The 140,557-nt window shown below is 41.9% G+C and overlaps 4 protein-coding genes across 4 annotated transcripts in view; 2 read left to right on the top strand and 2 right to left on the bottom strand.

The window, feature by feature from the left end:
• Positions 1-7,295, top strand: part of DOCK5 (dedicator of cytokinesis 5) — a 224,910-nt gene extending 217,615 nt beyond the window's left edge. The window contains exons 49-52 of the mRNA XM_043561393.1: positions 504-672; positions 1,354-1,492; positions 2,467-2,570; positions 3,148-7,295. Of these exons, the coding sequence (XP_043417328.1) occupies positions 504-672; positions 1,354-1,492; positions 2,467-2,570; positions 3,148-3,252 (517 nt within the window). The 3' untranslated portion in view covers positions 3,253-7,295. The remainder of the gene's footprint in view (positions 1-503; positions 673-1,353; positions 1,493-2,466; positions 2,571-3,147) is intronic.
• A 3,917-nt stretch (positions 7,296-11,212) lies between these two features.
• On the bottom strand, positions 11,213-15,357 carry GNRH1 (gonadotropin releasing hormone 1). Its single transcript, XM_043561392.1, has 3 exons — positions 15,049-15,357; positions 13,025-13,120; positions 11,213-11,313 (listed from the first exon to the last, which is right to left on the bottom strand). Exons 1-3 carry the CDS (start codon positions 15,187-15,189, stop codon positions 11,272-11,274), a joined length of 279 nt encoding a protein of 92 aa, XP_043417327.1. The 5' UTR covers positions 15,190-15,357; the 3' UTR covers positions 11,213-11,271.
• A 4,777-nt stretch (positions 15,358-20,134) lies between these two features.
• KCTD9 (potassium channel tetramerization domain containing 9) lies at positions 20,135-57,690 on the bottom strand. Its single transcript, XM_043561391.1, has 12 exons — positions 57,418-57,690; positions 44,957-45,078; positions 42,113-42,156; positions 38,537-38,633; positions 37,830-37,888; positions 37,495-37,623; positions 33,345-33,412; positions 33,162-33,257; positions 32,093-32,242; positions 24,836-24,941; positions 23,989-24,122; positions 20,135-22,006 (listed from the first exon to the last, which is right to left on the bottom strand). Exons 1-12 carry the CDS (start codon positions 57,463-57,465, stop codon positions 21,890-21,892), a joined length of 1,170 nt encoding a protein of 389 aa, XP_043417326.1. The 5' UTR covers positions 57,466-57,690; the 3' UTR covers positions 20,135-21,889.
• A 471-nt stretch (positions 57,691-58,161) lies between these two features.
• On the top strand, positions 58,162-106,878 carry CDCA2 (cell division cycle associated 2). Its single transcript, XM_043561386.1, is given in 16 exon segments — positions 58,162-58,330; positions 59,094-59,157; positions 59,250-59,423; positions 60,575-60,726; positions 73,569-73,719; positions 74,953-75,152; positions 76,682-76,702; positions 76,704-76,767; positions 84,482-84,690; positions 86,948-87,032; positions 87,461-87,705; positions 91,935-92,013; positions 93,322-93,410; positions 94,320-94,457; positions 103,698-103,869; positions 105,545-106,878. Coding segments are annotated over 15 exon segments (3,042 nt in total). The 5' UTR covers positions 58,162-58,330; the 3' UTR covers positions 106,744-106,878.
• Positions 106,879-140,557: the final 33,679 nt, after the last annotated feature.

The following is a 140,557-nucleotide window of genomic DNA, read 5'->3' as shown; positions in this document are numbered from 1 at the left end:
ACATATATACTAGGCACTTATTCTAAGCATTTTGTAGTAGCCTCGTGAGGTAGGTAGGTACTGTTAATGTCCCCGTTTAACAGATGAGGAAACTGAGGCATGGAAAGATTATCTGCCCAAGATCACTGGAGAAGCAAGTGTAGGTAGGATTTCAGCACAACTGGCTGTCCCTGGGGCGTGTGCTATTATCCACTGCAGAAGGCTGCTTAGTCATCTTTTACTGCATGAATTCTGTCTTTGCTTGTAAATGTAATAAGACTTTCTCTTCCTGGGATAAGATGAATATTCAGAGATGTTTTCCTCCTGTACTGTGACGGTTTCATTTCTGTACACGTATACCTTGAGATGTTTAACTGGCAATTCGAAATGCACATTTAGAGCCCGAGAAGGAAGTCACAGGTCAAGGTCAGATTGAGGAGGCCTAACCCCTGGTCTTTATGGAGCACATTTTGACTGTCAGGTGGTCAGTGTTTTGTGGTTTTGCCCCTGTGCTCGGCCGATAGGTCAATCCTGGAGCCACTCTTGGAGCGCAGAGCTTCGTCAGGTGCCAGAGTTGAAGATCTCCCCCTCAAAGAGGACACGGAGAACCGGATCAGCAAGTTCAAGAGAAAAGACTGGAGCCTGAGCAAGTCCCAGGTCATTGCAGAGAAAGCATCAGAACCTGATCTGATGGTAAAAAACAAATGAATGAACGAACAAAAACGGGGGGGGGGGGGGCACGCAAACAAGCAGCAGAGGTTTGCTAGTGCTTTCCCCTGTAGCCGGGCACATCGCCGTTCATGTCACAGCTGGGAGTCACCAGGGGGGAGCCCGGCCGTGCCTCCTCAGGACCCAGCAGCCTGTGGCAACGTCAGATCTTAGACTGGGTGAGGAAAAGCACATATGGAGAATCTGAGCGTCTAAATCAGTGGTGCAAGACCTTGTACCCACAATGTAAACATGTGGGTTGATGCTTGGAGTTGTGGTTCTCACCACCATGTTCCATGAGTTGGTCCAAACACAGTCCTTTCTCTTCTCTTAACTTTAAAAAAAAAAAAGGTGCTTTTTCTTCATGAGCCACATCAAGGAAGGCAAGACCAGCCTTCCCTGAGAATCAAGATGGCTCATTTCCAACCTAAATAACATAATCCAACTGTGGTCACAATCAGGCTCGTGGCTGGCCAGAAAATAAAGCATGATTCAGTGATTCCCTGTGCTTGTCTTTGCCACAGTCACCACATGGCAGGGCGGTAAGCTCAAGAATGGCTCCTGGAATTGTTCCCTCTGACAGGCAAAATTTTTCAGAGCGTTGATGAGCTCAGCCTTTTTCACCATGAGAATGCTTTGCTGTGTCCCCTCCCCCACCCCGACTAGAGCCCAGCCAGAAAAGCACAAAGGCCAAAGAGTCTCCAGTTGTCGGACAATCGGCTGACGCCATTTCATGGTTCTTCGCCTCCTCAGTCAACACCCTTGAGCCCGCCTCCACTCACTCCTAAAGCTACCAGGACCCTAAGTAAGTTTTATATAGAGATAGATAGAGAGATGTAGCCGTATCCTTTATATCTGTTTTAGTAGGAAATAGAGTATGTTTATGGATCTGGGCAATTTTTAGCCAGAACAGCCACTGTTCTGTATATGAGATTATTATAAAGTTGATTCATTCCGTGGTGGGTGCTATAGGACAATCGAGAGTTTGAGAAGGAGTGTTTGGGTTGTTGGGACTCGTTAACCTTCTCTGTATAGTGACCCAGAGGGTCTCACTACTCCTTTTCCGATTGTGAAGGTATAAATGAGATAGAGTCAGATGGGGACCAGACAGGAAGCAAGTAACTTACACTGTTGGGTCGATATCCCTGTACTTTGTATAGGAAAGGATCCCCAAAAAGGACAAGAAATAGACCTGTTTTATATACCATTTACAGTCAGGCCTGGGGAATCAGCAGTAACACAGTGCCTGAGAAGAATGACAAGGTATCCTTGGTAAAAAGAATGGAGGAGTAAATCATTGTGCCACATGGGACATAATAGTCAATCAAGAGTTAGAGATAATTAGGTTAAGGTTTCCTGGAGGAAATGGATATTGCACCGTTCAAATGATAAAACTAAGACAGTTCAGTTCAATTTAACCAATACTTATCGACCACTTACTTTGTGACATTTTTTCCTAAGCCCTTGGGAAATAGCAGAGAATAGAGTAACACCATAAGTTCTAGAAAATGTCTTTATCTCCAGCGTAATAGTAAAAACCCTGAACAAAAAATGGGATTTTTACTTCAGAACTTCGTGTGAAGCCTTCTGGTGAGTAAACGGCACTACATTCGTCATGTATGGGGCAAGAGATCTTTTCCATTCTGGCCACAGAAACCATAGCCTATGATCTTAGCAATTCGATTGACTAGGTTGAGGTTTTAAAATGGCAAGCAGAGGTTCTATAAGATGCCTTGATGAATTCTTCTCTCTGCCTTCATCGACTTGTATCATTTCTAGGCTCGCCATCTTTGCAGACAGATGGGCTGATGACTACTGGTGTCCCGCCTCCCCCTCCCCCCAAAAGCAAGCCCTATGAGAGCGGCCAGAGGAACTCCACAGAGGTAGGGAACACCGGCCGGCCCTGGGGTCAGAGAACACCACTCGTGGGAATGCAGGGTCGCTTTTCCAAGCTTTTTACTGGGCAGGTTTCCCAGAGATGTGTCACTCTCATCAACTCTTGATTCATTCCTGAAACCATAAAAACAGGGGAGTTTGCAGTGGGAAGTAATGAAATCCAAGTAGACTTTTTCATCAGACTGAAGGTAGAGGTTTTCTCTGTACGTCACTGTGGGCACAGGCGAGCGACCTAAGACGTGAGTTCTGGCTCACATTTGAAGAGTGTACTCCTTCTGAGTGAACGGAATGACCTCTGATGAGTTTCCTTTGTTCATTCAACAAATATTTATTGAGCACCTACCGTAGATGTGCCAAGAGCCCTAGTGTTGGGGACATAACATTTTGGTGAATATCTGATAACTCAGGACAAGGGAGGATAAATCAGTCTTCTTTCCCTTCTTGCCTGTGTAGACAAACTCGGATCCGTTAGAAGCTAAAGCACAATGTCAGAAATGTGGCGGAGAAGGCAGGTTAGGAAAAAAGGGAAGACTCATTTGGTTCTTGTTGTGTCTGTTCCCTCAGATTGCTCCCCCACTGCCCATCAGAAGAGAAGCCAAAGTCCCACCCCCACCACCTCCAAAAACTCGGAAATCTGGCTTGCTTTCTTCTGAGCCTGGATCCCAATAAGGATCTTGTCCCCTCTCTGTCTCTGGAACTCCTGAACACCTTGAACACCTGATGCCTGAGAGGTGAAACTGTCCTCACTCCCTGGGGCCCCTTGCTGACCACCTTTCCTGATCCGGGGTCAGGTTCACCAGCTCCGAACTGGTTGGTCTTCGAAAGGCTTCTCTTTGATAGAAGCCTAAGGCCACACCGCCTCTCCTCCATTCCACGTGGAATTCTAAAACTGGCCGTGTCCTGTGTGTCTCTCAAAAGAGAGATCTCCCTCACCACTATTAAACTCAGCCTCCAATGCAGAGCCACTGAGGCCTACAGAAGCCTGGATAAGTTCTTCTGTGGTGATGGCGGAGCACCCCAGGAACCTACTCTTTGGAAGGATTTCTTGCGTCGCTTCTGAAAAACTATGCTTGAGACTTCGTTTTCTCACGTGGGCCCATCGTGTCCCGAGTGACATTGGAAGAGACCCACCTCAAGTACTTCAGTAGCCGAAATAATCCTATCTTTCTGATGTCTGCTGTGTCTCCTTTGAGGAAAAGAATGTCTTTGTAATGAAGATTGGCTACCTTCAAGTGTGGATAGTTACCATTGTTGAAAAAACATGGACTCCACTGTGAGGTCTGAGCTCCTGCACCACCAACCCCCCGTCCCCGCCACGTGTGGCACGGGAAAGCTGCCCCCACCCCCTCCCAGGAGCGCCTCATGCTCCCGACTAACGGCCCTCAGCACAAGGCAGTAACTCCTTCCCGCTACAGACTCACTTGAAGCTCTTTCTTTTGCACAGTTTCTTGTCCTGTTATCTCCTTTGAGCTCAAATCACGGGACAGAAGGGCCTTAGAAGCCCCGGGTTCAACAGCTTCCCTTCCAGATCCCATTTGGATGGCTCAGCAGCCCCTCTCTGCAACCTGATTTTACCCTGGAGAATACAGTGCAATATCTCCCTTTGATTATTTATTCCTCGTGATTGTGGAATTAATTCGATTACATGTCTATGGTACTAATGTCAGTGCTCCTTTCCGAAGAAGAAAATGGGGTGATTTCGATGGTCAAACATTCCATACACACACATCAACAACCACACAAGGCTAAAGGCGTTTTGAGCTAGAAGGGCCTTCCAGGTCATACAGACAACCCCCTCGTGTTGTCGAAAAGGAAATTGAGGCTCAACACAGAAAGTCTGACTACACATGCTCACTAATACCCCAGCTTGCTCATTGAGGCTCTCTCCCCAGATAGCGCCTGGATCGAGAAGACGGCCCTGCCGAACTCCATGATGATAGCTATCCCTAGTTGGAACAACAGTGGAAATGTCCCAGATGTTTCTATCCTACTTGGGTGTTGATGACAAAATGGAAAACTTGTGGTGGATCCCCGAGGTCAGCCTATAGGGAAACTCACCAGACCCCTCCCACAACCAGGCCCCCTCCCCTTCCCCGCCGCGGTAGAGAGAGGAGAGAGAGAGATTTCACCTCCGGGATTTGCTTGCCTGCCCCTTTGTGGGCCTGTTTCCACGCCACCCCTCTGAGGAGAGACATACTAATTCTTCACAGAGTCAGGAACGTATAAACCTTCTGCGACGTGGCCAGCGTCACTCAGGCAGTTAGTATAAGTGCGCATTTAAAAGAGGTGAGGAAAAGGTCGTGCTTCCCCCCTACTCAGGAGAGCCTATACGGGGGTCAAATAGAACCTGGGCTTTGAAAGGAAACCATCTCATTTCAGGCCATCCCAACTATGTCGTCCATTAACTTGGAGACTCCCTCAGAGTGAAATCCTCTGAGCCTTCATTTCTTTTATCTGTCGAAACAGGGATAACACCACACAGGCGAGGTTCCCGTGAGGTCGACCCTGTGACGCAGTAGGTGCGACATGGCCCTTTCTTGTCTCTCCTGGCCCCGAGTAAGATCTGGAATTCGCCACCAGCGAACAGCACGTATATTTTTTTCCCCCAACGTAATTGGGAACGTGAGTGCCAATTAGCTGTGCGCATACGGCCCCTTTTGCAAAGATGGCATCTTTTGGAGTAATTATTTATGACTCAAGAAGAAGCGGTAATAAGAACCGGGAAGGATATTAGTGGAAGGAACGCAGGAGAACAAAGAGAAGGAATGGAAAGGTTATAGTGGGCTTCTGTGGAGCCCAGAGCAGCTTCTGAGACGTTGCCTCGCAGACTGGCTAGCGGGGACCTGTAGGCCTCACACACCATATTTTTCAAGCTGCCTTTAAAAGAGAAAGATGTAAACTGGGTCACAAAAACATACCAAGCCTCAAGCAGGTCCCTTCAGAGTAGCGCAAGCGAGTTCTGCGGTGTGGTTTTTGATTGAGAGGCTGGGGAAATCCGACACACCCAGTGCCCTTTTTCAATACAGTCTGTCTTTCCATATGATTCCCCTTCCACATTAATGGAAACGCTGGGTCTCTGCTGCCTGAATAGAAAGGACTCTAGGTAATGAAGTGAATCACAGATTACAGGGAACATTGGAAGTTGTATCTCCTTTGGGAAACCATTGGGTCAGAAAAAGTCACGTCGGACAAAAGATCATAAATAATACCTGTCCTACAAAAGAAATGCCGTACGATTACCTTACATACAGGAGAGATGAGGGCCTGGGAATAAAAGGGGGAAGAGCTGGCCTTTATTTTCCTTGATAAGAACCCTGCAGTATTGAACGACATTGGAAGTAGCCCCCCTCCCCCCCAACCGTCACAACCTTTGTGGATATTAGTTTATGGGGGTTTTTTCAATCCCTTCTTTTCTCTCGGTTCCGGTGACTTGTCTTCCTTTGAGTTTGTTTTTCTCTTTCAAGAATTGAAAACTATTATTCAACATTTATTAATCTTTCACTGAATGCCCGACGCCATACGAAACCCTCGGGCAGTGGCAATTCGCTGTGTTCAATGGGGACAGCCTGGTATACAGACTGTGTCGTACCGTGGCGTTGGCAAGACGGTGGGATTAGAGGAAAGCGAAACCTTAAATAAGGCTGCTGGGTCACGGGCCCCTCCCTCCTCCGCCTTCACACCTGGATTCCAGAATTGGTGTCATTTTTTCCCATCAGGGAGACCCATGAAAAATGCCACCACCCCGCACATCCCTGAGACAAGTGAGATAAAGCAGGATCCGAGGTAGCAGTCTACCTTTGTTAACGTTTTCCAAGCTTCGGGAACCTTCCCCTTCCCCCGGCGCCCAGATTATGGGGTGATGTCTTCCTTTAAAATTGAGACATGACTTAACGTACGTATGGTCACCTACCCAGACCTCAGGGGTACAGATGGACGAAACTTCACATAGGTGTGTACCGTGTCACCACCTCCCAGATCCAGACCCAGACCACATCCAGCACCCCAGAATGTCCCCTCGTGTCCGTGCTGTCCTGCAAAAGGCATCTGGAAGGCCTTTGACATTTGTCCCTTCCTTCCTCTCGCTTCTCGGATATAATGAAAAAAGCAGGGAAACTGCCCCCCCCCCCCCATCGACACAAAACAGGACAGAAAAGACCATGTATCTTTTGACAAGTCAATTTGTAGTCAGTTCCTGGGCCCCAATTTCTTCATGTAAAACAAAGATACTTGAGGCTGCATGATTTCTAGAATCCTTTCGGCTCTAGCTTTCTTTGATTCTAAGTGAACGAGAAAGAGAACCTAAAGGAAACGACATTTCTGTACAACAGCTTTTAGGTCCGTGCACCATTGACCAAGTGGGATTTTAAAATTGGTTGGAAAAGGTAAGTTCCTCTTGGGGTGGGTTGAGAGTGGAACCACCAGTTTTAATCTACAAAAGGAAAAAGATAGTTTTCCTTTTAAGTTGATGATTTCAGGCTGATTCTTACAGTCCAGCCAAAGCCGGTCTCCCACACATGCTGCCTAAACTCCTCTATTAGTCCAGTTTTGTGAGTTGTTCATGCAAACTTTGTCAAAGGCTCTGTTGCCAGGATTTTATAAACTAGTTGGTTTTCAAACATGGCCCGTTAGGGAGATGTGCATTGAAGTAGCAAAATTTTGTTCAGATTTGCTGTTATTTATTTTTTAAATTAAAAACGGAAATGTATTTTGAAGTTTATTGTGTTTAGTTTGTTATTGCCTTTATGTTAAAGAAACAAAATCATTCCTGGGCTTTTCTTTATTGACACCTCCTTCGCGCTTCGCGACACATCACACCCAGTCCCTCCGGGCGCCTTTCCTTACGAGTCCTGTTTAGACTCCTGTTTAGACTCGTGCTGTGGGGTCATGGAGTCGTCTTTGCCTGGAAGCAAGAAAAACTGCGGACCATTTGGTTCTCCCCCCTCCATCCATCCCTTTGCCATTGGAGCTGATGGCTTCTGACAACAATTCGTTTATAAGATGGGTTCTGTTTCTTCATTCATTGGCTTGCAGAGTTGAAGGGAAGTAAAAGGAGTAGCTAATATCTTACTTGGGAAGGATAGGACCCAGTTCTGAAACTGGACTGAACGTTAGTATCACCTAAGAAGAGGCTGTACCGCAGAGCAATTAAATCAATTTCCAAGAGAGGGGAGTATGACCCAGGCGCCATATTCCTTTAAAATCTCCCCCTGCTGGGGCGCCTGGGGAGCTCGGTAGGTTAAGCCTCAGACTCCTGATTTCAGCTCAGGTCATGATCTCCTGGTTTGTGAGTTCGAGGCCCTCACTGGGCTCTGTGCTGAGGGCACAGCACCTGCTTGGGATTCTCTGTCTCCCTCTTTCCTCCTCCCCTGCTTGTGCTCTGTCTCCCTCTCAAAATAACTAAACTTTAAAAAATAAATCAATAAAATCTCCCCCATGTTATTCCAGCATTAGGTCAAGGCTGAACACCACTAACGTAGAGAAAACAACAACTTGAAAAAAAATCGGTGTCCAAAATGGATGTTCATTGCTTCGACTCCCTGCTGGTGGTGGGTCACGTTGGAGAGAGGGGGGCAACCACACTTCAGTTAGAATAGCCACCCTGTTTTAAGTCCTGGGCTTATGCCTAAGATTTTTTTTTTTCTTTTAAGAAAATGTCTCAGTACTTTTAACCATTTGCCATCTAGTGCGTTTTAGAGCAATAATGTTCTACTGTGTACGTAAGCAGCCATGGCATGTTCAATATGCAAATGGTTTGGGCCCCCCAAGACTGAATCACTAAGCCTGGGAAATCTTTTTGGGTGTAGGGTCTCCAGAGAGAAATATTACTTTAAGGGCACCTGGGTGGCTCCGTCAGACGTCTGACTCTTCGTTCCAGCACAGGTCGTGATCGCGTGGTTTGTGGGATCGAGCCCCTGCATCGGCGGACTCTGTGCTGACAGCAGGGAGAATGTTTGGGATTCTCTCTCTCTCACTCTCTCTCTCTCTCTGCCCCTCCCTGCTCCCAGGCTTGCTCTCTCTCTCTCTCAAAACAAACAAAAAAGTCTTTAGAGCATTGTCCACTGTCAAAATTTATAGGGGTGCCTGGGCGGCTCAGTGGTTGAGCATCCAACTTGAGCTCATGGAGGCCACTGCGGTTTGTGAGTTCAAGCCCCAGGTCGGGCTTTGTGCTGACAGCTCAGAGCCTGGAGCCTGCTTTGAATTCTGTGTCTCCCTTTCTCTCTGGCCCTCCCCTGCTCACACTCTGTCTCTCTCTCTCGAAGATAAACACTTTTAAAAAATTATAAATGCTCTTGTCTCATGCCGTGATTGCTGGCTTTTTCCCAGTTATTGTCGGAAGACTAAACCCTTGGCGAAAGTGGCTAATCTTCAAGCCGCTCCTTTTGGTAAACACTTAAAGCCCTATCTATTTGAGAACTTCTCTCGTCAAAGAGAGCGTTTGGTATGGTTCCCCACTCTTCATTTGGGAAGGCTTCTTTTGGAAGCAGCATTGATGAGGTCGTGGGTTGTTCAGATCCAGGAAGATGTTTAAAATGTTCATAAAGAGGTCATCTTTGCTCTCCTCGTCCCTAGGCATTGGGCCATTTGAGAACCAAATACCCAACATGTTCAGGGGAGTCACAAGCCACCGAGCTCATGAGCATCTCTGTAACCCATTCAGGGAAGCCCACAGCTGCCCGCCAAGAAATTGCCCAAAGACAAGCCTTGGCAAAGAAAAGCCGAGACGCCAAACAGGATGTGAAAACGAAGGGGCAGGGCGCCTGGGTGGCACAGTCGGTGAAGTGTGTGGCTCTTAATTTCGCCTCGGGTCGTGATTTCCAGGCTCCTAGCTGACAGGGCGGAGCCTGCTTAAGATTCTCTTTCTCCTTCCGGCGGCCCCTCCTCCTCCCCCAAAGTGACCGCTTGCCCTGTTTTGTTTTGTTTTTTTTTTTTCCAGCGTGTTAACTAAAGATTGCAAATGGTACTGCTTTTATTAACAAAAATAATGATTTTACTGTTAACAAAAATAATGTAACAAAAATAGCGATGAAAAAAAAATGACTGTGTGCCAGTCACTGAGTGATTGGCCGACGGAAGCTTCTCATCCTGCGTTGTATGTATCGGTGAGTCAAATGATGCAGTTTTGACTTTTGTGCCGTAAAGTAGGCTGTGGACCCACATCTCTGCCTAATTTTATTAAAGTGGGAGGAAGGAGGTTCTCTGATCCAGATTTAGAGATTCCTCACATGGAGATATTTGGGCAATCTGGCATTGGGCAGATCTGTATCAAAAAGGGAGGGTTTTGGGGGCCCCTGGGTGGCTCAGTCGGTGGAGCCTCTGACTTCGGCTCAGGTCGTGATCTCGCAGTGAGTTCGAGCCCCATGTCAGGCTCTGTGCTGACAGCTCAGAGCCTGGAGCGTGCTCCAGATTCTGTGTCTCCCTCTCTCTCTGCCTCTCCCCTGCTCGTGCTCTCTCTGTCTCTAAAGTAAATAAACATTAAAAAAAAATTTTTTTTTTTTTTAAAGAAGGGAGGGTTTTCTCCCCCATGGACTGTTTCTGACTCCAGTTCAAATTCCTTAACACGGTCCCTTTTTTGAGGTGGGGGGGTGGGCAGGGAGAGGAGGGGAAAGGCACCTTGATTGAAAGAAGGAAAGGACCTTGATCGTGGCCATGTGAATGTGGGCACAGTTGCTGCTGTGCCACCAGGCGGTTTATCGGAAATTTAAGGTTTTCAAATGGTCTCATAATCACTTGGAAGTTACGAGGATAATTGAGAACTGGTATCAGTGTCTGGGGCTCCTGGAAAACTGGTCCCCAGTAAACTAAGTAGATACATGAGCCCCAGGATCCTGTTTCAGCTCCGATTAACAAAATAACCAATTAACAAAAGAGGGGCTAGCTCTCAAGTCCAATACCATCAGCTGCTCATCGTGGTGCAATAAGGGAGCCCTGCCCGTGCAACCCCGACAGAACTGAGTGAATCCCTTAAACCCTGGTTTCCTCCCTTTCGAGGGAAGATGCTATACTCCGTAGCATTTCTCACGAGCGATCCCCAAAAGATAATGACAGGTGAACACGATTATTTTTAGGCCTGGGTCCCAAGCCTGGGCCTGCACCACTCGCTGTGGTGAACACATGGAGGCCACGTGCAGCCAGAAGGAGCCCGGGACTGGGAGCCCAGCAGGGCCTCCTTTCTCTCTAAGCCTCTCTCCAGTTCCGCTTGACTTTCAAAGGGATTGGAGACAGCCGGGGAAGGGAGCTGCTTTCCACGTGGGAGGAAGCCTTGGTTGGGGCCTCACTTCCACAGAGTATGGTCAACAATAAAGCTACAATACCAGAGAAGATTGTTGCTGAGTCGGATGTGGGGGCCCGGACCCGTAGGTGACTGCTCTTGGGGCAGGGTGGTGGCGGAGGAGAGCCATGGGCTTTCTTTAGTCAACAATAATGTCCACTTGGTGTTACCTCGTGTCTCCTCTGCCCCAGACTCAAGAGTTCTCCCCTTTATGGGCCTACAGGGTCCCTCCCCCACCAGAGTTCCGCACTAGACGTAACATTTATGCCACTTTATTCATAACACAGCACTTCCTGGTGAAATATGCAAATTTAGCATAAGCGTATCTGAAATTCACACAATTGATAGACGTTAAAACGGGTCACAAATTGCAATGTCAGAATTATACTTGTGTTGACAATCCTTTTGACTCAGTGGGTTTAAATCTTCTTCTGCCCAGTTTCCTCTTCAGTCAGACTTTCCTGAAAAATATGTGAGCAACCAATATACCGAGGTTGATTTTACTAGCTGAATTCCATTATGCTTTTGACATTTTAATTTCTAAAATACCGATATACAAAGAAGAGACCCGTTTGTGTATTTAAAAAAAATTTTTTTTAATGTTTGTTTATTTTTCAGAGAGAGAGAGAGAGACAGAGACAGAGTGTGAGCCAAGGAGGGTCAGAGAGAGAGGGAGACACACAGAATCCGAAGCAAGCTCCAGGCTCTGGGCTGTCAGCACGGAGCCCGACGGGGGGCTTGAACCCACAAACTGGGAGATCATGACCTGAGCCAAAGTTGGACGCTTAACTGACTGAGCCACCCTGGCGCCCCGAGACCCATTTATTTTTGTGCACTAGCAAGTGCTAGAGAGATAACAGATCATGTGTTTTTAAGTTTTTTAATAAACCCAAAATCTACATTAATAGTTGAAGGATAGGATGTGCAAGAGATAAAAGAAAGATCTGATCTCCGTTTGTTATTAACCTAGCTTTTGTCTCAATTCCTTCTAACGTCGTGCTTGGGAAATATCACTGCTTACTATTTTGTGTGGTAGGTCGGAGTAGAAAGGAAAAGCAAATAAAGATGTCTGTCTGCATTTTTTTTCTTTGACCTGTGGGTGTGGAAGTTGAGGTCAATGGAGAAAAAGAAAACTATAGCTTATCTTCATATATGATTTATTCAGGCTTTCCCTGCTCCTGGGCATAACTGGTAACTACTTGGAATGCCCCTAAGTGCTGCAGATACGCGGACTATGGAGCTCAGAGATCACCAACAGTGAGTTCAAGGTTCAATTTCTATATTCAGTTCTCTGTATACTTGTGTTTGGTTATGAAAAACCTGCATTAAGTTAGTAGATTCCCATTTTTGGTGGGAATGTAGAGGTTGTTATAATCCAGTCAGAAAACTAGAAATCAAGGGTGCCGGGGTGATTCAGTCAGTTGAGCGTTTGACTCTTGATTTCGGCTCGGGTCATGATTCCAGGGTCTGGGATCGAGCCCTGAGTCAGGCTGTGTGCTCACTGTGGAGCCTGCTTAAGATTTTCACTCTCTTTCTCCCTCTGCCCCCTCCTGGACTCATGCTTGCTCTCGCTCGCTCGCTCTCGAAACTAAAACACACACACACACACACACACACACACACACAAATACACACACACACAAAACCAATTGGAAATCAAATATGTGGTTCTGAATTATAAATTTACTAGTTTGGAATTTTTTTTAATCCAAAGGGAAAAAAATTAACTAGAGCACCATTTTTGATTTCCTCATTTTTCCAGAGCAAAACTATGTCATACCAAGGACATTGGTGAAGAATTAAGGAATCTGGTGGAGAGGTGTGGATTGGCCTAGATTAGAATAGTCTGGGGAAGGGGGGCTGATGAATAGTACTTGAAGAACCGACATATAACAGTGGGAAGAAATTTGTCAGTCATCCCAAAGGCCAGAACCAAGATGAGATCAAGGTTACAGAGAGATTTCAGTGTAAGGGGGAAAAAAAGGTTCTAGCCGTTGGTACTGAAAGATGGCGTCACAAAATGGTGAGACCCTACCCCGGGAGGAATTCACGCAGTCAGGAAGGTAGGCCCTATGGAGGCTGAGAGCTGGTTGTCCTGTGTGGACAGCCTGAGAGGCGGTACCAAGGAGTCGTTCACCTCTAAGGCCCCATGTCATCACCACTGTAACTCACCAGAACTCCTCGCAGGTCCTTGAGGGGAGAACGGGGCTGGTGGATGGTGCATTCGAAGCGCGGACGTTCTGCGGGTTGATCAACCTCTTTGGCTATCTGAGGAAAAAGGAGATTCTTGCTGATGGAGATAAAGAAGTGGAATGGTGTTTCCCACTTCTGCCAAAGATTGTGCGTGGAAAGTGAGGCCAAGGGGATTATCTAAGAAGATAGATCCTCCATCAGGCATTTGAATGGATGGGGTGGGGGGGGGGTGGTTCTGGAGGTAATGGCGGTAATGAGGAGAGAATATTTTCTCCTGAGAGATGATGAGAATGAAGTACTTCGAACCTCCTGAGGGGATGGTATACAAAAAGTCTAGGAGCTTCAAGATGTGAATAGGGTGATTTTTAGTTTCTAGTTTTAACTAAATATGTCACAGTTAAATAAGATTTACTTCACTTATAGTCTGTGGAGAGGAGACTTCAGATTGCACTGGCCTAAGTGTCCCAGCCCCGAATTGCTCATCCCTTAGGCCTGTTTCCCATTAATTTAAGAAACAATTTCTGGGGCACCTGCGTGGTTTAACTGGCACTGGTTAGGCATCTTGCTCTTGATTTCAGCTCAGGTCATGAATTTGAGGCTTCTGAGTCTGAGCCCCACCTTGGGCTCCATGCTGACAGTGCAGAGCCTGCTTGGGATTCTCTCTCTCTCTCTCTCTCTCTCTCTCTCTCTCTCTCTCTGTGCCCTTCCCCCATTCTCTCTTTCTCTCCCCACCCCCCTCAAAATAAATACATAAACCTAAAAGACAAAAATAGAGGGGCACCTGGGTGGCTCAGTTGGTTAAGCGTCCGACTTTGGCTCAGGTCCTGATCTCACGGCCTGTGATTTTGAGCCCCCATCAGGCTCTGTGCTGACCGCTCGGAGCCTAGAGCCCGCTTCGGATTCTGTGTCTCCCTCTCTCTCTGCCCCTCCCCCACTCGTGCTCTGTCTATCTCAAAAATAAATACAACATTAAGAAAATAAATAAATAAAATGTCTGTGTCTTCTACACATTAAAAAAAGAAATAAAAATAAAAGAAATAATAGCGACTTTCTTTTATTAGCCCACTTTCATTTTGGGGCTTAGTCAACTAACATCTAAGGCCTCTCTCATGTGACCATGACCCCAGGAAGTTTCATTTCATAGATAAAAAACCAAGTGCCCTATGTTAGTGCTGGTACTAATACTGACATCTAATTTACATGAAATCAAATCCAGCATATTCTCCAGTATATATTTTGTGTCCCCGAGCTTGCTAACCGCTCCCCTCTATCCAGCAGCCTCCAAGTTCTTTGCTTAAGTGCCCATTTCAGTAAAAAGAAATGATAGGGCGCGCACGCTTGGTGAGGATACTGATTTGCACGTTACAAAGATGTACCACTGGGGCGCCTGGGTGGCTCAGTTGCTTTAGCGTCCGACTTCGGCTCAGGTCATGATTTCACGGTTCGAGGGTTCGAGCCCCCGCGTCGGGCTCTGTGCTGACAACTCAGAGCCTGGAACCTGCTTCGGATTCTGTGTCTCCCTCTCTCTCTCTGACCCTCCCCCTGTTCATGCTCTGTCTCTCTCTGTCTCAAAAATAAATAAACATTAAAAAAAATTTTTTTTAAACGTACCACTGACCTCGTATCATAGATACTTTTAAAAGATGACATTTTGTTTTATTTATTTTTTTTAAAGATGACATTTTAAAAAAAGCAGAGGTTCTAAGATTTTCTTTCCAAATCCCAAGGAATCCTTGCTCTAGAGACCTTGGACCCGTCGCGTTGTTTTGAATTCCTTTGGCCATTCTGGACGCTCTGAACGCGGCACGCTCCTTCACAGGTGTTGCCGTGTTCTCTTGGAGTTGTTTCTCCTCTCTGTTTCCTTGGTCCCTGTCTGAACTGCGAGCGGGAATGGGCCTGGCGGTTTGCAGTGCCTCATCTCCCCGGGGACGCCTAGGGCAGGTGCAGCCCAGGCTAGCCCTGTGGGGGCACACGTCTCAGTTTTGAAGATGAAAGCGACTTACCTCTTGGAAAGCATCAATCAGATTCTCAGTACTTCTCTTCCCCCCAGGGCGCAGGCCGTAGGACCAGTGTTGGCTGGAGCAGCCAACCACGCATAAGGTCAGCAGAAGAAATCCGGCGACAAGTTTTGGAATCGCCTCCATCCTGAGGAACACGACGCAACAGTCAGAGGAGCCCCAGACTGGGTTGAGCAAGAAGTAAAGACCTCTTTGGTGAGCAGTCTGATGTTTGTATGCTAACCCCGCGGAAGATAGAAATAGCTGTCGTTTTCACCCAAGGACACTGACAAACACACCCGCACCCCCCCCCCCCCCACCACCCCTTGCTTGCCTTCAGGATTTCCTAGCCACCTGCGATAAAGGCAGGACTTTGAACTTACATGCTCCGCACTTTTCAGTACAAAGCTAGTCTCTTTTTCTTTTTAGTATTTATTTGGTTATCCAAACCCCCTGATTCCTTCCCTTATCAAGTTCACCTTTTTGCTTTAAGATTCCCTGCCCCCGCTCAACTGATTAGTTTCCAGCTAACTGTATCAGTTCCTGAGGTAAAGAGAACTGGGCCATCTGCTTGGAAAGGTAGCTTCTGCTAGGAATCTCTGGCTAATATAAAGTTGTATGACATTCAGTGGTTACGCTGTGGCACTAATTACATTTTGCTGAGTATCCTCCACACTCAAGTGTGGGCTGGACCATCTGTGAGCGCGGGAGAGAGCTCAACACCTTTCAAAGCACCGAGTCCCAGACCAGATGCCTCCGTGGCCGAGGCGGGCTCGAATTAGCTAATGACATGACGAATTCTCACAAAGCCTTCACGTTAATGTTCATCTGATGGGAAAAAGGCTAAAGACGAAATCGAATACGGGTCCATGAGTTGTTATTCATTCCCCAAAGGCTGCATCGCTGTGGCCAGGGATGACAAGGACCATGAAGGTCAAGTCTTCTTTGGATGCTATGCACCTGGACTTTGCCCGTTGGGTACAAAATGCCCTATAGAGAGACAAAAGTGTGCAGTCTAAAACACATGCTAGAAATACAAAGCGTCTTACCTGTTTGAGGACCAAGAGCCAAAAGAATCCCAAGCTTCTCTTCGAGTTAGTGGAGTTCTGTGATTTTTCATTGTCTTGGCTTCCTTTTTATATGCAACTTTTCCAGGACTGAAATCTTTCCTGCTGGCAAATTATACCGCACATGGACTATGGGTTTGTTTTTTTTTGATAGTGATTTTTGTTTTAATCCTCACAGAAGGCCCTTTAATAGTGTATGTAATTGGAACACCCACTGGTGTGTCTGTTAAATTTACTTAAATCTTGGCCATTAAAACCTCAGCCAGGACTTTTGTACTGAGGCCACAATTCACAGATTAAAATCAAGCTAGGTTGGATTCTCTTGAGGAAACAGACCTATCCAGAGTTCCAGGAAAACAGCTGCTGTACCTTAAGTGATGTTAAAGGCTCACATAAAAGCTTTCACAAAGGAAGCCATGTAATCATTTTAGAAAGGAGTTTAGTCAGGATGCCCGGGAGCTGGTCTCCGCTCTTTGGTTCTTCATTTGTAAGAAGAGCTGATTTGTAAATAATAAGAAGGGATTATTGGCACCCTACCTATACCCATATACGATCCTGAAGTAGATAATGGGGGTTTGAAAATTTCCCAGTCTCCTACCCACCAGGTTCCTTCCTTGACTTATCTTGAAAGCCTGCTGATAGCATCAGAAAGTTGAGAAACACTGTCGTTAGAATATACTAAGCCTAAAACCACCTAGAACCTACTTGGGTCCACAGTGTGACTCATTTTAGTAGATACTGAGTTAAAATAGGCAAGTCACTGTGCTAAAGGCAGTGGGAACACAAAGGTGAGAAACATACGTAAGCATACATGCGTAAACATACATGCGTAAGACCAGCCTCCCCTATGACAACAGTCCCAGCAGGTGGTTATCATTATCCAAACTTTACAGATAGGTGTTCCAAGCCAGGGCGGGAGGGGACCCTGGGGATGTTTTATTTACACAGTATAAGCATTTACAAAAGCAAAGAGAGAACCATTACTCTTTATTACTTTTATTTGAATACATGATTGTCTTCCCCTAATTTACCCCTTGGGTTGTAACTCATAATGGTCAAGGATCCCATCTCCTCTAAACTTCTGTTAAATCCCTAGCATTAGTCAGCCTTTGATAAATTTGAATGAATGACTAAAAAGTAAGGGCCTTTATTTTTATTTTATTTATTTATTTATTTTATTTATTTATTTATTTATTAAAGTAAGGGCCTTAAACAAGATTGGGCTTAACGCTTCCTCTTTTTCTGCATCAAAGATACGTTTTATCTGACATAGAATTAAACCTTCATATAAAATTGTGTGTAAGACCTATTACATTAGCTAAACAGTAAAATGGCTAAGAATAACTAGATATTTGTTCATTTTAGAGCCGGGATTGGCCGTTTTCTCCTCTGGTAGGATGCTAAACCAATCAGTCATCGCCCAAGGGTAAATTAGGGGAAGACAATCATGTATTCATGATACTCTTCCAGAAGAATCACATTTGCAAGGATGTCAGTATAAAGAGCAGTGCCGTCCTGCCCAGAGAAACTCTTTACCCAGCCATTTCTGTGGAGGTTGTCAGAGTCTCATGATAGGCTGGAGAAGGAGATAAGCTTTTTTTTTTTTTTTTTAAATTTTTTGTTCAACGTGTATTTATTTTTGGGACAGAGAGAGACAGAGCATGAACGGGGGAGGGGCAGAGAGAGAGGGAGACACAGAATCGGAAACAGGCTCCAGGCTCTGAGCCATCAGCCCAGAGCCCGACGTGGGGCTCGAACCCACGGACTGTGGGATTGAGACCTGGCTGAAGCCGGACGCTCAACCGACTGCGCCACCCAGGCGCCCCGAGATAAGCTTTTAAGTACAATTGCAAACAGTGAAAAATCTCAAAAAGAAAAATAATGTGATTTAACTTATTTTCATTATTTCATTAGACACTGAATAATTTAAGTGCCATTCTGACATGAGAGAGTAATCTCATCTCACTAAAATACAAAGGTAATGAGAGGCTCTCTTTTTCAACAAGAGCTCATTATGTTTGAACGGCACTTAAATTGCCCAGTTGACAGTTTGCTAAAAGAAGTGTGCTTCTCACGGTGTTGCGCCAGCAGATGTGGTCTTGGGACAGGACCAAGGAAACGGGAGTGAAGACTCCTGACCTTTAGGGTCACGTTAATCACTTAGCTTTGGTTAAGCATCAGTGGCTTTCTTGTACGTTATTTCTATCAGTCGGTATTTTTGGAAACAGGTTTTGAAATTTTTAGATGAACACAGTGGCATGGTCTATGAACTTACTCAATATGCGCGATGCCAAATCTGCATCTCCTTAGATCACATAGATCTGAAGCGCAAAGGCCAAATTTATTTTCTGCAGTACCAAGGAAGAGATTGAATATGCAGTTAATGGAATTTTGATGTTTAGGGACACATTTTGAATCTTTTCTCTTTTTATTTTTGAAGGAGAAAGAGACAGAGTGTGTGGGGCAGGGGCGGGGGGGTGGGGAGGCAGAGAGAGAGGGAGACACAGAATCTGAAGCAGGCTCCAGGCTCTGAGCTGTCAGCACAGAGCCCGACGTGGGGCTTGAACTCACAAACCGCGAGATCATGACCTGAGCTAGTCAGAGGCTTAACCGACTGAGCCACCCAGGCAGGCGCCCCTTGAATCTTTTCGTAGTTCCAAGGATAGATCCATTTATCATGAAGCTTAATTTAGTAAACTGGGTTTAAGTATTGGATTTCATAGTTGTCAGAAATTTTTTCTCAATTTAGAAACTTCTAGATCTTAAAGGATATGGCTTTAGGAGTGCCTGGGTAGCTCAGTCCGTTGAGTGTCCGACTTCAGCTCAGGTCATGATCTCGTGGTCCGTGAGTTCGAGTCCTGCGTCGGGCTCTGTGCTGACAGCTCAGAGCCTGGAGCCTGTTTGAAATTGTGTCTCCCTCTCTCTCTGACCCTCCCTGTTCATGCTCTGTCTCAAAAATAAACGTTAAAAAGAAAAAAAAAAAAAAGGATATGGCTTTAGAGGGAAAATGGTTTCATTTTCAACCTTAAAAGAAACGCCTAAAAATTATTAAAATGCCACAGTAATGACTTAGCAATCTTGATGAGTGACAGACGCAAGCCTCTTTTTGCCCTAATGTAAAATCTCAGCAGGAAGGGTCCGTGGTGAACTCCTGCTGACATATTTAAAGGTTGTGAAAGGCTTTCAGAGAATTAATCCTTGCATAAGGTGCTTTATGCAGAAAATAACCGCTTTTCTTTGTAGAGGTGGACCTTTTTAATTTTAAAGATAATACCTCCTTGGAAATTTAATAAAATTCTAGGCCTTTTCATTAAACATGATTTGAAGTTGACATGGGGGTAGATTTATAGTATAAACCACCCGTTCGTAAAATGAGCAACTGGAGAAAATATTCCATGCCTTGATTTATGATAGTAAATCACTGTCATAAGAAAGTGAATTTACACTATTTCCTACTAAAATTTCTTTGAAACCGTAGTTGAATTAGATATGACAGCATAATAAATACATATGGCTCTAAATAATTACAGGAGTACTGAATTTTATCAGTATGCAAAATCTGATTTCGATTTTCTAGCCCCCCACCCCCAATTGTATTTTCACCTGTGTACAGACAAGTTCCATCACTAGGTTTAATAGAAGTTGTACTCTTTTGGAAACTCCTGCCTCAAAATTCTCTCTCCTACGAGTCAGGTGAGAATGTATTGGGGACAATGTACTCAACCAACCTAATAAATCTAACTTGTAATGTTCATCAGCTAAAGAGATGAACCATTGGAAGTCTTGTAATTGAACCTGTGTTGTTAGCATGGCAGATTTTAAAAAGAGGGTCATAAAAAAAACCATGCTTAAAGGGGTAAATTTGCATGAATGGCCCTTTCAGACTAATCCATTGTAAGCCTTGTGTTGGATTTCCTTCTCCACCCAGACCCTCGGGGCTGGTCATCAACTTAATGCCGAAGAAAGGTAAGTGAAGTATGAAGTATGGTCAAGAGTCGATTTTCAAAAGTACGACTAGAAACTCCTTTTCAACATTTCACATCGTTTATTAATGCAGTATACATTAGATCCAAAATCTGCAGTTTCTAAGCATACCATGTTTAGACCTTTCAGATTCTTCTGCATTTTTAGGTTTATGTCTACAGAGGTACCCTTAAGTGGATGAACAAACACATTCTATAATTATTGAAAATATAGTACAGAGTGAAATGATTTAAATATAATTTAGGCACATATTGATTATGAAAATAGATATCTCTCAATACAATACTTCTCTGTCTTGGTAAAAATAATAAAGCAAAGAAAATAATTCATTTCTGAAATTGCTTTCCCTCACCTGTAAAGGTGCGAGCTCTCACTACGCATATGCACCCTTTACCGTTAAGGAAAGCTTTGCATATGTATACATAGAAGAGTAAGCTACGTAAATATTGAACACGCGTCATTCTCCCAAAGGAGACAAAGTCGTTTTTACTGATTCATTGCTTCAAACTGATGAGTCTGTAGAATTCAGAACCTATTTGGACACAGCTTATATCCCTGCTCTTGGGGTAGACATAAGGACAACGGGTTATTGGTAAGGAAGTACAGGTCCTGTCTCTGCTATTGCAGAGAGGACTCAAGAAAAGCAGGCTAGAATTTGAACTAAATCAGAAAGAACCACAGGTGCTGACTGATTGGTATTACATCTCGGACCAGTCCAACGCCTTTAGTTTTGTTGAAGTTTTTTTGGTGGCTATCATCAAATTGCCAATTTAAAATCGCTTCCCTTCCCCTTGTAGGGTTTTAACGGCATTATGTTGATTTCCAAGAGATGACAGTGGACTGGGATTTAATGCCTATTTCTAAGCTGGCCCTGTTGAAACTATTTGGCATTTGAATTAAATTACTATTGACAATGCACCTTGGTTTTTTGGTTCTGACATATACTTCCTATCCTTCTTTTGACTGTACAGGAGAAAACAAGGCTAGTAGTGTAAATTGATAAAATCGCCTGGTTTGGCGTTGAGTGGAACTTGCTTAGAATGAAATTCTAAGGATGCTCATTTAAAAGTTGTAGCGACAGGTAAATTCTTTGTCCATCTGGAGAGTTCCACCTTAACTTGAGCTGACATTGAGGTCTTTTCGTTCACTCAGTCTCAATCAGTAAGAACCGAGGATTTAATTTAGCTACTGTTTTGTTCTAAAAAATAAACGTTAACAAGAACCTGAAAAGAGAGCCTTGGGGAATCTGATCTCACCATATTCATATGGCATGACAGGTATGTAGAGTAGGGGAGGCATCACTAAAGCTATTAATAAACCTGAACCTTTTCGAAATTTTCGTAAAGTTTAACAATTTAAATATCCATACTGTATCTAGAGATTCAATAAATATAATTGCATATGTTGTGCTTTTCATAAATTAAAATCCTCGAATACATTTCAAACCAAGATGGTATTTCCACATCATGCCTATTTAAAAGCAAATATAATAGATCCTATTTCTGGTCATAAAACCAGCCAAATCCCCCTAACTCCGCTCAAAAGGCAGCAAGCTACTCTAGCTTCTCTACATCTATTAAATGAGTGCTTCTCTGTTAAAATCAGAATGTGGAAAAAAGTCACTTTTTTCCTTTATGCACCGTTGAGAACAAGCATAATCCTCTAAATGGGTTTTTGTTTGTTTTTTATTCCCTTACAGTGTTACTTCTTCTAGACAACTGAATGGGTGGAGAAAAAAAAAAAGTGAGAAGGACAACATTTTTCATCTTGGGCATCTTCCTCCGGCCCTGAAATTCTCATCTGACACTCTGTGACATATGTAGTGGGGTCAGCATCTCTTCAAATATAGCTCCCTTCACGTTGGAACCTCTCAGGTTGGCTTCTTGAAGATCGCACCCAGACAGGTCGCAATTCTGCAAGACAAAAACAATATTCATGAAACTAAGATTCCTGGGGCACGTGAGGAAAATGTTCCAACGTCATGAAACCCTGTTATTTCTGGAAGACTGCCGTGTTAGAAAAAAGTCAAATTTTCTTCTATATCTGGAGTTGTTTTCTCTAGGTGAGTGGTCAGGCTGACAGTCACAAATACTGACAAACAGAGGTTAAAGAGGGAGTGTGTCTCTTCTGTTCCCATATTTTAGAATCGGTCATTTAAAACCCAGAATGGACTCCAACGTAATAAATATTATCTATGCAAATTTACCACAATCCGAGGACAACAAAAGGCAGGGCAGGTAAGCACTATTTAAAAAAAACCCAAAAACCTGAGGGGCACCTGGGTGGCTCAGTCAGTTAAGCCTCCGACTTCAGCTTGGGTCATGATCTCACGGTTCGTGGGTTTGAACCCCGTGTTGGGCTCCGTGCTGACAGCTCAGTGCCTGGAACCTGCTTCAGATTCTGTGTCTCTCGCTCTCTCTGCCCCTCCCCTGCTCCTGCTCTCTCAAAAATAAATAGATGTTTAAAAAATTTAAAAAGAAAACAACTGAGAGAAAGAGATCTTACTTACTAATTACATTATAATAGATTTTTCCATTCCCCAACTCGAACATTTTTATAGCAGGGAACTGTTTTTTTTTTTTAAACCCCAAATTATGTGCACAATTCAATGAGTTTTAACAAATGTATATATAACAGTGTAACTACCACCACAATTGGAAGCTGCTTTGAAATTTCTCTTGAGATCACAGAGTGGCAGATGAGACAGATCGTGGGTAAGTCCTTGGGGATGGTGGGTGACTGCACATAACCTTTTAGGACAGAATGTCACCAGCTGCCCTTCAAACAGTCAACCTGACTAGTCTGCATTCATTTGCCATCAGGAAGACTTCTGGTGTTTACCTACACGGTAACTAAAACCAAGGGGAAAAAAAAATCATTTTTGGTGACAGTACCAAAGAATAAAAAATTAAGGAACTGTGCTTATAATAGGCTTCTATTTTTGGCCTTGGGCAGGTTCTTTTTGCCTTTAAGTTTAATGGGGCCTGCCACTCTACCGCTAAGATCTGTCAAGAGAACAAAGCAGAAACATTAAAAGGGAAAAATCAATGACAAGCCAAATTTTGACCCACTCTTCTCTCCAATCCGATCTATGCCAGGTTTTCCCGGATAAGGCTGTGCTGTTCAATATGATGGCAACAGCCACATGTGGCTACTTATATTTAGATGAATTAAAATTAAGTAAAATTTAAAAATCCGTTTCTCAGTTACACTGGCCATCTTTCAAGTGCTCAACAGCCATAGCGCCTGGTGGCTACTGTCCCGAACAGATTTAGAACACGTCCAGCGTTGCAAAAAGTGCTAATGGGGACAGCACCAAGAGACCTATCAACAGCCTTTGAGCCTGCCAGCTACATTTGCGAATCAAGACAACATATATAATTCTGATGAAAAAGACGTGCAAAGTTAAAAGCTCAAATCGTGATTCAAAAAGAACACGATTCCAATTTAGAATAGGCTCTCTCTTAACCTGATTTCAAACCTGGATATCTTTTACATTTCTCAAACAGTTAAAAAGATAATCTGGCCCCATTTAATTCTGTCTGGACTTAAAACTGAAGAAAAACACAATAAATTCGATTAGTAAAGCAGTCATCAAACTCATCTACTTGAAGGAGACCCAAGGAACAGAGGACAAATGAAATCGGCTTCGACCGACTGTCAGGTGAATCTTTCAATCTGAAACTGGGACCCATGGCCCGTGTGACTGAATCCTGCTCTGGGAGGCACGTCTGCTGAAACAAGCAATCGACAGGAGAACACCGCTCCGGCTGTGCGGGCGTGCTCCCTGGCAGTTTTTACCAGCCAATGACTTTGTTGGTGATCTCGATACATTTTGCAGGACAGGCTCAGTAACTGTAGATTACCAAATGCTCTTCAAACATTGGTGACTCACCTCTAAATCCGTTCCTGCCAGAGTTGCGCCTCGGAGGTTACAGTTCTTCAACTTCGCATTTTTTAAGGTAGCAACTCTCAGGTTAATTCCTGTCATTTGACTTCCTTCCATATCCACACCTTTCAGATTAGCACCTACAGTGAATATATTTTGATAGCAGTTGGAACTTCAAAATATTTATAGTCCTCTCCCTTCAAAAAACCGCAGGTTTAGTTTACTTAATGGAGGTGAATGACAGGCTCTTTAACTTTTGGAAAGGACTCTGTGAACCATAAATCTCAGTCTCTCAACCAACTTACACATATAAAGCGTTCATTGTTAACAATCTGTTTGCTTGTTCTATGAATTAAGAATGTTTTAGTCTATATTTTTGAGAGAAGAATTCAATTCGGTCTTAAGATAATTAGCACTTTTATAATATGCTTCCGTAAGTTTATGATAAGGAAGATAAGTCCCCTGTACTCTAAACATACAAATAAATGAAGTGACCAGTTCACTGACACAACAGAGCAATAAGATATTCATAAATAAAACATTAATCTAAAAATGACAGAAACTGCCTAGCTTTGTGCAAACTGAAATTCATTTTAGTCACTGTGAGCGTTTACTGTTTAATTTCAAAGTTCAAGATGTTGACATTTAATTCTCCAACTGAAGCCTTATTCAATGGTAGAGGCTGGATTTCCCCTAACTTCTTGCCTAGCACATGACTGAGACCAAATACGATGGCAGAAGAAATCTACCCCCCAGTAGTGGTCATGATTTTTCCGTAACAATTATTTTGTTGGGCTTTTTACTTTGTGATATGTTCTCACCTTAGAAAATGTAATTATAGATAGAATCTCACCTTCTAAATTGGCTTTAAGACCAGAAGGATCTTCAAAATTACACAGTTTCAGGGATGCCCCTTCTGCATTAGAACAGAGCATCTTGACTCCCTGGAGATTTGCACACTGGCAAGAAAAAGAGAAAAGTCCATGTTTTAACATTCAGAATTTTGTTTGGAAAAGAAAAAAATGGGCTCAAACAATAAAAGAAAAAAATAGAGAAGGGGAGGAAGCTCAATTCCATACACTCACAATCAATTATTTTCTGTTTATAATGAAGACTTTTCTAACTGGAATCAACCAAGAGCTGAGAACCACTTTGAAGAAACAGTTCTTTTGAAAGAACCATTTTCAAAGAACAACAACCTAATTAACAACAGCATGTCCATTTTACACAGATAATAGTTTAGATAAAAAAAAAAAAAAATGGGGGGTTGGAGCACCTGGGTGGCTCAGCTGGTTGAGTGACTGACTTCGGCTCAGCTCATGATCTCCTGGTCTGGCCCATGGGTTTGAAGCCCACCGTTGGGCTCTGTATTGACAGCTCAGAGCCTGGAGATGGCTTCACATTCTGTCTCCCTCTCTCTCTGTCCCTCCCCCGTTTACGCTCTGTCTCTCTCTTTCAAAAATAAATAAACATAAAAAAAAAAATTTAAAAAGTCGGGGGGTTAGAACTGTAACATCCCTATTTCTATGTTTATAAACAGTCCTGGGTAGGACACTATGAGAGCTAAGATGTATGGGTAAGGAACACATAATCTTATCAGGAGTAGGGATTTCTCTTCTTTCTTACTGCAGGAATCAATAAAATTCTTGATGTTCAATCATGCTATTACTACCTTCATTTCATAGGTCAGAATACTAAGGCCAGCAGTTAAAGGTATCATCTAGCTACAAAACCCTACAAATTGTTTGTCAGATCTTCATGTACCAATCACTGCTACACAACATTGTCAACCTTGAATGCCCAAATTATAGCACAAAATACAAAGAGTAAAAAACTAGAAAATATATGTTAGAATTTTAAATTATGTTAATTTACCTCTGAGGATTCAGTGCCATCAGATCTGAACTCCAACAACTAGCAGATAAGGCAGGAAGCCATAAAGTTGACATTAACATTAGGACTTCCCACACTGTGACCATCAAAGTAGATGATGAATGTAAAAGTGTCTTAAAAGTTGTAGGGCACTATATAAATGATAATTGTAGTTGTCATTATAACTACAACAGTGAAGAATCTAAAAATCCTAAGGCTGATCACGTTACCTTATTGCCACACCTAATAGGAAAAATCCTGTTTTATGAGTGCAATTCCATTCACCATACTGTCAATTCTGCTGAAAGGGAGATAAGCTGCAGATCATTTCAGATCACAGAAAGCTGACAAATGCACACACATTCCCACGTCTGCCTCTACAGAGGTAGTACAGGTGCTATGGCACACAGGCAATACAGCAGCTCAGCCTGAGAGGTAAGAAAATGAGGATGCAGAAGGACCAAAATAACTAAAAGATGACGGTGTTTTAAATACACAGAAACATTAATAAGACAGGAAGCTGATCATATAAAAATAAATGTCTCTGGTTCTCCGTGCCGTGCACCCAGGTAAAACAGACTGTAGCTATTATCTAAGTTCCTAAGGCGACAACCCAGGGAAAGCACCCTGCAAGTAGGTAGGTGTGACTGTAGCCCCGGCAAACAGCCTGCGGGCAGGTGGCTTGGCTGACCCAACTACAAGCCCAAGGTGGCCCCAGACCGGCCCTTGACAGCACAGGGACCAAACCCTGCCCACAACAGGCAAATGGGGCCACTGCAGCTGACTGAAAGCTAAAGCAGCTCAGCCTTGATAGAAGGGCCCACGCAACACACACGGGCGACACCTATGCCTGAACTGCCTGGTTCTGGGGAAAGCAAGGGACATGGAACTACAGGGCACTACAGGACCTCTTCTTCATAAGGCCATTACTTTTAAGAGCAGGAGACATAGCTGACTTTCCTAATACGCAGAAACAGACACAGAGAGTTACACAAAATGAGGAAACAGGAATATATCCCAAATGAAAGAGGAGGACAAAATCAAAGCAAAAGAACTAAATGAAATGGCGATAAGCTATATGCCTGATAGATAATTCAAAGTAATGGTCATAAAGATACTTACTGGATTTGAGAAGGGTGGAGGATCTCAGTGAGACCCTTAACAGATGGGAAATATAAAAAAGAACCAATCAGAACCAAAGAGATGAAGAACTTAAGTGAAATTAAAACTACACTAGAGGGAATAGATAGTAGACTAGAGGAAGCAGAAGAACGGATCAGTGAGCTGGAGGACAGAATAATGGAAAGCACCCAAGATGAACAGCAAAAAGAAAAAACTCAGTGACATCAAGTGTAGTAACATATGCATTATAGGGATCTCAGAAACAGAAGAGAAAGAAAAGGGGCAGAAATAATAGCTGAAAACTTACCGAATCTGGGGAAGGAAACAAATCCAGATCCAGGAGGAAAAGAGACCTCAATGGAATCAACTTAAGGAGGTCCACACCAAGAGACGTAATAATTAAAATGGCAAAAAGCAGTGATAAAGAGAGAAATTAAAAGCAGCAAGAGAAAAGAAAACAGTTACATACAAGGGAAAGCCCATACGGCAATATGCTGATTTTTCAGCAGAAACTGCAGGAATGAAGAGAGTGTAGGACATGAAAGGAAAAAACCTGAGATCAATTATACTCTACCCAGCAAGGCTACCATTCATAATAGAAAGAGAGGTAAAGCATTTCCCAAAACAAAAGATGAAGCAATTCATCGCCACTAAACCAGTCTTACAAGAAATGTTAAAGGCGATTTTTTGAGTGGAAAGAAAAGGACATAATCAGGAGTAAGAAAATTAGGAATGGAGAACATTTCACAGGTAAATGGAAATATAAGTAAATGAGTCACTTATAAAATCAGGAGGGAGGTTACAGCACGAAAACAATAAAGTCAATTATACCTATAAAAATAAGTCAAGGGATTCACAAAATAAAAGGATGTAAAGGATGACACTATATACATAAAATGTATTGGGAGGGGAGTAAAAATTTAGTCCACCTACAATGGGTTTAACCTTAAGCAACTAAGGGGCACCTGGGTGCCTCAGTCGGTTGAGCATCCGACCTCAGCTCATGTCATGACCTCGCATTCGTGGGTTGGAGCCCGTGTTGGGCTCTGTGCTGACAGCTCAGAACCTGGAGCCTGTTTTATATCTGTCTCCCTCTCTCTCTGCTCCTCCTCTGCTCATGTTCTCAAAAAATAAAAAAATAAAAACTTAAGTAACCATCAACTTTATACAGATACAGAGATGTTATATATGAACCTAACGGTAACCACAAATCAAAAGCCCATAATAGATATGCAAAAAACAAAGAGAAAGGAATCCAAGCAAAATCACTAAAGGAAGCCATCAAACCACAAGGAAAGATAGGAAGAGAAGAAAGTAACCAAGAACTACCCAAATAACTGTAAAACCAGTTAACAAAACGGCAAGAAGTACATCCGTATCAATAATGACTTTGAATGTAAATGTACTAAATGCTCCCATCAAAATATATTGACTGAATGATAAAAAAGCAAGAACCACCTATATGCCGCCTACAAGAGACTCATTTCAGACCTAATGACACACATAGATTAAAAGTCCTAAGGTAATTATAAGTACGGCTCTGTCCTCAAACCTGACCCTTATGGAATCTCACAAAAAAAACAAATGTATAAGAAATTCAGTGAAGTTTTCCATCTTCAACCACAGAAAGCATGTCATTCACCCTCCAACTCATCAAATGGTACAATCAGGTCACCAACAGTCACCAACATGGAGGGTTCAGAACTCAGCTGCTTAGTAAACCAGCTGTTCAGAGTTTTGCTACCTTAACTGTATCAAGGGGCATAGGGCTTTGATGAAAGCAGTTATTACCATGATTTCTAATGTATGACAATGGTATTAAGATTATATTTTTTAAATGGTCTTTAAGGGATAAACAAAATATTTACAGGTGAAATAGTGAGTTACTTCAACATAATCTATAAAGAGGTATAGACAAGATTGTTTATATGTCGATGATACCTTCTGAAGTTACATCTGAGTTAATAGATTTGTAACAAGGAGGATTCATTATAGTATTCTATTTTTGTATATGCTTGACATTTTGCACATGAAAAAGTCATTAAAAAAAGAAATAAGGAAAAGAAAACGCATGTTGTGTAGAGTCTGTCTACCTCCAACTGTGCTAACACATTAGTCTCTTCGGGCCCAGGCAAGTCTCTAGGTTTCAGTTTCTCAGTCCAACAACAGGGTCATATGTGATGACCATCAAGGTCCCCGTCAGCTCTCACCATTCTAAGTCTTGAATACGCAACAGATATGTAATAGCTGAGTTATTACATCAGCTTCTATGCAGCATGCTGAAGTCACTGATGGCAAAAAGAGTGTGCAGAAGAAACATTCTTAAAGCAGGCTGACAGAATAATGTGGCACAGACATGTTCTGCTCAACAGAGACAGCAGCTGAGATCACCTTGGTTGACAGCAGAATCACATGGTTCCCATGGAAAGGTCTCACAGCCCGTGAAGGATAAATGGGGTGAGAAATTAAGAAAGAGTAGTGGAGGGGTACCTGGGTGGCTCAGTCAGTTAAGCGTCCGACTTTGGCTCAGGTCATGATCTCGCGGTTTGTGGGTTCAAGCCCTGCATTGGGCGCTGTGCTGACAGTTCGGAGCCTGTAATCTGCTTTGGATTCTGTGTCTCCCGCTTTCTCTGCCCCTCCCCCGTTCACACTCTGTCTCTCTCGCTGTCTCAAAAATAAACAAACATTTTTAAAAAATAGTGGAGGGGCACCTGGGTGGCCCAGTCGGCTGAGCGTCCGACTTCGGGTCAGGTCATGATCTCACGGTTCGTGAGTTCGAGCCCCACGTTGGTCTCTGTGCTGACAGCTCAGAGCCTGGAGCCTGCTTCAGATTCTGTGTCCCCCTCTCTCTCCGCCCCACCCCTGCTTGTGCTCTGTCTCTTTCAAAAATGAATAAATGTTAAAAAAAAAAAAAAAACTTAAAAAAAGAAAGTGGAGCCATTAGGTGTATCAGCAGACTGCTTAGCACACATCATGTTCTGTAGATATGATGGCTATTCATTAGCATTCATCTTCAAATGCCAAGGACAATTAGCAATTAGTTTTGACTTCACAGCCTATATACCCTGGGCAATGAATGACTCTTCAACATGAGCCACTTCTAACGTTAGTAATTTATAATTCTATAGCACTTCAGTTTATCAACTGTATAGGATGGATAGAACAAGTATTTACAGTTAAGAAAATTATGGTGCAGGTTCAGAGTTAGCATTACTATAATTAAACAGAACTCAAAACCAGCTCTACTGAACGACCCAGACTGTCTTTTTATTTTTGTTTGTTTGTTTTATCCTTAACAAAAGCCAGACAAGTGATCTCTCATCATTTCCCTATTTAAAGACTAGGTCCTTCAGAGCGCCTGGGTGACTCAGTCAGTTAAGCTTTCTACTCTTGATTTCGGCTCAGGTCGTGATTTGACAATCATGAGATCAAGCCCCGTGTCTGCTGGGCATGGAGCCTGCTTAAGATTCTCTCTCTGCCTCTCCCCCGTGCGTGCATACACATGCTCTCTCTCTCTCTCTCTCAAAATAAGCAACCATTAAAAAATAATAATAAGGACTAGGTCCTTCAAACTTTTTTCTTTGTGCTGTCACTCTTTCACTCATTTTGCTAGCAATGTGGTCCTTCCTCATAAGATGGAACAAGTAGAGTGAAAATAATGGAAATGTATATTGACAGATGTTGTTATAGATCTGCTATTACAAACTTCATGGAAAAATAGGTTGCAAGGAAGGAATACAACTAAAATTATGAAATTCAATAACCATCTATTCAATGACTACTTAAAGCAATGTACCATATTAGGTGTTGTTAATTCAAAAGACATATAGACATGGGCCTTGGTATTAAGGAACCTGAAGTTGTTAGAAGCGAGTACATTTCGCTGCTGGTTCTGCATGTATCCTCTAACCCCAAATTAACATAGGTAATTTTTAGAGAAACACATGCATATGCATATGTACAGACACACATACACACATGCATATACATATGTACAGACACACATACACCTATACACATACATACACATTTGACCCTTGAACAACATGGGTTTGAACTGCATGGGTCCACTTATATGTGGATACTTTATTTTTATGTTTTTAAAGTTTATTTATTTATTGAGAGAAAGCATGTGCATGTGTGCGGGTGAGTAGGGGAGGGGCAGAGAGAGAGAGAGAGAGAGAGAGAGAGAGAGAGAGAATCCCAAGCAGTTCCGTGCTCTCAGCACAGAGCCTGATGCAGCATTTGATCTCACCAACTGTGAGCTCATGACCCGAGCAGAAATAGAGTCAGATGCTTAACTCACTGAGCCATACAGGCGCCCCATATGTAGATTTTTAAAAATCAATACAGTGCAGGACTGTAAATGTATCTTCTCTTCCTGATGATGTTCTTACCCATTTTCTTTTCTCTTACTTTATTGTAAGAATACAGTATATAATACATATAACATACAAAATATGTGCTAATCAACTGTTTATGTTATCAGTAAGGCTTCTGGTCAACAGCAGTTAGTAGTGACATTTTGGGGGAGTAAAATTATATGCGGATTTTCAACTGCACAGAGCAGTGCCCCTAAATCCCGTGGTGCAAAGGTCAAGTGTATATACATACATATATGTAAACACACACACACACACACACACACACACACACACCACACGTATGTAGATAAAGAGAGGAGAGCCACGGAGATGCTAACTTACACAGACTGGCACCCCTCATGTTTATTTCAAAATATCTCTGCCAAATACCTCTGGAGCAATTTTTTTCCCCATTCCAGAAATGCAGTTGAATAGAAGATTTCAAAAGTCCTTTTCAGCTTTGCCCTACTAATCCCACTGAAAATAGAAGTCCTGATAAAGTATACTATATTGAGGAGATCAAGATCTAATTTCCAGATTTAATTTCTTATTAGTTGCTAACTCTTTCAGATCCTCACTTATTGAAGGATATCAAAGTTGCAAAACCGACACATTTCACTTTCAGGGTCTTGGGTTTTATCATCCGTTTTCAAGCAAAATCTCTAGTAAGAGAGAGAGATCATTTCTGCTCTTTAAGACTGTTCAACAGACTAAACATTTAATTTTCTCTTGTAACTAAAGAGGATTCTTACGTCAAGCACTGATCCGGAGAGATCAGCTCGTTCAAGATTTGCACAGCAGAGATTAGCATGTGCAAGATTGCAGCGGCTTAAATTGGCCATTTTGAAGTTAATGTATCGAAGGTCCAAACGGGAAAGATCAGCACCACTGAAGTTTAAACCCTAAAATTAAAAAACACAAATTGTCACAAAATTTAAACCATCTGCTATATCACATTTAATTACTATAGCTAACCATCAAGTTTTTTAGACGCAATTGGCAGTTCAGTCATTTGGAGTTTACAAGAATACATGATCAGATGGAACTTAGATATAACATGAGTGTCCTTAATGGGTTCTTGGTAAAAGAGACTCTAAATGTAATATTAGAATGCAGCCTGGGTATACCTCATTTATGTGCAGAAATTTCTAAGGAGTGATTTGTTGGCCATGTACATGTTGTAGGTATTATTTATATAGGTCTTGTAAGTATTCAATAATTCAAGGTAGTTTAATTTTTTTTTTTAGTATTTATTTTTGAGAGAGACAGAGCGTGAGCGGGGGAGGGACAGAGAGAGAGAGAGAGAGGGAGACATAGAATCCGAAGCAGAGTCCAGACTCCGAGCTGTCAGCACAGATCCCAACGCGGGACTTGAACTCATGATCTGCACAATCATGACCTGAGCCGAAGCTGGACACTTAACTGCCTGAGCTACCCAGGCAACCCCAAGGTAGTAGTATTCTTAAAATGTAAGTATTGTGGTTTTTAAAACCTTTAGTGCTATAATACATAAGTATCTGCCACTGCCTGGCCATACATAACAACTGTACAAAAAATTGACTCTGTATTTTAATAGCTGCAATTTCTATGCCCTACTCAAAAACTGCTACGTGAGACATATTAGATAATAAAAAATGCTATTACACCTCTTTTTTTGCTAACCATTTTGGGATTAAATCAATGTTATAACCCATAATTAACTTCTATCTTGCATGAAATAGGAACACAAGGCAAAAAAAAAAAAAAATCCTAGAAGAATGTAAAACTTTACTTACAGCTTTGCTGACACCAATAACTCATGTAAAAGTCTGCTTTAATTACCTGGCAACGCAATTCTGACTTGGTTGGAGTGGCTAGAAGAAATCGAACAAATTCCTTTCTTGATATTGGCGAATGATCCTCTGGTGGTTGAGAATTCTTGAAAAAGATATTAAGAAATCAGTGGAGCATTTTGGGAGACAGCTACAATAAATGTAATACTGGCTAATGTAAAAAGAGCTTTACCTTTATTGCCACTTCCAGGTGTTCAATCAATGAGTCAATACCAAAAAATCTGGCTTCTTCCAACACACCTATCACAATAAAATCGATTTGACTTTTAATAGAAAACTATTCATTTTAATATTTATGGAATTTTTTGTTCAATCCTCACAATACAAGTGAAATTCAACAAGTAGGTTATCAATCAGAAAAGTAACTAATGTTTAGAACATGCATAAAGAGGGGCGCCTGGGTGGCTCAGTCGGTTGAGCGTCCGACTTCGGCTCAGGTCATGACCTCACGGTCCGTGAGTTCGAGCCCCGCGTCAGGCTCTGTGCTGACAGCTCAGAGCCTGGAGCCTGTTTCCGATTCTGTGTCTCCCTCTCTCTCTGCCCCTCCCCTGTTCATGCTGTGTCTCTCTCTGTCTCAAAAATAAATAACCGTTAAAAAAAAAAATTTTTTTTAATTTAAAAAAAAACATGCATAAAGAATATTTTAAAAATATTTGTGAAACAAAGTTTTTCTAAATAGTTTACATTCAGCCAAAGAAAAACATAGCAAACTAATGAATTAGAATGAAAGCCTTTCAGATTTCAACATTTTCTGAAAATCACTTAAAAAAATTTTTTTTAAGTGTTTGTATTTATTTTTGAGAGGGAGAACGAGTGGGAGAGGGGCAGAGAGAGAGAGAGGGAAACACAGAATCTGAAGCAGGCTCCAGGCTCTGAGCTGTCAGCACGGAGCCCGATACAGGGCTCAAACTCATGAGCCGTGAGATCATGACCTGAGCCGAAGATGGACGCTCAACCGACTGAGCCATTCAGAAACCACTTATAGAAGAGACTCAATTTTTAAAAAAAGATTTTTTTTTTTAATGTTTTATTTGTTTTTCAGAGACAGAGAGAGACAGCATGAGCGGGGGAGGGGCAGAGAGAGAGGGAGACAGAATCCGAAGCAGGCTCCAGGGTCTGAGCTGTCAGCACAGAGTCCGACGCGGGGCTCGAACCCACGAGGGCCGTGAGATCATGACCTGAGCTGAAGTCGGACGCTCAATCGACTGAGCCACCCAGGAGCCCCTTAAAAAAAGATTTCTAAATGACAGAAGAGATTGTATCATTCACTTTCCTTAACTTGGTTAAAAAAAAATCTGCACATTCTCTAGGTGACTTATTATGTAATCTGTATGTTCTTACATCTGTTAAACATCTCCATCAGAGTATTTGGGAATAAATTTGGAATCCATTTTCCTTCAAATGACCTCAGTCATTCGGTTAGCTGAGTCTACTTGTTAAAAAAATTACTAAGGACTCAGAAATTACAAAGAAAATAAGAGACATAATCTCTCCCTTGAAATAGTCGCAAGCTAATCAGGCTAACTGTATGTAGATATGGAAAACCACAGCAGTTATCTGGGAAGATTACGATCTCCTCAGGAAAGGCCCAATTCCACCTCTGATATTCCAGTCACAAAACAAAGGTCATCTGACGAACAGCACACTACTCAGGCTGTGGCTCTGGCACAACACTTTCTGGTCCACCCCAGAGGGGTTTCCTCTCTGGATCCCTCACGAAGGGGCAGCCACATATCCTAACTGTCCCTGGTAGAAACCCACCACAGAAAGGGTTCTCGTGGGCCTCGCTCTCGGTGTGCCAAGATCTTCTGAGTCAATCAGAAACCTACCCCTCCCACTTCCGCCAAGGGATGCGGTAAAGATTTTTTTCTACTTCTAGGTTCAGAAGCAAACCTTAAAAACTTCCGGAAAAGCCTTATAAATGCAAGAGGCATCTATGGGGGACAGTTGAGAAAAGGAAGGAATATTTAGCACATTTTCTATCAGCACCAGGAAGAATCAGATTTGAATCCCAGCTCTGCCACTTACTACCTTTTTGGTCTTAGAGAAGCTACTTACCCTTTCTCTTAAAGTTCCCATTCACATTTGTGAAATGGGGGTATTATTACTTTACTCACAAAACTGACCAGATGTATTAAAAGAGATAGGCATATGGGGCGCCTGGGTGGCGCAGTCGGTTAAGCGTCCGACTTCAGCCGGGTCACGATCTCGCGGTCTGTGAGTTCGAGCCCCGCGTCAGGCTCTGGGCTGATGGCTCAGAGCCTGGAGCCTGTTTCCGATTCTGTGTCTCCCTCTCTCTCTGCCCCTCCCCCGTTCATGCTCTGTCTCTCTCTGTCCCAAAAATAAATAAACGTTGAAAAAAAAAATTAAAAAAAAAAAAAGAGATAGGCATATATGTTATCTGGTATAATGCCTGGCGCCTTGTAGGTTCTCGATAAATGATAGCCATGATCATTATTACATTGTATGTTTTCTGACATTTAAGACCATTCTCCTTTTAACGTATCAAATGGGAGTTCAGAAAATTTATGTCAACTTCAGGGAAATAAATATTGAAATGCCAGAAAAGTTCTCAAGTTAGAGAATACCTGAAGTGAGATTTAGCAATGAGGTAGGGAACGATGATTTAAATCAGAAAAAGAAGATTTTGAAGACAAATGCAAACAGAAAAGGAAGACACGATTCACTGGAAAAACTGAAGGTCATTAAAGGCAGAAAACAAAAGAAATAATGAAAGTAAGCAAAAAATATATTCACTGATGAAAGCACAAATTAGGAAGAGCAAGACAAGGTCATTTAAGTCAACAGAGGGGAGAGAAATAAGTCAGTGTCAATGATTATAAAGCATATAACTACTTGGGGGCAACTTGTAGCTGAGTTTGGATGGATTTTATACTAATCAGAAGTAATGTTCTATAAAATGAATCCAGTATAGACCTCTGCTTGCTGAACAACTGCATAAATAAGAGCCTTTTCAGCAAGACACTTGAAAAAGGAGCCAAGCATAGTTTGTCAATAGCCTGTATTGCTGAAGTCTGAGATAGCATGGATGTATATTTCTGACGTTATTTCCTAGGCAGGGAGGATATGAAATGCTGTCAGTGATAGCATAGAGAAAAATTAAACTGGGAAGCATCAAAGAGCCCATAGGATATCCTCAGTGAGATTTAAATGTCCCCAGGAGAAAAAAGTGGCCACTAGAGCGTAAGCAGCAGAGTGATCTAGCTGCTGAAAAGCGAAGGATTGTATGAGAGGGTACTATTGCTTATTGTTCTAATGATAATTTCTGCAGAATGACTAAGGTAAAAAAATAGGTTATACATGGTTTTAAGCAACGGTTGGTAGAAGGTGAAAAATAAATAAAAAAGCAACAAGAATTTGTTATGAATAGGTATGGAGCCAGATGAAGGGTCACATAAGGTCACTTTTTGCAATGGGTAAGCCTTAAAGGCAGTATAAAATTTAATACAGCAACAGTAAAAGTTATTGTTATCTATTGTTCTACAGAGATTGTAAGCTAGCTCCTCCCTGGGGTGCCAGCAGCCCAGGCGGATTCTGATGGTAGTATTTTCAAGATCAGATTTCACACAAACTTTTGGATTTCCAGCTTTTCTTTAAAAATCAAGGCGCTGACACCCTAGGTCCACACACCCGCATGGCAACAATCTGTAGAAGCTGAGAGAGAATGCGCACTCAAGATCACCATGCTCTCCACCAAGTCAGGCCAAATGTAGCCACTTCAAGGCCCATCAGTTTTGAATACGCATCTACTGCTTCATAAGAGCTTTGGTCTGTATCATCTCCATGGTGTGAATATCCTGTGATGTAGTCAGAGACAAGTGGATTCTTAATACTCAGTTTTCAAAGCACACTCAGACTTTCCCCAAGTCACGCTTGGGGAACTGAGTTGTAAGTCGTAGTACTGAGTTTCTAATCCATTCTTATGATTCTGAAGCGGAATTTCCCCTTTTGACGACTCTACATCTCAGTATAATGGGAAGGTCCGTAACTGGAAGTCAAGTCACAGTCCCAGTTCAATTAAAAACAACAAAATCCTTTAGAGTCCCTCGTGATAAAATCTAAATCTATTTAGAATCTAAAATCAGAATTTATGGGTTGTCTAAACATATACCCATAGACACAAAGACTATCTGTGCCTGTTTCTATATCTATATACATTCATATATGCATAAATAATTTGGTTTTAAAAGTGGAAAAGATATACTTCTACCTTATGAAAATATACTATAGTACTAAACAAGTGAAAACAAATGAAATATCCTAAACTTACAAAAATGTGAGGAATCATACTAAAAACTCACCCAATAAATTAATGCCATCATTTACAATGAGCTGTCCGTGACGCAAGTAGTTCAAAATGGGTTCAAAGTACTCGGGACTCCGGTCGATTAAGAAAGCTCCTCTATGATCCTGCTTATTTCCCCAGACACCTGTGTCACCATTTCAGCGAAGAAAACCCCCCATAAACAAGAAACGAAGTTAGAAATTTATGAAGAAAAATTATATTACATACTAGTAAGTTTTTACCCCTGTAAAAATTATTGATACCATTAAAAAAAGCACAGAAGGACAAGAGTTAGGTCAGTATAGCTACAAACAGATCACACAAAATGTGAAAACCATGTGTTGCACTCACCTTTGTCCTTAAACATGTGGGCCAGCATACTGTCAGGTTCTTTATTCACTAAAGTGCTCCTAAGAATTCAGGGAAAAAAATTGATTTCTCCATTTGTCTTTATAAACAAACATATTTTAAGTCAAGAGTATACTCGATCCCAGCTGCTCTTTCAAAAAGATGCATGCTATAACCTGGTAGGAGTGATGCTGGGGAACAAAAACGTGCAGTAAGTTGCCATTTATCAAAATCCCTTCTAATCTGGCACTTCCTTTGACTCAAATATTGTTTTGGTTTCCTTTAATTTAAAACACTCATCTATCCTTCTAGCAAGCTATCATATCACAATATTCTTGACCTAAACTTAACACGTTTCTTATCCCTTTAATCTAAGCAGCTGAGGTCGCTACAGATTTCAATGTTGTTCATCTTTACTTGTGTTGCATGCGTATTACCTGACATCTAAAGAGCATGGTCTAAAAGCCTGAAATATTTGCTATCTAAAAAGCATGTTCATGCCTTTCATGCTTTCTTTGGAATGACTTGGGAATCATTTGTCTACTCTTGAAAAAACTTTCTAAAAAATGGTTTAAGATCACAGAGTACTTTAAGCAGCCATGGAGTGTCTTCTAAGGAAATCAGCAAAATTGCAGGAAAGAACAAACACTACGTAGTGCCCCCCCACCCCGGTCCAACACACACACGTGCACACATTCACATGCACCTACCGTGTAGTTGTAAAGTAACGCCCTCCGACGTTTAACGTTAGCCAGTCTGTGTGAGATCCTGACAACCCTTCAGGTAGTTTAGAATCTGTCTGAGGATCTAGAAATTACAATAAAAAAGTTAAGATTGGGGAACTGGGGAAGATGGCCACAGCATCTTTTACACTAAAAACACACATAAAAGCATACCAGAGCTACCAGAGACCCACAGACAGCATTTAAGACAAAACTAGGTGATAAGGTATTCCCACCAACACCGAAAGGTAGAAGAGCAATGTGGTACTGGCATCTTTGAAGGAAGAAGCTGCGAGAAACAACAGGGTATGTGATAAACCGAAGAATTCCCAAGTAATCCATACTCATTTCAAAGCTCAGTAAGTCGATCTGAGAACACCATACTCAAAGTGGAAGGCGTATCTGGATGTGGAAATGGATGCAGGCATTTGCAGTGAGAACTGAGCAGGGTGGAGATGAGCTCTCAAAACCCACCAACCAAAAATCCCTTCTAGGACAAAGCCCAATGCCAAGGATAAGATGTTGGAAAAAGAATCCAGTTGAACAGAACAAAAACAACAGCGACCCAAGAAAAAGGAGTCCAGATAAAAGGCAGAAAGGTCTAGCAGACCTTTTCAGAATGTATCATAAGGTGATACAGATTTCAGAATGTATCAGAAGGTGACCGCCATACATTTCAATACTTCACAAAAACAACAGAAAAGGGAACTCTAGAGCCATGAAATTAGAAAATCTTTCCTGAGTCAGCCCACCTTTCTCAAGTTAAGGAAACAACTTTTATGTTAAGTGAGCAACAGAAAATCCCATACAAAAATTTTAAAGGAATTACATCTCTAGACAATGAAAATGTGCCAGAAAGAAATGCCCACAAAATAGATAAAAACTATAATCTAATATTCCAAACATGCTGAAGAAGTTAAGTAATACAAAACATGAAAGAACAATATAACTCAGAATTGAGGTGGAAGAACTCAGGGGAGAATTAGAGCTATAATGAAAAACCAATTCAGGGTGCCTGGTGGCTCAGGTGGTTAAGCGTCCATGTCTTGATTTTGGTTCAGGTCATGATCTCACGGTCATGAGATCGAGCCCCATGTCACGCTCCACGCTGGGCGTGGAGCCTGCTTAAGATTCTCTCTCCCTCTCCTTCTGCCCCTTCCCCGCTTGTGTGTGCTCTCTCTCTCTAAAGAAACGAACAAAAAACAATTCAGAGATGAAGATCAAACGAGAAGAAACCCAAGAGAGAATAAACAGACAAAACCTTAAGGGAAATAAAAGCTGAAAAAGAGGAAAGCTTTAAAAATCAATAAGAAATGAAGAAAGAGATAAAAAGGATTTAAGAGAAGATTCCCAATACAGAACGCAAGCACAGAAGATCCCACATGCATACAGTAGGAGTCCTGAAATAAGAAAATCAAAGCACAGGGACAAAATAAACGCATAATTTAAAGTTCAGGAAAACTGTCTTGAAATTAAAAGAACATTTGAAAGTACCTATTGACAGGATCACCACATACCACACACAGTCAACCCAGAACACCCAGAAAGAGTTTACTAAAATTACTTTTTAAAGAAAGAGAATAATCCTTGGAGTGGCTTAGGAAAAATAATCATTAGGAAAGATCAGATGTTTTGGACACCGACATCTTATGTCAGAGTAAGAGTAACATAGTTAAGATATTTAAAGAAAGAAAATGTGAACCAAGGATTTTTTAGGCACCTTGAGGTATAACTGATATACAATAAAATACACACCGTTAAAGTTTGCAATTTGTTCAGTTTTGACACATCATCTTTGACATAACCAGCCAAACTGATTTTCAAGTATAGAAGCCACAAATTGTTATTAACTTGTGAGATGTCAGAGAACATTGTTCGTCTCACAAGTTCTCAGTAAACAATCTACTAGAGAACAAGTTTCAGATGAGCATTGGAGGCATCAACATAAGGACTGGAGGTAAGCATCCAATACACTTAGGAGTAAAGCTAAGTGACAGTTTTAAGAGAGAGGGTATAGTATATAATGGCTATGCAATGGCTATGCAATTTTTTAAGTAAGGGAAGAAAGGAATGAGCATATGCAAAAAACGTTTAACTGTCTTTAGTAATCATATTGGTACTGAAAGTATTGGAACTGTTACTGACAATTTTCTGTGTGCTTTGTGTGGGATGAAGTAAATGAGTGCTTATGTGACATAATTCTATCATTCCCTAGGTCCCTGAAAACCAACGAAAGGAGACACAGGTGTAAGACAGAGAAAGTTAAATAAAAACCTTAAAATCCCGATTACAAACCAAAGTATGAGTATGAACTCATGAACTCTCTCCTTTTTATATAGCACATAAAACTTTAGATCATATAATATATATTACATATACATTTTGTCTCTAGCTAGCTATGTATTTCTAACTCTGTCCATCAAAAAGCCTGGTAAAAATGATAAACCCAGTAAAAGTGAGTCTGTCTGGCACCCAGACTGTATTTTGAAATGACATTTCCTACTAAAAGAAACCTAGGCTTCTTGGAAAAAATATTGATCTGGGTCTGCAACGGAAGGATAAGCTGTACACCCTGTTATTCCAGACAGGAAGGAAGTTCTAAAGACCAACGGAGCTGTATTAAAAGGGGTTGAAGAGACTTCCATCAGCCACATGTAAAATACTCCAGGCAGCAATAAACACAGAGCGTGAGAACATATCAAATATTTTTAAACCCAAGAGTTCATAAGGATAAAACAAAAACACAAATTGATTACTTTTTGTTTCGTTTGTATGTGTGCAATGAACCAATTAAGTGACCACTGCCTGCTAACCACTCTGTTAAGCTAATGGATCAGACGTGTGGAAAACTCTGTGCGCACTGTTTTACGGTAGAGACAGAAAAGCATGTACTTACTTCTAAGTTGGCAGCTGCTGGTGTGCTGATCCTGAGAACTACTTCTATTCACCAAATACAAGTACCGTGATGGCTTAAACAAATTATTAAATATTCAGGACCAGACTGTATGGAACTGAATATATCCAACACTCAAAGAACAGTTAAGCTATCTAAGCCTTAGGCTCTTTCTTTTGAGATGCACGACTTTCTTCGAAATATGTGTCCATGTGTGTATCGTTGATACCAAGTCATTTTTGACCCATTTGATTTGACCACTGGCGAATGATTATCAAACACTAACTTATACAAGCAATACATGCGCAAAAATCTGTTAACATAACCCAGAAATTTCGACATTGCCAAGGAGACAATTTCAAAACAAAAGTTGTAGTTTCTAAAATTGAAACTACCTTATTTGATGAGTCATATTTGATGAGTCTGTGCACTTTCAGAGCATTTTAAAGGCATGGAAAGGATGAGGTATCCACACTAAAATATGACAACATAATTCAAATTAAAAATTTAGTTCAACACAGACACCCAATTTAGAATCAAAAAAGGTATGGTGATCTGAATACTGCCACAAGACCCTTTTTAATATTAGGCTTGGGAAGTACATATAAAATATTTGCATTTTGTCTTTTTCATTTGGGCAGACAAAATTGGCTTTTAAGGAAGTCACTTACCAATAAATGGTTCTCCTTCACACACAAACAAAACATCATCATCCCTGGGGAAAGCAAAATTTAAAAACCACCATCAAAATCCAGAAATCACCTTAATTATCAATTGATTAGAGGAACTATACCTTAGAATTATGTAGAAGGCAGGTTTTGCTATTAATCTCTATTGCAAAGAAGAAGTTGAATAAGTTTCCAGTGCTTTGCTTAACTTTTGAACTATCTTTGGATTTAAATTCACATAAGATCCCACACATGGAAGAACTTTTAAAATGGAAAAAACTGGGGTGCCTGGGTAGCAGTTGGCTGAGCATCCGACTCTTGATTTCAGCTAAGGTCAAGATACCGTGGTTGTGGGATCAAGCTGAGTGTGGAGCCTACTTAACATTCTCTTTCTCTCTCTCTGCCCCTCCCCCACACTTGTGCACGAGTGTGCACGCGCTCTCAAAAATAACATAAAATGAAATGCAAAAAAAAACCCACAAAAAGACCAAAACCCACTTTGCAACTTTTGTGAATTCAGCTTTCTTATCTGGTATGATTAAAGCCATAGGCCAACTCTTCTTTTTTTTACTTTAATTCTGTAACCCTAAAAAAATTATTGGAGTTTTCTTCGAAATCATCAGCTGCTCTGTACTTTCAAAATGAAAAGACATTTTCACGTAACATTTAGGAAGAATATAATTGCAAGTATAACTCTGCTATAAAAACTCACCCACCAGCCCCCTGAATGTAAGACAATTGCACACAGTCCAAAATTCTAGATTATCAGTATGTATCTCCTCCCCTGCCTCAACATATCTCAGCATTAGGGTAAATAAATGATCAGAGATTGCACTGTGAGCCACGAATTCTTAATCAGGTAGATATTTTACAAGGCTTCAGTCCCGGTCTCAATGTTGTAGAAATTTTTTATTTCCTATAAGGCATCATAAGAATATATTGAATGTTTCCTAGAAGCAGAGTCTGTGTTAAGGAGAAACTTCGGTTGATATAAATCATTCAACAATGAGACGCAATTATCCACTGAAACCGAAAGAAGCTGGGAGACAGATGCTGAAAAACTAAGACATTCTCACTGATTTGGATTTTAAAGCTAATTCAGTCTGTGCTTTTTTTCTGCTCCATCACCATGCCAGTTAACTTTTTTTTTGTTTTTTTTAATTTTTTTTTTTTTAACGTTTATTTTTGAGACAGAGAGAGACAGAGCATGAACAGGGGAGGGGCAGACAGAGAGGGAGACACAGAATTGGAAGCAGGCTCGGGGCTCTGAGCCATCAGCCCAGAGCCCGACGCGGGGCTCGAACTCACGGACGGCAAGATCGTGACCTGAGCTAAAGTCGGCCGTTTAACCGACTGAGCCACCCAGGCGCCCCGCCAGTTAACTCTTAAGACTAGTATGAAAATCTGTTTTCTTCTCACTAACAAAAATCAACTACTAAACTGTATGACCTGGGTAAGACGTGGAAGTTCTCAGATGTTTAGTTTCCTCATTCATAAAATGAAGAGATTAGAGGTGATTACCTTCAAAGGCAGTGTATTATATTGAAATGTCATTCTGACCTGAGTTTAAATGAAAACTAAACTTTGTATACTATTGTAATTTAGCACATCATTATCTTCGTACCATCACTTTAAAAAACCCCATGTTTTTTCTTTGCCAATTACATGAAGTAACTTGAGAAGAGTCAATAGAACGTAAGTGGCATTGAGTCAGTACTTCGTGTTCCATTCCTATCTTCCTTCTTATGCCTCTTCTTGCTTCAAAATTCTATGATCCTGTGAGGATGGAATGAGGTGAACTAACATTTGTTCTAAAGAGATAAATCTGCCTAGGATATTTAAAAAACAAGAACAAAACCCAACAAACACGAAACCACTATTGTGGCAGATCACTGGTGAGTTCACTCTACTTAAAGTTCTCTCTTATCTAGCAGGTTTTTTCCAAAGTAGGTCTTTATTTTGAGACAGAAGGAGAGAATCCCAAGCAGGCTTTGAGCTGTCAGCTCAGAGACCAAATCAGGGCTTGAGCCCATGAAACCGTGAGATCATGACCTGAGCCAAAATCAAGAGTCTGTCACTTAACCAACTGAGCCACCCAGGTACCCCCAAAGTAGCTCTTGATAAGGTTTATAAAATTCAAAATATTCTAGGAAACGAACTGAATAACAAGCAGTAGCATATAAAATTCAAGAGATCAGATTTCTAACATTAAAAAATGCATGTCTTCAGAGACTGAAGTTCTAGAAGTTCTAGGCATCTGAATTCTGAAACATGCCAAAAAGATATTAGCCAAACCCAAATGATAAGCCAGTGGGGAAAAGAGGCAGAAAAGATGTGGTGAAATTAACACTTGGAAAAAACTTGGCAAATCGGTCATCTTCCAAATGATTTTTGGTGAACTGGTTTTGTGTAAATTGGCCATTTTGCAAATTGGCCTGCTTCTTTGTGAGGACTAGTTTTATAACAAGTAGAGAAGAATCAACATTTTAAGTTTATCTTACAAAAACACACACGTTCAGAGGCGATCAAATCATGAGTTAATGTATGTACGTCAATTTTGTAAAACAAGAATAAATTCTGACCCCCCCCTGAATTGTAGGCCTTATTAGATCCATCTCTAATAACATGAAGACAAAATTCCTTATAGCCATATATGAACTTTGCAGAAAGACTGTCAGAATATTGGAATAGAGGGCTTTGTATCTTATGCTATAAGCCCAAATTATTTAAATTCCAACGAGCAAATTTTAGGCAATCATTTGCCAAGATTCTGTATTCTTAAGGGAACCAGCAGAGCACCAAGACACTGAGGAACACTGTAGAGAACTTATAAAAAGTGAAGGTTACCTGATCAAAGCAATATCATCAATCAGTCCACCTTTCCCATTATACACACTGGTAGCTTTTATGCCGAGTTTACTGCTGGCCACAGAAAGCAAATCAGATAAAGTTCCATACACAGCAACCACCTGTGAACACACAAGATTAAATGTAATGAATTGCGTTACTTACAAATTAGAAGCTACCATACTAGAAACACGACTAAAAATCAAACTTCAAATAAAAGGAGATTTTGAGAGATTATTAACTTCTAATATTGTTGAAATCCAAAACTAGAGTGTAAGAAATCATCTCTGCCTGAAAAAATCTACCATCTTATGTACGTTACATAGTGCTCCAGTTCTGAAGACAGACCCAAAGCTGAATGTGGCTCTGACATTTCCTAGCTGTCAACTTGAGACAAATCAATCTCTTTATGCTTCTGTTGCTTTAATCAGAAATAAATAAGTCTCACCTACAATCAGGTCACGAGGATGAAATGAGTTAATGCATGGTACCTGCTTAGCAAAGTGCCTGAGACGTATGAAGTCTTTATAATGTTGCTTTCATGTTATTCCTTTGTTATAGGAATGTTTATTTTAAAAATAGGAATGATATACTGTTTATAACATTTATTACACCAATCACCATACGGAAGGTAACAACTTCCCACTTCATTTACTTCGTTCTTCAATAACTACTAATGTTATAAAAGCCAGATTTTAGCTAACATTCTAAATACAGCAAACAGCTGGGTTACAGTGAATTGATCTCTCCAGCTTTACATTAGGCACAGTCTGATGTATGTATAAGCAATGCAAATACTTAGATGGGGGCTGAGAATCTCTCCATGTAGTAAGTTGTTTGTTTGTTTTTGCTCCAATATAATTTTAACTATGGGTTCCCAGTGGCTGAGTTGTACAGTTGTGCCATTATCAGTCAGGATCTCTGAAAATTATGAATGAAATGTAGACGAGGGGCTGAACATGAAGAATGAACAGCCAATCAACTTCCCACAGGATATTGGATAAAGGTGCCATGTGAAATAAGAAACAAGGCCGATCCTTTGTTTACCAGTGACTGGAGTTCAGTAGATGTTGAATTTTTAGTTAAATAAATAAAATGAATAGCAGGGCATAGAGGGAATGGTTGGCTAATATAAGAGTGTGCAATCTTTCATGACAGATTCCAACTGTTTTCTCTTGGATCGTAAGGATAAAAGGACAGAGAAGTATTGTTAGCTGGGGAATTCTAGGGAAGGGTGTAGGCAAGCATAATTTATAGGGAAGAGGGTGGATTAAAAGATATACACAATCCAAGTGTCCTTAAATGGATGGGTGGATAAACAAAATGTGGTATATACATATAATGGAATACTACTCAGTGTTATTAGAAGGAATGAAATTCTCATACATGCTACAGCATAGATGGATCTTAAAACCACATGCTAAGTAAAATAAGCCAGACACATAAAAGGGCAAACATTATGTGATCCCAATTATGACATACTTATAGGCAAATTCATAGAGGCAGACAGTACAACAAAGATTAGCAGAGTGGAGGCTTGGTTTGGAAAGCTACTGCTTAATGGATAGTTTCTTTCTTTTTTAAAAAAATTTAAGTTTATTTTGAGAGAGAAAGGGGCGGGGGGCGGGTTGAAGGGGAGAGACAGAGGGAAAGAGACAGAATCCCAAGTAGGCTCCTCACTGTCAGTGCAGGACCTGACGTGGGGCTTGAACTCAGAAACCGTGAGATTATGACCTGAGCCAAAGTCTGATGCTTAACCGACTGAGCCACCCAACCGTCCCAATGGGTAGTCTCTATTTGGTTTGATAAGGTTTTGGAAGTAGTGGTGAGGTTACACTGTGAATGTACTCAATGCCAATGAATTGTGTGCTTAAAAAATGGCTAAGATGGTAACTTTTGTTATGTATATGTTGCCATGTCTAAGGCCATACCACCCTGAACACGCCCGATCTCGTCATGTATATCTTGCCATGGAAAAAAAAAATGATGCAAAGCACTTGGCACGGTGTTCTGACACTGCAGACATGCCATAAATAATTGAAATCTGAATAAAATATGGCTCCTATATTTCCTACCATTTTTCACCTCTGTAAGAGCCTGGAATTCTGTTAGTGCAGATACATGTTCCTGGGAGAAAAGTAAGAAAGAATACATAAAGCATTATGTAGTATACCTGCTCCTGCTAAGGGAGAGAGCGTGGAGAGAAAACAAAAGAATCAACAAAGGTAAAAACACAACAGAGTGACCAAAGCAAATGCAAATCAACTTTTACAGTCTGGAAACTGCCAGAGGAAGGTAAGAAAATCCTTTCCAACATCATCAGCACTCTTGTCATAGTTGCTATTATATTAATAATTTTCTAACTGATCTTTGCTTCTTATATATTTTTACATGGCTTTAGTTGGCCTGATGGTATGTTCTCCTTGCCAGAACATCAACTTTCTTCCCCAGCATTTTTCATTTCTCTCACTCAACCGGCCATATCATAAAATGGATGAAAATTTAATGTATCTGTGTTATGCTCCTGCATTTAAATATTAGAACATAACATCTTTTTAAAAGTTTAAGAGAGAGTGAGTGAATGCAAGGAGTGGGAGGGACAGAGAGAGAGAGAGACACAGAGACACACATACACAGAGAGAGAGAGAGAGAGAGAGAGAGAGAGAGAGAGAGAGAGAATTGCAAGCAGGCTTCATGCCCAGCCTAGCACAGAGCCTGATGTGGGGCTCGATCCCACGACCTGAGTGGAAATCAAGAGTCAGAGGCTTAACCGACTGAGCCACCCAGGCATCCCTAGAAAATAACATTTATATGACTTATTTTTCAAAACTACATCAAATTAAATTATTTTCTATGTCCATATGATTGACTTGATTCTTTCCATAGGTCACTTGTTTCCTAATAAAAATAAAGGTCACCCACCATGTTCTAAAGCCATGCTGTCCAATTTGGAAGCCACTAGCTAAAAAAAGCCATTTAGATTTTAAATGTATTAAAATTAATGAAAGATTAAAACTGAGTTCATCTGGTACACTAGCCGTATTTCACCGGCTTGGAAAGTTCTACTGGACAGTCCTGTTTCAAAGAGCAGAACAAAATGACAAACAAAGAAACATCTATTTTAACTGTTAGTCTTGACTAAGACCCAGCAGCTCAGTTACAAAGTGATAATGTCCAACACAAAACCTGTTTGCAGATCTATATGGGGGGTTGAGTAGTTGCCATCTGCTTTCTTCCCCACAGATGTCAAATTTACTTATAAGACCAAAACAAAACAAAACAAAAACAAAACAAAACAAAAAAAAAACACAAAGCAAAACAAAAAAACACCAAAAACCAACAACAACAAAAAACAAACCAAAACCAAACAAAAACCCTACACATACAACCTGGCAATTCTCAGGGCAATCAAAGCATAACAGATGTTTCTTTGTAGGTTGCAAAACTACTAAGGAACACATTCTAAGTAAAAATTGAGTTAAACTTCATTTTATTTTCACTTAAGTCAGCCCTAATGACACAGTATCAAATGCAATTTAACATCTCACCAAATATTTTCCAATCCAACTTTCTATCTAGGTTGTACAGGTTGAATGAGAAAGTTTTAATCTGTAAAAAATCGTTACTCATTCTGTGAATATGGATAAAATGTTAACCCCTGGCAATTCTGATGAGCAGCACTTGAGTACATCCCTGAGTACTTTCTTTGTCGTGACATCCAGAAAACAACCACAGCTGGTTTAAGAAGAAGGCTCTAGTTAATTAAATGTTACTTTAACGGGTTTATAATAAGCCTGTGACAAGTATGTCTTGGATGTTAGATGAAATTTTCATTGCCTTCAGAGTGTGGAACTAGGACACATCTTTTTTGTATGAGTCAGTTATTTTTATTTAACTTTTTTCCAATGACATTCTTTAAGTTGAAAAACAAAATACACAGTTAAACTGCAATTCTAAAGTGATAGTCGTAAAACTACTGAAAGTGTCTATCTTTGGGTAATAGCATGATGGTTGACTTATTTTCTTATGTGTTTTTGTTTCCCAGATTTGTTACAATGAATTTGTATGATTTATGCAATAAGTAGAAAAAAGTTGTAAGATCTCCATTGCTCTACGTTCTAATTTTACAAATAAAAATTATTCTAGCAGCTGACACTTTACATGAAATAACTAAAGGGCCATCGATTAGAGAAAATAGTAGTGAAATGATTGCGGAAAATCTTACAGTTCTGTAAATTTGAAAACTGCCAGTAAGTTGGGCCACCATACTTGTTTTTCATTTGAAGGGCATTTTTGGCATTTGTTTTTAACTAGATCACTTTAGCTTTACTCCCTCGAGCTTCCTAACAAATGAGATTAGAATTATATTGCAAACATAATATTCAACATCTGTCTTTCTTATAAACCAACCACAATATCAGATTTAAAAAGATCTATACATAAAAATGTGATACATTTGGAAAAGGTTTTAAGTTGGTAAGAACGTTTCTAATAGACTGGCACACGTACCTTTCTTCATGTAACAACGTGGTTGGGAAAAAGCAGCAATAGACATCTTACATGTCATGGATATGAACTCTGATTGTTTTATATTGAGCTTACTTTTGTCCTCAGAGGGGCCGAGGAGTTCTAAAATGATTGTACTAATAAGAATGGCTATTTACTTTATGCGTACTCCCCAGTGTGGGCCCCCGAGGGTCCCTATCACTGTGATTATCCACTTTAGTAAACTAGGCACTAAGAATGGAAACATTCTATGAAGTAAATTGAGAAGCACATGCAGTCAAGTTTATGACCACTATATTATACTGCTGAACTTAATCCTGTCTAAAGGACAAGTGAAAGCCATCTACCCATTGGGAAAGTAAATGTCATTCTGTACCTAGGAGGACATACCAATTTGGGGAGTTTTCGTTTGCCTTTAAACGCCATTTTCAAATTGCAACCTATGTTTCTCAAATGTAAAAATTAAAACCTGCACATGTACTTAAAGTGTTTTTTCTTACATGCCCATACTATTACCCAATACACTATCAATAAATATTTATTGAATTTATGCAGGCTCATTTACCCAACCAAACTACCGATCACAATTACTAAACACGGAATCCAATTTACTCTACCTACACTTTTAGTTGAAAACATTTAAAACTGATTTTCTCTTAAGTTTTTATTCAAATTCCAGTTAACATAGTTTAATATTAGTTTCAGGTGTACAATGGAGCGATTCAGCACTTTCATACAACACCTGGTGCTCATCTCAAGTGCACTCCTTAATCCCCATCATCTATTTAACCCCCCTCCCCCCCACCTCCCTTCTGGTAACCATCACTTTTCTAAGAGTTAAGGGTCTGTTTTTGGGTTTGCCTCCCCCCCCCCCTTTATTCATGTTTTGTTTCTTAAATTCCACAGATTTTTGGCTTATTTTGTTGCTAAAAAAGATGACATAACTAACTCTAGGTCAAGAAGGCAAATGTTAAAATACTGCAATACTTCTGGAAAACAATTTGGCCTTTGGAATAATTAAACATTCACATACACTAGCACCAAATACAGTTGACCTTTGAACAATGAGGGTTTAGGGGCACCAACTCCCTCTCCCGTGTACTCTAAAATCCACATAATGCTCTCAACTCTCCACTTTACTCATAGCCCACTGATGACTGGAAGCCTTACCAAGAACATAAAGTCAATTAATACATATTTTATACGTTATGTTATACACTCTACTGTTATAAGGAAGTGTGCTAGAGAAAAGAAAATGTTAAAAAGATCGTAAGGAAGGAGCGCCTGGGTGGCTCAGTTAAGTGTCTGACTTTTATATTTTTAAATGTTTATTTTTAATAGTTTATTTTTTAATTTTATTAAAAAAATTTTTTTAACGTTTATTTATTATTGAGAGACAGAGAGAAACAGAGCATGAGCAGGGGAGGGACAGAGAGAGGAGGAGACACAGAATTCAAAACAGGCTCCAGGCTCTGAGCTGTCAGCACAGAACCTGATGCAGGGCTCAAGCTCACAAACTGCGAGATCATGACCTAAGTCGAAGTCGGATGCTTAACCGACTGAGCCACCCAGGTGCCCCATAATTTCATTTTTTTTAACTTACATCCAAATTAGATAGCATACAGTGCACAATATTTGTTTATTTTTGAGGGAGGGGGGAGGAGCAGAGAGAGAGGGAGACACAGAATCCAAAGCAGGCTCCAGGCACTGAGCTGTCAGTACAGAGCCTGATGCAGGGCTCAAACTCATGAACCACAAGACCATGATTTTACAGTTGTGAGATGGAGCCCCAAGTTGGGCTTCACACTGGGTGTGGAGCCTACTTTAAGATTCTCTTTCTCTCTCTCCCTTCCTCTCTCCTTTTCCCTCTCTCTCTATCCTTCCCACCCGCCAACGTGTTCTCTCTCTCTCAAAAAAATAAAGAAAAAATCATAAGGAATATACATTCACAGTACTGTATTTTTAAAATTATTTTTAATGTTTATTTATTTTTTAATGTTTATTTACTTTTGAGACAGAGAGAGACAGAGCATGAATGGGGGGAGGGTCAGAGAGAGAGGGAGACACAGAATTGGAAGCAGGCTCCAGGCTCTGAGCCGTCAGCACAGAGCCCAACGCGGGGCTTGAACTAGTGAACCACGAGATCATGACCTGAGCTGAAGTCGGACACTTAACCAACTGAGCCACCCAGGCTCAACATAAACATAATATATAACATAAACATAAATATAAACATAAATAAATATTTATTTTTGAAAGAGAGAGACAGAGAGAGAGCAGGGGAGGAGCACAGAGAGAGGGAGACACAGAATCCAAGGCAGGCTCCAGGCTCTGAGCTGTCAGCACAGAGCCTGACACAGGATTCAAACTCACAAACCATTAGATCATGACCTGAGCCAAAGTTGGACCCTCAAATGACTGAACAACCCAGGCACCCCACATTCACGGTACTATATACAGTGTACTTATATATACATATGAGTGGACTTGTACAGTTCAAGTCCATGTAGTTCAAGGGTCAACTGTTATTACAACTTATATATATACCCACTAGAGCAGTGGTTCTCAAAAGTGCCATCCCTAGACTGGAAATATGTCATACAATGCAAATTCCAGCCCCATCCCAGATCTACTGAATCTGAAGGTCTGGGAGTGAGGCCCAGCTATGTGGTTTCTCAGTTCATCCAGCTAATCCCAATGCATGCTAAAGTTTGCAAACCACTGCCCTAGAAAATGCTTGCATGTGTTCACCGGGATATACATACAGGAACATTCATCGTAGCACTGTCAATTTAATAGCAAAATGTAAAGAAATAAACAACCCAAAGGCCCAGTGACAGGAGAATGAATAAAATGTGATAGTTATTTGTATACAATGGACTATTACAAAGCAGTGAAAATAACTAAACTATAACTATGTGGAATGTTAAGGTTGTAATCTTAGAAATATCGTAAATCCAAAAAGATTACATGTATCATTGTAGGATATATTGTAGGATATATGCCAAAATGACAAAACAAAATATAGTTTAGTTACTCAGACATACATGGCTCAACTATTAAAGAAACACAGCAGGGGCGCCTGAATGGCTCCGTCCGTTAAGTCAGGTCATGATCTTGCAGTTCGTGAGTTCGAGCCTGGCGTCAGGCTCTGGAGCCTGCTTCAGATTGTCTCCTTCTCTCTGCCCCTCCCCCACTCGCGCTCTGTCTCTGGGTCTCAAAAATGAATAAACATTAAAAAAAAATTTAAGAAATATGGCAAAGAGAAATACACACCCATGAAATTGGAGAAGCAAGGGGATACAACAGTGGACAAGTAATTGAGTTTTGGTAATATGCTTTGTCCTGGGTTGTGTGGGAGGTTTACCCTATTTATTATCTTCCTCTTACTTTTTATGCATTATCGATATTCTTTATGTGTATCAAGTACGTTTTTTAAATGTTTAAAATTGAAGAGCAAAGTTGTTACTAATGATTAGATTTCATCTTTCTTCCGCTTAATATAATGGATTCAAATTTGGATAGTCAACACCAACAACACATTTGTGACCTAATATCGAAGCCAGAAGGAAAACGATTAGGTCCTGGGCCAGGACTGTAAACATCAGTACAGAAGATCTATTTCATATCCCACTATGTCTGCAGTGAACTGACATGGTTTCTCACAGAAGACGGTACTCAGGAAGTGTTGGCTGAATGAATGAATAAGGTATACAAAAGGTTTACAACTTGCACAGCCCATTACTGAATATTCTGAAGTTTAAACAAGCAACTTATGTTCAAAATGTACAGAAATTTTGAACTGACACCAGGTTGCTCCAAAGCCATTCACTACATTCAGGTGTTTGGGCCCTCATTTCGAATTCCTTATGCCAACTATTTGCAGGGACTATTAAAAAGAGAAAAATGGAAATTCTGAGGCATATGGAGAGAGGAGGAAAGGGTTCAAGCACAACTGATTCTTTTGGAGCAATTGAAAAAAACCCTAAAATTTAAAGATCCCAATTTTTTAGAATCATGGCCTTCAAATGTTTTTGACTATGTACCCCATCAGTAAAACAGTTTTGGGCATGTGCTCAAACATTTATATGTTTATTTACTTATTTTATAAAGTTTATGCCACACGCAGAAAAAATATGATTTCCCAAATGAGGATTTTTTAATCAACATAGAGTATGGAGTCGGCCAGGAAAAATCCCCTAGTTATCATTAAATTGAATGAAACCCTGCAAATATAAGATTGACTTTAACCAATGAAAACAAACAAGGAAGGAAGAAGGAAAAGAAAAACATCTGAAATTGTCTTCGTATGTTGGGAAGTATTTTTAAACATCTTGCTAATGGGGATGACCTCATCATTGGCTAATGTTTCCACGAACAATACACACTTAGGGAGTGGCTTATTGTTAATAGTAGTTATCATTTGGGACTTTAAAATAGTCTTTAAAATTCGGCACTTTTTGACTTCTCAGATCCAGAGATCCAGTTGTTGGTTTTTTTTTAATCTCGTAGTTTCTATTGGGAGATATCTGCTCTACCATTTTCTCATTGCTACTTGTGTCCACATTAACTAGTAGTCTTCAATCTGCTGCTTCTTTGAAGGAATCATTTATTTATTTATTTTTATTTATTTTTTTTTCAACGTTTATTTATTTTTGGGACAGAGAGAGACAGAGCATGAACGGGGGAGGGGCAGAGAGAGAGGGAGACACAGAATCGGAAACAGGCTCCAGGCTCTGAGCCGTCAGCCCAGAGCCTGACGCGGGGCTCGAACTCCTGGACCGCGAGATCGTGACCTGGCTGAAGTCAGACGCTTAACCGACTGCGCCACCCAGGCGCCCCTGAAGGAATCTTTTAAAACCACTTGGCATTTTGGGGTGCCTGGGTGGCTCAGCTGGTTAAGCTACTGACTCTTGATTTTTGGCTCAGGTCCTGATCTCATAGTTCCTGAGATGGAGCCTTGCATGAGGCTCCGTGCCTTCAGCGCATAGCCTGCTGGGATTCTCTCTCTCCTCTCTCTGCCTCTTCCCTGCTCACACACTCTCACTCTCTCTCAAATAAACATTTATTTTTTTTATATTAAAACATTTTTTTTTTTTTTTTTTTTTTTTACATTTAACTTTGGGAATCAGAGAGAGACAGAGTACCAGCAGCAGAGGGGCAGAAAGAAAGCGAGACACAGAATCCAAAGCAGGCTCCAGGCTCTGAGCTGTCAGCACAGAGCCCGATGCGGGGCTCGAACCCACGAACCGTGAGATCACGACCTGAGCTGAAGTCAGACGCTTAACCGACTGAGCCACCCAGGCGCCCCTCAAATAAGTAAACATTTAAAAACAAAAAGCCACTTGGCATTTTGGTGAAGGTTAATTTAGTTAAAACCTGGATAATACACATCTTAACCCAGCACATGTGTGCTTCAGTACATCACAATATGCCTAAGCGAACCAACCAGCGAAGGAAGTTTTCACATATGAAGCCACTCTCCTCTCTCAGAAGACTTGAGACCACCTGATATTCGGTGGTTGAAAGCACGTGTGCTTTATAGATTGAAAAACCAACTTTTAATATGACTTTATATTTTTAAGTACAAATAGAAAGCATAGCATTTCTTCGTAAATACCGGCGGGTCCTCTTGCACACCCTCTGTGGTGTACTATCTCACTCTGGAAAGCACTTAGAGAATGCAATGTCCTCTCTACAACTACATCAAAGCATTCACCAGCTAACACTACTGTTGATTCAGTATACAGAAAAGTCAGAGTAGCATATGACGTGGTTCCCCACAGTAACTCCCTGGCCTCTCCAACCCTGGGCTTTACGGCCCAGTCTGGCAACCACTGAACAAGCTTTACAGAAGGGAAACTTATTTGAAAAAACAGACTAGTCCTATGGCCAGGAAGCAAAACTAGAAGCTAGGTAAGTAAGGAGATAATGAAAGTGACACAGATATTCCAAATGCTGGGTGGGAAATCAAACTCTAACAGGGGTGCTCTGTTTCAGCATGTTTTTCGTGAACATCATGTCATGATCACGCCAATCCTGGCTAAATATAGTCGCTTGATTTACATCAACACGCCAGCTGTTATGTGTTATTCTGCTATCTTTTGTCAAATAAGAGGAATTATAGTATTTTTTTAATCAGCTGGGGGGGGGAGAGAGAGAGAGAGAGAGAAGGAAACATGGAGAGCTTTGGCATAGAATATGTTTTCCAATTAAGTAGTAAGGATTATGGTTTGATTTGTTTTTAATATTGAGTTTATACAAGTACTTTCTAGTTTGATCTTCCCAACATAAACATATTTATCTTTATTTACTCGAGATGTGGTTTTTCCAACCTATTGAGATTCCCTATCAAAATATTTTTAAAATAAATACAATTTAAATCCAAAAATCTAACCTAGTCAAAACTAGATAGCTGCAAAAGACACGGCAAGACTAACACAGACGATCTTTGAAAAAACAAAATTCAGTGGTTTCAGAGGAGAGTTAGAGCATAGTTAAATATTTATGGCTGAGTTGAAACATCTTGTCTTTCAGGGAGGGACAAAGCAGAGATGCTGGAAAAAAAGGTCCATCAGAGGTCTGTTTTTGAGAACATATTACAATTGTTTGGATATACTAATTCTTCCAGTAACAAGTTTTAGATTATTAGCAGCTAACAGCAGACGAAACAGGTTTATAAAAAGTTAATGGTCAGAAATAACAGAACTCTTGTGAAATATATTTGCAAGTAACATTCATGAACACTCCAGAACTTGAATATATGCCAGTTGTTTTCATGTGTTAAATCTCTAAAACCAGAATAACGCAAAATTATAGTCAACAAACTAGACTGTACTTCAGATTTTTAGCGCAGATTTATTTTAAAATTTCGGAGTAGTTGGAAAGCCATTTTTCATACCCGGGCACAAATACACTAGTTAAAAATTTACTGTTTCCAAAATATGCAGGAAACAAAGTACTGTATTCTGACAAATAATACAATGAGGCCAATTTACCTTCGTCTTAGACTCTAAGGCATAGTTACTTCTAGATGTCACTTAGCCACATCACATATGTCTGCCTTGAACAGTCAAATTTTCCAAAGAAGCCGAACAACTTTCATGGGTGGGGCAAGAGGCTTGAGAAGGAACAGGATTCATTTTGGCTTGCTCCAGCCTTGGAAAAAAATATTTAGCACCACACCCTCAACAAAGGCCTAACACAGCAACGTGTGATGTCAAATCAATCCATTTTGGTCTACTGTGACGGTCCTCTAAGGAACTAAAATAAGGCGAAATTAAAAAGTGAGTAAGTTCGGCGGCGGCGGGGCTTGGGGGCGCCTAAAAGAGAAAGGTAGGAACCATCAAGAAAATGTCCCTAATTTTCAATCTTCTCTTCGACCTAAAAGAATATCTTATTTATCCACCGATAAACCGTTTTTTTGGGTTTTTTTGTTTGTTTGTTTTTGTTTTTTATTCTTTCTACCTGATCAGGCTTCCGTGCCCGCCTTAGTTGTTAACCACCACTTTCTGGAGCAGACCATTACTCAGCACGAAGGTGGCCACGAGCACCTTCTATAGCCAGGGGTGGGGGGCAGCGGGGTCTTCGGGGAGGCGGCGGCAAGAGGAACATCAATCAGCACCCAGCGCCCAGGTGACAGCGGCCCTCCCCACGCCCTCCGAGTCCTCCTCTTTCCAGGACCCACACCTGGACGTGGGAACGCTAAAGCACAAGCCGACCTGCGCTGGTCCCCAGGACGGCCGGAAAGCCCAAGGGCAGGCTCGGGCTAGGAATCCCGCGGGTTGGGAGGAGGCCGCGGGGACCCTACGTTCACCTCCTGGACGCCCCCACCCCCGGCGCACGCCCACCTCCCAGCCCCTCTCCCCAACTTCAGCCCTCTGCCCTGCCAGCCCGCTCCGCGCTCCGCTGCCCTAGCCCCCCACAGCCGGCCCGCCTCCTCCCGACCCCCTTACCTTTCCGTTCTTGGGGCTGCCGTTAAGGAACAGGGTCACCCGCCTCATCGCGCTGCCCCCACTGGGTCCTGAGTGAGTCGCCACCCTCCCACCTGGCTCTCCTCCCACCTTCTTCTTCTCCCGCCCTACCCCTCCCTCCACCCACTCGGACTCTCCTCCCTTCGCCACCTTCCTTCTCTTACGGAGACACACTCGCAAGCACTCTCGGTCACACACCCCAGGGTTGGCCGGTCCTCCTTCCCACCCCGCCCCTGGGCTCCTCAGTCAGCCTGGGACCCTTCCCCCACCTTTCCCAGACTGACTCTAAGCTCCACCAATCGGGAGGCAGCGCCGGCCAGAACTCAACCAATCATCGCCCTTCATTGGGTGGGCTCATACTAACCCAGCCCAGGTGGAGGGAGGGAAGAGAGGTTGCAGTCTGGCAGACGGGAAGGGTTATCAGCCAATCAGCTGAACCTGAAGCCGAACGGCGGCCCACAGCGTTACTGAGCAGGCGCAAACCCAACACCAGGTAGAGCTCATCTGCATAGGGAGGCGGGGTTTGAAGGAAAGAGGTGGAGCACTAGCCGGGACCCATCCAAGTAGCACCACCCCCCTTCAACTCGCTCAAACCACGGGCGAAACGGCTGGCGTCGGGACTGAGTGATTGGGTAAGGGCCGCCCGTCCTTCTGCCAGGATTGGTCCAACGATTCTTTTCGAAGTTTGCAGTATCCAATTGGAAAATGGGGGGCGGAGCCAGCACTAACCGAGGGGTTCCTCCGCGAGACGCTCACGCAATGTAGTCCCTGCGGATACAGGTTAGGCGCCGGTGTCTCTCGTCGATGCGTCACCCGCGGCTAGTGGTGGCTTCTCTCCAGCTCACGAAGCCGCTCTTGGTCCTGGGACGGCGAGGAAGAGGCCTGGCAGATCGAGGTACGCGTGGACACGTGCGGGCAGCGGCGGCGTAGAGATTCGCGGAGTAACGCCAGTGCCGGGAGGCGGGGCCAGCGGTTTGAATCGGGCGGCGGGCGGCGGGTGCGGCCTGGCGGTGGAGAGGATAGGGAGTGCGCCCTTGGGCGTCGGAGTGCTGGCGCCCTGGACAGGTCGGCCCCCGGCGACCCGCTTGGTGGCCGGTACTTGCCCTCTCGAGCGAACCGTCAACACCTGCAAGACACTCACCTGCGGTAGAGCGTTTCTAATAAACCCGTTGGGAGAGCCGATCTGCGGGAGTGAGAGGTAGGGCAAGGAGCCTGGTGCAGCAGAGCTGTTTTTGGGGCGTGCTTTTCAGAAGCGTGTTGTACTTCTGCTCTGGAGATAGTGGTCCTGTGTCCACTCCTGTGACCTGAGCCGGGTCACCCGTGTGCTTTCTAAAATTCAGATTTCCTGGAATCCAGCCGGACCTACTTAATTAGAATTTCTGGGAATCTGCAAAGCTGTGTCTTTTAACAGGGTACCCAGATGTTGCAGATGTTTGCCAAGGTTGAAAAGCCATGGCTTGTAATGTGGGATCTGTTGGTTTCCTCCCCAACAGCGGTTTCCTCCTTTGCTCTTTTTAAAAGCTCTCAAAATACGTTCTTGGCATCTAGTTTCATGCCTGTATAGGTTGCATTAAAATTCAGTCTTGAATGAGGATCTTGATTGAGTCACGTTAATATCGGGGATGGGGTTATTTTTCTCTTCTCTCCCTTGTTTTTAGATGGATACCAACTCAAAAGACAGCGAGCCTCTTGAAATCAACGAGTCTGCTATTCCTGGTGCTGGTATGTAGTGATCTGTTGCCTCCTTGTGAAACGTAAGGTTTAGGTATTTGTTTTCATCGTATTTTGCCCTCACAATATGTTGTCTGTTTCAGAAAGTACCTCTTTAATTTTGGGAAATGGGAAGCTTGTAACTCCTCACAAGCATGCGCCTGAAGGGACTCCTAATGGTTGCACACCAGATACTTTTAAGTCACCCTTGGACTTTGCCACAGTAACAGTAGAGCAACTGGGAATTACACCTGAAAGCTTTGTAAAGAACTCTTCAGGTAAGAGAAGGTGTCATTCTATTGCAGTGCTTTTAAAGCTTAAAAATAACTTACATAAGTTAGTTTTGTTCATCTTCTCTATGTCATTACTTTGACTCTGCAAATGTTCAATTAGGAAGATTTCTGTGAATATGCACAGTGCACTTAGCATATTAGAATATCAGAGTCCCAGGGCATCCAGCTTGATAATGTTCAGAAGTGTGCTCTGTGCTCAAACTGGAAAAGATGTCTGTGAACACTATGTGAACTGACACATGGGATATAGGAATACATAGACTATAGTAATACATTTTATGCTCATGCATGGCAAAAATAAGAGAATGTCGAAGAGTAATTAAGAAAGATTGGGGAATGCCTCTTTCAAAAGCACAAACAGAAAATTGATCGGGCTAATCTTGTAGGAGTAGAAATGAAATTCACCAGTGGAGTCTGATTTTGCTGGAGATGAAATACATACAGAAATGGGATTAGATTGGAAAACGGCGTTTAGAAATGGAAGGTAGCAGAAGACTGGAAAGTCACAGGGCACTAAGCTAGGTAATACATGATTTAGACAAGCTCACGGTAACATGCCTTTCTGTATTCCTTTCTTAACACTATTCATAGGCCTTAAAAACAACAACAACAACAAAACTAGATTTATTTTGTCCTCTTCAGTATGTGGCCAGAATTCAGAGTAGAGTGTACAAGGTAGTTAGGTGTCTCCGAGAAATAAATCCTCTTGAAGAAGTGGGAATGTGAGAGTACGTTGGCCTAAGTGGAGAACTTTCCCTTCAGTTCTTGGGGAGAAGACTGACAAATTCCAGAACATGAGAAGTTCTTAGTCCAGAGCAAGCCATCACCCGTCCCTGTGTGCAGGAAATCTGAAACAAAAATGACAACTGTTAAAATGTGTTCACGTATTCATTCCAGAGCTGTCTAATAGTGCTCTCTGTGTGTCAGACACTTTGAGAAGTGTAGAATAAGTCAGTAGACAAAACCAGATCCCCATCCAACTGCTCGAGTGTGAATAATTTCGCCTATCCTTATCTATTTAGATTTTTGTAATGTGTTTATTTTGCTCTCTTAGGCTGCTATATCACAGGGAATTCAGTACATGATTACTGATGATTGCCTTGTTTTGTTCCAATTTTCATGAGTTTTCTTTATAGGAAAGTCACCATCCTCCCTGAAAAAATCCAGACGACGCTCTACAATTGGTGCTCGGGGCTCCCCTGAAACAAACCATCTTATTCGTTTCATTGCTCAGCAGCGGAATTTAAAGAACATGGAGAAATCTTTGACACAGAATTCCCCTTTTCTGGTATGATATTCTTCCAAGTTCTGTCATGAGTTCTTCCAGGGAGAATGTTTTGCTCTGTTACAAAGCTTTTGTACAGTGTTTCTACCTTGTGCATCTCATCTGTTTTGGGTCTGGGGAGATAATATTTTGTCTGTGTCTTATAGAGATCATTCAGTTAGCATTGATGGGGATGTTGAACATGGGCACATCAAGAATTAGGTTAGAAACGGATAGAAATGGTTTTCTAGGTGAGCTGTTTTATTTTGCAGATCTCCCCCCCCCCCCCGTTAATGTTCTTCTCTATAATGAGGTGAGGCAGTATTTTTCAAGCGTTTTTATTTAATACTTTCTAAGTGTCTAATTTTTTTTGATCACTGCATATTGGCATGTAGGGGTAAGAGTTCCCCCCGGGACAAAATATATTGGGGATAACCTTGTGAAAGGGAGAGATTTATTTGTCTGCTGATGGGGAAGGATATAGATATTTTTGCACATTTTTAGCAGAATAATGTATATTTCTAAAAAGTGAAATAACGTACAAGAGGTACTATGAAAGACACAGTTAAGGTTTACCCTTCTGGAAGGACAACTACTTGTCTCTTTTGGTACTGGCCTTCCTGTTTTAAAATGTACTTATATTACCACTTGTTTATTTTTCAGTGTTTGGACACTGTATATGCATGAGGCTATGTAGTCCGGTGGTTCTCAGAGATTATCTGCCGATCCCTGGGGATCCCTGAGTCCCATTCAAGAGGTCAAAGGTGTTAAAACATTTTTTTGTGATAGCAGTGGGGTGTTTGCCTTTTTCCACTAGGTTGATGTTTGTGCTCACAGTGCAGGAGCAACAGTGGGTCAAATTGATGGCACCAAGCTGTCATTTTAGTCCATCCTGCTAAGCATTCACAGGAGGTGATGATGCCAGGTTCGCTTAATATCCGTGATGATGCAGCGAAAGTTATGTTTGTTTATTTTTTATTTTATTTATTTTTTAATTTACATCCGAATTAGCATATAGTGCAACAATGATTTCAGGAGTAGATTCCTTAGTGCCCCTCACCCATTTAGCCCATCCCCCCTCCCACAACCCCTCCAGCAACCCTCTGTTTGTTCTCCAGATTTAAGAGTCTCTTCTGTTTTGTTCCCCTCCCTGTTTTTATATTATTTTTGCTTCCCTTCCCTTATCTTCATCTGTTCTGTGTCTTAAAGTCCTCATATGAGTCAAGTCATATGATATTTGTCTTTCTCTGACTTCGCTTAGCATGATACCCTCTAGTTCCATCCACGCAGTTGCAAATGGCAACACCTCATTCTTTTTGATTGCCGAGTAATACTCCATTGTATATATATACCACTTCTTTTTTTATCCATTCATCCATTGATGGACATTTGGGCTCTTTCCATACTTTGGCTATTGTTGATAGTGCTGCTATAAACATCATGGTGCATGTGTCCCTTCGAAACAGCACACCTGTATCCCATGGATAAATACCTAGTAGTGCAGTTGCTGGGTCGTAGGGTAGTTCTATTTTTAGTTTTTTGAGGCCCCTCGATACTGTTTTCCAGAGTGGCTGCACCAGTTGGCATTGCCGCCAACAATGCAAAAGAGATCCTTTCTCCACATCCTCGACCAACATCTGTTGTTGCCTGAGTTGTTAATGTTAGTCATTCTGACAGGTGTGAGGTTGTATCTTATGGTGGTTTTCATTTGTATTTCCCTGATGATGGGTGATGTTGAGCATCTTTTCGTGTGTCGGCCATCTGGATGTCTTTGGAGAAGTGTCTATTCATGTCTTTTGCCCATTTCTTCACTGGATTCTTTGTTTTTTGGGTGTTGAGTTTGATAAGTCCTCTATAGATTTTGGATACTAACCCTTTATCTGATGTGTCGCTTGCAAATATCTTCTCCCATTCTATCGATTTCCTTTTAGTTTTGCTGATTGTTTCCTTGGCTGTGCAGAAGCTTTTTATTTTGATGAGGTCCCAATAGTTCATTTTTGCTTTTATTTCCCTTGCTTCCGCCGACATGTTGAGTAAGAAGTTGCTGCGGCCAAGATCAAAGAGGTTTTTGCCTGCTTTCTCCTCGAGGATTTTGATGACTTCCTGTCTTACGTTGAGGTCTTTCATCCATTTTGAGTTTATTTTTGTGTATGGTGTGAGAAAGTGGCCCAGGTTCATTCTTCTGCATGTCACCATCCAGTTTTCCCAGCACCACTTGCTGAAGAGACAATCTTTATTCCATTGGATATTCTTTCCTGCTTTGTCAGATTAGTTGGCCATACGTTTGTGGGTCCATTTCTGGGTTCTCTATTCTGTTCCATTGAGCTGAGTGTCTTTTTTTGTGCCATATTTTTTATTTTTTTAATGATTACTTTTGAGAGAAAGGGAGCGTGAGCTGGGGAGGGGCAGAGAGCAGAGACAGAACATGAAGCAGGCTCCAGGCTCTGAGCTGTCAGCACATAGCCAAACATAGGGGCTCAAACCCACAAATCGTGAGATCATGACCTGAGCCGAAGTTGGATGCTTACCCTACTGAGCCACCCAGGTGCCCCGAAAACTACAAGTTTTATTAATTCTCCACCCTTGAATATTCTGTGTGCTGAAATGGGAAGAATGCGTCAAGCACTTCCAAAGGACATACAGAAGTTTGGTGGATGTTTTGAAAAAGCTCGTATATGTAACTGTTTTGAGCTAGGAGCTGAACTCAGACTGCTTTTTTTATGGTCTATCATCTTTACTTGAAAAGAATGCCTGACCGACATCATGGTTCGTTAGACTTGGGAAGATGAACATTTTCTCAAAAATGAACAGCAAACCTGCCACTTCAAGGAAAAGCTGAAATGTTTCTTACTGATGAAAAACTAGTGTTTTCTGGAGAAAATGAGAATTTTGGAAAACTTACATTCAGCATCATGAGCTTGAGAACTTCCCAGTAGCTACACTTTTCTGATAAGATCAGTGGGGATATTAATGAATGATTTTTTGATATTGAATAATAAAAGGTGTTAACATTTGGAAGATCTGCATAACTAAGTGAACCGGTGTTTTCCTCATGACCAGTGCATGCAAAATATACCCTCAAATTGCAAGAGACTCACAGATTTTAACATAACCAGACTATGAAAATTTCATTGATAGGATTTCATATTTGACATTGCAACTAATCTTTAGGAAATCTGTGTTGAGTTTTGTGTTGCATTAAAGGAGGAATAGCCACAGTTCTGAAAAGGCTGTTAAAATACTCGATCGTTGATATGCACTTGAACTGAGAGTCTTTGGTGTTCTCAGTTTTTTTAATTTTTTTTTTTTTAACGTTTATATTTATTTTTGAGACAGGGAGAGAGAGAGAGACGGAGCATGAACGGGGGAGGGGCAGAGAGAGAGGGAGACACAGAATTGGAAGCAGGCTCCAGGCTCTGAGCTGTCAGCCCAGAGCCTGACGCAGGGCTCGAACTCACAGACCGCGAGATCATTACCCGAGCTGAAGTCAGACGCTTAACCGACTGAGCCACCCAGGCGCCCCGGTGTTCTCAGTTTTTAAGAGAGTTCTGAGAACTGTTCGGGTAGATGCCAACATGGACTGTGGAGCTATTTGCTGAGGTTTGATTCTTTGCTTTATTATTAATTTGCTTTATTTGCTTTATTATTAATTATAATTAATGATGTAACTGGCAAGTTACCTAATTTTTTTTTCTTTAAGATTTTATTTTTAAGTAATCTCTACACCCAATATGGGGCTCAAACTCACAACCTGAGCTCAAAAGCCACATGTTCTACCTGACTGAGCCAGCCAGGTGCCCCAAGTTACTTACTTTGTCTCAGTTTACTCACACATAAAATGGGGCTGGGGGCGCCTGGGTGGCGCAGTCGGTTAAGCGTCCGACTTCAGCCAGGTCACGATCTCGCGATCCGTGAGTTCGAGCCCCGCGTCGGGCTCTGGGCTGATGGCTCAGAGCCTGGAGCCTGTTTCTGATTCTGTGTCTCCCTCTCTCTCTGCCCCTCCCCCGTTCATGCTCTGTCTCTCTCTGTCCCAAAAATAAATAAACGTTGAAAAAAAAAAATTAAAAAAAAAAATGGGGCTGATAATAGTAAGGTTTTTAATGAGGATGAGTAAATTAATAATGAAGTACTTAGAACTGTGCCTGGAACATGGCATGCTTTGGATTTACTATCATTGTAGTTCGTTCTGTGAAAAATGAGGAATTTGCTCTCTTACACATCCTTGCCATAGCTAACACTGTCTCCTTTCTCCAGCCTTCCAGTACAACTCTAATTTTTACTGAAATTAGACTTTAATGTGCAGTATTTAACCATGTAGACATAGTTCACAAACTGCTGTGTAGTATGTGATGGCTCTGTTTCTTACACAATTTTTGTTTTTCCCCTAGTTAATAAGTACTTTTTGTTACTTTTTGGTTTAGTCTTAAATTACTACCTAATCTCATCCCCGAACTTTGACAGATCTGTGAACCTTAGAGTCTGTGCGTTCTTTTCTGTGTTCCTCGGTGTCCTCTGTCTCCTGTGGGCTTGGTTGACATCTGGATCTGCTGGACAGCTGTCACTTTGTGACTTGCTTTCATCATCCTTAGCGATTTCCTTTTCCTCTTCTGTTTGGAATTTCCTTGACCTTGTATCTTTCTCTTTTCTTGGTTTACTGTCTCATTTTTCTGGAGCCTCAGCATATCTAATTAAGTTTATTCGACCAGCATGTTTGGATTATGGTTTTTGTCTTAGTAGAGAAATCCAGGTGACACGTATCTTCCATGAAAATTTTGAAGGCGTTGCTCCACTGTATGTTAGCTTACAGAGTTGAAGAATCCTATTCATCTATTCATTCAACACGTATTTTGATTTTCTGTCTTTTGTGTGGCCTGCTTTTTCATTTGAAGATCTGTTCTTGGTATTAAAATTTCCAGATGGACTATCTTTCATTGTGGACTTGGTGTTTTTATTGATGTTTTCTTCCTCCCCTTGCAGGCTCTCTTTTCCTCCAGCTTCCATTTTGCTCCCTGATTAGTTCAGTCTCCTGTCTGATGCCCAGGTCTTCAGATGTCTGATGATTCTCGAGACTCCATTCATGTTTAAAAGTGACACACTTTAGGGCACCTGGGGGGCTCAGTCGGTTGAGAGTCTGACTTCAGCTCAGGTCATGATCACACAGCTCGTGAGCTCAAGCCTTGCATCCGGCTCTGCTGACTGCTCAGAGCCTGGAGCCTGCTTCGGATTCTGTGTCTCCCACTTTCTCTGCCCCTTCACCTACCACTTCGTGCGTGCTCTCTCTCTCTCACTCTCTCTTAAAAATAAATAAACATTAAAAAAAAAAATAAAAGTGACACACTTTTAAAACCTGACTGGGAGCTCAGTGTGCGTGGTCTGGATTTGTTAGCTGGTGAATTTCTGTGTAGACATGGCCACTTTTTCATTGGAGGAACTCCCAAGCGTCAGAATCCTCTGGCTCTTTTGACAGAGCTGTCTTCTCTAGAAGGAATTCCTTGGGATATAAACCTGAGCCCTAGAACTCTGGAAGTCAGGTGCAGAAAATGACTGGAAGTCTAACTGTTCACTGAGAAGACTTGGATAGCCTCTGTTTTCAGTGCAAACCCTCCTTAGCTGTTTGTGGAGTCTTCAGTCTCATGGAATCCTAAATTTCTGTGTTCCCTCCAAAGTGTAAAGGTCCTTTGTTATTTGTGGAGAGATCTGTGGGTTCAAGCGCTACTGACAGAGTTTCAGTGTTCCCGTTTGGAGTCCTGCCCTTGATCCTGGTTTCAGAAATCCTCTGATGCTTTTAGATACCTGAGCCTTTCTAGGGGTCTCCAAGCAGGTCTGCTTTTTTCCTGTTTGCAAAATGCCCTACCTAAAGAGGCCCTGTCAGTTTCAGCTTTCTCTGGCCTAAGTCAGTGGACATTGTTTGTTGACATTCCATATCTGCTGTTTATTTCTGTTTTTTTCCTGATGGGTATGCACATATACATATGCATATCTAGCAAAACACCTCATACCCGTATCATCTGATTGTATGTCTTAAGAGATGTCCTTGAATATACAGTTTTAGTATCTAGCATTGTTAAAAGTAAGGGCTTTTCACCGGAGCAGTTTTATGGACAATCAGTGCTGTCCTTTGACCTTTTGAGGTTTGCCTCTGTACTGAATAACTTTGGTGACTCTACTCTTTGAGTTCTCACCTTGTTCACCAAATTTATCGACTGCCTAAATAATATTAGTTACGTGTTCTACTTCGCCAAAATGTCCTGCAAATGTACTAGTAGGACTTTTTTTCTTTTTGTGAAGCGTAAGGCCCTGTGTGCTTAGATAGTTCACCTCTTATTTTCTCCACCTTTCCGTTTTAGAAAGAAAACACTTTAAAGGAAAAGTTACATGTTGAGGGGAAATGGCGCTCCATCTTTCTTCCACTATTCTTGCTTTCATTCTTGAATATTTCAGCAAGCACATGGATGATCGTCCAACACCGTGGCAGTCTCCAATCCTTGACTTCCATAGCTCCTGCGACCATCTTCTCTACGTCAGCCATCCCCTCATGTGGTCCCTTGCTGGTGTATTTCCTTTAAGACCTTTCAGCCCACCTCCCTCTCTGACCCACATTTTATCTTTCCAGTTTACTTCACACTTCTCTCATCTTATTAAAGCCTCCAGACTGTTGATCTGATCACACCCGTACTGTCTACTGCTCATCCTTCCCCAATCTAGATCTGTGTCCTAACACTCGAAAGTTTTCTTGCAGATACTTTTTTTTTTTTTTTAGTTTTAAAAATTCACAAAAGTAAAAATACTACATACGCACATGGTTTATTTAAAGACGCAGGATTTTAGGATTTATTTATAAGAAAAAGAGTATGCAGTTGCCTTTTTCTGTTTTTCCGTTCCCAAGGCTCTCATTTTCAACTTTTGTAGCTGTTGCTTTCGGTATTTTCTTTCATATTTCTTAATAACAGGCTTATTTTTCCCCTTGCAGTTCCTTTAAATTGAAGTGTAATGTACTGATTCTAAATTTTATGCACAACTGACCCTTGAACAATGTGGAGGTTAGAGGCACTGATCCCAACACTGTGGAAGATCGTAACTATTAATAGCCAACCGTTGATGGGAAGCCTTACTGATCACACAGCGGATTAACATATTTTGTATGTTACATGCACTGTGTACTATGAACTAGAGAAAAGAAAATGTTATTAAAAAATAAGGAAGAGAAAATGTACTTACAGAATTGTATATATTGAAAAAAAATCTACATACAAGAGAGCCCTTGCAGTACAAACCATGTTGTTCGAGGATCGACTGTGTTCCAAATTGATCACCATTATAAGTCTGGTTAATGTCCATCACCATACAGTTACAAATTTTTTTTTTTTTAAATTTTTTTTTTCAACGTTTATTTATTTTTGGGACAGAGAGAGACAGAGCATGAATGGGGGAGGGGCAGAGAGAGAGGGTGACACAGAATCAGAAACAGGCTCCAGGCTCTGAGCCATCAGCCCAGAGCCCGACGCGGGGCTCGAACTCCCGGACCGCGAGATCGTGACCTGGCTGAAGTCGGACGCTTAACCGACTGCGCCACCCAGGCGCCCCCAGTTACAAATTTTTATGTGTGCGTGATGAGAACTTAAAATCTACTCTCAGCAACCTTTGAGTATATAATATAGTATTATTCACTATAGTCACCATGTTCTGCATTACACCCCCCATGACTGGCTTATTTTATACCTGGAAGTTTGTACTTTTTTAACTCCCTTCACCCATTTTGCCTACTCCCAAGTAGCCTCTGGTAACACCAATCTCTTCTCTGTATCTATGAGCTCCTTTTTTCTTTCTTTTTAAACTTTCAGATTCCACACAGTATTTGTCGTTCTCTGACTTCTCTTAGCATAATGGTCTCAGGGTCCATCTATGTTGTCACAAGTGACAAGATTTTCTTTTTTTTCCTGACTGAAAAATCCTGCGTATACATACCATGTCTTCTTCATCCATTCGTTGATGGATACTTAGGTTGTGTCCATATCTTGGCTATTGTACATAATGCTGCAATGAACACGGGGATGCATATGTGACCTCAAGTTTGTGTTTTCCTTTTCATTGGATAAATACTCAAAAGTGGAATTAGTGGGTCATATGGCGGTTCTACTTTTAATCCTTCAAGGAACCCCCATACTGTATCCATAGTGGTGGTGTTCCCACCAAAAGTGCACAGCGATCCCTTTTCTTCACACCCTTGCTACCACTTCTTATTTCTTTTTGATAATAGCCATTCTAACACGTGCGAAGTGATAGTTCATTAGGTTTTGATTTGCATTTCCCTGACGATTAGTGATGCGGAGCTATTTTTCATGTGTCTCTGGACCATCGGTATCTTCTCTTGGGAAAAATGTCTATTCAGATTTTCCGCCCCTTTTTAAAATTGCTTTTTTAAACATTTTTTGCTATTCAGTTATGTGAGTTCTTTATATATAATTTTTTATGGTAGCCCTTTGTCAGATATGTGATTTGCACATATTTTCTCTCCAGTAGGTTGCCTTTTTGTTTCACGGTTGGTTTCCTTTGCTGTGCAGAACATTTTTAGATTGATGGGGAACACTTAACTTACTTTTGCTTTGTTGTCTTGCTTTCTGTGTCAGATCCAAAAAAACCATTGTCAAGACTGTTGTCAAAGAGCTTACCACCTATTTTCTTCTAGGGTTTTTGTGCTTTCAGGTCTTTTAAGTCTTTTGTCCATTTTTATGTTTGGTGTAAGATAATGGTTCAGTTTCATTGTTTTTGCCTGTGACTGTCCAGTTTTCCCCGTACTGTTTTTTGAAGAGACTGTTCTTTCCCCATTGGATGTTCTTGGCTCTTTTGTCTTCTCTTAGTTGACCATACATACATAGATTTCTGGGCTCTCTGTTCTGTTCCACTGATCTGCATGTCTGTTTTGATTACAATTGCTTTGTAATATGGTTTGAAATTGGACCATGATGCTTCCAGCTCTGTTCTTCTCAAGATTGCTTTGACTGTTCATGGTCTTTTGTGATTCCATACACATTTCAGGGTTGTTTATTGTATGTCTTGGTAAATGCCATTGGAATGTTGATAGGGATTGCATCGAATCTGTTGAATGCTTCCAGTAGTATGGACATTTTAACGATATAAATTCTTCTAATCCATGAGCATAGAATATCTTTACATACATTTGCGTCTTCAGTTTCTTTCATCAGTTTCTTACTGTTTTCATTGTATGGGTCTTTCGCTCCTGTGGTTAAACTTCCTCCTAGTTCAATTCTTTCTGATGCGATTGTTTCTTAATTTTGGTTTCTGCTAGCTCATTATTAGCGTATAGACACGCAACAGATTTTTGTATGTTGGTTTTGTATCTTACAGCTTTACTGAAATCATTTAGTCTAACCGTTTTTTGGTAGAGTCTTTAGTTTCCTGTATTTAATATGCCGTCTGCACATGGTGACGGTTTTACCCCTGTTTCCGATTCGGATGCCTTTAATTTCTTGCCTGATTGCTACTACTTAATCTTTCAGTGCTAAGGCATTAACTGTTGACTTCCCACTGTGGATGATGGGGAATCAGCCTTCTTTCTTCCTTGCACCTTTTATCATACATGCACATACGTACTTTCTGCCCTCTACAACTTCCTAATTGTTGGGTGATGTAGCTATTGGAGTGTTTACGTTATTATGACCGTATAGGTCATTCTGAGCTTATTTTTCTCCGGTTTCGTTTCCCTCCTTTTCTTTTGGGTCATTTGCCATTAGTACAAACAAATCTTAATCTCTCTCTCGAACTCTTCCTAGACCTCCATAATACCCCATTTCTGTGCCTCTTCATCACAGCAAAACTCCTCGACCGGGTTGTCTGTCCTGTCTTGCTCTCCTTCCTGCCGCCCCATCCTCTCTACTACTGCTGGCTGCTCCAGTCGGACTTTCGTCTCTGCCACTCGGTCGAGAAGACTTTCGTCACTACTGAGCACGAATGGCCTACACCTTGCCAAGACAAAGATTAAATCTAAGTTTGCGTCTTACTCAGCCTTTCCTCGGCTTTTGATGTGTTCGACCGCTCCCTCCTCGAAACACTTCTTCACTTGGTTTCTGGGATTCTGTACAGACCTAATTTTCTTCCTGTGGCATTGGTCATTCCCTCTGTGTTTCGTGTGCTGATTGCACCCCTTCTTGCAATTTTCCTCTCAAAAATGCTTGCGTGCCCCAGGGCTTTCTCCTGCCCCGTTTTCTTTGCCTTCCTTAGGTAACCTAATCCCTTCCCATGGCTTCAAGCATCAGCTGTTGGCTCCAAAATGTCAAGCTTTGGCCCAGAGCTTCCCAGAACTCCAGACCTAGATGTCCATTTGCCTATTCAGCATCCTCATTTAGTTGTTTAATAAGCATTTGAAGTATTCCATGGCCACAGCCAAATTCTAGGGTTCCACTCCCTACCGGATTCTCCAGCCCATTTCCCTGTCCTAGTATAAGCTGTCATGCAGTGGCTCAGGCCAACTATCTGTCAATCTGCCTTGGTTCCTTTCTTCCACATCCAGCCCATCACTACCTTTTGGTTGCCTATTAAAGACCTTTCTGTAATTCCACCTGTCCCACGGCTCCCCTGCCACAACCCTAATGTGATTCCTGCCTAGATTGCCAAGTGCCACTTCCTAACTGGTCTCCTTACTTCCCCCTTTCCCTAATGCGTCCACCATCCCTCAGAGTGGTTCTGATACATTAAACCAGATCATTCATTCTGCCGCTTAAAACCTTCCCATGGCTTTGTTATGCCTTGAATTAAACCCAGACCCCTTCTTTGAAGCCTCCTTGATCTGAGCCTTGCCCACCATTAGCCTCAGATCCCCATCTCCCTCCATTTCCTGGGCGTGGTGGGTTTTTCTATGCTGCGTCCTATTTCTTCCATCCCGAGGCCTTTGTTCTTGTTCTGCCTCCTTATTGCGGAATGCCTTTCTCCCCCAGTATCTTCCCTCCACCAGCACTTTCTCATTGTTGTGGCTTCAACTCAGATACTGCTTGGGATACAGTGCCGTCCTGATGCAACCGAAAGCAGCACTTTTACTTCATCACATGCCTTTGTTATCTTCTCCGTAGCACCTCTTGTACCTGAAACTACATTAATATGTTTTCAGAATTTCAGTCTAGAATATAATTTCTCCCCTGTATCCTGAGCCCTTGGAACACTATCTGAGACACAGGAGGAATGTTTCCTGACAAGATTCATGGAAAAAGGAAGCAGGGCATTTTGAAGGTTGCGTTTACTTTGTATATTCCCATTCTCCATCAGGAAATAGAGAAAAATGATTCCAACTAGGGAACCTTTCATTTGTTTAGGCAGCATTTCAAAGTGCTTTAAATTCCGAGGACATTAGACCTTCCCCTACCGTGTTCGCTTATGAGTGTGAAAAAAAAAAAAAAAAAAAGCCATTGGAGGCAAATTGTATGACTTTGGGATAACCCCTTTATTTTCTCCGTATCTCCTAGATACGGGTTGGTCGCCAGCTTTGTATGAGTGTTATGTGTTGTTTATGTCATAAAGGTTTTACATCATCAATCATATTGGGATGTAAAATATTGTTACGGTGTAACAGTTGGCTTTGTGAATGTATTTAACTGGGAATAGAATCAAGTGTGTGACCAGATTCATCATCAAACATGCTTCAAGCTTTTCACTGATTCTTCTCCATATGATATCTTAAAGGGAGGTAATTTTTTACTTGACTTTTGCTGGTCGGTGTAATTTTTAAATTGTTACAAGCTCCGGATGGGTGGAAATATGTTAGTCTAAATAATAAAGGCGGGGGGGGGGGGGAACCTGGACAGAGAACTTAATAATTTATAGGTAAACAGAACTCTTAAATTATATGTTACTTGGATTTATCTGGCACTTCTGTCGCTGCCAGTGTCAATTTCATTTGATGGCTCTTTGGCTGAAACCCTGTTAGAGTTTCCAGAAAGCTCCTGTGCTTACACCATTTGGCTTTGGAGTTCTAGTGAATGGCCGGCTTCCAGCTCTGAGGAAGTAAGGTCCCAAGAGATCAGGAGAATTTAGCTGGGGAGAGGATAAGTGTGAAGATGGGTATCTGAGCTATGACAGATCATCTGTGTCTTGTCCTGGCCTTCAGGGGGGCAGGTGTGCGGATGGAAATGAGCAGTCAGACTAGCTCGGATTGAACGAGGTGCATTGAGACCATCATGTGTCCTGCAGATGATTTTCGGTGTTTTTTTTTTTCTTTTTAGCAAGTCAGGTAAAGTTTCCAAATTGGCAGGTTCCTCTGTCCCTTCTTCCTTGCCCCATCTCTAGGACTCAGCGTTTTCCTGTATTCTCCATATAATTGCTTACACTCGCCTTTCCAACATTTTTGTCCTAAACTTCTTTCTCTTTCCAATTGGGTTTGCTGAGGCTGTCTCAGGTTGTGGACTCTAAGTTATAAAAGAGAGGCCTTAAGCTCCCCAGAAAGAATCCTTCTAAATAGGTGTTTAGCCCATCAAATAAGAAGGCATGTGTTTTGCACGGGTGCCTTTTTAAAGCGCTTCCCCACCTACGCTGGACTTTTGTCATGTGCATGGACTGACTCTCACTATTGACCAGCCTGTCACAACATGGCTAGACATACCACACAGCTGTTCCTCTTTGCTCAGGTTCAAAACTAAGGAAGGAGCAGAGGAAGAGCTAGGATCATGGCTGCACACGAAATACTCAAAACTGAAAATACGTGATTCAAGGGGGAGAAGAGACTCTCCCACGCTAATTGATTCCTCCTGATCTTCAGAAAGTCTTTATGTATTGAGTTCTGGATCCAGTGGTTACGGGCCTAGAATACAGAATCTGGTTTGATTTCATCCATAATACCCTCCGCATCTCTATTTTAACAGGGCAGTCCTGTACTGCATCGAAATGTTAATTCTTTAAGAGAGCGAATGTCCGCCTTCCAGTCAGCTTTTCACTGCATCAAGGAGAATGAAAAAATGACTGACTTCCCCGAAGTCTCAGAGGCAGAAGGAGAAGTCACGACAACAGGCTTGAGTGAGTAGAAGGAATTCAGTTTGGACTTCTGTGTTGATTCAGACGAACCTCTGAGGTATAAAAAAGATGGCGTTCCACAGTGTGAAGGCAGTCTTTTCTGAGCAGAGCTCGGTATTTTTAAATGGAGCCTAACACTTAAAATTTGGGAAATTTCACACAAAAATTTAGATTTCTGGTTTGTCTTGGAAAAAACTTGCTATCAGGCATTCCTGAGCCTACGTCTCCACATGGCCGCGATTAAGTTTTAAGTGTTAACATGTCAGAGCCAGTTAGCTCGTTTCATCTTCAGAATAAGGCATGTGGCAAATGTGAGCGTTCAACCCGTGATCTTTAGAGGCTTATTATTAAGTTTGGCAAGCATTTCTACGAATGCCAAACACCGAACCCCGATATTATAAACAGATAGATCTAATCTGACATCTTAATAGCCTGTCACATTCTTTACCATAACTTTAGGTTGTAATTCATTTGGTTATTTTTGCCTGTCACTTTTGATTTTCCAATCACAGAGCATTTGAAACATCAGAATTAGACAAAATCTTGGCATTGGCGTAATCATCACAGCCATTCCTCTGGTGCTTTGCACTCTAAGGTTCCAGATGATTTGGTTTTGGTTTCTTGAACCACCTTCGGGCACATTCCAGCACCTCCCCATGTGCAAGACACATCCAGTTCATCTGCCTGACCCACTCTACTGCACCCGTTTATATTTGTAGTTTGTAACTTACCTATTTTTCTCTTGTGACCTGCATTTGCAAATATTTTACGGCCATGATCGCTGTAGTTCTGCAGACGATTAAATTCACTTTTTGTATCTAGGAAGAACAGAGGCACATTGTGTCCGGGCTTTTCATAAAATCTTACGTAGTCAAAGCAGAACCAGCGTTAGAACATAACCACATCCTTTAAAATGCTTTAAAGGAAAGGGTCCATCGTAAACTTTAAAATAGAGTGAGATACTATAACAGACATGGAAATGTGTATTAATATATTTTAGTACCTTTTTAAAGTCTAGAAGAAAACTCTCGTAATGTTTGTTATCCTTTTAGTAGTGATGTTCTCTTGCCTCACAGTTAGATTTCTCTCCTGAATAGAAAAATGTCCTTCTCACTGGCAAAGTGTTTAGGTTCAAGCGTTACGTTTTACTAAAGTCATTATCGACGAAATTTTAAAACGATACCGGAAAAGAAAAATATTTATGCCTGTGTTAATGTTTTTATTTTGTATACGTAGCCAAAAAGGAAAGGCTTGGGCAGTGTCCACAGTTTGAGTTCTCTGCAGATTTATCTTCCAAACGTCGAAGGATATCCTCTCAGAGCAACTCTGATGAAAATCTCCCTGACGCAGTTGATCTCCAGATATCCCGTAGAGCCCCTTCTCCTAATACAGGCACAATGTGTGCTGTTGAAACTTCTCCTGCAGATTTTTCTGAGGTAATTCACTTACTAGAATCATAGGAAAATGAAGCTTTGGTTTTCTGGCTAGGCGGTTTTAAGACTGTCCGAACCCTTTTTCAGTTATGGTACCTTGTACTTCTATACCACAGCTGAGTTTTAAATTGCACTGTGTGTGTGTGTGTGTGTGTGTGTGTGTGTGTGTGTGTGTATTTCCTACTTGCTAAATTTTTGTTGTTGTTGGCTTAATGGTTATTAGACCATTGTTATTAGACCATGGTTATTAGATTAATATGTTGCTTTTGGTTACAGAAAAACATTTTATGAAAGTATTAAGCCTTCTGGTCTTCTGCTTGCGAGGAATTGTTCTAGATACTGGTGGTACCGCGGTGAGAAATCACAGTCCTGCCCTTGAGCAGCTTTTCGACTGCTGGAGGAGGCAGACGTAGGAGCATATTATTTACACGTAACTGGCGAATGAGTTGAGGATTATATATGGGCTGTGCAGCTCAGGTGTGGGGGTCTTACTGCCACCCATAAGTGGCACCAGTAAGTTGAACTGCCACCAATAAGAATTAGTGAAGAATTAGTGAAATATTTCCAGTTAAACCTAACTGGTTTAATACCGGCTGGGAAGCAGGCTGCTGTTTAGCTGCCCTTTGCTCTGCTTGCTTCTTCCAAGTAGCTGGAGGGATTTTTGTTGCTTATAACTACTTGAAGCCTGTCAAGATTATCAAAAGACGGTAAGCAGTGTGAAATAATACTGTTGAAGATCCTTGACCTTCACTCACACGTAGACAGGAAGCTAGTTAGCTCATCACTGGCTTTCCTTGCTTTAATTGTGCTGTGATACAGCAGGTTCCCATAGCTTCAGTGAGAGGAGACACCTGACACCATTAGAGCTGGAACATTCCTGGCACCTTCTCTGTCACGTAGATTCAGTGCGTCTCCTATCGATCTTATCTGGACCCGCATAATGAATGTTTGATAGTCATTAAAGATTCTTCAGGGTCCAGTAGGTTTCATTTGTATCTTGGAGTCACTTACAATCTCCGCTCCCTCTGCTTTTTCCTCCCGGATATGAAATCATCGTCTGACAGAACCAGTCGTTTCTCATCAGAACTTTGATTGTTTGGACATACACCACGATTTAGAAATGGCTTCCACAGTAATATGAGTGTGTTTTCTGTCCTAGCCATTGATGGTTTTCCTAGCCTAGCTATTGATATCCTGTTGTTTGATTAGTAATTATATAACATCCTTCGTTAATTTTGAGAATTTTCTCTTTAGAATCAGTTAATACGGTTTTGTAGACTTCGAACAATAAGGCAACAAAAATGTGTCCTATAAACTTTTACTAGGGAGCTGAAATTTGTTTGGTAGGATGTTTAGGCTGCAGATGTTTTTAGTTCCATTCCTGTATTTTGTAAAAATGAGGCAGATAATGATTGATTGGCTTAACATCAGATTTCCAGATAATCTGTAATGCTTACTCAAATCTTTACAAAGATGTCAGTACTCCTGTAAGTAGCAAGATTTAATATTTCTTTAATTTTTTTCCTCCCAAGAAATCTTTTGAATCTGGTTTAAACGCAGTCTGGATATTTGGTTGAAGAGTCTGTTTCACTTTCAGATCTCACAGAAGCTTCAAGTGGTAAGTGTTTAATCTTTCCTTAATACATGCCAATTCACCCATTGAAACATACTGTTCAGTGGATATTTATGTTTCAGCATTTACCTATATGCTGAAATCTGGGAAAACTGAAACGGTGCCCTCCATTTGAGGAGCTCACAGTCTAGTACAAATGTTTCAGAATTCTTGTTATATGAGAGATGACTTTTATTTTTTTTGAACTGCCACCAGTAAGAATTAGTGAAATATTTCCAAGCTGGTAGAATCCATTATAAAAAACAGAATCTCTGAACCCTTAACTAGTGTGTTTTGTAAGACAAAACACTGCACATGTTGTTTTTGGTTTTTAAGTTTGTGGAAAGGGACCAGCATTCCAAACTTGCCCCAAATCAGTATGCTTATATTGAGTGAAAGTTACCTGTAAGGTATTAGGTTTACTTTCAGCCTACCTGTGTCTTGAAATCTTTTTTTTTTAATATTTATTTATTTTTGAGAGACGGAGAGGGACAACATGAGCAAGGGAGGGGCAGAGAGAGAGGGAGACACAAAATCTGAAGCAGGCTCCAGGCTCTGAGCTGTCAGCACAGAGCCCATCACAGAGCTTGAACTCATGAACCACGAGATCATGACCTGAGCAGAAGTTGGATGCTTAACTGACTAAGCCACCCAGGCTCCCCTGAAGTAACACTCGTATGTATATAGTTAGGTCTTGCTTTTTTATTTATTCTGAAAAACCCCTTCTTTTCCATGGGAGTGTTTGGCCCATTAGCTTTTCAAGTCATTATTGATACGGTTTGATTTAAATCTACCTTTTTTGGGGGGCACCTGGGTGGCCCAGTCAGTCCAGCATCCAACTCAGTTTCGGCTCAGGTCATGATCTCACGGCTTCCTGGGTTCGAGCCCCCCATTAGGCTCTGCGCTGGCGGTGTGGATTCTGTCTCTCTCTCTGGCCCTCCCCCACTTATGCTGTCTCTCTCTCAAACTTAAAATTTTTAAATAAGTAAATAAATACCGTTTTTTCACGCGTATTCTCTTCTGCTTTTTGTTCCTCTGTTTCCCTTTTGTCTTTCTTGAGTATATTTGAAATCTCCTTTTTGGAAATCCGTTTATTCATTACCTTTTATCTGTTTTCAATATTAAAATATTAAAAAATATATGTATAAGTGTATATATTACATATACATATATACATATTAAACATAGTATACACATATGGATATATGTGTATTATATATATACATATCATACATGTTATTGTATGTATGTATATACATGTATACACGCATATAGGTATATATGTATACATGTATATATGTATACATACATATGTATTAAGTGATCTCTAGTCCTAACATGGGGCTTCAACTCACAACCCCAAGATGAAGAGTTGCATGCTTTACAGAGCCTGCCAGGCGCCCCTATCCATTACCTTTTAAACTCACCTTGTTGCATCTTTTTTGTTCATAGTTACAATTGTAATATACATCCTTAACCTTTCACAGTCTACTTAGAATTAATACTGATAACTTCAGGTAAAAGACAGTACATCATGATGATTTATAAGAAATACAAATTGGTACAATGGATTACTACTTGGCAATGAGAAGGAGTGAAATCATGCCCTTTGTAGCAACGTGGATAGAACTAGGAGGTATTATGCTGAGTGAAATTAGCCAGAGAAGGACAGATATCATATGTTTTCATGCATATGTGGATCTTGGGAAACTTAACAGAATACTGTGGGGGAAGGGAGGGGGAAAAATAGTTACAAACAGAGAGGGAGGGAGGCAAACCCCAAGAGACTTCTTAAATACAGAGAACAAACTGAGGGTTGATGGCGGGGCAGGGGAGGGGAAAATGGGCGATGGACATTGAGGGCAATTGTTGGGATGAGCACTGGGTGTTGTATGTAAGCGATGAACCACGGGAATCTACCCCCAAAACCAAGAGTACTTTACACACTGTATGTTAGCCAATTTGACAATAAATTATATGTATTAAAAAAGAAAAAAAAGAAAAGGACCCTGGCCTATAGTCCTTGGACATTCACTTTCAAATGGAGAGCTTTCCTCCTATTCCTCCTTTCTAATCTTATGGTCTAATGAACTTTTGCCTGCTGCTCAAAAAAAAAAAAAAAAAATGAAGAAGAAATACATTTTGGTTATCTACATGAATATTCATTGAATGAGTAAATATTTGGATGACCAAATATACATCCTTCAGATAAATTTGGTGTTCATCCACAGTTCCTAAAAATACTTTAAAGCCATGAAGGTGACATAGGTGTCTTATTACTAATGAAGGTGGCTTTTGGACCCCACCCAGTGGCAGGAGCTGGTTGCTGGGCGGACCAGCCATGTGATTGGAGGGTTCAGCCCCGCCCCCTGACCTCTGAGGAGAGGAGAGGGGCTGGAGGTTGAATCAGCCAGTGACTTCACCAGTCATGGCCATGTAATGAAACCTCCATAGAAACTCAAAAAGACAAGGTTCAGAGAGCTTCCGGGTTGGTGAACATGTGGAGATGTGGGTACCTCACCCAATGTTCTCTTCATCTGGCTGGTGATTCATATCCTTCATCATTTCCTTCAATAAACTGGAAAACATAAGTGTTTCCTTGAGTTCTGAGCTGCTCTGGCAAATTCAGAGAACATAAGGAGTAGGTCCCGAGAGCCTCTTGATTGATAGCCACGCTGTCAGAAGTGGAGGTCACAATCTGGACTCGTGACTAGCATCCAAAGTCTAAGGAGGAAGTTGTTGGAACCTCTGGTCTGTAGCAGGTGGGTCAGAGGCACAGGAGACAGCCCAGGATTTGTGACTGGCATCTTAAGTGGGAGATGGGGGGGTGCGCTTGTAGAACTGAGCCCTTCACCTCCAGAAGCTGATGCTGTCTCTGGATAGTGTCAGAATTGGGTTGAATTCTTAGACACCCCGCTGGTGTCTGAGAATTGCTTGCTGGTGGTCTGTCTGGGAGATTCCCTTCCCCTCATGTTAGAATTGGGTCCCGGAACCCGAATAGAGTTGGTGTTAGGGAGATAGAAGCTTTACCTACTGTATAGATCTATTTCCTATCTCCCCACCCGTGTCTTTTATGGTACTTGACACTATAGATGCCCTCTGTATTTAAATCCCACAATATTTTTGCTCTCACCAATCCTATATATTGGGAGCAGAATCTTCTCTGGTTATCCTGATAGCCATCATTTCTGATGCTCTCCATTCCTTGCTGAGGATCTAAGTTTCCCTCTGGTATCATTTACCTTCAACCTGAAAAAGAACTTCCTTCAGCATTTCTTGTAATGTATGTCTTCTCTGACTTAATTTGAATCATAACATGATGGCTGAGGCACAGAGCGGTGTTAGATTTTGTAAAAGGGGATAGAAAATACTTAGGGGAGAGCTCGCAGAGGAGAACCCACGTGATACCTCCATGATCTCCTTGCCTTCTCCACCCTGTCTTACCCACCTTGCCGGAGATGCAGCCCGTGAATCTGCCTTCCTACTCTGTTCTGCCCTCCGTATATCTGAGATGAATTTTATGGACGTTGATAGCCTCACTGGCCGTCCCTTCTGTTCCTTAATCATACCTTCTCTTTTCATTTAAGCTTCCAACCCTCCTTCCCTTCCTTTTTTTTTTTTTTTAAGGTATTTATAATTCATTTCTTACAAAAAATAATTCTTCAGCACAAGTGTGTTTTCTGTGCTGTTTTTCTTTTATATCAACATGCGTACATGTAAATAATTAGATATCATTCAAAATTTAACTGGGCCTCCTGCAGTTTTATTTGCTAGATCTGGCAGCCCTGCTCACAAATGACTGAGATAAAAGTTCCCTGGTGCCCCTTCGTCGTCTGTGTCTTTTTTTTTTTTTTTAATTTTTTTTTTTTAACGTTTATTTATTTTTGGGACAGAGAGAGACAGAGCATGAACGGGGGAGGGGCAGAGAGAGAGGGAGACACAGAATCGGAAGCAGGCTCCAGGCTCTGAGTCGTCAGCCCAGAGCCCGACGCGGGGCTCGAACTCACGGACCGTGAGATCGTGACCTGAGCTGAAGTCGGACGCTTAACCGACTGAGCCACCCAGGCGCCCCCGTCGTCTGTGTCTTCTATTGACAGGAAAAGGAAAGATGTCAGAAGCAAATGGCCTGGGCCACTCACCACCACACCCTCCTGCCTCTCTGAACAAGCATGCCCACCCTCCCCCTGCCCTTTCCTCCTGTTATGGTAGATCCTCTGGGCTCTTATCTAAGGCCAACCCCTTCAGTATGGTCCCTTCCCTCTTTGAGGACCTTCTGCATGAAGTGGCCCCTCTTTTCAGAGTTGTTCATTTTTCCCATTAACATGCAACGTGCTGTAGTATCTCCCATTTTAAACCGGCCTTTGTCCCGGGGTTTCCTTTCAGCCAGAACCCCATTTCCTCGTTTTCCTCTGTAGCAAAGCTCCCTTTTTTAAAACAAAAAAAATTTTTAATGTTTATTTATTTTTGAGAGACACAGAGCATGAGTGGGGGAGAGGCAGAGAGAGAGACAGAATCTGAAGCAGGCTCCAGGCTCCACGTTGTCAGCACAGAGCCCAACGCGGGGGCTTGAACTCACAAGATCATGACCTGCAAGATCATGACCTGAGCCGAAGCCGGCGCTTAACCAACTGAGCCACCCAGGCGCCCCAATGTACCAAAGCTCCCTTAAAAGGACAGGCCGGGCCTGTCCCCTCGCCTCCCATTCTGTCTCGATGCAGCTCCAAATGGGCCTCGGTCACCAGTAGCCTCTTCATTGCTATCCCAGTAGTCACTCTCCATGTACCCTCTCCTTGGCGTCTCAGCATGGCAGGCAGAGCTGACAGTGTCCTCCTGTGAGAAACCATTTCTTCACTGGGCATCGGGATTTCATTCCCTCTTGTTTCCCCCTATTTCCCTGGCCATTTCCTATTTGTCTGTTTTCTTTATTCCTTCTCTTCCATCCTGACCTTTAAACATTTGAATGCCCTGGGTTCAGTGCTCCCGACTTCTCTCCACACTCACTTCCCTAGGTGATTGTAGGCATTCCCACCACCTTGAATGCTGTCTCTGTGCTGTTGACTTCAAAATTTCAATACCCGTCCTTGGTGTCCTCCCTGAACTCTAAACCTAAGTGCTCAGCTGCCTTTTCTGGTCTCCACATGGATGTCTAATAAACATCTCGGACTTAACATACTCAAATGGGTCTTAACTGTTTCTCCTTCTGGAGACTGCTCATCTGTTTGTTTCGTTTTTTTTTTTTTTCCATCTCCGTAAACAATACTGACCATTCACCCAATTGGCTTGTGTCAAAAACCTTGACATTACCTTGACACCTCCCTTTCAAAAGTTAAACTTGAGTGCCGTTAACAAATGCTGTTGGCTTTATCTTGACAATATATCAAATGCCTAACCATTTCCCACCTCCTAAGTATCATCACTGTGGTCCAGGCTACCGCCTTCTCTTGCCTGGATTGTTTTGTCTCCTCTGTGATTTCCCTGCTTCCATCTCTGTCCACCTCCCTCTTCGGAATCTTCTACACGGTGGGCAGGGTGCTCCTTTTAAAATGACAGTTACACTATATCATTCCCCTTCTCAAAATCTTTCATTGACCTCCCGCTGTACCTAGAATAGTAGCCAGTCCACACCCGGCCTGGTCAGTCCTTAGCCTTCTCTTGGAAGCTTCTTATCTCTCTTCTCCTTGCTCAGGCTGTTCCAGCCACACCGGCCTTGTTGTCCCTCTAGTGTGTCAGGTACGTTCTTATCTTGGATCTTCGCACGTGGCTTCATGCATGTAATGTTCATCCCTAGATGTGTGCGTGGCTCACTTCGTCCCTTCACCCAGATGCCTGCTGGATCCCTGAGACACCTCAAAACAGCAGCTCCCCCCTCCCACCATGTCCTGCCTTATCCCCTTAACTTCTGCATCATTTCCTTTAAAGGCCTAAATTACTACTTGTCGTTATCGAAACATTTCTTTAACCTTGTCTCTTTATTTGGAGAGATATAAAGCGACTGTAGAGTCGCTTGCAGTTGTACGAAATAATATAGACATCCAGTGTCCACCCTCCCCAGTGTCCCCCAGTGGTGACATCTTGGGTAGCAGTAATATGGTGTCACAACCAGGAAATTAACACGGATACAATCCACTGACTTTTCTTCAGATGTCACCAGCCTGACTTGCACTCATTTGTGTGTATATTTAGTTCCACGTAATTTTAACACGTGGGGAGACTCATGTGGCCACACTGCCTTCAGTCAAGATAGAGAACCGTTCCAGCAAAGGCAACCCTCATGCTGTGCTCCCCCTTTCGTAGCCATAGCTTCCTCTCACCTTCTACCCCTCCCAGGTCTTTTATACTGTCTATTTGTTCCCCAAAGTGTGGGAGCTTTATGTGGGTTTTGGTTTTGGTTTTGGTTTTAGGTTTATTTTGAGAGAGAGTGCATGCGAGCAGGGGCGGGGCAGAGAGAGAGAAAATCCCAAGTGGGCTCCACACTGTAAGCATGGAGCCTGAGGCAGGGCTCGAGCGCATGAACCGTGCGGTCATGACCTGAGCCGAAACCAAGAATTGGGACGTTTAACCGGCTGAGCCACCCAGGTATCCCGGGGGCTTTGTGTGTTTTATTCATTGTTGTATCTCTAGCACCTAGAAAGGAGTGCCTGTCATGTCTAGGTCTAGCACCTAGAAAAAAGGGCCCAACATGTTTGTTAAATGTGGGTCATAAAGAAATACTCCCGTGAGAAAAAAACTTTGCAGGAGGAAGCTTTGCCTTGTTTGCAGGCACACACAACATATAAATGTTTTGATTTGATAATCTTTCCTCTTCTCATCCCATCTTCTCCCTCCCACCACCCTTGCATCCTGAGATACCTCTGACTCCAGCAGTAAAATTGGTCCTCAGTTGTTGTTCGGCTCAGGTTAGTTTTATGGTGTAAGTCTTGGGTGTTGTGAGTGGAGGCAGGCTAACAGTCAGTCGGTCTGTTTTGCGAGCACCGTCTTAGATTCGTGGGAGCCAAAACTCTTCGCTTACCTTTACCCTCAGTAGTTAGCAAGTTGTGACCATTGCCACTTCTCTGTCTTCTTTTTTTTTTTTTTAATTTTTTTTTTTCAACGTTTATTTATTTTTGGGACAGAGAGAGACAGAGCATGAACGGGGGAGGGGCAGAGAGAGAGGGAGACACAGAATCGGAAACAGGCTCCAGGCTCTGAGCCATCAGCCCAGAGCCTGACGCGGCGCTCGAACTCACGGACCGCGAGATCGTGACCTGGCTGAAGTCGGACGCTTAACCGACTGTGCCACCCAGGTGCCCCTCTGTCTTCTTTTTATATATCCAAATGAAATTCCAGATATCATTCCCCAAGCAGGATATATTAGGGTCGAATTTCTTTCTTTCTTTCTTTTCTTTCTTTCTTTTTTTTTTTTTTTAAGTTTCTTTATTTATTTTTAAGAGAGAATGAGTGCAGGGCAGGGGCAGAGAGAGGGGGAGACAGAGAATCCCAAGCAGGCTCCATGCCGTCATTGCAGAGCCCAACGACCCCACACAGTCGATCCCCTGACCGTTAGATCACAACCTGAGCTGACAGCAGGAGTCGGGCATTTAATCGACTGAGGCACCCAGGCGCCCCTAGGGTGGAATTACTTGTAGCACGTTATTCTCTTTGCAAATACATGATGTTTTTGGTGTGGAACAACCTGATTCAGATGCCTTCTACGTCTCTTGTTTACGTGTTTACTCGGAAGGAGTCAAGGTTGCTGAGTGTGTAGAGGGCGAAAGGTCAAGTGTTGCTGTTTCCCTTGACAACTTGACGGAAGTGAGCACAGACACCACTCCTGAAGGCAGGTCACTGGTCACTCCACTCTGCAAGAGGGACGTTGCATCCTCTGAGACCTTCGTACTTCGTTCGGTGCTAAAGAAACCCTCTGTTAACCTGTTTCTAGAAAGCCTGCAGGTAAGTTGAGAGCTACTTGTCCTAAAGCGAATGGAATAAAAATTCATTTTGGTTTAAAACAGCACGAGAAATCTCATGTTAAAATCCAGGCTGCGGGCGCCTGGGTGGCTCAGGCTGAGCCTCCGACTTCGGCTCAGGTCATGATCTCACGGTTCTTGGGTTTGATCCCCGCGTCGGGCTCTGTGCTGACAGCTCAGAGCCTGGAGCCTGCCTTGGATTCTGTGTACCCACCTCTCTCTGCCCCTCCCCCCACCCATGCTCTGTCTCGCTCTGTCTCTCAAAAATAAATAAATGTGAAAAAAAAAAAAAAATCCAGGCTGTAAATGCTGTGAGAAGTTTGAATGGCTGGGCTCTGGAGTCCAGGTGCCCGGTTTCAAACTCTGACTCTGAAGTTTAAGAGCTGGGCAAATTCTGTAACCTTTTTGTACCTTGGTTTCGTCTCTGCAAGGATGGCTAGTTTGAGCAGAGTAAGTGGAATAATAATAGGAAAGTAGCACCAGTGCCCGGCAAACGAGAGGTAATTTTTTTTCCAATCCGTACGCATTTAAATATATAGCCATGCCTACACATCTCTTTCTTTTCTGTTTTCTCTTTTAAAGTTTATTTATTTATTTTTGAGGGAGAGGGCATGTGTGTGCCCGCAAGTGGGGAGGGGCAGAGAGAGAGGGAGGCAGGAGATTGAGAATCCCGAACTCAACAACCGTGAGATCATGACCTGAGCCGAAATCAAGAGCCAGACTCTTCACTGACGGAGCCACCCAGGCGCCCTGCCTACACATCTGTTTCTAAAGCCAAAGTAAAGTAGTACCTTCTGTTTACAGACATAGTTATGGTCAGTGGTTATTTAACTGTTTAACAGTTTTTCTGATGTGGGTCTCTCTACAGGGCTGCTTATTCATATCCTATGTATTTGGTTTCTTTTCAAACAGGCTTAGCATCTTCATGATCCTTATAACTCTTACTGATTAACGACGTTACGTAGCAAACATCCAGTCCTACCACTGAAATTATGTGAAGATTTTTATAATTGATCTTTTTACTAAGCTCTCCAAAGTTTGTAGGTGTATACACTTTGAGTTGTTTGCTAAGTTTCACAGTTGTTTTGATTATGAACAAATGTAAAAATTCACAAGAATTTTATTTTCTAAGTTCACTTATTTCACAAATAATGGGCGTTTTCCTGGTCAGGAAAATGAAATGGACTTGAGAGACAGTTGCTCAAGGAGGGTTGTTTGGGGCAGGGCATTTGCTTAGAGAAGGAGGGGATTTTGGAATGGGTGCACTGGAGAAAATGAACAGCTCTAGAGAGCAAGGACTGGTCCAGGGTTTGGGAAGCAGATGATGGTTTGGGGGTGACTCATGCAGCCCACGGCCCTGGCGCTCCCCTGCTTCCCTCCAGTGGCCCTGTGTTGAGTTTTGCCTTGTTTGGCGATTCAGGACTTGCGCTGTCCCTTCCTCACGAACTCTATAATCTCTTGGGGAAGCAGAGAGGGACAGATACTACCTTCTTTCCTTGCTCCTAAATCAGGAATATAGTGATGGGGACAGGAGATTTACACACTTAAAAAAAGTCTGTTTCCCATACTTAAGAGACAAAACACCCTATTATGCCATTTACCTGTTTTCTTGTTTTTGTGCAATTTTTACACCTATAGATAGCCTGATCTGACACCATCCATAGTACATCATACCTCTAGCCACTCATATTTTCCTTAACTTCATTTGCTAGATTAAAAATGATGGAGGGGGCACCTGGGTGGCTCAGTCGGTTGGGCATCCGACTTCGGCTCAGGTCATGATCTCGCGGTCCGTGAGTTCGAGCCCCACATCGGGCTCTGGGCTGACAGCTCACAGCCTGGAGCCTGTTCGGATTCTGTGTCTCCCTCTTTCTCTGACCCTCCCCTGCTCATGCTCTGTCTCTCTCTGTCTCAAAAATAAATAAATGTTAAAAAAATTAAAAAAAAATAAAAATAAATAAATAAATAAATAAAAATGATGGAAGGCATTCAGCCATGTTATGGATTTCTGTTCTTTAATTTTCTCCTAAAATGCAATTTACTAAAGTAATATAAAGAGAGTCCAGGTTTTCTTGTGGCTAATGTCACTAAGCCAGAACAGTTATGAAAGCAAATGCAATCTGCGACACTACATAGTATTTATTACCTTTGGCAGAAGAAAGTTCAAAGTGACCATTCCTAATGACTGTGAGTGTGCATTTATATGCGTAAAATTATTCATTGATGTTTATTTTGTTTAGGAACACTGTGACAATCTCTGTGATGACGGGACTCATCCGAGCTTAATCTCAAATCTTGCAAACTATTGCAAAGAACAAACAACAGGTAAGAAATCCACACTTATTTGGAAGCCTGAGGATACCATTTTCTTGTAAAACTGTGCTAGTGTGTGGTATTTTCAATGATCTGCTAAATGCCTCGATGCTTTGGAAATTACATGGGAATGAACAGTTGGTTGGAGTCTCAGAATTGGTCTGTTCATTTCATCTGCCCGTTTGTACTTAATGGTAACACTTAAAGGAAATTAATATTCCAATTTTGTAAACTTCCAAGATACTCATGCAAAATTTACTTTAAAATCTATTACTGTATTGTAATTAGAAATACTGCTTACCTTTTCCATTTTGAATTTTTTTTTTCTCTACAAACAGTATTTACTATTATACAAATAATAGCTGCTAAAAGATTCTAGGATATGTACTTTAGATAAGAAATGTAGCCTAATTTTTTATCTACCCATTCATTATCTATAGAAGGTCAAGAAAATTGTAAAGTGCCAGCCTTTCTAAATGTCAGGAAGAGGAAGAGAGTTACTTTTGGAGAGGATCTAAGCCCTGAGGTGTTTGATGAGTCTTTGCCAGCAAATACTCCGTTGCGTAAAGGAGGAACACCCGTTCGCAAAAAGGATTTGAGTAATGTCAGTCCCCTGCCACTCGAGCAATCACCAGTTCCTGCACAGTTATCACAACCAGATTTTGATGACAAGGGAGAGAATCTTGTAAGTGTGAAAAGTGTGGAGCAAACTTGTTTATATTTTCATCAGACCTCACCTGTTTTGTGTGAACAGTAGTTATGCTTTGAAATCATGAAATGGAGTAGATGATGTGTCATGGTATCATTTAATGCACTTGTATAGGTAGGTTCCCCCCCCCCCACCGTCCTGCCCCACCCCATCCTGTGCTCATCCCGACAAGTGCATGCGTTATTCCCTGCTCTCTCCTACTTGCAGGGTTCCTTGTACATAGAATGTTTTGTGGAGCTGAAATACTGTGGACTGTAGGATGTACTGTTGCTTTATGTATCACCAGGAGAGAAGGCTAGACCGTAAGCTCTGACGCCCCATGAATTTGTAAGATGCGCTCAGATTTCAGAGGAGGAAAGATGTGAAAGAGCACCAGTCTTAGAACTGATATGCTGTAAATATACACTTGTTTCCTTCAGATGAATTTCTGTAGGGAGAATTACTGGATGAAAGAAGAGGAATGCGTTTCACCTTTTTGATACATATTGGTGAACATCCAGAAAGTGTACCAGTCTGGACTCAATAGCAGTATAAATGGTTTTATTTTACCATACTTTGTAAACCCTGGGTATTGACTGTACTTTTTTGTAATAGCTTAATGGAAAAAGATGACTTGAAAACTTCTAGTTTTTACTAGTGAGGTGTGAACATTTTTCATACGTTTGTGAGCCATTTGAATTTCTTCTCTAGAGAATTGCCTATTTTTATATTGGGACCATCATTCGTTCTCTCCCTGGCCTATTACACTTTGAAATAAGAATACTCCACTCTCAGCCAAGATGGAGTCAAAGGGACCTAATTTATGTTTTCATGAGAAACAACTAAAAGAACCCCCCCCCCCCCCCCAGAAAACCCACAAAACAGTGGTTCTCAGACATTGAACATCAGGAAGCATAGGATAGTAATCCCTGAGAGAGGGTAACAAGTGAGGCAAGCTGTACGAGAGCGCCAATTTACTGCCTGGGCTGGACTGCCAGGCCACTGCACAGGAAGGGCTTACCTTGGCGGAGCCTGGTGGTCTCCGTGAGTTGAGGGGATGGGAGTTAGGGTCTGGGAAAGTGTAGGAGGCTAGAGCTTATAGCAGAGTACCAGAGAGGAGAGAGCTGCACAGAGAGCTTTGGAGATCTGCAAAGGGTCTCACTTGAATCTGTAGCTGAGCACTGGTCGCCATGAACTTGTAAGTAAACTGCCCGAGGCCAGGGAAATGACTACCCAGATGGAACAGAGGGAACAATCCCTAGGGTTCACAGAGGGGCAGTAGTAGTGTTCTCAGCAACCTGAGTGGTAGAAAAACCTTAATAATTCACAGCACATCAGACACTCAGGAGAGTATTGCCTCACTAGTAGAACAGAATTAGATTAAAAGCCTAGCAGAGTTTAAAAGCTTTGAAAGGATACCACTTTTCTCCAAGTAACTTTACTGCATTGTCTAACAAAGATCAAGAATAGCAAAAACTATCCAGTGTCAAACAGTGTTACCTTCAAAATGTCTGACATTCAATTAAAAACTAATAGACGTGCAAGAAAAGGTGCCCCCATAATAAAGAGGAAAATCAATCAATAAAAGTAGACCCGGAAATTACACATATGGTAGAATTTATAGACGGAGGCATTGAAAGTTTTTGTAATCTATCTTTCCTATGTTCAAGGAGGTGCAGGAAAGATTGAGCTTGTTAAGAACATGAAATATAGAAAAGATCCAACTTGAACTCTGAAAATTATAATCTCTGGGAAGAAAATTAGGTTGAATGAGATTAATAGCACATTAGAGACTGCAAAAGAAAAGATTACCAAACTTAAAGGTACAACAATAGAAATTATTTTGCATGAAAGAATAAAAATGAGCAAAAGTGAGCAGTCCCAGTAAGCTGGGACAACTTTAGGTGGCATAATATACATGTAATTAGAGTCCCAAAGGAGAGGAGAGATCAGACAGAACAGAAAAAAAAAAAAAAGTTTGAAACATAATGATGGAAAATTTTCCAATTTGATAAAATGATAAACTCACAGATCCTGAAGTCTAGCAAATTCCCAGCACAGGAAACATGGAATAGTATGCAAAGACACACCATTGCTTAGAATCAGTGATATATGGCCTGCAAGGAACCAGAGTAAAAAGACACATGACATAAAAAACAACAATATGAGAGGCAGTAGAACTCTCATTAGAAACTGTGCAAGCCAGAAGACAACAGAGCAGCATCTTTTGAAGACGTACTTAATTACTTAGAGCAAAAAGCCAAATAACGGCAACAACAAAAACTTGTCAACCTAGAATTCTATATCCAGTGAAACTATATTTCAAAACAAAGGCGAAGAACAGGCTTTTTCAGACATATGGAAGCTGAGAGAATTCATTACTGTAGCAGGGTAGCATTAGAAGAAATGTTATGGGAAGTCCCTTCATCAGGAAGAGAATGGTTCCAGATGGAAATCTAGCAAAGGAATGAAGAGCATTGAAAATGCTATAAACACGTGGGTGAATGTAGCACACTTTAATCTCTATAAAAAATTGTTTAAGGCAAGAATAGTGTATTGTTTGGTTGATAACCTAGTTAGTGAAATATACATCAAAAGTAACATGGTATGGAAGCTGGGAGGGGTTTTTAACCTGTACGCAAAGTGGTGTAAGTTAAAGATGAAACCCTAAACCCTGTAAACCCTAAACAACAAACAAAACAACAACAAGAATGTATGGGATGCACCTAAAGCAGGCTTAGAGGGGAATAAAGCCTGTATTTCAACATAAAGAGACAAATTGGTGATCTCAACTTCCACTTTAAGAAACTGACAAAAGCAATTAAAGCCAAAGTAAGCAGAAGGACTTAATAAAGATAAATACAGAACTCAATGAAGTAAAAAAGAAAAGCAATAGAGAAAAGTCATTGAAATAAAAAGATTATGCCTTAAAACAATAATATGAGTAAACCTGTAATCAGACTGTTCAGGGAAAAGGGAAGATACTCCAATTACCAATATAAGGAATGAGCGGTGACTATACATTCTAACAGGTATTATTAGAAGGTTCATACAGATAAAAGGATAATCAGGAAGTATTATGAAAAACTTACTGCCAATAAATTCAACAATTTATTATTCAAAACTAGACCTATGTCTTGAAAAACACAAACTACCCAGTCTCACTTGAGAAGAAATCCCTTACCTCATCCTCCCTATATCAACTGAAGAAATTGCAGTTGTAGTCAGAACCTTCCCACGTAGAAAACTGCGTGTCCAGATGATTTTGCTACTGAATTCTACCAGACACTTAAGGAAGAGCTCATTCTGCAGACTCTTTCAAACAAATTGAGGAGGTGGGAGTAATTCCCAGTTCATTAATGTCAGCATTAACCTGACACCGTAGTCAGACATTATCTTTTTATTTTTGATTTTTTCAGTTTTCAGAATTTTTAGGAACAACTATTTAAAAACACTAGTCACGACTCCATGAATTAAATGTGTATTCATTAAATGTATAAACATTCCATTCTTTTTTTTCCTTTTAAATATGTATTTCATAATCAGACATTTTTAAGAACACTATAATCCAGTATCCTCATGAACATAATACATAGATACTACATCATGGCCAAGTGAGATTTAACCCAGAGATGCAAAGTTGGTTTAATATTTGAGAAACAAGCTGTAATGCACCACATTAAACTAAGAAAAGCCATATGGTCATTTCTGGGGAAAACAAAAAAAACCTCTATGCCAAACTAATGATTAAAGACAAGTTTCTTCAAAGTCACAAGTTTTTTTCTATGAGAAACCAACAGCTACCATCATACTAGCAATGTGGTTCTGCATTTATAGTGTCATTTTCTCTGAATTTCCCCTGAATAATATTGAAATGTTAGGTTGTGTTTATTAATGGAATGCCCTATTTTAAAGTTAAGATGTGTGATTTTAAATAAACCAAAGAGTAACTTGTTAGTGGATCATTATGGCTACTTTCACTTAATGTTTTATTTTTATTTGTTGGATTGTGGTTAATAAACTTAGTTTCATTAAAGATTGATAAATATTATATAATATGTGTTTATATCCAATATCTTTGCTTTGACTTTTTCTCTTTTATTGGTTACTCATCTTTATGCTTATTACAATTCCACCTACAAAAATAAGTCCTTATTTTCTTTTGGGCACATACGTCCACTGAATTTAAGGATGCCTAATTTCTGCTCATGTTTTTCTTTGTTCAGGAAAACATAGAACCTCTTCAGGTGTCATTTGCCGTTCTGAGTCCTCTTAATAAGTCTTCAATCTCTGAGACTCTTTCAGGTAGTAACTTTTTTTTTTAATCTTATAATCATACAAGTGTCATTTTCAGTATGTGTCAATATGAAACTAAATCTCCTTAATTCCTTTTAAAATTTTTATTTTTATTATAATAATGCATGTTTGGTTTAAAAAACCAAATAGTATTGGGGCACCTGGGTGGCTCAGTCGGTTAAGCATCTGACTTCGGCTCAGGTCATGATCCCACGGTTTGTGAGTTCGAGCCCCATGTTGGGCTCTGTGCTGACAGCTCAGGGCCTGGAGCCTGCTTCTGATTCTGTGTCTCCCTCTCTCTCTGCCCCTCCCCTGCTCATGCTCTGTCTCTCCAAAAAAATAAATAAATAAACATTAAAAAAATAAAAATAAATAGTACAGAAAAGCTTCTAAGAAGCCTCTTGCCCATCCAAGTCTCATATCTTTTAATCACCCACATTGAACTTCCATAGATAGGTAGTGCCATTTTTCAAGTCACTGCAGGCAGTGGAGTTGCCCTCTCAAGTCTTAATTATCAGTAGTAGGCTCCTTTTGTTGAGTGATCCGGATCGTATGGGTCTTTTTTCAGTATCCAGGCCTGTTCACCAACATTAACTTGGCCTTTTGGACACATGCACTTTTCAAGGTCTCTGGCTTTTTTATTATCATGATAAGGCAAACCAGGACTTAGATGACAAAGGTTATGGGAAAAGCACTTAGGATGGGAACCATTATTCGTGTCTCTCCCCCTTGATCAAAGTCCTTTAGTGGCTTCTCATTAGCTAGACAACACAAACCAAGTTCATGGGTGCAGAATCCAAGACCTGTAGTGAGAACTTAGAGCTAAGCTTGGAAGCATAGTCTATCATATTCTAAAGACTGTGTGCTCTTTAACACACGTTATACTTCCTTTCATTTACACCATTAAAAGTGGTCAAATGAAAAATTACTTGAATTTTGTAAATTACAATAGTTATTTTCAGGATCATCTTAATGCCCTTCATTGCAATTTTATTGTACAAAATGTAGCTTGGGATAAATGGATGCTATCAGTGAAAATATGGTTATTTCCTATAATATGATTTAATCTGTTATCTTAGGGTAATATGCTGTCTCTGTGGAAAGTGGTGACGGTTTCTAGGTGTTGAGGGAACTTAAAATTTTAAAGCATGTTTTTGAATCTCAAAATTTATTCTTGGTAATTATTTATGCTTAGATACTATGTTATGCTAAAAGCAAAGGTGGGTATCCATAAGAGTACCCAGTGTATCCAGAAAATTACAGCTCTTACGACTTTATGTTAAGCTACCCTAATTTTGCTTGTGTCTTACTCATCAGGCGTTGATACCTTTAGTTCTTCAAATAACCATGAGAAAACAGCCTCCCATAAAGTTGGTAGAATAACACGGGCCTCTAACCGAAGAAGTGTAAGTGTTTGTATTTGGCACAGTATATTTGTTTTTAAATCTTACTATAGATTTTTTGTTTTTATGGTCAAATTACTATGGGTAAAAACTTGATTTGAGTGCAGTCATTAACAGTTAATACGTACGTAGCATATCACCACGGTAATGCTCTTTTTCTGATTTGATTTTAATTTTATTAGAAGAAAAAGACAGTAAAACAAGATGCTATCAGAATTTGTGTTATGTGGAAGGTAATCTGTTTGGAATGTTTCTTTAGGATCTGTGTGGTTTTATGAATTTTATTGAGGTACACAGTGGAGAAGAGTAGCGTGTAAATAACAGAGCCAGAAAATGGCATAATTGCACCTTTTTACAAAAATATTTCATTTTGGTTTTTAACACTGGGTTTTAACACTTTCTAGTAGGAGCATAACTCCCGTTGAATGTGTGTCTTTTCCTATTTTACTATATAATTAGGTAAAGTTGGATTTTTATTTAAATTCGTAAATATATAATATTACCATTATAGGGCTTTTCGCTGATACTGTTGGGTGATAAAGCCAGAATTCAAGTTTAGATAACCTAAATGCATATTTCCCCTCATAACTCAACAGCAGTTAGCTGCTAAATTGTAGATGCTTAATACATATTTGGTAAATAGGTAAATCAACTAATCTTAAACTTTTTTTCTTCCTTAATGGGCAGAATGCATATGCTTCTTTGGGTCTGTGTTTAATAAGATCAGAAATTGGTAATTCCTATTCTCCCCCATGCGAGTTTAAGCTGGTTAAAATACTTCTAATGGAATTTGTGAATTAAGAGGACCTGGGATATAAAACGGTAGACGTAGTGTGGGAGGAAAAATAAATGTGGAAAACATATCAAAATGTAACGGTTTTATGGTTATCCCCACTTTAAATTTTTTTATAGCAATTGATCACTTTTGCAGAAGAGGAGGTTTGCAACTTACTTCATACAGAAGCTCAGCCCTGTAAAGAAAAGAAAATGAATAGGAGGAAATCTCAGGAAAGCAAGCACACAGAAAGAGCGCGTCCTAAAAAGAACCAAGTAAGTGTGTGTTTAAAGACATAATAAGAGTAGAAGTGGTTCGTTTCTTTGTTGTATGGTTAGGAAAGCATGGAAAGAAATTTTTTTCCAGTTAACATTGGACCGAGAGTATTAAAATCATCACAGAATAGAAAGGACCATAAGCAATTATGTCCTCAGTTATAATTACCCGAGGACCGTTTTTGTATCTTCGTCGTTGTGTTACGTACATTAGCCCAGTAAAACGTTGGCACTCAGATGTTAAGTTGATTTTTCCCTTTGAATCTGATCCAACCTCAGCCTTCGAGAGGATTCCTCCAATTTCTCAGACAAAGGTGAGTGGACCACCTGCCACTTGTGTGGCTTTGCGTCTGCCAGTGGCTGGCTCCATCTCTTCCCCATGTTTAAGGAAGAATTGAGAAACTGGCTCTGTGTCTTTCTCAACACTTCAAGGCCTGTGCTGGCTCAGGTGACTTCACTGTCTCATCAGGAATAGCGAGTGCAGCACCTTAACCCAGTCACCAGACCCCTTTCACTTGGGTGACCCGGACCTTCCTCTGCCACACCCCGCCCGCAGCTTGCTAGTACCCTTCCCACTTCCAGTAGTGCATGTTCTATGTCCCGTACCCTGACCCCTGGCTGCCGGCGCATCCCACCTCCTCATTCCCTTACTCACGTCCCTCGTCCGGTACCAGCGGTCTTCTGGCCCCTCTGTGTACCCTCCAGCAGGCAGGCATCCCGTCATCTCCTGTGTTTCCTGTTCGCCCCAAACTGCGTGAGCTGTTTCACCAGCTCTTGTCAGTAGCCTCAGTTCTCTGCCCCTTTTCATTCCATTTCAACTCTGGATTAATCCATTATCCCCTCTCCCATCTAACACTGCTGCTGGAGAGACCCACACAGGTGCTCCTAAGGTAGAGTCATAGTTCCAGGTGTTACCTGAAGTCTGGTGTATCATTTTCTACCTCTTCCCTTTAAGTATTTTCCCAAGATACTGAGTAGCTTAGTAAGTAAAATCCAGTACAACCTGCCGCCTCAGCAGCGTTTGACATAATTGAGAGCGGCCTTTACAGTCTCCGTTAAAGGTTTATTTTCTTTCACCCACCCTTAGTTTGTATTCCCTAGAGTTCTACTCTTTGCCTTTCCAAATTGTATATTTTCTGGGTGATGTCCTAGGCAGCATGGTTGGTGCCTCCCAAATCTTTCTGGTCTAGAAACATGTTGAGCAGCCTACTAGACTTCTCTTCTTAAACCATCCTGTAAGGACCTGCACTATCCACTGTTTGAAAGCTAAAGTAACTCGCCAATATTACCCCAACACCCTCCCCCTGCAAAACAGTCAGTAAACTTCCATCGCGTTCCATTCAACAAAAACTGGCTTAAACACGGCCCAAACATCTGCCGTTTAGGAAAGCCAGGAAAAACTGGAAGTTTTCCTGGCTCAGTCCCTCTTTTAGGTCACACTCCATTGAGAGATCCCCTTGCTGAAAAAAATAAACCTAAGTTCATAAATATGCATATACATCTTATATTATTGCATCAGAAATTGATTTTCTTCATACTCTTTAAAAAGCACTGTTACAAAGAATGTACGCATACTTCTTCACATAAAATCAATAGTCAGAAAGTTCAAGGAGGGTTGAGCAGTAAAGTTTGTTTCAACCCCTCTCGGGACCCCACAGAATCAAAATAATTGATAGAATCAAAAGACTAGACTCAGAATAGCAGTGAGAAGAGGAAGGGAGGAGGGATATTACCCAACAGATGACAGCCTGCAGTGAATCTCTAGAAGACAGTGGATGATGGCACACTGACAGAAGAAAGAGGTAAAGTTACAGCCCAGAATGTGCTCAGAGGGAGCCAGAGAGCCATTAGGAGCCAGCTTGCCCATAGGGATCCCAGAACACTCTGGGCCCAGTAAACAGAGTGGTGGCGAGAGTGGGAAACAGTAATGGAGACAGTCTGCACCAGTTAGCACCTCACCGCCTTCTCCCTCCTTGTTCTCCCACCCCAGGCTCCGAGCTGTCAGCACAGAGCCTGACACGGGGCTCAAACTCACGGACCATGAGATCATGTATAACCTGAGCCGGAGTCAGATGCTTAACCCACTGAGCCAAGTGCCCCTCATTTGGCCTTTTATTTATTTATTTTTGTTTTCAAGTCTATTTATTTATTTATTTATTTATTTATTTATTTATTGTGAGCCAATTTGACAATAAATTATATTAAAAAAAAAAAAAGTATGTTTTCTAGTGCTAGGAATCCTCTACAGGAGGCGCCCCGGGAGAGGAATAGGAGAGCGTTGTCCTTGGCAGAGCAATGAAAAACGTTTACACGGTGATAACGTAAATGCTATTTGTTTTCAACTAAGGGCAAAGCTTTAAGAACTTGATTGTCATGCAAGACGATGATCCAAATGTAGCTACTAGCAGCCGGTGAGAAAGTGGGTAGAGAAGGTGGAAATGAGGGCATTAACATTACAGTAGAGGGGTTAACCGTGCAGGTTCTGGAGCAGACAACCTGGGTTCTAAATTCTGGCTTGACCACTTCCCACCAGTGGAATGGCGGGAAAGATTCTTGATTTCTCTGTTGGTTTTAAAATAAAGGCAAGAACGGTACATCATTTGTGAGCTTCTTGTGTGCGTTTAATGAGTTAATACGTGTAAAATGCTTAGAACAGTGCCTGGCCATAGCAAGCACTATGGCTGTTAAAGTCAAATTCAGAACCTTGTGGGGCAAAATTTGAATTGGAAGTATCAGTTTGGACTCATGTCTTTTTTCTTTTCAAAAGATTTCCTGGCAGTGAGCACCTCTGACACCTAGATTGCCCTTTCTTTTCATCTCTTTTCTCTTCCTTCCTCTCTTTCTCTGTCTCTGTCTCTGTCTCAACCTCCCTTTCTCTCTCTTTCCCTTCCTTAGTTCCTTCCTTCTTAGCAGGGGAAGGGGCAGAGAGAGAGAGAATCTTTAAGCTGGCTCCATGCCCCGCCCAGAGCTGGACTCAGGGCTTGATCCTATGACCCTGAGATCATGACCTGAGCTGAAATCAGCAGTCGAAAGCTTAACTCACTGAGCCACTCAGGCACCCCTAGATTGCCTTTTTTTTCTTCATGTTTATTCATTTGTGAGAGACAGAGACAGGGCGGGAGCTGGTGGGGGGCGGGGGAGAGGTGGAGGGCAGAGAGAGAGGGAGACACGGAATCTGAAGCAGGTTCCAGGCTCTGAGCTGTCAGCACAGAGCCCGATGCAGGGCTTGAACTCACGGACCGTGAGATCATGACCTGAGCTGAAGTCAGACACTTAACCGACTGAGCCACCCAGGTGTCCCCCTAGATTGGCATTCCTTAATACCATTTTCAGCTAAAATTGATCAGTGAAATGGCTGCTTTCAGATTTCTAAACAGCACTTGTAGGAAATGAGCCTGGGTCTGTACCAGTGTCCAACGAAGGAAGCTTAAACCACTGGGGCCATGAGAAAGGACATCAGACTGTCTCAAAGGGGCTCCACTGACCAAAAGTGGGACAATGTGACTATCAGACAAAAATTGCGGTGGATTGAAACACAGACTTCAAATCTGAAAAAAACGCTTCATGATAGTTAAAAAAATCTCAAAAGTCACCTTGGAAGCTGTCTAGGACACCCACTCCTTTTTGTGAAAACTGGAAAATAAGTTCAGGTGAACAAATAATTGATGAGGTAAAGTTATTTATAGGAGAATTTCTACCATTAAATAAAAACACATTCATGAAAGTTGTTAATCATTAGATGGAAGGCTGATGGAGGGGCATAATGGGTGCATTGGACTGAACACCTGAGCCCACTGGTCAATCACAGTGTCACAGGGGAGAGAATATGGGCCTTCCAGTGCAATGAGGAAGTCTAGAAGTATCCATGAGATGCTCTTTTCAAAAAACAAAACAAAACAAAAAAACAAAGCTGAATCTAATCAAGCCTAGATCTATCTAATGACCAATTTTTTAGGAAGTATAGGAGGTCGAGGAAACTCAAGACACCATGATTGCAGTCAACCAAATCCAGAGTTTGGCCAAGTCTACCAGACCGATGCCTCAGCTTATTCATCAAATAAATGGCAAGGGAAGAAAGAAAGAACCATAGAGTAAAAGAGATCCATCAACAAAGCAAATGTGTGAAGACCTTTTTGGGATCCTGATTTGAACAGTTGTAAGAAGACATTTATGGGCCAATTAGAGAAATTTGATCTCCGAGCAAATGAAATATTAGGGAAAATTGTTGTCTTTGTTCTTTGTGCTTAAGCTGTTTATTTTGAGATCATTTTAGATATTTATACTGTTGTCACAAGAATTACGGACATCTCCCAAGTACCCTCTGCCCAGTTTTCCCCAATGACCACATATATAACTTGTGCAGTGTCACATAGGAAAATATCAACCCAGTCAAGATACAGAGGATTTCCATCGCTACAGGGATCTCTTCTTGCCATTTTGTAGTTCTGTCTACTTCCCCCATCTTGACTGGCAATTGCTAATCTGTTCTCCATGTCTGTAAGTTTGTCAGTTTGGTAATGTAATCACACTCTATGTAACTTCTTGGGACTGGCTTTGTTTTTTCACTCAGCACAATTCTCTGGAGATTTGTCCAGGTTGTTGTGTGTATGAGCCCTTTATTGCCAAGTGGTAGTTGTTATTTAAAAAAAAGGTAATCCTTTTGCAATATATACATACGTCGTCATTACATAGTATACCTTAAACGTACATGTTTTGTGTCAGTTATGTCTTAAAAAGTTGGGGGGGGGGGTGGTAAAATTGCATTGTAAAAGGAAAATGTCAACAATAAAATACAATGCTAGGTAATCAAAGACTTCACTTTATTATGGAAAAAAAAAAGGGAGCTCTTATCTCTTACAGATACTATAGGATTTTCAGATGAAATGAGGTAATGTGTGGGATTTGCTTTAAAAGGATCTGAGGGAAGGGGATTATAAATGAATCCTGATACCTGTTAGTAATTGTTGAAGGTAGATGATGGGTACATGGGGTTCAATATATTGTTCTCTCTACCTGTTGTGTGTTTGAAACTTTCCATTATAGGAAGTTAAAAACAGCAGGAGCCTCTTATTTAGAAAGATGGAGCTAGCCGTAACAACTAAAAATGGAACCAATAAGTAAACAACAGGGATAAGGAAGTGTGTGCTTCTCATCATAAGCTTTCCTGTACAATTTGATTTGTTGCCGTGTACGTGAATTCTGTATACTTTGGATTTTAAAAAATTGTTTTAAGTTTGTTTATTTGTTTTGAAGAGAAAGAGACAGCGCAAGTGGTGGAGGGGCGGGGGGCGGGTGGTGGGGTGGAGAGAGAATCCCAAGCAGGCTTCACAACACTGTCATTGCAGAGTCCAGTGTGGAGCCCAAACCCACGAAACCGTGAGATCATGACCTGAATGGAAACCAAGAGTCAGACATTTAATTGACTGAGCTACTCCTCAGGCACCCTATATATACTTTTTAAATGTTTATTTTTGAGAGAGAGAGAGAGAGAGAGAGAGAGGGAGAATATCTAAAACAGGCTATGTGCTGTTGGTGCAGAGCCCAACGCGGGGCTCGAACTCACAAACCATGGGATCATGACTTGAGCTGAAATCAAGAGTTGGATGCCTAACCGACTGAGCCACCCAGGTGCCCCATGAATTATTGCTATTATTTTTTAATTTTTATGTATTCATTTTTATGTCATTTATTGTCAAGTTAGCTAAAATACAGTGTATACAGTGTGCTCTTGGCTTTGGGAGTAGATTCCTGTGATTCATCACCTACAATACCCAGTGCTTCTAACACATGCCTTCCTCAATGCCCATCACCCATTTTCCCCATCTCCTCAACCCCCTACCCCATTATCCCTCAATTTGTTCTCTGTATAAGAGTCTCTTATGGTTTGCCTCTCTCTCTGTAACTGTTTTTTTCTTTCTCTTCTCCCATGGTCTTTTGTTAAGTTTCTCAATTTCCACATATGACTGGAAACATGTGTGTCTTTCTCTGACTGACTTCTTTCACTTAGCATAATACCCTCCAGTTCCATCTACATCGTTGGAAGTGGCAAGATTTCCTTTTTTTTCATTGCCAAGTAGTACTCCATTATGTATATGTACATACCACATCTTTTTTTCCAAATCATGTTTAGCTTTGAAGGAGACAGAGCGTGAGCGGGGGAGGGGCAGAGAGAGAAGGAGACAGAATCTCAGGCAGGCTCCAGGCTCCAAGCTGTCAGCACAGAGCCCTACGCAGGGCTCGAACTCACAAACTGCTAGATCATAACCTGGGCCAAAGTCCGATGCTCAACTGAACTGAGCCACCCAGACGCCCCTATATACCACATCTTAACCCATTCATCAGTGAGTGGACATTTGGACTCTTTCCATACTTTGGCTATTGTCGATAGCGCTGCTGTAAACGTTGGGATGCGTCTGCCCCCGTGAATCAGTATTTTTGCATTCTTTGGATAAATTCCTAGTAGTGCTATTGCTGGGTCGTAGCCCATGAATTATTTTTAAATAATTTTAAAGCTACTCACAGGAAGCAACTTAAGTACCTGTGCAAATAGTAAGTTTCTGCTTCCGTGTCGAGACCTCCTTTACTATCTGAGAAGAAATACTGGTGATTCTAAAGTAAACGAAGTCACTTTGGGGGTCCATACCTTCAGTTGTCCTTTATCTGCTTCAAGTCATAAACCATCCTGTTTGCACATTAATGTCTTCCCTAAAATTCCAGCCACAGGTGACTTCGCTGTTACCGTATAAACAAGGCTTTTGTATTGGAGTAAAATTGAATTTTGTTACGGTTCCAGCCTCTGCAGGTAAGCTAGGCATTGCTAGACGTGTGTCCCCGACAGAGCACAGGTGCTTTAGCCTTTAGTCCCGTCTTTGGGCGCTGCACCTCTCTTGGCTCGTGACCATGAGAAAGCTATCATCACATGTAGCAAATCTTACAAAGTTTACCTATACCTTTTCTTCTACATTTATTCATTCATTTGTTCATACCTGTTTGTTGGGAAGTCGTTACGTGTCAGGCAGCGTTGCAGGGACTGAAGACATTTTATCTAGACAGAGATGGCCCAAATCCTGCCAACGGGGTATTTTTTGTACCTATGAATCAGAAACTGTTCTAGAGGTCCTAACCAGGTGACACTGACTGTAGCGTATTCACTGACTGTGTAGGGCCTGTGTCTGTCACACTGTAATACCAAGCATAATTTGATACTAAAAATATTTTCCCCCGTGTCAATTCTCTTCATACCAGGAAGGAATTTAAAAGACCAAGAATGGCTGACACATAGCTCTTTTCTGTGTATGGATCAAGCCTTATTTTAACCATTTCATTTATGCTAACTCAGCGCTCACCACAGCTTTCTGTGGCTCCCGTTTTGCAGAGGAGAATGAGGTACAGAGAGGTGGGGTGACTTGCCTAAGATCATAGGGCAGGTAGGTGGCAACGTCCGGCATCCGGCACCGAAGGGCATCTGTTCTCTTTTGCAGTTCCTCTGTGGAGCCCGAGATTTTCTCCTGGTTTCCACATCCACTGACCAAGCTTTCATTTCCCCAACTGTCCCATGGAATGTCGACAGATGTTCCACAGAAATAAGTTTTCCGTGGAAAAATAGTTAACCCGGTATTTTCCTGATGTGTATAGAGATTATTTACACTGAGGGACTTCTCAGAGAATTTAATGGTAAATATATATTGCAAATCACCAAGAGGAACATTTATCCTGTACAGTTCTAAAATTATTTTTCCATGGAATGTTTTATTTTGTTTTGTTTTTACAGGATATCTATAGATCTCTCAAGGAACATGCAGTTCTGTGCCATTTTTGTACTGTTGAATATCATCCATCACATCATTAGTTTCTATATTTTCACCCAAATGATCTTTCTTTAAATGTAAAATCGAATGTTGTCACTCCCTGAGTCACTGTGCAGTTAGCTTTCATTGTTTTCAGGCTCCTATTCATTGCATACAAGGGCCTTGCCTGCTTTGTGGAGCAGTGTTAAGCCTTCTGGAGGCCAGGGACCCATCTCAGTCCATATAGAGTCTGACATCGTGTATATGTATCAATAATAGTTACTTGCTGTTGGATGGTGAGCCCCCTAAAGACCACATCCTGTTTTTGTATCTTCTACCTAGCAAGTCATTACCTGCACAGAGTGGTTTCTCAATAAATGTTTCAATGGATTCCATTTTCTGGACGCTTTAATTGCTAAAAACACATTCCTTATGTTAACCTAAAGTCTGGTTCTCTCCAATATGATCTCATTGAGTGTATTTCTGTTTGCTCATAATAATCTATTATTTCAACACAGTGTTTGAGTTTCCCTGAGGTCTTCTCCATGTGAAGCTTTTTTTTTTTTTTAACAGAGAACATTAATTCTCACTTGCTAATATGGCAGTCAAAACTGAATTCAGTACTGCATTCCGGATATTATTAGAACAGTTTTAATTTCTATAGAAACCCACGTGTTTTCCACCAGTTATTACCATTCCTTTGTCCCTCTTCTTCTACTTATGCTTGTTAAAACCCATCTTATTTTTGACCTATTCATTTTTTAATGTTTTTTTATTATTTATTTTGAGAGAGATAGCAAGTCGGGGAGGGGCAGAGAGAGGAGGAGACAGAATCCCAAGCAGGCCCCACACTGTCAGTGCAGAGTCTAACATGGGGCTCGAACTCATGAAGTGTGAGTTCGTGACCTGAGCCAAAACCAAGAGTAGGACTTTAAACCGATTGAGCCACCCAGGCACCCCTTGACCTATTCATTTTAATCTTGATTATTAATGTTTGAAGCAGCTCAGCCAGCTTTGTGTTATCTTTCACTTATGTAACCTTTCTATACATAACTATTGTTTCTTCATCTAAGCGTGTGAGCAGAAAACAGCCCCTCATAGGTTCTAGTAGATAAGTCATTCTAGGCTAATTCTGAGTCATCCTAACGATAGCCTAGCTACACCTGTCTCCTGTCTTAAGTCTGTCAACTCGATAGCATCTAATCTTTTACTTACGCAGAACTTGCTTGGGCAAATGTTTTATGGAAACGTAGACCGTTAGTTATCATATAGTTTGTAAATTGAGTTCTTTATATTTTATTTGGCTTTGTGTAAGCTACCGAGCCCTCCATGCCTGGCTCAGATTTCTAAAATTTTCAACGGAATAACTGGTCTCGAGTTTTTCTGTGCAAATTAAAGGCTCAAAATTGTATACGGCGTGACATCTTTCTCAATTACTGCGTCTTATTCACAGGCTTTAAAAAGTTGCAGAAAGAAGAAAGCAAAGGGAAAGAAAACTATTCAAAAGTCTTTATACGGGGAAAGAGACATCGCTTCCAAGAAGCCGCTCCTAAGTCCTATTCCCGAGCTGCCTGAGGTCTCGGAGATGACGCCTTCCGCCCCAGGTGCTGGAACGATGCGTTCAGGTATCTTGTTCTTCTCCTGTTTAGATTTTATCCTCTCCACCACCTTGTCCCCCTTTTCCCATTCACTGTGTAAAGAGCATACAAATAAAAATAGCAACTTTCCCAGCGATTTTAAAAATCGCTGTCTTTGTCAGTCATCAGATATGTGTCGCCTGCATTCCATTTGCAGCGTACCTATAGGATTTATAATAGATTCAAGGATGAATAAGGTATATGCCACCCTAAGACTGTTGGCTTCTGCCTACTTCGGAACTTCAGGAAAGCACAGAAGTTAAACGGACACAGCTACCTCCAGCCCCAGCTCCTTGATGTGGTACATCCTGGGTCAGGGGTTGGCAACCCTACCTCTTTTTAACCTGGCCTAATGCTGCTCATCCTTTAAGATTTAGCCGTGCTGGCTGCTTTTCCAGGAAAGCTCTTTGTTCGCAGTACACCTTTACCATCTAGCGTGTAATGTTCTGTCTGCCTCCCTCTCCTGCAAATTGCGGTCTCCTTGAGACTGAAAACTAAGTCTTATTTTCATTGTATCTCCAGTTCCTGACAGGAGTTTTCCCAAAGATGTTTAAATAATGACTGTTAGGACAGGTTTTCTGTCTAGAATCTTATTAGATCATTTCTTTTTAAAAATACCTGAAGCATTTTTTTTTTTTTTTTTGTCTATAACCAGTGGTATCATGTGTTGAAAGGGTTGAAAGCAAATCTTCCCTCCCTCCCTGTCCCTTTTTCCCTGCCCCTTTCTCTCTCTTCCTCCCTACCCCGCCTTTCTTCTCTCGTCTGTCAGTTTCATGAAAAAATACATCAACCTCAACTTTTAAAGTTGTAGAAAGAGCCCAACTGACATGATTCGGTTGCCACCGAGTGGACCCTACGATAATCTCTAGCTTCTGTGACCTGATGTTGAGTACCCATGTCCTGGATACCTACCTTTTCAAATTGAAATACTTTTAGCTTTTTGGCTCAGCTGACGTTTTATAGATACTAACAGTTTTGAGTTTCGTTTAAAACATTTTTTACATTCATTTGGCTGGCCAATTAAAACCCTTACTCCCTGAGATAACAAGAGAGATGGCATCCAATAGTACTGAAGTTTAGAACACTGAAAGCCTGAATTTATTTCGGCTGTGTTCCATAGCTTTAAAACCTTGATGATGTTTTTCCACCTGTGTGATGTGTAACCCAATGCGCCAGAAATGCAGGATACCCTCCACGTGGCATATGTTCCTGGAGGATGACTTTTAGTCGCACTGAGGTGGAAGGTAGAATACTGTAACAAACATAGCTCTATTTGAGAGTACGGTGCAGTTTTTATTAACTTTTTAACACAGGGCATAAGACCTGAGTGTCTTTAAAAGTAGCCTTCTAGCTAAATCCTCAACGCTCCCCAAATTCCAAGTTTTCTTTTCCCTCTCTTTCAAGGGAAACATTACTAGAAAAGTTTCAGAAGCATGGCGGTGCCCGTTTTCAGTAATTCATTTTTCGGGCAATGGGAAACATGGCTGCCTCATGCTAATTGACCTTGTAGTGTGGAAAGTACATTAGAATAGAGGAAGCGATTTGAGATACACTTCTCATTTTCATGGTCTGAGGTCATGTACTTTATTCACTGTTTGATTTGTCAACATTTATTTCCACTGTTACTTTTTCCTGAGATGTAAACTTATTTCCACACCCCTAGATGATTTCGACTCCAGTGGTGAACTTCAAGAAGCAAAGCTTCCTCAAAGGAAGCCTCAGAAGCCAGATTTGCAGATGAGTCAAGGTTTTAATAAGTACGATCTGTCTGCACTCTGCAGCTCTCACACCGAACGTTCCTCGCCGCTTATTAACGCTACTTTAGAGCAAGATTTAGATATAAATACCGTAGAAGCTAGTACACGTAAAACTCTTCCAAGAGCGGAAATTAAGTCAGAAAGTGAAAATGACCTGAAAGCTGGCTCTGAGAATGAGAGCAGTCGTGTTTCCTGTGGTTCTGTGACCGCAAAGGTCCCGGCATCCGATGATGCGGGATCCAGTATTATCCTGCCGTCCCGGGAATTGGCTGCCGCTGGCCAAAATGTGGAAAACCTTTTTCAGATCTTTAAAATTTCAGAAGATGTGAACATAAAGTATGAAAAGCAGGATGACTCTGTTACAGCTCCAGAAGGGAAACCGCCGACCACACGTGTAATGTCTGGCTTACAAAAAGACGTCTTCCTTGACAATATGAAAGAAAGTACAAATCCGAGCGAGGGTTCGGGAGGCAGCTGCGCAGAGAGTGAAAGCACTGGTACGAACGGGGGAGGAAAGAAGCATAGAAGACGCTCTATGTGTTACTCTGGCGGCCAGAGTTTCGATTCGGAAAAAAACGGAAATCCCAAACCTCCCTACCTGGTGAGCAGCCCTGTAGAAATTGGTTTAGAAAATTCTGACCTCTATAAAGATTTATCTGACTCCATAGAGCAGACCTTTCAGAGAACGAGTAGGGAAACAAAAGTAAGACGGAGCACCAGGCTGCAGAAGGATCTGGAAGAGGAAGGGCTCGTCTGGATCTCACTTCCATTTCCTTCCGCTTCCTGCACTTCCCAAAGAATGAAAAGGAGAACAATATGCACAGTGGACAGCAGAGGCCTTGAAAGCGTGGCCCTCTGTAAAGACCCCAGGTCTTCTGGACACACCCCGAGCATGGCACCCCCCGTGTCGGGTAAAGACAGGGAGGGCTTGGCCGCCAGTGCGGCCGGTTTACCTGGGAGGAGGAGGAAGAGCTTGTGGACGTCCGCACCCGTGAACGCAAAAGGTCCCATTCTGGCAAAATGCTGCAAGAGAAGAAGCTCTCTCCCCCAGAGCGGAGAGAGCTCTCTAAGGGACGTCCAAGGAGTCGGGCACGTCGGGAACTAAAGCGGTAACTGGCATTTCCTGAAGAACGTTCGGGGCCGCAGAGAAGGTAAACCCCCCACCCCATGCTCAGAACATTTCTTTCACCCCGCCTCTCCTCCCCTGTTCAAAGTTCCAAATAAAATCATTTGACTTGAACCTCTCTGTAAGTAGAAGTAAGTGGGATTTCTTCATTCAAAAAGAAGACATTCTCTTAAATCTGTACTTCTCTCCCCAAATAGCATGTTTGCTGAAGGTTTCTCGCTAGTACGTGTTGACTGTTTCTGTTGGGAAACAAAATTTGTCTCTTGAAATTGACTCATTGTGTCTAGATGAGAAGACCTGAAAAAACAGATTGATAAATGGAATTTTATGAAAATTGAAGGGTGATACAAGGTTAAAAACTGCCAGGAAATGAGAAAAGGTGTGTTTTTTAAATGTTGCAGAAAAAGCTGGTTAAAAATCTTTTATCCATTAGGGAAGATGGAAATCATAAGACTTTTTTTGTTGGTTTAAAATTAAGAAGCTTTAATGACTTGCTTCGTCTATCTCAAATGAATATTTTTATATTAATAGGTTAAAATCACAATTGGAAAATTCATTTAGTAACCAGAATATTACAAGTCAAACATCATAAACTGAATTTATAGTCTATAAATAACTAAGGTGAAAATATTTTGTCTTTCAAACAAGATTCTTACATGCCCTGTGGGGCCGGAGGTGCAGGACTGGTTTTGGGGGAGAATAGAGCAGTGTAGTTGAATCATCCTCCAGATCATTCCAATTAGTCACATTTAGGATTTATTCCAAGAAATCCCAAATTAGTAATTTGGTATTTAATTCATGCTTCTCCATTAAAAAAAAATTTTTTTTTTTTCAAGTCTAGAAATTTCCTACGAAAGGGCCTTGGAAAATTTGTTTACTAACATGAAGCATGGTGGTAGGTGGCCGATTTCTTTTTTAACGTGGTGTTTTGCCAGCAGTTTTCTGCATTTCACGATGTCGAGTACCATCCCTGGTCTCGGATTCTCCAGTTACATTTCAGCAGTATCCTCCGCTGTTTTGATGACAGCAGTTTGAAAATCTAAATTGCTATATATCTGGAATTTGGGAGTGCGCATAAATCATTGTATCGTTAAACAATTGTCTTTGAAATCCTCTAAATCATTAAACTCTCCCTCTCCATGATAGCAGAAACATGTTAACAAATAGAGCGCTCTATAAATAACACAACAGGGAAGAAAGCTCCCGCTGAGTGCCCATTTCCCCTGCCTTAGATACAGACTATTTGTTACCTTCTTGGCACCAATAGGTCTGGAACTCCTGCTGCTAAAGACTAAATGTATTTTACATTAACACTCAAAGTGATCCCCAATTTCTTCTGCTAAAGGGTGGATTGTTTAAAAAATTCTTTTATCTTTACACATAAATTATTTATGGGCTTTCCCCCCTCCCCCCCCCCCATTATAGTATGGTTGGCAAATCTCTACCAGTGAAAACAAACCAAAAAATACGAAAACAAAAACAAAAAATCTACTTACTACTTATGAAGCTTTTCGGTCTTGGTAATTTAAAAAGAAAAAAAAAAAAACTTTCAGAACCATACGATGTGAAGGGTTTTTAAAAACTTGTTCTCCTTTGTCGAATGTGAAGGCTATAAAACTACTGATTGTTATTTTCTCCTTTTTACTGTAGGTATGATCTCTGTTGTATTTGAATTTGAAGAATTTCACATGCTTTGTTCTATTTCTCAAAATGTGCTAATGATCTGTGGCGGGTTTTGGCTTGAGTTTTCAAATGTAAAATTCTTGTTTTGGAGCATCTCCATTTAAAAATCTACATACTTTACAAGTTTTGTTGGTTTCAGAATGTTTCAGCGTAACTGTCTTGTTGATATTTGTAAATAACAAAGAGGAAGTTTTCCTAAAAAAGAAGAGGTCTGAGAAACCAAAGCAATTTGGACTGATTTTATCCACTGTCTCATTTGTAGCCTACGTTTTGTGAGGAGTTAATCATTTCAAATTAAGTATTTGTTCCTGCTTGCTTGTTTGTAGCTATTTCTTTAATTAATGGCTAAATCAGAAACAGGGCTTCAGTAGTTTGTCCTTGCCTTGTCTTTTACTGCAGTAACCCTTGACATTTTGGCTTAAAAAGTCCGTGAATCTTTCCCTGCTGCTGTAGATTCTTGTTTGTTCCAGAAGATGGCAGCATGACATCTGGATACATTACCTTTAAAGCCCAGGCAGCCCTTCATTGTTGTTGCGGGTGTTTCTCTTTAACTGTTATTTTCACTCATTCTTATCACGCGAGTACTATGTGTCTAGTGAAGAAAGTAGAGAACTGTACGCAATTAAATACTGTTCATTCCCCTGGTGCAAGCATCCTACAGCCACACCTTCCTCTTCCCAGCTTTCTGTGTAAACACCCTTAACAACTGGCCCTTAAGTCTTGCAGATCTTTGCCTGTGTAAACACGAGTATAGGTTTTGTTGTTTTCCGATGGGCTCGCTGTACTGTGCCATTCTGCAGCTGAATTTTTGTATTCAACAAAATACCCAGTACACTTCGGTGTTAGTACGGAGATCCTTACCTCTCCTTCAGTTGTATCTTCTGAATATCTAGTATTTAGTTAGCCGTCTGCTTCCTAAAGGATGCTAGTTGTCTCCACTTTATTGTTACTGAAAATAATGCCACAGTGGGCTTGTGTGAAAACGTCCGTAAGGTAAATTGCTTGAAATTACAACTAAATGGGCATCAAGTTACGTTCTGTAGTTCATACCTGATAAAGTCCTTTTATAAGGATTTTGGCATCAACCCTTACCTTCTGTTAGACTCTTCTCCTGACACTTTAATGCCACTTTGCTTCCATTTTCTCTCACTGCCCCCACTGGCACGTAAGCTGTGGCATTGAGGGTGAGGAATGCCTCATTCATGCTTCAGATTGAAAGAACTTTTTTTTTTATGTTTATTTTATTTTTGAGAGAGAGAGAGAGAGAAGGGCAGAGAGAGAAGGAGACACAGAATCGGAAGCAGGCTCTAGGCTCTGAGCTGTCAGCACAGAGCCCGACGCGGGGCTGCAACCCACGAACTGTGAGATCATGACCTGAGCCGAAGTCAGACGCTTAACCAACTGGGCTACCCAGGCACCCCGAAGGAATTTTTTTTGAAGCCAGGTTTATTGAGGTGTAATTAACTGTAGTAAACTGCAGTGAAGCTTACCTTTTTTAAATGCACAGTTTGAATGTTGGCAAATTCATGCTGTCATATAACCGCTACCAGAGTTAAGTAACGGTACACTTCCATCACCCAAGAAGACTTCCTCTTACCTCTTTGTGGTCAGTCCTCCTCCCTCAACCCCTTATCGGATTTCTGTCCTTTGTCTAGTTTTGCTTTTTCCACACTGTCCTATAAATGGATAGAAGCGTTCTCTCCTTTTGGATCTGTCCTTTTGGAAATTTAGCAGAATGCTTTAGATGTTCATCCATGTTTGATGTCCTAAGTACTTGGTTCCTGTTTATTGCTAAGTAGTATTGTTTAATGGATGTACCGAGGTTCTTTACTCATTCACCAGTCAATGGGTATTTGCGTTGTTTGGTTTTAGACTGTTACAAATAAAGCTGCTATAAACATGCACATGTGGATTTTTTTTTTTTTATAGACATGTTTTCATTCCTCTTGGGTAAATACCTAGGAGTGGGGATTCCTGGCATGTATGGTTGGGATATGTTTAACATTTTGAGAAACTGCCAGGCTTTTCCACAGCGGCTGCACCTCTGTGTATTCTCACCTGTAGCACGTTCGGTGCTCTGCGTTTTCACCAGCACCTGATGTTGCCTGCCATTTCCATTTAAGGCCTTCCGATATCTGCGCGGTAGTAGCTCGTTGTGGTCTTGATGCATATTTCCCTAACGACTAGTGATGTAGAACATCCCTTTTTGGGCTTATTTTCCATCCTTATATCCTCTTTAGTGAAGCATCTATTCACATTTCTTGCCCACCTTTTTTTTTTTGTAGCTGTTGATGTTTTCCTACTGAGTGAAAGAGTTCTGTGTATATTTGGATACAAATTCTTTATTGGCTATGTGTCTTGCAAATATTTTTTTCCCCGCTCCGTGTCTTGCTTGTCTTTATTTTCTTAGCAGTGCCTTTTAACTTTGGTGTAATCTAAGTTAGAAGTTGTTGTTTTTTTTTTTCTTTAATGGTGCATGCTTTTTGTGTTTTATGTAAGAAATCTTCGCCTAATTTAAGAACGCAGGGATTTTTCTTTAATTTTTTTCTAGAAGTTTTACAGTTTTAGCTCTCAGGTATTAGATCCACTTTAATTTTTGTATAGTGTGTAAGGTGAGGGGTTTTTTTGTTTCATTTAAAAAAATTTTTTTTTCACGTTTATTTATTTTTGAGAGAGAGAGAGAGAGAGAGACAGAGCATGAACAGGGCAGGGGCAGAGAGAGAGGGAGACACAGAATCCAAAGCAGGCTCCAGGCTCTGAGCCGTCAGCCCAGAGCCCGACACGGGGCTCGAACTCCCGAACCACAAGATCATGACCTGAGCCGAAGTCGGATGCCTAACCAACCGACTGAGCCACCCAGGCGCCCCTGTTTCATTTTGTTTTTAATGGAAATTATTAACCATTTGTTGAAAAGATTATACATTCTTCATTGAACTTCAGTGACACTTTTGTTAAAATTGGTTGACCTTATATGTGTAGATCTATTTCTGGACCTTATTCTGTTCCATTGATTTGTGCGTCTGTTCTAAAACCAATATCACAACATCTTGATTACTATGGAAAGCTTTTTATGTTTGTGTCTCTTACCATGTTTTTTTGTGGGGTTTTTTGGTTTGTTTTGTTTCTGTTTTTGTTTTTGTCATAGTTTATGTTTCAAGTTCTTTTGGTGAGGGAGGCCAGTAGAAGTAAAAGATTGACCTACCAATACTACCTGTAGCCTACAATTATACCCAGACCTGCAATACCATTTGGAGCAAAGAATCCATAATAAGCTATCAGAAATGTGGGAAGGAAACCAACTTCCTTGAGTCCGTATACATTCATCCCAGTGTTCTTGCAAACTAGTTTGCCTACTGTTCATGATTCAAGATGGTCACCCTGAACCACTGTGAGACTTAGTCATTGAGAAAGCATTCTTTTTGAATTTTTTTTTTCAACGTTTTTATTTATTTTTTTGGGGGGGGACAGAGAGAGACAGAGCATGAACGGGGGAGGGGCAGAGAGAGAGGGAGACACAGAATCGGAAACAGGCTCCAGGCTCTGAGCCATCAGCCCAGAGCCCGACGCGGGGCTCGAACTCCCGGACCGCGAGATCGTGACCTGGCTGAAGTCGGACGCTTAACCGACTGCGCCACCCAGGTGCCCCAAGAAAGCATCCTTTTTGAACACCACCGTATAAAATCAGCCAGAAAACAAAGTGAGGGGAATTAAAATAAGGGTCAAAAGCGTTTGCTAAAAATTACTAAATTATACGTCTGATTCATTTCTTCTCATAAATAAGGATTTTACTAAGTTTGGCTTTAGTATAAAAACTGTCACTATCCTTACACTTGAGAATTATTTCGTAACTTGGGAAGATTTCCCTGCAGCACCTCACCCCAGGTAGGCAGATTGTAGATTTAGTAATGTGTATGCCAGGCATTAATCTCTAGTGTGATCACTGCCTTCAAGATGCTCAGTTTTCTCTAAGGGGCTGAAGTATGGTCCAAGGTGATTGATTACGAAGGAACGTCCTGGTCCTCTCAACCCTGAAGTGGCACCAACTTGAGATCAGGTACATTTGCTGTCTTTCTGGAAGAAGAGACGCTTCAACAAAATTCACTAACAGGAGTTTTAGAGGAATGGGGATCCAAAAAGGCATATTGTATTCAAATGTAATTATTGTCATTGTTTTGTGATTTTTGTAACTGTTGGCTGAGATGAGGCAATGTAAGTTGGCTTCATCTCATACACGTGTTTGTTTTAGTATTTTTCTTAACTTCCCGTTGTGTTCTAAGCTATGAATAAATCTGGACAAAGCGTGGATTCGACACTTAGGGTAGAAATTGTGAATGTATGGGGCACCTGGGTGGCTCAGTCGGTTGAGCGTCCGACTTCGGCCCAGGTCATGATCTCCCAGTCTGTGAGTTCGAGCCCAGCGTCGGGCTCTGTGCTGACCGCTCAGAGCCTGGAGCCTGTTTCAGATTCTGTGTCTCCCTCGCTCTCTGCCCCTCCCCCACTCATGCCCTGTCTCTCTCTCTCTGTCAAAAATAAATAAACATTAAAAAAAATTAAAAAAAAAAAAAAAGAAATCGTGAATGTACATAACGGTCTTAAAGAAACTTCTCGTAAATGCGTATGCATTTCTTTTGTATCACCAGGTTTATTTACAGTGTGTCTAAAGGGTCGGCTCTGGCCTTGGAGCCCTAGATCCAGTGAACAGAATTGAGGTGAAATTAAGTTATAATAAATAATTGTACATACCAAAAAAAAAAAAAAGTGTTTTTTTTGTTTGTTTGGTTTTGGCCTTAAATTTATTTAGAGATAATTTCATAACCCTAACTTGGCTCTGGAATGGACTGTGGACTGTGGCCTAACAATTTCCAGTTTGCCTACCGTTGCACTGGTTGGTGTGTTCATTTCTGTATATTCTTTGATGCTTCGCTTTGTTGTTGTTGTTGTTAAATCATGATACAAACTACAAGTAACATAATAGCCTTGCTGAGAAGATGAGCAATTACCGACATTCTCCTGATACGTATTTTTGTCCCACATCTTCAACCAAAGTCATACTTAGCCTGGTGGTGACCTTAATGTTAAGATTTACTAGGACTTGGGAAATTTTTAGGATATTGAGAAGCAAGTATTTTCTGGAACTGCTACGTGTTGCTATTTTGAGCATTGCAAATATCACTTACATGAAAATAAATGAGCACGTGCATTAAAGAAAAATAAAAGTTTGCATTTTCTAAGGGGCAGGTTGGGATTTCCAGAATTTCCAATAATCAGTTTGTAAAGCAGCCTTTCTTAGGGCTTCCTTTTCTCAATTATCCACAGCACACACAGTGTCTGATAACTTGTTTAATTTATATTCTCTGTGATAAAAGTGGTCTGTGGGGGTGCAAACAGCTGGCATTTAGTTTTAGATATAATTTAAGAAAATTCCATAAATATATATATACATATATATATATATTTTAAGTTCCAAATTCCTAAGGGTATTTGTGAATTTTTAAGCTCTGAGATGTCAGATAGCTAGCTGTTCTATTGATTTACTACATCTAATAATTTTTTTATTCTCATGGCTTTATTTACCCACTTAAAATTTGCTTTTTTAAAAAAAGAATTTCTTCCACTTGTTTGCAGTTAAATGTGATAATTTGTTCACGGCGTTTTTATTTTTGCTGTTAAAAACTACATTTTCCAGTGTTGTGGTATGTGGTAAACACGGAGTAAATGTCAACTTTTTCTCTATTTAGGCACATCACACAACTGCTAAGTAGCATCAGGTGTTTGCAAAAATAGTTTCTTCCAAATGCACGGCCCAAACAGTGAAATCGGGTTTTGTTTGTTTGTTTGTTTGTTTGTTTTAAGTGTAAAATCGGAGTCAAACAGTTGAAACTTTTAACAGAGAAAGAGAGTAAAGGGATTTTTCGGATCAAGTAAGTTTAGTTCAGATGCCAGGCACTTGGATGTAAAGTGTGTGATTTTATGCCTAACATTTGAACAACGGACAATGTGTTTGTTTTCTAATTGTTCAGAACAGAACCAATCATCCAAAACGACCAGTCTTTTCTTGTTTTAAGTACACGTTGGGAATGAAGATTTCAGAAGTATTCCCTAACTCAAACCTGAAAAACCTGGTGTTAGTCTTGGGTGATTTCCAGTGACCCTGTGACTCCCTTCTTCCTGCCCCCTGTGTAGATTTGGAACTGGGCAGCCATTTTTGTTTTTGGAAGGGAAAGGAGACAGATATAATGAATGACTTTTATTGTGCAATATTTCAAACTCTCTTGAATGCATTCGAATGGGATGGAAAGTGTTCTGCCCTATGTCATAGCCAAAACAAACAAAACATATTCCCTAAACCTGGATGTGTGTTTCTCTCAAACTGGCAATAGTTAGAGCTCAGCTCTCAAACAAGAATTTAGTTTGACAATTTTTAGCCCTTGTTCAGCTGGATATTAGGATAGGTCACAGCCAAAGCAAATATCGTGGAGAAAAATTAATACACATATTTACAGCTTGCAGGTGGCATTTTCTTAAATGTTTGGTATTTGTGTTAAGTAATTGCATTTGTAGTAATACTTTTAAATAGACTACTTTTTCTTGCTGATATTTTTTAAATGAACTTCTCTCCGATAATTGTAACTCCAAATGTAAATAAATTCTGTAGAGGTCCCTGAAGGGTGATAAATGTTTGAATTTAAGTATTTAAACATTTAGAAAGACCACTAAGAATCTGAGAATTCTAGGAATATCAGACCCAGCAACTATGCAATAAAACCCCCTTGATGGTAGCCTTCTGTGGCCCCCAAAGAATTCATTCTGGTGAGTATCAATGACTCCTTTATGATGATGCCTCCAACACTGTTTACTGACTTCAACCCCCACTTAGGTTGTTAAGTATTCCCACCCTTTGGATCTGTGGGGACAAAGTACTCCGCACAGTCAAGATAATTCATTTTGTAATGCACCATTGTGCTTCATGACCCTGGCAAAATATATTTTTTATTAGAATAATAACTTTAAATTTATGGTCACCCATGACCAACAGGCTCTTGGTTTGTGCCTTAACCAAGAAATACTGGAAACATAAATTTTTGAGCCAGGCAGTCTGCCTCGAAAAATGGTAGCAAAGACTTCATTCAGTCCACCTTTTAGGTTCTTCCTTTGTTGTATAAAATTCAAACTTTCATCGAATGTTCTGTTGGACAATATCAGACATCTGTGCGAATGGAAATAGGCCATTGGATAATTTCATTGGCCATTAACTTTTCATACAGTAAACACTACAGACAAAAGCTGCTTGCCTCTTGCATGCCAGTTACCAACGTTGCACATTCCTGCAAAGATATCTACTTCCCAAACACGGCAACGTCCAACTATATTCCTATCAACGAGCCTGACCGGCATGTTGCGAACATAAATCATTTTAAGGCGTGGGTGCTCAGTGTTTTGCAGTGTGTCTGAAATGGTGGGAAAAGGAAAGACCTCTGTGTTGGGTAAGTGGGACCACGAGGTCCATGGCTCTCAGGCTGTCGAGAAGCAAACGTGAGGTTAAGATTTAAGAGGGGAGGGGACGGGGGGATGGAATGCAAGCTTCTTGGTAAAAAAAAAAAAAAAAAAAAAAAAAAAATAGGCTCTTTTCTATTTTTTTTTTTCAAAGTTTATTTATTTTTGGGACAGAGAGAGACAGAGCATGAACGGGGGAGGGGCAGAGAGAGAGGGAGACACAGAATCGCAAACAGGCTCCAGGCTCCCAGCCATCAGCCCAGAGCCCGACGCGGGGCTCGAACTCGCGGACCGCGAGATCGTGACCTGAGCTGAAGTCGTACGCTCAACCGACTGCGCCACCCAGGCGCCCAAGGCTCTTTTCTATTTTAAATGTTGCTCTAAGTTCTTCCACTTAAGCACTCAAACTTAAATGTGGATGCACAGAGTCCTTTCATTGGGTAGTGTAGGCATAACTGGACACACTGATTATCGAAGTTCTACTCCCCGCCCCCCCCCCCCAATCTGATGAGGGCTGAAGGATTCTTTTTTTTTTTTTTTTTTTTTTTTAAGAAAAATAAGCTTATTTTTAAGTTTTCAAAAATACACATTTCTCAGTTCAGGACCTCTGAACCTCTTCATGTGTACCGCGGCTCCCTTTCCTCTCAGAACCCAGCGTTCCCTTAGATAGAGGTAATCTGGGCCCACAGACTTGCGCTCGTAACCCTTAATCGAGGTTTCAACACCCTGTGGGACATTTTTGTCTTAAACCCACACTGTAGTAGAACATACAAAACAGCCTCCTGAGGTATCCTCCTAGATTTCGAAGTACATGGCAAGACCTATGATGTTGCCGTCTTATAAAGAAGATGAACAAGAGGTGAGGGGGTTTTCTCCGCTGACAGAGACCAGTAATAATCAGACCTGGGAAAGAGCAGAGGCCTTCCGATGCTGGGCCCGTGGCTCATTTCACTTGCCTTCAGCTGCCTCCCCCGTCTTCCACCTGGCCTCTTCAGGAGGTCAGGCCATTCGGGTACTTGTTGGCTGTCCTCATAAAAATTTAGTTAGAAGAGCCCTTGAAAGCAGTAGCTGCCATGGGGTTTTGAAGGCATCCGGAATCTCACAGATAACCAAAACTTGCATCTCTCTTCCTCAAATTAAGTGAATGAGGAGTGTTGATTTCCCGTTTCTTCTGTAATATATTTGGGCGGAGAGAGGGGCTCGGGAACAGGAAAGAAGCCAGAAGAAACAGTGTTCACGCCGGACAGAGGTCAGGACTGCATCTGCGCTTAGATGCCAACGCTTTGAACACGCAGCCCTCTCAACCCAGTCCCCGAAGTATCTGCCCAGCGCCCTGCGGCTGTCCTGTAAACGTCTGCGTGGATTTATATCCTGTACTTCGCCAAGAGGGGAAAATAATCCCGGGCATACCCCGAGCACCTCCCAGGCCTGTGTCCTTCTGACATTTCACTGCCTCCCTGGCTCGTGCCCTGCCATGTCCACAAGCAAAAGGGCTGTTATGGCCGGGCGAAAGCTGTAACAATATTAAGATGTTTTCCCCAACCCTGTCCCCAGAAAGATACTCTGTTTCCAGAAGATTGTTCTCCCCTGGGCATTACATCATGAATTGATTCAGTTCTTGGAGGAAGAAATTGGACAAAATATAATAGATTACCTCCTGGGGAAACATACTTAGGTTGTTAAGTATTCCCACCAGAAAACTAAGAAACTGCTTATATATTACTACTCTGTCCACATTTAACCTTTCACCTTATCGCAGCTGAGCAGGGTGCTTTTTTTTCTGTAAAGGTTTTTGTTTTAGCGGGGGTCAGGGAGAACATTCCTCCTCTATTTTTTTAAGGAATACAAGTATCCTTTGTTTTTGCCATCACCCAGACCTGACTTCAGTTTCAGGAGCCACAGGGTATGGCACCAGACCCTGGGGCAGGCTGGGATACAGCAGCCTCCAGAGGGGGTCCCTTCAACGAGCAGGCTTTGCCTCCAGCTGGGGTGCAGGGAGCCACTAGATCTACTTAATTTTCCTTAAGGGCTTTTGGCCTCTGGGGCATCATGGCCCGCGGGAAAGAGGGCCTCGCTTGTCGAGAATTCAGGAGGCATCACCTCGGTCGTGTGGATAGCGTGGCCTTGCAAGCAATCCGTGTGGAAGAGAAGCATCGCGTTTCCTCCTTTCCTGGGAACCGGTTCTCCGAGAAGGATGTTTATGATTGATGAAATAACTCCCATCCAATAAATAGTGCAGTAAAAAATGCGGGAGCTCTTTTCTTTTCCAAGTTCACAAGTTTGGAGGAGAGAAGGGGCGGGGTAGAATTGGCCATGCACGTCTGCTGGCCTCGGATCCTGCTAACTTGGAATGGTAAGCAGAGTGCATGGAGGGCAGACGAAGCGGAGGGACCGGTGATAAAACAGCAAGCCTTTCATCACCACATGCCCAGCTGGTGACTGGGAGCCAGTCAGCATCCAGAGCCTAGTTAGCAGATTAGAGGACCGTGTAGGGAGCTGGCGGTCTCCCCCGGCGGCAGCGCTGACGACCGGGTTGGTAGGGCCAGTTTCCTTTTCCGAAGCAGAAACGCTCTGACCATGTCAGCGAACCTCAGTTACCGCCTTGTCTCATGAGTCTCCCACCAGGGGATTAGTGCGGGCTCCCCGAAGCACTGAAATCTATTCCTTTATCCCTCTATCCCAGTGAAGGCCCTCCGTGGCTCCAACCACACCCCCGACTGTCAGCCTCAGAGGGCTTGGTCGGTTCCACTTCTCAGACGCGCACCTGAGGAAGTCGCAGCCTCTGTATTTAAGTCAGACACCACCATGGGGGGCAACTGGCCAACGGGTACACGGACCTCTAGTATTTTTGCAACTTCCTGTGAATCTATAATTACAGTTGACCCTTGAACAACAACATGGGCGTGAACTGTGTGAGTGCACTGACCTGCGGGTTTTGCAGTAAATACGGTACTGGAGCTCCCGCGGTGCCATCGATTAGAGCGCGGTACTTATACAATAAATACAGTGCAATAAATGTATGTCATGATTTTAACATTTTTTTTCTCTAGCTTCCCTTATTATAAGAATACAATCTATAATACATATAGCATACAAAATACGTGTCAATCGACTTTACGGGCTCAGTAAGGCTTCTAGTCAACAGTAGGCTATTAGTAGTTGAGGCTGGGGGCAGTCAAAAGTTATGGCTTTTCAATCGGAAGGGGGGCTGTTGATGGCCCCTAACCCCCGTGTTGTTCAAGAGTCAACTGTAAAAAGTTTAGAGAAAGTAAAGTGCTCAGGGGCACTTGGGTGGGTCCATCGGTTGAACCTCCCGTTCTTGATTTTGGTTCAGGTCACGAACCCTGGGACCGGGGGATCGAGCCCCGCCTCCGCCTCCCTGCTGAGCGTGGAGCCTGCTTAAGATTCTCTCTCTCTGCCCCTCTCCCTCGCTCACGCTCGCTCTTTAAAATTTAAAAAAAAAAAGGGGGGGGGTTAGAATAGTAACAGAAGTGTCCACTAGTTACCTCATCTGCAAAATGAGCATGTCAGTGGTACCTGCTTTATGTGGCTGCTGCGAAAATCAACGAATACAGATGTTTTTGTTTTTGTCATTCTCCTGTACTTTTCTTGTTACAGGAGCTCATCTTTCTCGTGTGTTTATCCACAGTGTTATCACTGTAGGGTCTTCCCATGGGCCCTCATTTTACGTGGTCTCATTACCATGCCCACATTACAGGTAAGGAAGCTGAGACTTTAAGGGACTCCTGCGACTTGCTCAAGATCACACAGCTATAATGGCAGAGCTGGACGTAGGAGTTTGTTGTGCCGTCGATTCCATTCTCCCTCGATGAAAATGCTGTAAATAAGCCATGATTTGCGGGTGAGAATTTCCTCTGTGCGAGACTCGCTCATGTTATCAGAAGTGCCCCCCGGTGGAAAGCGGCTGTCCTCTGCCTCAGGATCACAGACACGAGGGCCCCGTTTGCTCCATGTGGGGGCATCTTCCCACTTCCGGTCTTGCTCTCACGACCTCAGCCCATAGCCTCGTCGGACACGTCCTCAAAAGGACACCAACCACTGCACCCCCCTCCTGTACTCCCCACTCCTGCTTTAGATGTTTCTGTATCAAATGAGGGTTAGGGCGGGCATGGTAAGCAGCAAGGTTGTGGGCTGTGTCATCCTGCACCCAATGCACTGGCTGTTGCTAAAGTCTTATATCATCTTATTCAAAACTCTTAGCCTTTCCCTGGTGTTTAGCCATAGAAATCAAATACAGGGATGTTTTCATCACCCAGAACATATTCACCTATGGCCTCACAGTAAGGGGTCAGGTGTGCATTTTAGCCAAAAACTGGAGGAAGCTTCTAGAGGTTCCCCCCCCAGAGTCTGGCCAAAGAACAGAGTTTCTTTCCATCAAGGGGGTCTTGTCCATCCTATATTAGGTTCTGGGGATAGTTTGAGTTACATAGACACTCTTCCATCCTGCTGGGCACACTTTATCCCCAGGAAGAAACCTATCTGAGCTGTGGGCGGTTGTTGCCATTTCTGTCCAGAGGGCCAGGATTTGGAACGGGCACAAGTCCCGTGTGGACGGCTTGGGGCAGCAAGTGCCAAAAGAAATGTTCATTAAACGGCCGTTAATTACCAGTGAGTAGAGCATAAATTTAGTTAAGCCGCGAGGCTGACCAAAGTTAAGGGGTCCCTCCAACTCATTTCTCCAGTTCAGATAGTGGTTCCAAGAAATCTCGGGGTAAGAATGGGAGTATCGATGTCTGGGGGATGCTACCCTGCTTCTGCAAAGGGCATTGGGAACGGATGTTTTTTAAATTTTATATTTCACGATGACCCCATTTCACCTGTAACGTGTGCCATGGAATCGACACCATAAAATGTCAATTATAAACTTTTCGAGACATATTATTTTATGCTTGTTTGGAAGCCTTGAGCTATACAGGTGTATAAAACAAACACAGGACATTACGGAATGAGAGAGATGAAAAACAAAATAGGGACTATTTTTTCCAACCTTCTCACTTTGCGTCTATCTATGAGGAAACCGATGGTCAGGGAGCTGGAGCCCCCTGCTTACCACTTGCTGGGATAAGGTCTTTTCCCTCTCTTTTGGGGGTTGTAGGATATCCTATCACCTAAAAATGTTCTTGTTTTTTAATGCTTATTTTATGTTTGAGAGCGGGAGAGCGCAAGCTGGGAAGGGGCAGACATTGGGAACAGAGGATCCGAAGCTGGCTCCGAAAAGGAGCAGAAGAGAGCCCGACGCTGGGCTTGAACTCACAGACTGTGAGATCCTGACCTGAGCTATAAAGTTGGACGCTTAATTGGCTGAGCTGCCCAGGCGCCCTCACCTAACCATTTGCTAATCTTCTCGAAATGACAGGCACTTGGGCTTTCTGTCTATTGTATATTCACCACAGCAATAAGCTCACTGCTGGTCACAGAACATGTATGATAGATGCTTGTTGAGGGAGTAAGAGGCGAGGGGCCGGCTAAGGAGTCCCCTGCAATCATTCCAGTGTTTCTCAAAGTGTGGTCCACTTTAAACAAGTCAGGGACCTTATTTAAAATGCAGGTGACAACAATCTTGTCCCACTTTAAGGTCAGCATTTTACCTGATGACGGTGTCCCTTTTGACCCACCTGCTTCAAACAGCCTTTGGACCCCAAGACGCATTCATCTCAAGCTTTTTAAGCTCTCTGCTTCCTAATGGTTTTGTAAGCTTTGCTTAGTCCTTTGATGCCAGTTGCCAGTGGGACCTCTGTGAGTCAAGAGCATGGGATTTGGGGGTGGCTGGGTGGCTCAGTCGGTTAAGCGTCCGACTCTTGGTTTCGGCTCAGGTCATGATCCCACGGTTTCATGAGTTCAAACCCCGCCTCGGGCTCCACACTGACAGTGTGGAGCCTGCTTGGGATTCTCTCTCTCTCTCTCTCTCTTTCTCTCTCTCTCTCTCTCTCTCTACCCCTCCCCAACTTGCTCTCTCTCTCTCTCAAAATAAATAAATACACTTAAAAAGGTACATGGGATTTGAAGTGAGATCGGAGTTTGAATCTCGTGCCCAGTTACCGTATTATTTGCTGAATTAATTACTTAGCCCCTGGGAACCTCTCGGTTGCTGCATCTATAAAATGAGGTTAGTAATAACATTTTCTCTTGCAGTAATTGTGAGGATGGAATGATGTAGTGATCATGTGTAAAGTTCTGTGTTTAGTGCGCGGCATGTGATAGGGATTGAAGAAGATAACGTTAATTTTTACCTTTTTAAAAGTGTAATTTCAGACTTACAGAAATTTCAGACTTAAGGAAAAGTCGACAGAAATACCGCAAATAACCTTCACTAACATTCCCCAAACATTAGTATTTTACTATATCTGCTTTCTCCAGATAGAGATGTATAGGTATATTTATATAGATCTATGTGTGTACAGAAGCAGATCTTTGACTTACGACGGGGTTACCTCCCAATAAACTCATCCTAAACAGAAAATATCCTAAGTGGAAGATGCATTTCGTTTTTGTTCTTTTTAATGTCTATTCTTGAAAGAGAGAGGGAGAGTGCAAGCAGGGGAGGGGCAGACAGAGAGGGAGACGCAGAACCCGAAGCAGGCTCCAAGCTGTCGGCGCAGAGCCCGACGTGGGGCTCGAACTCACCGTGAGATCATGACCTGAGCTGAAAGCCGGATGCTTAACGGACTGAGCCACCCAGGCGCCCCAGTGGAAGATGCACTTAATGCACCCGAGGTACTGACCATCGCAGCTCGGCCTCGCCGAACTGAGACGTGCTCAGAACGCTTACGTTAGCCTACAGTTGGGCAAAATCATCGGACACAGAGCCTGTTTGATCTTAAAGTGTTGACCGTCTCATGTAGTTATTGAGTACCGTCCTGAAAGTGAGGAGAGACTGATTGTATGGGTACAGGGATGCTGGTGTGTATCGATGGCTCACCCTCATGGTGGCGTGGCTGACTGGGAGCTGCAGCTGCCCCCACATCAGGAGACAGGATCATGCCATTTATCACCAGTCCAGGAAAAGATCCAGATCGGAAATGTGAAGTGGCCTCTTTTGAATGCATATCACCTTTGCACTATTGTAAAGTCAAAATACCCTGATGTGAGGACGATAATATCTATATCTATCTATGTATCTACGTATCTATTTATCTGTTTATCTATCTCTAGATCCATATTTATCTATCAATACATATAGTTTTCTGAACCGCTTAATAAGGTTGTAGGCATGATGCCTCTGTACCGCTAAGTTCCTCAGGGTATATCTCCTAAACACACAAGACAACGTGGCCCAATGATTATATGAAGGGGCCGTAATTCACGTGGAACTTCCACGGTTCCACAGCATTTCTCTGACTCAGATTCCGATCAGGATCCAACCGTCTTTTACTGAACACGTATTACGTGCCAGGCATAGCGCCAGATGCTTCGGAACATAGTGCACTAAATTCTCGCGACAGCCCATGAAGCAGATGTTATTAACAGCATCGTGCAGATCGTGGTAACCGCAGAGATTCGTTAGTAAATTACCCGCAGGAACTTAATAAGTGGAAGACCTGGGATTGGAACCCAGCTCCGAGGACTCGAAGCCCTGTGTTCTTTCCAAAACTACACTCAAGTGTTCCTGGTTCTAGATTGCTGGTCACATTCTCTTATAAAAATGGGGTTGGGGGGGGGAAGAAAAACAAGAGCCACTCTACTGGGGCCCCTGGATCAGTGTGCGCTAATGTGGGCCAACCGGTCACATGCCTCTGTGGTCTGAGCTATAGGGGCTTTGTTTTCACAAATTCTACTGCTGATGAGCTCTCCAGAACTCTCTTTCAAAGTAATCATAATCCTTTTGCACAGCTTTGTTGCTGGCCAGAAACCAACACTTCATCTTCAAATACCTTTAGTCAGGTTTATTTTCTCGGGGAGTGCTGACGATATGGTTAACATTTTGGTGGTTAGAAACCGGAGATGTCATCTGTTGGCATGCCTTTGGCTCTGGCTAGGCTCTAGGAACAATCGAGGGCCGTCGATTTGCTCTGGTCCTCAGCTCCATGTAGTGGGCTGGGCTGACTCAGTGCTCTCATGCCTCAACGCGGAGAACAGTAACAGCACAATCCCCTGCGGAGGGACACATCCTCTGGAGGTTTTCAGTACTGAGGAGTTCTGGCGGGACCCTTTGGGCACAGTGTTAATTTACTTCAAATAAAATTCTGTGCTGTAGTCAGCGGTCCTGGCTTCCGGTCACGTTAGACATTTCGAATGCAGTGGGCAAGAATAGTAATTCACAGACCATGCAGTTTAATAGAGAACTCCAAGGAGCTTGGGAACCACCAGCTAGGCATTGTTTTTGGTCAAGATGAGAGAGAGAATCTGGGACTATTTGGGGTCCCTGCCTTCAGAGCTTGGAGATGGGGAAGCAGTGCTCTCTAGAGGTTGAGAACCCAGGCTCCATTGTCAATCTGACCTGGGTTCAGATTCGGTTCCACTGCCTAGCTGTGCGACCCTGACCAAGCTAATCTCAGATTCATCATCGAACATGATGGTGATGTCTTTCTTTCCAGCATTCCTGTGAGAGCGAACGTGAGTAAAACAGCTCGTACAGACAGTGGCCCTTAGAAAATTCTCAGAAATGGCGGCTAATGGTAATAACGATAAACTTGAGTGTGGCCAACCCCAGTTTTAATATTCTTTGCCTTTCTCCGCTCCTTCTTTCTCCTTTCCTGTTCTCGCCTTTATCCTTCCCACACCGTCCTTTCTCCTTCCCCCAGCCCCACTGGATGATCTCTCTACCCCAGCCCCACTGGATGATCTGAAGGAAGACGTTAATTATTAAAGAACATCAAGTTCTTGGCATTCTATGTAGAAGAAATCAGTGATTTTGAGGACCCTAAAGAGAACCGATTTTGTAAAGGCTTCATAAAAAGTCAACAATCAAACAAAAGCTTTTTCCCCTCTGAATCATTACATTCTGTTGTTCCTGAACATCTGGGCAGAGGGGCGGGCTCCCTTCACTGGGGCCTCAAAACACTGCTCCTTGGGCTGTAGCTATGTCTCTGTTTATGCCTCATTTGGAACATAAGCCATCATTCCAGGATTCTCTTTCTGGAGCTGCCACTAACTATGTGGGTGAATTATTTTCCAACTTTGAACTTCAGTTTTTAAAATGGAACAAGTCAGGCGAGACTTGCTGTAATTGATGGAAGTCGATGAAAATACCACTCAGATTTAATGCTTAATCGTATACTCTTATGTCGTTTCCTGTGTATCCATCTCATCTTGACAGCCAGCTCTTCAAGCAGGGGGACAGTGTCACAGTCCACAGGAAAGAGCATAAGGTTCAGAAGTAGAGGCCCTGCGTCCCAGGCCCAGCTTTGCAACCTACCAGCCTGTGCGACCGTGGGTGAGTCGCTACACCCGCGCCATCTGTACTTTCCATTGTTATAAAACGGGGCTGTTGTGCCCTTTTATTTTTTGTTTTTTTTTTAATGTTTATTTATTTTGAGAGAATGTGCACATGTGAGCAGGGGAGGGCAGAGAGAGAGAGAGAGAGAGAGAGAATCCCAAGCAGGCTCCGTATTCACAGCACAGAGCCCCACGCCGGGCTCGAACTCACAAACTGTGATCATGACCTGACCGGAAATCGAAAGTCAGATCGTTAACCAACTGAGCCATCCAGGTGCCCCTGGTGTATCCTTTTAAAACACAAGGTTATTATGAAGACTAAATAAGATAATAATTAATATAGCACTCGGTAAACTTAAAAGAGAGGGTCACTTTCGTTCACTGTACTGCCCACAGAACCTACCACCGTGCAAGTTAAACAGGTTTCTGTTGAATGTCGTGTGTTTTAGGAACAATGCTGAGACTTGCTATTACTGAGTTTAGAATCACTGAAGAAGAGTCTTGGTGTATGATTAAAACATTTCATTTCCAATGCAAAATTGTAAATGCAAAAAATATGCTTTTAAAACTAGTGAAGGCCTTGAGTAATGCGAGGTAAATAATATTGTATTATTCTCTAGGTGCCTTAAGATTTATGTGGTAAGAATAAATATCAAAATTAAACCTGAAATGAAATACTAGTGCTTTCAGTGGGATTAATCCTGTGACGCTCTCTTTGCACAGTACGTAGTTTTTGAATTTGCATAGATAAATTTTAAGCTATTTTCTAATGATAAAAATAATCTTGTGGATAATAAAGTATAAATGCAAAACTAGTTGTATTGCTTAGAGTTCTCCAGAGAAACAGAAAATATGTATATATATATATATATATGCATATATATGTGCATATATATATGTATATACATATACGTATATATACATATATACATATATGTATATACATATATACATATATATACATATATACATATGTATATACATATATACATATATGTATATACATATATGTATATATGTATATACATATATACATATATACATATATGTATATACATATATATATATAAAGAGATTTATTACAAGAAATTGGCTCATGCAATTATGAAGACTGAGAGTCCCAAGATCTACAGTTGGCAAGTTAGAGACCCAGGAGAGCCAATAACGTAGTTTCAGTGTCTGTCTGTGTCAGGAGGTAGAGAAGGCCAATATCCCAGCTCAAAGACAGTCAGACAGACAGGTTCCCTCTTACCCAGTCTTGTTATTCTATCCAGGTCTTCAACTGATTGGATGCGGCCCACCCACATTGGAGAGGGCAATCCGCTTTACTTAGTCTACCATTCAGATATCAGTCTCGTCCAAAAACACCCTCACAGACATACCCAGATGTTTGACCAATAGCTGAGCAAGTCAAGATGACACGTAAAATTAACCATCTTACCAGTATAATAAACTATTTGGGAAATGCAAGAAGGAAGGGGGAAAATAATCCCCCCAATCCCACTACCCAAAGGTAACCATTATTAAGAGTTTTGACATGTTTCTTTTCAATCTTTTTTCTTTGTTGTAGTGTGCCACAGATCAGTTTTTTAATCACTTGTTCTATATGACTAGAGATTTCACGTTGTCTCTTCTTATTCACTTAGGAAAGTATCTAAAATTTCCATGTCTCTGATTTTTTCACTTACAAAACAATTATTGTGAGAAAACCTGCTTTGAGGGGCGCCTGGGTGGCTCAGATGGTTGAGTGTCCCACGTCACCTCAGATCATGATTTCACAGTTTGTGGGTTCAAGCCCCACATGGGGCTTTGCACTGACAGCAGGGAGCCTGCTTTGGATTCTCTTTCTCCTTCTCTCTCTGCTCCTCCCACACTCTCTCTAAAAAATAAATAAACATTAAAAAAAATTTAATGAAACATTATAGGGGCGTCTGGGTGGCTCAGTCGGTTGGGCGTCCGACTTCGGCTCAGGTCACGATCTCGCGGTCCGTGAGTTCGAGCCCCGCGTCGGGCCCTGTGCTGACAACTCAGAGCCCGGAGCCTGTTTCAGATTCTGTGTCTCCCTCTCTCTCTGACCTTCCCCCGTTCATGCTCTGTCTCTCTCTGTCTCAAAAATGAATAAACGTTAAAAAAAATTTAAAAAAAACATTATAAAAATTATCTAAAAAAAGAAAACCTGCTTTGAATATATAGGACGCTGTTACTATAACCAAATAAAATGAGTGTGATGCACAACCCCATGTCTCACCCTAAGGAGAGAGAAGCGACACCTACATTAAGGGAGCAGAGGTGGGGTGGGGGGAGGTGTTAGGAATACCTGAGAGACACCCCAGAATCCCATCCTCCGTCTCCAAGCTGATGCCTACCTCGGAAATGTCCCCAGACAGCCGGCCTATTACTTTCGCCCCTGATCCAGCACTGAAGGTGTTAATAGCCCATCTTGCCCGCCCTGTGTCCCAAGGCTGAGGTGTGAGTGACTCGGGAACCCCCAATAAATTAAGGGTGGCAACCTCTCTGAGGAGGGAGAGGTGGCTTGTTCAGCATTTTAAGCCTTTTAGTTGGTGTCCTTTATCACCGATTGATTTATTGGATATTTGTGCAGTGGGCAGGGGGATGTGAAATATAACATAAGCGCTTCCTGAGACGTCAGTACTCTAATGTTAGTGGTCTGAACAAGGATGTAATTCATATCTGCAGGTGCTTACTCCAGTATCAAGTACTTCAATAACATCATGCCTGTGGAATCCACTGTTCCCAAGTGCCCTATTTGTATTCTGATATGCCCACGTCTTTTCCTATGTGTGTTTTCCTTTCTTAAGGAGCTCTCATTTCCTTCAATAGGATATGTTTTATTTCATCCCTTTTCCTGCATTTACTCATATTAATGTCACCGCACTCACGGGTAATAGCCTGGCTTGGAAATAGCCCGCACAGCCACGTAAATACTGGCCCGCGGTGCACGATCATGAAAGAATGACATGGGACGCAGTGGACCCAACAGTTTCTTCTGGGGTTCCAGCTCGGTGTGGCCCAGGGAGAGAACACTTGAGGGAGCAAGTCAAGAGAACGTGGTGGCCTCTCACTAGAGCTGGCAGGGTTGGGCGTCAGGATGGAAAATGTAGAGTTTGGGATACTTTGTTTCCACTTGGGAAGTTCTGGGTTGATCCATAGAAGCGTAGCGCACTCAAAACATCCCTTTGGGTTTTTTGTTTATGCCTCTATGGTAGCGTGATAACTGCGTTTCCAATTGGCCAAAGCAGAAGACTTTGAAACATTTAAGCTCCTAGACCTGCAGGTGAGAGAGCGCGGTCCTTTGCGCCAGGTCCATTCTCTTTTTCTCTCTTTTTCTGGCTCTTCGCTTATGCATCGGGGAGACTGATTTGTGCGGGCAAGGAGTCCTGCCTAGCGGAAGGAGAATCTGCCCCGTAACCTCGGGTGATTTTGATTTGTCTTAATCTTCTCTCTGGCCTCCAAATTTTCCATATCCATATCCGCTTTGCCTGCTACTTACCTACAAGAAAATGTAGAGAAAAAACCTATTTTTGGAGGCTGCTGCAGGATATAGTCCATTATAAGCGTGTATAAAGTCACAAAGGATTGTGTTCAAAGTTACTTGTTTAGAACGCAAAGTGAATTTTCCTCCAGAAACTATTGTGCAATGCGGGAGGCAGATCATTACTACCACTCCTCTAGTATTAAAATGCTGACAGGTTTATCGGGGCGCCTGGGTGGCGCAGTCGGTTGAGCGTCCAACTTCAGCCAGGTCACGATCTCGCGGTCCGGGAGTTCGAGCCCGCGTCGGGCTCTGGGCTGATGGCTCAGAGCCTGGAGCCTGTTTCTGATTCTGTGTCTCCCTCTCTCTCTCTCTGCCTCTCCCCTGTTCATGCTCTGTCTCTCTCTGTCCCAAAAATAAATAAACGTTGAAAAAAAAATTTTTTTAAATGCTGACAGGTTTATAGATGCGTTAATTCAAGTGGTATAGGTTTACTCTTCCCTATAGCTGTTAAATTCTTATTTTATCTGCGAATATAAATGTAAGGTAGAGGGACCTTGTCCCACGGTTAGGAACAGCGACTCTGGAGGGAAGTCTTGAGGGTATGAGGGGGAGGCAAGGGCAGCCATTCATAGGCATAGGCATGGGCTATTATAAGTCAGCAAACATAATATGTAGTGTGTTATATATTATCTATAATACGTGTATATAATGACATATATGATATATGTTATATGTAACATAAGATTAATTTATATCTATATAGATATGTAGATATAATAGTGTGTGTGTGTGTGTGTGTGTGTGTGTGTGTGTATCTCATAAGATACTGGCTGGAATACCTGGGGTTTGCTGTGGGTGGCCAGCTTCCCATTTTAGGCTGTGGGTTTAGAAATATTTCCTTTTTGCATGAGCTGCTAAGGTGTCTGTAGGGGAAAGACAAAAACAGATACTGTGAACTTGAGCCCTGCCAAAGAATTAGTCCTGGGATCTTGGAAACTTTAGGGAAAATATACTTTTAAAAGACGGGGTCTTGAGGAATTTTAGGACAAATATTTCTTGGTTGCGGGAGAGCCAGCTTAGTAGAACCTCGGTTTTGCAAACTCAAAGATCTTTTCCTTCTTGGAAAGGATAGTTTCAAACAAATTAGAGTCTCTAAGAAGAATAAGCTGTTCTGCAGAATAATGTAGAAGGTTGTCTTTGTGGGTAAGTCGTATCTCCACAGATTATTTTCTTTTTTAAGAAAAAGTTTCCCCCCCATATGGATTTTGATAGCTCTCTCACTGAAAGTGATTATTGGTTCCTGATAAAGTCGTTCCTTGGCCAGAAGATCAGGAGCTGATAGAGGGAGCCTGAGAGGAGACCAGACTGAGTACATAAAACCTTCCATGCGAAAGGCCCACGGGCATGTGATTCCCAACTAAATAATCCGGCCTTGAGCTGCATGCCGATAGCGGATTACTGGGCTCCACCAGATGGGAGGGATTGAGGGTGAGCTATCTTGAGGTCAGGGGGCTGAGTTTTCCCTGAGGGTGAAAATCCCTATGGTCAGTTACCCACCAAGGAGACAGATCCAGGGGTGGAGAAGGAAGATGGGGGTGGTATTGTGGCGTAAAGGAGATGAGGCATTGAAGACATGAGTTTTCATGGAAAGGAGCGATTCTAGAAGTCACTCTATCTCCAGTGGTGGAGAGGACTCCAAAGGAGGTTGGATCTAGGGACAGATTTCAGGCTGGTGGACAAGAGCTAGAGAGTGGGGGTGAGCAAAGACCTAATTATATTAGGGGGCAATGGAGGCATTGAGTTTGTCCTGGCAAGGTGCCTTCTGTTGACTGAGTTCACCATAGGGTATGTTCTGAGAGTCGCTTTGAGTGTGTAAGTGTTGTATGTCATTTGTTAAGTGCATTTCATATTTGTTGTTGTTATTATAAATGGTATTGTTTTAAACTTCGTTTTCTAATTGTTCCTTGCTACTATGTGGATATACCATTGATTTTTGTATATCGGCTTTTCATCCTGAAACCTTTCAAAATTCACTTATTAGTTCTAATAGTTTTCTTGTATTCGTTCTAATAGCTTTCTTACTTTGGTTCATAAAAAATCTTCTACGTCTCTATTTAGCTTTTCCGTCTTTCCTCTAGCATCTTGAATATGTGGAATATAGTTATAAAATTTTTATTGTTCTTTTCTACTGATGCTATCCTCTGAGTCATTTCTGGGTCAGTTTCAATTGATTTTTTCCCTTCTCATTATGGGCTGTATATTTCTTTAGTATTTTTGTTTGGCAATTTTTGGTGGGTGCTAGACATCATGAATTATTTGGCGATGGATATTTTTGCATGCTAACCGATAGCCTTGAGCTTTGTTCTGGGATGCCGTTAAGTTGCTTAAAAATAATTTGATCCTTTTGGATAAGCCTTTTTAAGTGAGACCAAGATAGGGTTTATTTAGGATTAATCTTTCTTCAGTTGTGAGGCAAGACTCTTTTTAGTATTCTGATGCCTCATGTGCTATGGGATTTCCCACTTTGGCTATTTGGAACAGGTACTGATCCTGGCCGTGTGTGTGCTCTAGGCATTGTTCCCTCCAGTCTTTCAGAGTGGTTCTTTTCCTGGCCTTGGGTAGTTTACTCATACATGTGTGTGTATATGTGTGTGTGTATCCTATACTCCGTTGTATACTCAACTGAGTACTCAATGGAGACTGTCTGCAGACCCCCAGAGTTCTCTCTCTGTGCAGTACCCTCCCGTACTCTGGCCTGCAGACTCTAGCTGCTTCGACTTCTCCAGGCTCCCAGCTCCATATTCTCAAATCAGGGAAACTGTCAGGCTCACCTTGGATTCCCCCTCCCTGTGCTGCACACCAGAAACTTTCTCCAGGCAGTGAAGTTGGGGCAATGATTGGCTCACCTCATTTCTTTCCCACCACTCAGGGATCATGGCCCTTTGTTTTCTTACATCCTATGTCTTGTGAACCTTTGCTTCATCTGTATCGTCTGGTGTTTTCGTTGCTTCGGACATGAGGGTAAATCTAGGCCCTGCTACTCTATCTCAGCCAATAGCACGAGTGCACACCCACAGTCTAAAAGCCGAAGCCCACACAACTCCATCAAGTTTCTGTTGGTGAAAAACAGTCATATGGCTCCACTTGGATACAACAGGGGCGGGGAAATCTAGTTTCCGGCTGAAAGATTGCTTCCCAGCAACAACTCTGCACCAGGAGGGAGAGGCACGAATTTGGGTGGCCAGCTAGCTGTTGCTACCACGGTTTCTTATCCTTACCTTGCGGATGAGCAAGCTGACCCCCGGTGGAGCGAAAGAAGCTTGAACCAGCGAAATTAGTCGCAATGGAGTCGCAATGGAGTCGCACTCACAGCTGCTACCGGCTTGTCTCCTAAACTGTGTTTCTGTTCTGGAGATTCTGAAAGCCATAAAATCAGCTGACCTCATCCACTATCAGAGCCAGGAGAAGCTTGGATTGTGAGAACAAACGTCTCAGTATTCAAAGTGGGATTGCATATGCGGCGAAAGAAATTTTTAGAGCGAAACGGAGTTCAATTTCTATGGAGCCTAGCTTTGTTTTCTTTGTTTGACTAAAACCTCAAGGAAGAGAGGGGAATGCAGTGGGAATAATTAGCCACAACGGGTGGTATAAATCCAAGGAGAAAAATAATTCATCAACTTTAAAGCAACTCATTTAAAACTGTGAGTGTAGTTTATTTGACCTGCATTTGGGAGCAAATATTAATGAAGAAGTAAAGGCAGCTTATGGCTTTTTCAATTCTTTCATTTCCCACTAGATGTCTTTGGTAGAAACTAATTATCAATGCTCTTGATTTAATTTGGAAAAAAATTGGATGAAGGTTTTCCTCTAGTCCCATGTCAGTGTTCACAACCCAGGAGAACTAAAATTAACCCCTGATCCTTCCCCAGTAACTGCTCTAGCCAGTGAGGTCCAAGGAGTCCACTTTAGAAAACAAGAAAAATTATGATTACTATTATGGTGATTATTATTTTTTAAATAAAAATTTCTTTTGGGAATGCGGGAAGACTAGAGGAAATTTTCCCAGTGCTAAAGTTGCTTTTATTAAACCACTAAGCAGATACCACAAAACTTTCATTAATTGAAACGCATTTTTATCCCACATTCCACTTCCAAGAAAAAAGAGTCAAAGGCAAGAAAGCAAGATGCTGTCAGCAACTTACCTCAAATTCAACTTTCAAGGCCATACTTAGGATTCGTTACCTGTATCTCAGCAATGTTATACTTTGTATGTTTTCTCTGCAGTCTATTTTGTCATAATCATGTTCTCCAGGATTATGTCTTTACTGCTTTTTTGGTAGACTGAGATTGGGATTCAGAGTGTAGGCTCTGGGTTTTAAACCTAGTACCATCATTATGTTTTGTGATATCATCTGTAGAGTGGGAAAATTATTAATACCGACGCTACCCATAAGGTGGTTTAGATGATTGAGTTGATACATATCATATGCTAGAGTAGTGGCTTGCCAGCTACTCTATGGAGGAAGTGCTCAATAAGCTTTGGTATCATTTATTATTGTTATTCCTAATGATATCTTTAGATGGCACTTCTCCTTCTCTATATGCATAGCTTCAACTTTCATTTATATGCTAATACTGATAGCACTCAAAAGTAAATAGAAAATTGAATGTATGTATCTAGAACTGTGACTCTTTGTCCCATGGCTTAACTCTCTGCTGGACTTTTCTTTCCATTGACCTTCACCCCTGAAGGACTCACAATATCATTTCGAAGTAGTCATTTGTATACATAGGGTCCAACATCTCCTTAAATTCCACCACAGGACAGTGTAATGGTGCCTACAGAGAACCCATGTCATCAGTCTTGACTATTGCTGTCTTCTTCCAGGGAAGCCAGTATCCATTCGTCCAGCAGATTAGGCCTCCCTTGCAAGTGGAATCCCTCCAGGCCCTGGATGACTCAAGGCCTGAGTGTCCCTCTCCTCATCCACCAGGAGACTTCTGTGACTTACTCTGGTGAGAAACTCACGACCAATAAATCCATCATGCCGCTCCTCTCTGTTATTCTTGGTTACCATCCAAGATCCTTTAACTTCCTCTCCTCTTTATAGCTGTCTGCTCCAACTCCCCAACCCACCTTCCCACTGCTCTGCTTTCCAATCCTTCCATGGTCCCATAGGAAGCAAGTTCTCTGCATCTGCAACCTTTAAGATTCCCTCTATTTCCATTCCTTAACTGAGACCAGGCTCTCCCCAAAGGACACCGCTTCTCTTGGTAGCTGTCTCAAAGGGATAATTCTCATTTTCTGACTCCACACATGCCCCTAGGGGAAAGAAAAGCCCTGCTTTCTTCCAGCCTTTGCCATAAGGCTCTCCCCTCTGGTTATATCACTAGCTGTCCTCTGGACAAAAACCTTCGTTCGGTGAAGACACTGGTGTGGGACTCGTCCTCCTAATTTCCACTCTAGGGCTGGCTCATCTCTGAGACCTTTACTCTATCTCTCATCGGCCACCCTTTCCATAAGCACACCGTGTACCCTATTGCAACCCACAACTGTTCCATCCCAGAAAGAATAAGTGTAGACGTTCCACTGTCGACCAGGCCTCTTAATTTCACACCGAGCTCATGCAGTTACTCCTATTCCACACATTCCTTGATCATATGGTCTTGCTGTTATTGTCCTTCCTTGAGTCTCTTGAAGCCCAGCTCTTCCCCTACCCACTGGTCACTCCATTTCCCACCCAGCTTAGACTAAATGGTTCACTCTTTCCATATTTCTCTTGCCAGTGAACTTCCTTGCCCCCTTTTCTTTATTCTGTTATGCCCACTCTAAAAAACCCTGGATCACTCAAGTGTCTGACTTCAGCTTGCGTAGACCAGAACTGCTACATTGCTAAAGAAAATAGCATTATCACAGAGGCTGGCACACTCTATACCTAGGCTTTTCAGCCCTGTGATTCATTGAACTGATGATTTCAAAACTTTTTCATCCTTCTCAGTGACCTACAGCACCCCACGTTTCAGGCTGTCACCTCCTACTGCTCTCTTGCCTAGACCTGTCCAGCCACATGGACCTCCTTGCTGAATCTTGAACATGTCCGTGATGGTCGGTTTATGTGTCAACTTGACTCCGCTATCATTCCCAGTTATCCAATCAAACGCCAATCCAAGTGTTGCTGTGATGGTATTTCGTAGATGTGATTAAAACTCATAATCAGCTGACTTGAGCTAAGGGAAATTGTCTTAGATACTCTGGTCGGACTCGATTCGGCGAAATCTTACAGCAGAAGGCTGTAAGAGCAGACCTTTTGTGGCCGCAGCTTTAGCTCATACCTGAAAGTTCCCGCCTCCCTTCCTGACAGCCTGCCCTACAGATTTAGGACTTGCCTAGCCAACTTCCACGGTCACAGAAGCCAATTCCCTGGAATAAATCTCTTAACATATATCTGATTCTGTTGGTTCTGTTTTTGGGTTGAACCCTGGTGTGGTTTTCCTCACCCTGAAAGTAGAGCCGCGCTCTACTAATACCTAATACCTAAAAATGTGGAAGTGGTTTTGGAATTGGGCAGTAGGCGGAAGCTGGAAGAGTTTTGAAGGTCATGTGAGAAAAAGCCTCGATTGCCTTCAAGAGATTGTTAGTAGAAACACGGATGTTAAAACTATGCCTGTGAAGGTTCAGAAGGAAGTGAGGACGCTTCGCTGGTGAAGAAAGTTCATGTTGTCTTGGAGAATACACAAATTACCATAAACAAATTGTTGGTTGAAATATGGACATTAAAGGTGCTAGCAGTGTGGACTCTGAAAGAAATGAGCAACATGTCTTTGGAAACTGGAGATAAAAGGATCTTTGGTATAAAGCAACAGAAATCTTAGCACAGTTGTGCCATACAGTTATGTGCAAAGCAGAAATGTTCAACAATGATTGCAGATATCAGCCGAGAAGATTCCCAAGCGAGATGTGGAAGGCACAGCCTTTTGCTAAGCAAGAACTGTTAAGAAAAATGAGCAGGATTTGTTCAGATTTGGGAAATTCTCAGACTAACTAGATGGCAAAAGATGCTAAAATTAGGAGATTTACTGTCAAGAAAGCTGTGATCCAGAGAGAAAGCCAAGGGTGTGACTGGATTTAGTTTATGCCTGGGGTCATAATTTAGAGTGTTGGGTCGCACAGAGGGCTCTTTGAAGAGATTAGGTGTATGACTCAGCCACGTCCACAGAAGCCAGGAATAGCGGAGATTAGCAGGAAAAGCCTGTGGAGGGGTCTGTGGTCTAATGGGTTTCTAATGGATCCCCATGACATACACAGGAGACCCGTAAAGTTTCTGAGAATGTCACTCCAGCAGAAACACCACCAGCTTGAACGGAGAGGACAAAATGAAAGAGGGTTATAGAACTCCCAAAACTCTATAGAAAGGAAGCGGGCTGATCAAACTATTTGGCTGATCAAACACACACTACCCTTCATGAAAAAGGAAGGATGGCTTGGAAAGCAGAAGCTTGGGTCCAAAGCACAGAGTCTCAGGCCACAGGATCTTGTTTACAGGCCTTGAAAACAGACGGAGTTTGCCCCGCTGGGTTTCAGAATTGTCTAGGACCAGTGATGCCTTTTTTCTATCCATTTTCTCCCTTTTTGAGTGGGAGTGTCTGTATCTGGCAGGCCATGACTATCCCACCATTGAATTTTATTTAAAACAGATAACTTGTTTTCTAGTTTTACAAGTCCACAGGTAGAACATTTGCATCATGATCGATCATATCTAGAGTTCTCTTTGTACCTGACTTAGACAATGTTGGAGATCTTTGAGCTGATGATATCTAGATAAAATTTTAGGCTTTGGATTGACGCTCTAATGGATTGAGACTTTTAGGTATGTTACAATGGGGGTATACGTATTTTGCATACTGGATGGATGTGGATCTTTGGGAGCTAGAACGTGGATTGTGGTAGGCTGACGAATGACACCCAAATAGTCTACGGCCATACCACCCTGCATGCGCCCGATCTCGTCTGATCTCGGAAGCTAAGCGGGGTCGGGCCTGGTTAGTATTTGGGTGCGAGAATGGCCCCCAAATGTATCCTAATCCCTAAAACCTGTGAGTAGTACCTTACAGGGCAAAGGGACTTTGCAGATGTGTTGAGGATCTGGAGATAGGGAGATTAGCCTGGATTATCTTGGTGGGCACTAAATGTAATCACAGGTGTTGTTATAAGAGGAGGAAGAAGGAGATGTGACTACAGAAGAGAAAGTAGATGTGAGGATGGAAGCAAGAGGTTGGAGTGAGGCAAGAAGGGGATCATGTGAGAAGAAACTCAGGCAGCCTGCAGAAGCTAAAAGAGCCAAGGAAGCAGATTTCTCCCAAAGCTTCCAGAAGGAACTAGCCCTGTTGACTCCTTGACTTTAACCCTGTGAAACTGATCTTAGACTTCTGTTTCCAGAATTGTAAGAGAATAAATTCCCTGTGTTTTTTCTTTTAAATGTTTATTTATTTATTTATTTAGAGAGAGAGAGAGAGAGAGAGCATGAGCTGGGGAGGGGCGGAGAGAGAGGGAGAGAGACTCCCAAGAAGGCTCCGAGCTGGCAGCCAGAGCAAGATGTGGGGCTCGATCTCATGAACCATGAGATCATGACCTGAGCTGGAACCAAGAGTCGGACGGACGCTCAACGGACTGAGCCACCCAAGTGACCCCAAATTCTGTGTTGTTTTAAGGCACAAAGTTTATGATGATTTGTTACAGCAGCCACGGGAAACTTACGCAGTGTCCAACATGTTTCCACCTTAGAACTTCTGCACTTTTTCTTCCTCATCAAATACTCTTCCTCCAGAATATCCATCTAATTCCTTCATCGTACTCAAATATTTTCTCACACTTCCTATTCTCGGTGAAACCTACCTATACCTTTCTATTTGATGTTGTAAGCGGCTCTTTCTCTCTCTTTTTATTTGTAAGCTGCTCTCCACCTGCCCTGGTTAGCCCTCTTCACCTCCTTCTTTCCTCTCTTTCCTTACAGTGCTTAGAACCCTCGAACATACTCTATAGCTTATTTATTGTGTTCATTGTTTTTTATCTGTCTTCACATGCTGGAGTATGAACTCCACAATGCCTGACATCTTTGTTTTTGTCATTAATGTATTGCAAGTACCCAAGACAGTGCCTGGGCAGAGGAGGTGCCCCATAAATATTTAAGTGAGGAAATAAAACCTCCTACCCAGTCACTTCATAGCTCATCCTCAGTAGATCTCGCTTCCAATTTCATAGGAAAAATGAGAAAGCATCAGAGAAGGCACCATCTATTTTTTTCATCACGCCTATTCATGGTTTTCCCGCCTTCCTGCCTTTTACCAGAGCATCGGAATTTCCCCTCCTGTTGAAGGCAAATCCCTCCACCAAGAGCATCTTGGTTTCTACCTACTGCCACCTATTGAGGAAGATGGAATATAAATTACCCTCCTTCCTACGTTGCCCTTCTTCCCCTCTCTCTTTTTCTTGGCTTTTCCCTATCAATATTTACACGTGTTCATGTCTCTTCCTGTCTAAAAACACCAGTAGTCTCTTCACCCTTGTCCTCTTCCTCTGTTCACTTCCCCTTCACTGCCAAACATTTAGAGTTGTGATTATTGTTGGCTCTACGCCTTTTATACCACCCATTCATTCCTCAACCCTTTGCCGTCTGGCTTTCACTCGCAAGCCTCCAGTGAATCTGCTCCTGCCAAAGTAGAGGATGATCTCTTTCTGAATTCATGAGACACCCCGTAGTCCTTATCTTCATTGAACTCTTGGGAGCATTAGGCAATGACTGCCACACCTTTCCTCGTCATCCGTTCCTTTTTGCAAGAACTGCTCTTCTGATTCTCTCTGCTTCTCCGTACTTTCTCAGATACCTTTTTTTCCCCCCTCCTTTTTGATAGACTTTATTTTTTGGAACATTTGTAGGCTCACAGCAAAATTAAGCAGAAGCTACGGAGAGTTCCTATTTACCCCCTGCTCCCACACATACCTAGCCCCCCACTCCCCCATTATCAATAGTCCTCACCAGCGTGGGCATATGTGTGACAATCGATGAAACTACATTGACACGTTATCACCCAAAGTCCATATAGTTTATCTGAGAGATTACTCCTGGTATTGTGCCTTCTATGGGTTTGGACAAATGGATAATGGCATGTATCCACCATAGCAGTATCATACAGAAGAGTTTCATCGCCCTAAAAGTCCTCTGTGCTCTGCCTATCCATCCCTCTCTCCCCTCACTCCTGGCAACCGCTGATCTTTTTCTGGCTTCATAATTTTTTGCTGTAGAGTTGCAATCATACAGTATGTGTGTATGTAGCCCTTTCAGATTGGCTTCCTCTTCAGTCTTAAGTTTCCTCCATGTTTTTTCATGACTGGATGGCTTTTTTTTTTAAGCACTGAATACTCCTCCCTTGTCTGGATGCACCGCCGTTTATTTATCCATTTACCTTCTGAAGGGCATCTCGGTCGCTTCCAAGTGTTGGTAATCACGAATAAAGCTGCTACACTTATCTGTGTACAAGTTCTTCTATGGACATAAATTTTCAACGGCTTTGGATACGTACTAAGGAGCATGACTGCTGGCTCGTAGCAAGGATATGCTGATAAGAGTATGTTTAATTTTGTAAAAAAAAAAAAAAAAAAACCCGCCAAACAGTCTTCCAAAGTGGCTATTCCATTTTGCAGTCCCACCAGCAGTGAATGAGAATTCCTGCTGCTCTACATCCTTACCAAAATTTGATATTTCAATTACCTTTTAGATTCCTCTCCTCCCCCCCCCCCGCCCCCACCTCCAAATATTGTTGTCTCCCAGAGTTTTGTCCTAGGCTAGCTTATCTTTTCATGCCACACATTCTTTGAAGCACACAGCTTCGAGGACCGTCTGTAACTCAAATTATTCCCACATATATTATTTCATCAGACACGTGCCAGCTGGTGTCATAGGTGCTGTGGCTAGAGCAGAGACTAAGCTGAACACAGTGCATGGGTTTTCTACCTGGGTTGGGGTCGGGGGCGGGGGGGAGGCAAAACTTAAAAAAATTTAAAAGCTAAGTAAGATGATCTGGAATAATAGAATTATGTTTAAAACGAACTCAGAATAACAGTAGCCAAGGTAACTGGGCAGGTGCAGGGTTGGGAGGCTACTTGGATAGAGGGTCAGGGAAGGTCTCTTTGAGGAGATGGCAAAACATTAAAAACTGAAAAATTATCTAAGATCCTCCCTCAAGAGATGTCAAACATGGCAGTTCTCTCATTTGAAAATGAGATCAGCCGAGAAGCAAGTTCTGAACATATTCCTGGTGAGTTTGCTTCTGTTGAAGCCAGTGCATTCTAGCTTGGTATAAATACAATATTTAAACTTAAAATAATGTGAGTCTTAATGTACTTTTTAAGTTTTCGATATTTTTCCAACTACTTTAATGTGCTGGAAAAACATTGACCACTCAAAAAATACATGAAAATGTAGAGAGAGGAGTCTAGCGTCAGACTCCTGGATGGTTCTGGACAGCACTGGAGCTAAGATCTGAATGCCATGTAGAAGTGTGGGGAAAGACGTGTGTCCGGGTCTTCTGGGCCCTTATAGACCAGAGGAGGAAGTGTGGGTGTTTTTTTCTAGTTGCCTTAGGGAGTCATAGAAAAGTTTTTAGCAGGAGAGTGGTGTAATTTTTTTTTCATTGAGATATAGTTTGACATTTAATATTATGTTAGTT

This window comes from Prionailurus bengalensis, chromosome B1 (assembly GCF_016509475.1).
Source record: "Prionailurus bengalensis isolate Pbe53 chromosome B1, Fcat_Pben_1.1_paternal_pri, whole genome shotgun sequence".
In the NCBI taxonomy this organism is placed as follows: Eukaryota; Metazoa; Chordata; class Mammalia; order Carnivora; family Felidae; genus Prionailurus; species Prionailurus bengalensis.
This window is presented reverse-complemented; position numbering and strand designations above follow the sequence as displayed.

Excerpts from the sequence above, each read along its gene's own strand:
- GNRH1 (XM_043561392.1), bottom strand. The coding sequence starts at position 15,189 with ATGGAGGCGATTCCAAAACTTGTCGCCGGATTTCTTCTGCTGACCTTA. Across the intron at positions 13,121-15,048 it reads TGATTGATGCTTTCCAAGAG|ATAGCCAAAGAGGTTGATCA; the intron begins GTAAGTCGCTTT and ends CTTTTTCCTCAG. Across the intron at positions 11,314-13,024 it reads AGGACCTGCGAGGAGTTCTG|GAAAGTCTGACTGAAGAGGA; the intron begins GTGAGTTACAGT and ends CATATTTTTCAG.
- KCTD9 (XM_043561391.1), bottom strand. The coding sequence starts at position 57,465 with ATGAGGCGGGTGACCCTGTTCCTTAACGGCAGCCCCAAGAACGGAAAG. Across the intron at positions 42,157-44,956 it reads GATGATATTGCTTTGATCAG|GGATGATGATGTTTTGTTTG; the intron begins GTAACCTTCACT and ends TGCTTTCCCCAG. Across the intron at positions 37,889-38,536 it reads CGTTACTTTACAACTACACG|GAGCACTTTAGTGAATAAAG; the intron begins GTAGGTGCATGT and ends CTGAATTCTTAG.